Here is a 104,281-nt window from a genome sequence, read left to right as displayed (position 1 = left end):
CGTTCCCGGCCCCGCATGTATCGTATATTAGGGGCCGGCACATGGATTAGAGAGACGGTGCCCCTGCGCCCTGCATGGATGGGCTGCCACTGGTCTCGGGGCATTTGGATATTTACATAAGGGAAGTTTTGACAGGTGAATAACATGCATTAGATATATTAAATGTATATATAATTTAAGATTTATTCTAAATCATTAGTGACCGGGTCTTTTCATTGATCGAAATATGGAAGATCGGAGAGTTAGTATTCACCTAAGGTCTAACAGTTACTTTCTCAGCTGCCTTGTTTTACAATATGCAGCACAAAAACATCTTAGCAGCACTACATATTCTTTAACCACTTCCCACCCCAGGCCTATAGCCAGGGGCGTACCAAGGGGGGGGGGGCAGTCCGCCATGGGTGCCAAACATTGAGGGGGGGTGTCAGTTAGTGAAGGCAATGCTATGGGGGTGCGCTCCGCACCCAGGTCGGGTGACACTGTCTGACACCATCCCGAGGGTATGGCTCTGGCTGCTCCCTTTGGTAGTTTTTTTGTCAGCCGGAACACCCCCAGTGCCGTGGTGGCAATAGCCTGGTCTGGTTATTGTTTTTCTCCTGCTAGCTCCACCCACCACTACTGAGCAGCAGAGCTGAGTGTGTCCTCATTCTCCGCCGGGGCAGTTGCTGTTGCACACTGTGTCCACACAGTCTTCTGGAGTGTGGGCCTCCCTAGCTGAAGCTGAGAGCCCAAGGTGAGCTGGTGATAGGGGCTGTGTGGGTTGTGAGAAGAGGCTGGAGGAGTGTGTCTGTCCTGCCACCCTGTTCTGGTATGACAGAGAAGGGGGGGGGGGTTGCTGTGTCCACCACCACCCAGGTATAGTGTACCTAACCTGATAAGGGGGTGGGGGAGGAGGAGTGGGAGGGGGTTGCAGAATCCAGGCGTCTGTTATATACAGTTTGCAGAATCCAGCCGTGTACTATATACAGGTTGCAGAATCCAGACATGCTATATACAGGGTGTAGAATTCAGGCGTGTGCTGTATAATCCACCACTCAACTATAGTAGCTGAGCTGTGAGCTTACCTGGTAAGGGGGGTGGGGGGGAGGGTGTTGTGTTCACCACCCATGTATAGAGTAAATGGGCTAGTCTGATAAGGGGGGGGGGGTGTCTGCAGCCCAGGTGTAGACAGACATTGACCTACACTCACATCTTGCAACCATCAGATCCGTCCAGCAAGCAGCAGGTCACAGCAGTATCTTCCCTGTGGCCATCAGATCCCATCCACGGTCCAGCAAGCTACCCGCCTTGTCAGCAGGTCAGTTCCAAAATCTGAATCAAATCATTAATGCCAATGAGGCCATTCTCTGCTGTCAGACAGATCCAATCCAGGGAGATCGCCATACACTGGGATTTTGATGATAAAATTAGACATATAGGGCAGAACTGAACACTGGTACTGGTGCTAAACATAAAGATTAACCCACACAGGTAAGTACTAACCATTGCTGCATACCTAAACCATGTACTCTCTAAGTAGAGCACCCCTGAACCCTGCACTCTGTATGTAGCGCACCCCGGAACCCTACACTATGTACATAACGCAACCCTGAACCTTGCACTATGTACGTAACGCACCCTGCACTCTACGCAACACACCCTTGAACTCTGCACTGTGTACGTAGCACACCCCTGAACCCTGCACTCTGTATGTAGCGCACCCCTGAACCCTGCCCTCTGTAGGTAGCACACCTCTGAACTCTGCACTCTGTATGTTGCGCACCCCTGAATCCTGCACCCTGTACGTAAAGAATCCCTGCACTCTGTACGTAACGCACCCCTGAATCCTGCACTCTACGTTGCGCACCCCTGAATCCTGCACTTTGTACGTAAAGCACCCCTGCACTCTGTACGTAACACGCCCTTGAATTCTGTACGTTGCGTACCCCTGAATCCTGCACTCTGTACGTTGCGTACCCCTGAATCCTGCACTCTGTACGTTGCGTACCCCTGAATCCTGCACTCTGTACGTTGCATACCCCTGAATCCTGCACTCTGTACGTAAAGCACCACTGAACTCTGCACTCTACACGTAATGCACCCCTGAACTCTGCACTCTATGTTGCACGCCCCTGAATCTGTACTCCGTATGTAAAGCACCCCTGAACCCTGCACTTTGTACGTAGAGCACCCCTGAACCCTGCACTCTGTACATATTGCACCCCTGAACTCTGCACTTTGTATGTAGCGCACCCCTAAAATCTGCACTCTGTACGTAGCGCACCCCTAAAATCTGCACTCTGTACGTAGCGCACCCCTAAAATCTGCACTCTGTATGCAGCACACCCCTAAAATCTGCACATAGCACACCCCTGAACCCTGCACTCTGTGGGTAGCGCACCCCTGAACCCTGCACTCTGTGGGTAGCGCACCCCTGAACCCTGCACTCTGTGGGTAGCGCACCCCTGAACCCTGCACTCTGTACGTAGCGCACCCCTGAATCCTGCACTCTGTACCACTGTTAATTTTGGCAGCAAATTTCGATTTAGTTTTAGTCTTAGGACTAAAATGGCATTTTAGTTTTAGTCCCATTTTAGTCTTCTGCAATTGTTTTAGTCGTATTTAGTCAACTAAATCTCCAGTAGATTTTAGTTGACTAAAATGTCTTACATTTTAGTCGACTAAGATCTCCAGTATATTTTAGGGTGCAATGGGTGTAATACATTAGTTAACAATTCTCTACAATTTGCAAACTCATTATATACTGCTGGAGTGAAAAATCAAATATATTATTTATTATTACATATGGACATGAGGTATGAACATGCACTACAGACCAGTGTTAATTTTGAAGTCAAATTTCAATTTCGCTTTAGTCTTAGTCTTTTATCTAAAATGCCATTTTAGTTTTAGTGACATTTTAGTCATTTCGGTTGTTTCAGTTTTAGTCGTAGTTTAATCGACTGAAATAATCATTTAGTTGACTAAAATGGTTTAGACGTTTTAGTCGACAAAATGAACACTGCTCGATACGTAACGCACCCCTGAACTCTGCACTCTGTACGTAACGCACCCCTGAACTCTGCACTCTGTACGTAACGCACCCCTGAACTCTGCACTCTGTACGTAACGCACCCCTGAACTCTGCACTCTGTACGTAACGCACCCCTGAACTCTGCACTCTGTACGTAACGCACCCCTGAACTCTGCACTCTGTACGTAACGCACCCCTGAACTCTGTACTCTGTACGTAACGCACCCCTGAACTCTGTACTCTGTACGTAACGCACCCCTGAACTCTGTACTCTGTACGTAACGCACCCCTGAACTCTGTACTCTGTACATAATGTACCCCTGAACTCTGTAAGTAGCGCACTCCTGAACTCTGTACGTAATGTACCCCTGAACTCTGTACGTAGTGCACCCCTGAACTCTGTACGTAGCGCACCCCTGAATCCTGCACTCTTTACGTAATGCACCCTTGAACCCTGCACTCTGTACGTAGCGCACACCAGATACAACCGGCCTTTTGAGGGCAACCATACTGCTGATGCGGCCCACAATGAAATTGAGTTTGACACCCCTGCTCTAGAACTTTATAATCTGATGCTAAACATCCATAATATGAGGAGCACCTTTTTTATGCACTTGTTTAAAATGTCTTTCAAAGTGATCAAACCTAGTGGATACAATTGTCTTCACCGGTTTCTTGGAATAAACTCAGGAAATTTCTGATTAAAAGGAAGATGAATCTGTTGTTAATGTGACTAAAGTTCCTCTCACTTAGAAAGAAGGAAGTAATATAAGCATTGTTTTATTCTCTTACACCAATTTCAATAAAACAAGGGGAGCTATTACACCATATGACTACGGCAGCAAAGGTAGTGATAGCACGGAAATGGAGAGAAAAAAATAGTCCAAGGATGATGGATTGGGTATGTGAAATGAACGAAATATACTATATGGAAAAACAGATAAGAGAGGAAGGATATAAAAAAAATCAATTATCAAGGCTATGGCAAAAATGGGAGGAATTTTGGACCTCAAGGAGTTTGAAAGATTATTTGTAAATGGAGGACTTAAAGAGCGGTGGGAGAGTCGGAGGGGAGGGGGAGACAAGGGAAAGGGAATATATGTAAAAATTTGATATTATATATATTTTTTTTAATCTTTCTCTCTCGTTGTGGATGTTGTAGTTGCTGGGAATGGAAATGTATTTTTAATTGTTGTAATATGATGTATGGTTTAAAAAATTAATAAAAAGTAATTTGAACAAAAAAAAGAAAGAAGGAAGTGATTGCTGTAAGTAAAAAGCGAGTGAAATGCATGTGTGATTTCCAATAGCGGGTGTGTTTAAAATTGTTCTGTGCAAATTGCTAGGATCCTTGGAACATATTTAACTGTCCAGAAGATGTAGTGTGTCGACAACTTTCCCATTAATGGGATTTTGAAACACTGAAAGATTAATTTTTCTTTCCTTTCTTCTTTAAAGAGCCAGAAGATGATGGGGTTTGATTCAACTTTCTTTTCTTACCTGGTGTAAAATCTTTATTTAAAGGGCTGCTTAGCATTCTTGGTGTACCTATATCCAAATCTGACTCATCACTAGACATCAATTCTTGCAGTTGTTTTACTCTAAGCTGGTTGTTGATTTCATTCATCTTCGCTTGAACACTTTTCATAGTATTTTCCAGAGCTCTGCTTTGCTCGTTGGATATCTCCTGATTTGATATAATTGATTTTTGTAACTCTAAAAAGTTGGTTTTTAGCACCCGGCTCATTCTTTTTTGCAGCTTTAGGCTTTCAGACACACTCTGTCGTAGTATGTTGAGGATCTCATTTGTTTGCTGTTGTTGGGCAATAAGCTGATCTAACTTACTGTCCCAGTTTGGTAATTGCTGTTGAGTAGACTCAGTGGATGTGGGCTCTATGATTTCTTTTGACGTTTCAGCTGCCTGGTACTTAGATGGATTTGATACATCAGCAGATGAGTTTATGTTCTCTTTTAAAGTCTTTTTTTTCTGGTGCTCAATTGCCTTTTGTGATACATCAGCAGATGAATGTATGCCCATTTTTAAAGGTTTAGTTTTATGGTGCTCAAATGGTTGCTTTGATAAATTGACAGATGATTGTATTCCCTCTGTTAACGGTTTTGTGTAATGGTGATCATATGGTTGCTTTGGCACATCAGCAGATGAGTGTGGAATGCACATATCCTCAGGGCTATCCACTATCAAGTTCCCTGATGATATTTCTTCATTTTGATTGACAATGAAATCATCTTCTGAATCCAGAATCTCACCTGGAAAATACCGGTAAAAATAAGAGCTTTAGCTTAGTATTAAGACAGTGTAAAAAAAAAGTCTTGTTACAGCAGTACTTCACCCTCCACCCCACCCCCGACTTTTTTTTTTCTCTAAACCTTACTTTACCTGGTGGTGAGTTCTGCTAACATTTGATACTCGCCCACTCAGCGGACCCAGCACTGTCCAGCTGAGAGCCTCTTCTCTTCTGCCAGCTCGGTCCCGTGCTGCCATGTTTCCCTGTGACGTCATCTCCTCCCGATGGTGCGTGGACAAGTCCACCCCTTCTCCTATCCTCAATGAAAGCCTATGCCTCATAGGATATGTGACATATGTAGCACTCTCTGCCACTAGGTAGGTGCTAGTATAGGATTTTTACTAGTTAGTCTGTCAGCAAAGGTAAATATAGGCAGGCTTGTGCTTTGAGCTAGGCCTGTCTGTTTTGATCTGGGGACAGAGAGTGGTTAGTGTAGCAGTGGATGTGACCATTTGTACTCTAGTTCTGAGGCACCTCCCCTACTTCCAGAGAGAATGTTCTAAAAGAGGGGCAGGGACTGGAACTGGAGTGGCAGGCCGCTCATGTGAGGAGCCCTGACCAATCCCCCAACTTGTATTGGCAGGGGGTGGGCCTCCCATATAAGCTGAGGTAACATGCCATTGGGGGGAATTGTTGGCGGGTGATGTGGAGAATGTAATACTAGACAGCAGCAGGAGAGCAACCCCATGGGGGGGGGGGGGTAGGGGTGCGCCGATCGCAGGAGGAGAGGGAGAACTGTGAAGGAACTTTGCCTTTACATGGTTATTGTTGAGGAACTCCTGGAGCAGAGGGGCAGGTGAAGCTGTCGGAATGTATGGTCCAGTTAAGTTCTCCATCAAGGACTCGGAGCAGAGAAAGGTGGTGAGTGTACCACAGTGGAGGGCTGGATGTGCCAGGAAGTCTGTGAGGGAGCTTCACTTATACCCGGTCATTATTGAAGTCCTCATCATTACTCAGTCAATGATGAGGAGTCCTGGATCAGAGGAGAGACTGTGGGGAGTTATGTCAAATTGATGTGCCCTGAGGGCACAGGGTTTGCAAGTAGGGCTATCTGGGAACAGTAGTCCACTGCTTTAGTATGTGCTTTTAAACTACTAGGCCTCCAGGGAGAGGTACTGCAGGCCTCTGGTCTAGTAGCAGCGAGCAACTAGAGTCTGCATGAGGAACTATTGAAAGGTCCTTTTTGCTTAAAGAAAAAGATGTGACACTACACTAATAACTACAGTAAGTTCACGCAGGAGAGGATTTCTAGGAACATCACCCTTACATGGTCATGGGTGAGGAAGTTCTGGAAGCAATAGTCTGCGGGAGTTAAGCAGAGGAGGAGCAGCAGTCTGCATGGTGATGCAGGGAAAAGACTGTAGTTGTTAAAACATGTACATCAATCCTTCAGACTCAAACTATGTGCTAATCTGTAAAAAAAAAAAAATCACTAAATATGATGGCAAAGTGAAATATTCTATGGGCATCCCATATATCCCTTACTCCCAACCAAGTTGTACCCCCAGTAAACAAAAACAAAACCAGCAAAGGACTGTTCATTGTCTCTTCAAGTGATATATGGGAGTCTGGCAGCGGGATGATATGGTGGATCTTTGTTACTAGTGGCAACTACACCGCTACACATACATATCCCAGGTGGCACAGCGTTCAGTGGAGAGGTGGGATGATCTGCTTTAAAGACCAAATGTATGCCTGAGCTTTAAATCTTGAAATTAAGAACTGTACTGCAGGCTGTATGAGAGAAATTAGTAAAACAGAAAACATATGAACTAAGCTGCTTGCTTACACACCTCCTGGGCTATCCAATAAAGCATGTCTTGCCTTCTTTAAAAAAATAAAATCCTCACCTATATGTGACTACACTCTGCCTACACCAAAATAAAAACATACCCAATTCCCACTATTGAGTAGGGATGAGCCGAACACCCCCCGGTTCGGTTCGCACCAGAACTTTCGAACGGACCCCAAATTCGTACGAACGTTAGAACCCCATTGAAGTCTATGGGACTCGAACGTTCGAAATTAAAAGTGCTAATTTTAACGGCTAATATGCAAGATACTGTCCTAAAAAGGGTTTGGGGACCTGGCTCCTGCCCCAGGGGACATGGGTCAATGCAAAAAAAAAGTTTTAAAAACGGCCGTTTTGGCGGGAGCACTGATTTTAATGACGATTAAAGTGGAAAAAAAAGTGAAATATTCCTTTAAATATGGTGCCTGGGGGGTGTCTGTAGTATGCCTGTGAAGTGCCACGTGTTTCCCGTGTTTAGAACAGTCCCTGCACAAAATGACATTTAACGGAAATAACGTCATTTAAAGCTGCTTGCAGTTTTAATGTTATATCTGGTTCCTGCAATATGGTTGAAAATCATTGAGAAAAATGGCATGGGTAGCCCTCCCTGCCCATTACCAGCCCCTTTGGGTCTTGTACGCATATTAAGGGGAACCCTGTACCCATATTAAAAAAAGGAAATGCGTGTGGCCCCCAGGCCCTATATACTCAGAACAGCAGTATACAGGCGGTGCAAACAAGACAGGGACTGTGTAGGTTTGTTGTGTTAAGTTAAATCTGTTTGTAATTTTCAACTGGTACATTTTTAAAGTGTAGCTCCAGTCAAAAAAATTTTTTTTAAGCTTTTTGGAAAACATAGGGAAGGTTTATCACCCCTGTATAATTTGTTTTGTCGTCCATCTTTTTTCATCTCACTTGCTGTTGTCTCCTTCCGTTTGCAAGTAGGAGATGTTTGTAAGTTGGATGTTTGAAAGTAGGGGCCTGCCCTATATGCTCTGCAGAAATGGCGGAACAAGGTGTTGGTTTTGCCACAACATTGTAAGCCCTCAAAGTGACTCTTGGTGGGCGCTGGAGCGCCCTGCTGTGAACGATTATATCAAGAATTGTAATTACATGCCATTGTTGAACAGTGGTAGAAAAATTGACCTTTGGTGGTTGTGGTGCTGGTGCCACAACACTATAAGTCCTCACCGTTACTCTGGGTGGGCACAGGAAGGGGCCCTCCTGTGAAATATTATATCAAGAATTGTAATTACATGTCCCTGTTAAACAGGGGCAGAAAAATTGGGCCTTAGGCACTGGTGCTGGTGCCACGACACTGCAACCTCTCCCATATACTCTTGTTTTATTGCAGGAATTAGCCCTGCTGCAAAGCATTGCATCAAAAATTGTACTTAAACGCCCCTGTTAAACAGGGGCAGAAAAATTGGGCTGATGGCATCACCCAGAAACAGAAATGTTCTTCCAACATATCATCGGAAAAGGATAGACAATCAACATAACAGGACAGTCACTCAGCATCAGCATAGGCAGTCTTGAAGGGATGTGATATTTAAAAAAAAATTATTCGGTTACATCAGCTTCAGGTGCTTGGTAGCTGTGGGTGATCCAAGACTGATTCATCTTGATGAAGGTCAGTCGATCAACTGATTCGGTAGACAGCCGCACCCTGTGATCGGTAACAAAGCCACCAGCAGCACTGAAGGTGCGTTCCGAAAGAACGCTGGATGCAGGACAGGCCAGTAGCTCAATTGCATACTGTGCAAGCTCTGGCCAGTGATCCATCCTCAAGACCCAGTAAGCCAGAGGATTTTCGGTGGGAAAGGTGTCCAAGTCTGACCTTGCCCCTAGGTATTCCTGCACCATGTAAATCAGACGCTGGCGATGGTTGCTGGAACCGATCATACCTTGGGGCTGCGGACTAAAAAATTGTCTGAAAGCATCAGTCAGACGGCCACCTTCTCCACCGCTCCTTCTGACCGATGCCTCAGCAACACGTTGTCCAGGACCAGGAGTTTGTAACCTCCCAGTCTCTGGGAACGCGTTGCACAGACCTTTCTGCAAGGCCTCCCGGAAATGTCTCATCCTCTGCTCCCTCTGCGATGGCAAGATGAGGTCGGCAACCTTACCCTTGTACCGTGGATCAAGGAGAGTGGCCAGCCAGTAATGGTCCCTCTCCTTGATCCGAAGAATACGAGGATCCTTCCGCAGGCTTTGCAGGATCAGGGAGGCCATGCAGCGTAGGTTAGCTGAGGCATTCAGTCCGGAGTCCTCTGGGTCACTAAGGACAACATGATCCGCAGCTACCTCCTCCCAGCCACGTACAAGTCCACGTGTTTCTTGGGACTGTAAATCATCCCTACAAGACTGCTGCCGCTGAGTGCCAACCTCCACCTCCATGCTGGCACAATCATCATCCTCCTCCTCCTCTTCCTCCTCCTCATCCTCTTCCTGTGTGATGGGTGGCACAGCAGGAACACTGCCTGGATAAAGGGAGCCTTGAGAGGCAAGGAAGTCCTCCTCTTCCTGCCTCTGTTCTGCCTCAAGTGCCCTGTCCATTATTCCACACAGCGTATGCTCCAAGAGGTGGACAAGAGGTACAGTGTCACTGATGCATGCACTGTCACTGCTCACCATCCTTGTGGCCTCCTCAAACGGTGACAGGACAGTGCATGCATCCCTGATCATGCCCCACTGGCGTGGTGAGAAAAAACCGAGCTCCCCTGACCCTGTCCTGGTGCCGTAGTCGCACAGGTACTCATTGATGGCCCTCTGCTGCGTGTGCAGCCGCTGCAGCATGGCCAACGTTGAGTTCCACCTGGTGGGCATGTCACATATAAGGCGGTTCTTGGGCAGGTTCAACTCCTTTTGGAGCTCAGCCAGCCGAGCACAGGCATTAAATGATCGGCGGAAATGCACACAGACTTTCCTGGCCTGCTTCAGGACATCCTGTAAGCCGGGGTACCTGTCCAAGAACCGCTGCACCACCAGGTTAAGGACGTGAGCTACACAGGGCACATGGGTCAGTTGTCCCTGTCGGAGGGCGGAGAGGAGGTTGGTGCCATTGTCGCAAACCACCATTCCTGGCTTAAGCTGGCGTGGCTTCAACCACCTCTCGGCCTGCCCCTGCAGAGCTGACAAAACATCCGCCCCAGTGTGGCTCCTGTCCCCCAAACAAACCAGCGCAAGCACGGCACGGCATCGTTTTGCCTGCGTACTTGCGTAGCCCCTGGAACGCCTAAGGAGCACCGCTGGTTCTGAGGACAGAGCACTGGAAGAGGCCATGGAGGAAGAAGAAGAGGAGGGGGTGGAGGAGAGAGATGTGTCACAACCAATAGTAGCATTTTGGAGGCCTGGTGGCGGAACAACCTCCAACACTACTGCACCTTGTCCTGCATCCTTCCCAGCTGCCAGAAGAGTGACCCAATGGGCCGTGAAAGACAGGTAACGTCCCTGTCCATGCCTGCTGGACCATGAGTCAGCGGTAATATGCACCTTACTGCTGACCGCCCTGTCCAGCGAGTCAAGGACATTGCCTTCCACATGCCGGTAGAGAGCCGGAATCGCCTTCCGTGAGAAAAAGTGGCGTTTGGGGACCTGCCACTGAGGAACCGCACATTGTACAAACTCACGGAAGGGGGCCGAGTCTACCAACTGAAAAGGCAGCAGTTGAAGTGCTAGCATCTTAGCCAAGCTAGCATTCAACCACTGGGCATGTGTATGGCTAGGAGTGAACTTCTTTCGCTGGTCCAGCGGGTGGGGCAGGGACATTTGCCTGCTATAATCGGACGTGGGTGTACTGCTAGCAGAGTGCCCGGAAGCACTTGGCTGTGACACTCCTAATTCTACACCTTCATTCCTCTCAGAGCTGGTTTCAGAGAGGACTGAAGGTCCAGTGGGGTTGGAGATGCCAGCTGATGAGGAGCAAGGAGAGGGCCGCTTTGTTCTTTGGTATGGGTCTTTGAGGTACGCTTGCCAACGAGCTGCATGGCAGGTCAACATATGTCTGGTCAAGCATGTGGTGCCCAAGCGATTGATGTTTTGGCCACGCGAGATTCGCTTGAGACATATGTTGCAAATAGCAGCGGTGCGATCTGATGCACTCGTCTCAAAAAAGGCCCACACCAAAGAACTTTTAGAATAACGTGCAGAGGCAGAGCTCTGCGGTGTGATTCAGTCGGTGTGCTGCCCCTAAGCTGGCCCCCGGAGGGCATCCTGCCTCGTTGGACATGTGCCTCCTCCTCCTCCTCCTCCTTCTCTCTCCTACCAGGCACCCACGTGGAGTCAGTGCCCTCATCATCCCCTCCCTCTTCATCGCTGTAGCAAACCTGGCAGTATGCTGCAGCTTGTGGAACATGACTGCCAGATTGCTGTGCTTCTTGAGCATCCCCTCTCTCTGCATTCACGCTACTGCCTTCCTCTAGCTGAGTGTCATCATCAGAGGCTACAAAACACTGGGCATCCTCCTGGAGCATGTACCCAACACTGTGCTCAAAGAGTTCAGGAGACTCCTCAGGAGGACGTGGTGGGTCTAGGGAAGGAGTCACTGATGATGACATTGAGAGGAGGGAAGACGATGCGTTGGCAGCTGCTTTGCTAGTACCCTGAGACTGGGTGAGAGAGGATGAGGAGGATGAAGAGGGCTTGGTCATCCACTCTACCAAGTCGTTGGCATGTTGCGGCTCAACATGTCCAGCTGCCGAAAAGAAGGACAAGCGTGTCCCATGGCCACGTGCTGATGACAATGCACCGCGTCCACGACCAGCACTGTTGTCTCTAGACACAGAGCCTGCTTGCCCTCTTTTATCGGCTCGCGCCTGTCTGCCTCTCCTTGCTGGTCTTCCAGACATGGTAATGGCCTGAAGGGAGTTGGGTAAAAAAGCAGTTGGGTAGTGTATATTGTGCTAGAGGCACACAACACCCACTAACTCCTGCAGATGCCTTTATTATAGAACACCAGAGATAAAGGGTTATATACAGATGTATACTGTGCTGTGCTGGAGGCACACACAACTTCCAATAACTCCTGCAGATGGCAAGTGGGCTCAAATATAGAAGAGCTATGTAGGTGGATATAGCGGTATGTACTGGGTACAGAGCACGCAGACAGCACGCACAAGCTCCTAACACTACTGACTGCAAGCTCTATTATAAAAGATAGATCACTAGCTATATAGGTGAGGTGAATATAGCGGTGTATACTGCGGTCAGGGCACGCAGACAACAACGACTACACAACAGCAAGATCGAAAATCGTCCGAAAACGATCGGTGTGTACTGTGTTGAAGGTACACAGAACACCCACTAACTCCTGCAGATGCCTTTATTATAGAACACCAGAGATAAAGGGGTATATACAGATGTATACTGTGCTGTGCTGGAGGCACACACAACTTCCAATAACTCTTGCAGATGGCAAGTGGGCTCAAATAGAGAAGAGCTATGTAGGTGGATATAGCGGTATGTACTGGGTACAGAGCACGCAGACAGCACGCACAAGCTCCTAACACTACTGACTGCAAGCTCTATTATAAAAGATAGATCACTAGCTATATAGGTGAGGTGAATATAGCGGTGTATACTGCGGTCAGGGCACGCAGACAACAACCACTACACAACAGCAAGATCGAAAATCGTCCGAAAACGATCGGTGTGTACTGTGTTGAAGGTACACAGAGCACCCACTGCTTCAGACGCCAACACACTACACAAGGCCGCCGTGCTGGCGGCCTTATATAGTGTGGGGCGTGCACTACACAGCCTGAGCTTTGATTGGCCACAGGCATCCTGCCTGTGGCCAATCATGGCTCTCCTCGCTGCTGGCGCTGCGATTGGCCAAGCATGCGGGGTCACAGTGCATGCTTGGCCAATCACGAGCCAACAATGCACTGCGCCATCGCAGTGCATTGTGGGCCGTGAGCGCCACACGAATTTGGCGCGAACGGACCAAAAAGTTCGGACTTCGCTGAACGGGCGAACAGCCGATGTTCGAGTCGAACGTATGTTCGACTCGAACACGAAGCTCATCCCTACTATTGAGGAACTATATAATCTCATAAGAAAAATACATTTTATCTTATGGAACAACTTACATCTAGAATCCTCAACATGCTTAACCAGTTGCCGACCGCCGCACGACGATGTACGTCGACAGAATGGCACGGGCAGGCATATGGGCGTACCTGTACGTCCCTGCCTTCCCACGGGTGAGGGGCCCGATCGGGCCCCCCCCCCGGTGCCAGCGGCGGTCGGAATCCGTTCAGGAGCGATCCGGGATGAGGGGGCGGCCATTCGTTCATGGCCACCCCCTCGCGATCGCTCCTGACGAATGGAAGTGCAGCGTGACATCACTTCCTCTCCTGTAATGTAAACACAGGCAGAGGAAGTGATGTAATCTCTCCTCCGTGTCGGTATTTTTCGTTCCGGCACCGAGGAGAGAGGATCGGTGAGTTGCACCAACACTACACAATACAGTAGAACATGCCAGGCACACTCTCACCCCCCCCCCCCAATCACCCCTGCACCCCCAGTCACAGTGACACCAATTGCATTTTTTTTTTTTTGCATTGGTGTCATTTGTGACTGTAATAACTGTTAGGGCAGTTAGGGTTAGCCCCCTTTAGTTCTAGGGTACCCCCCTAACCCCCCCCAATAAAGGTTTAACCCCGTGATCACCCCCCGTCGCCAGTGTCACTAAGGCTGGGTTCACATTGCAGCGGTTTATGAGAACGGATGTGATTCGCACCGCACTGCAGTGCAAATCACATCCGATCTCTGTGCGATTCGAGTTCAGCCATACAGATAGTATGGCTGAATTCGCATCGCACCCGCCGCAAACTCGCACGGGACCCTTTTTTTGGTCCGCAGCAGAATCGGATCGCATGGGTGTTCACACCATGCGATCCGATTCCTGTCCGAGTTTGCAGATCGCACTGCGATATGCGAACTGATCTGGGGGTGTCATTAACATTTCACTGACACTCCCAGCAGTTCGCATAGGGCAGTGTGATGCGGGAACCCGCCGCGGATTTGTGGCGTTCCCGCATCGCTCCAGTGTGAACCCAGCCTAATAAGCGATCGTTTTTCTGATCGCTGTATTAGTGTCACAGGTGACGCTAGTTAGGCAGGTAGGTATTTAGGTTCGCCGCAGCTTTTTATAGCGCCAGGGACCCCCATATACTACCACATAAAGCCCCCTGATTGCCCCCTAGTTAACCCTTTCACCAGTGATCACCATATAGCTGTTACAGGTGACGCTGGTTGGTTAGTTATTTTTTTATAGTTTCAGGGCACCCGCCATTTATTACCTAATAAAGGTTTAACCCCATGATCACCGGGCGGGTGATATAAGTTTGAGGGTCAGATAAGGTCTGCGTCGCCCCAGGCAGCGTCAGGTTAGTGCCAGTACCGCTAACACCCACGCGCAAAGCATACACCTCCCTTAGTAATATAGTATCTGATCAGATCTATATTAGCGTCGCCAGCAGTTTAGGTTTCCCAAAACGCATTGTTAGCGGGATCAGCCCAGATACCTGCTAGCACCTGCGTTTAGCCCCTCCGCCAAGCCCAGCCCAGCCCACCCAAGTGCAGTATCGATCGATCACTGTCACTTACAAAACACAACGCACATAACTGCAGCGTTCGCACAGTCAGGCCTGATCCCTGCGATCGCTAACAGTTTTTTTTGTAGCGTTTTGATACAGTCGCTGACAGCCTAGGTGCTTTTTTACCTGTGAGTCTCACTAGTGTACCCCTAAATTTAGGGGTGTCTACTTTCCAAAATGGGGTCATTTGGGGGGGGGGGGGGGGTTGTGCCATCTTGGCATTTTATGGCCTTCAAAACTGCGATAGGTAGTGAGGAGTAAAATCAAAAATTTACGCCCTTAGAAATCCTGAAGGCAGTGCTTGGTTTTCGGGGCCCCGTACGCGGCTAGGCTCCCAAAAAATCCCACACATGTGGTATCCCCGTACTCAGGAGAAGTAGCAGAATTTATTTTGGGGTGTCATTTCACATATGCCCATGGCATGTGTGAGCAATATATCATTTAGTGACAACTTTGTGTAAAAAAAAAAAAAAAAGTTTGTAATATTCCCGCAACTTGTGGCAAAATATAAAATACTCCATGGACTCAACATGCCTCTCAGCAAATAGCTTGGGGTGTCTACTTTCTAAAATGGGGTCATTTGTGGGGGTTTTGTGCCATCTTGGCATTTTATGGCCTTCAAAACTGTAATAGGTAGTGAGGAGTGAAGTCAAAAATTTACGCCCTTAGAAAGCCTGAAGGCGGTGCTTGGTTTTCGGGGCCCCGTACGCGGCTAGGCTCCCAAAAAGTCCCACATATGTGGTATCACCGTACTCAGGAGAAGCAGCAGAATTTATTTTGGGGTGTCATTTCACATATGCCCATAGCATGTGTGAGCAATATATCATTTAGTGACAACTTTGTAAAAAAAATAAAAAAAATAAATAAAAGTTTGTAATTTTCCCGCAACTTGTGGCAAAATATAAAATATTCCATGGACTTAACATGCCTCTCAACAAATAGCTTGGGGTGTCTACTTTCTAAAATGGGGTCATTTGTGGGTGTTTTGTGCCATCTTGGCATTTTATGGCCTTCAAAACTGTAATAGGTAGTGAGGAGTGAAGTCAAAAATTTACGCCCTTAGAAAGCCTGTAGGCGGTGCTTGGTTTTCGGGGCCCCGTACGCGGCTAGGCTTCCAAAAAGTCGACCACATACCGTACTCAGGAGAAGCAGCAGAATGTATTTTGGGGTACAATTCCACATATAACCATGGCATGTGTGAGCATGAGCAATATATCATTTAGTGACAACTTTGTGTAAAAAAAAAAAAAAAATTTTTTTTTGTCATTATTCAATCGCTTGAGGCAAAAAAATAAAATATTCAATGGGCTCAACATGCCTCTTATCAATTTCCTTAGGGTGTCTACTTTCCAAAATGGGGTCATTTGGGGGGGGTTTTGTACGGCCCTGCCATTTTAGCACCTCAAGAAATGAGATAGGCAGTCATAAACTAAAAGCTGCGTAAATTCCAGAAAACGTACCTTAGTTTGTAGATGTGACAACTTTTGCGCAAACCAATAAATATACAATTATTGACTTTTTTTTTACCAAAGACATGTGGCTGAATACATTTTGGCCTAAATGTATGACTAAAATTGAGTTTATTGGATTTTTCTAATAACAAAAAGTAGAAAATATCATTTTTTTTCAAAATTTGCGGTCTTTTTACGTTTATATCGCAAAAAAAAAAAATCGCAGAGTCAGTCAAATACCTTTAAAAGAAAGCTCTATTTGTGGGAAAAAAAGGACGCAAATTTTGTTTGGGTACAACATTGCATGACCGCGCAATTACCAGTTAAAGCAGCGCAGTGCCAAATTGTAAAAAGACCTCTGGTCATTGACCAGCAAAATGGTCCGGTCTGAAAGTGGTTAAACAATACAATAACGTTTAGGACCAGTAGAATCCTGACCTTGGATCAGGATATAGAATGTACCCTCTCTATCTCCATTCTCCCATACTTCTAACCACCCCACCAAACTGTATCATCTCCTACTGTAATTATCCTGGTTTAATTTTATTTAAAACGTATCCCTCTTACCTCTCCCTTCACAATAAAACCTACACTACCTTGTAGTAACATCTAAGCAACGCCAACTACCTAGCTGCCCACAAAGGAACAGAGGAGTAAAAACAACTTGAAGACAATTAAAAAACAAAACAAAAAAAAACTACCCACTATCTTAAAAGAAAAGTATGGAAATTTAAAGAAATAAACTTTCATACTCACCTAGGTGGATGCAGCATCGGTCTGATGCTGTGATGCGGAATTCCCCCCCCCCCCCCCCTCCACCTCTAACACCAAAAACTGTGAGCAAATACTGCTGATAGCTTGGTTTTTGGTCTTTACTGAGACTGTAAATCGCCAGCTCTCTGCTCTGCCATTCTAGCACTCACTGGAGCACTGGGCTGTGAAGGGAGTGGGAGCTGCTGCTTCAGGCTCTCAGCAACACACTGAGAGGCTGAGCCAGCTGTCGGTGAGGAATCTGTGTGGATCCTGATTTTGGCTAGGTTCGCAATTTGCCTCAGTCTGCGGGTTGGTTTTGGGTGCAGGAATCGCACCTGTTCCGCAACCACCTGTAGCCAAATCCCATTGCTCTTACGAGACACGCTGGGCTGCCATTCGTTCTCATTGGCACGAAACCCCCACACATCTCAAACAATAGCATGTTTGCGAGTGCAGGAACAGCAGGTAAAATGCATGGTCAAAAAGACCACACAATTTCCCTGTGGCTGTATTTTTAAAATGGTGCATTCATGCACATTTTTGTGCGGGAAACTCGGGCACAGCAGCCCATTCAAATGAGAGGGGAAGGAATAAGTCAGCAGAGCTGCGAATGAGAGGAGGCCAGTAGTGAGCACAATAGGGCCTGGAGAGAACACCGGAGGGCGGAGAGAGAGCATTAGCTCGGGCACAGCAGAAAGAAACTGAATAGGAGGGGCGGCGGCATATAGGGGAACCAATGCCTTTCATTTTCCTCCTGAAGAGAAGCAGGCATTCAATGGCTGCAAGAGGAAAATGGAGGGTGTGACAGATCCAACCTGGGACAAGGGCTCTTGGAGGGGACTGGGACTAGCCTTCTACCCACTATTATGGCCCATGGAGGAGACTGGGGATTTTGTCTGCTTCTCATGGTCAGAGCATGGTAAAGAGCTCAGTTCAGCTTCTGATCCCATGGAGAGAGCAGACCATTCTCTAATGATGGACAACAATGTGATGAATGCTGAGAGCGAGCCTTGAATTAATTCTATGAATAAGGACAATAAAGTTTCCCTATTGGAGTGGATAGAAAGGTGTAATGTTCGTTTTGTACAGGTTAATGGTCAGAGGAAATATGGTGGGCCTTCTGCAGACTGAATTGGGGAAGCTCCTCCACTTGGGACAGAAATATGTATCGACAATATCCCTCAAATCTATAAAGATAAATGAATTCCACTTTTTAAGACTGCTGGAACATCGTATGAGTTTTGTCTAGTGATGACTTATCTAGTGGACATATTACACAAGTGAACGCTGGTTAATGAGATTTGGATAGCCCTAGGTCTTTCTGAGGAACTGGTGCCGACCTGTCTGAGTGGGCACTGACCTGTGATCACATTCTTACCTGATTGCGTGTACTGTATATTCTGTGTAAATTTGCAATAACATCAGTTCCAGTTTGCACCCAAGCTAGTGTGGCCTAGTTCTTGGTTGCAATGCTCAGCTATAATACTTGGTTGCTGGTTCCAGAGTGGAGGAAGCTGTATCTTGGCAGAAGCACCAAGGCTGGGTGCTAGGCAGTCCGTCACAGAGGATATTGGTTCCCCTATATGCGTTCACCCTCTCTATCCGGGTGTACAAAGGGCCTGCAAGGGCCCCCTGGAGCATGGAGCAATTCTGACCCCTGTAGCTACACCCCTGCTTTTTATGTTTAAGGACTTTGATTTATAAGGATTTTTTTTCATCCACAAATATATACTTTTGTATTTTTTGCTTTTTTTAAAAAGTGTTTGTATAATAGATATACAGACATTTGGGAGGATTGAGCTTATTTGTAGATGCGCTTATTTATGGTTGTATGAATTTTTAGGTGATTTTTTTTTACATTTTGCAGAACAGCATTGGAGGGTGCTTAAATAAATAGTGTGGATAAGTGTGATCTGCCTTAATTGGTTATCGAATTCCAATTCCCGGGAAAACTTTATTTCATTTTGTATAGAGTAGGGAAGATTTACAGTGTCTGTCAGGTTTTTGTTGCTGTCCTTGGCGGGGAGATTTGCCCTCACTTCCTCCCAGGACAGGAAGTGATGTTACTTCTCTCCAGTAGAGATAAATGATTCTGATTGGAGAGAAGGGGCTAGAAGGTGTTGTGTGTGTGTTTTTTTTTTTTTTCTGCTATCTGTGCCTTCTTGTCCCGGTGGCAGCCTAATGCTGTGTACACACGATCTGACTTTCCGGCAGACGAGGTCCGACGGACTTTTCAGCGGAGTTCCGACGGACTTGGCTACACACAAACGGACTAAGTACGCTCGAAAATCCGTTAGTTTTGAACGTGATGACGTAAGACGGGACTAAAAAAGGAAGTACAATAGTCAGTAGCCAATAGCTTCCCTTGCATCGTATTTGGTCCGTTGGACCGACATACAGGCAAACGTTTTTTCCGATAGGAATTGAGTCCATCGGACAGATTTGAAACATGTTCTATTTCTAGGTCCGTCAGATTTTTACAATGAAAAACAATCGGATTAGCCCACACACGATCGGATTGCCCAATGGACTGATTCCGTTGGACCTAGTCTGCTGGAAAGTTTGGTTGTGTGTACGCGGCATCAGTCTTCCTTTCCTAAAACTGGTGCCATAGGCACAAGAAGCAGGAAAAAATTAGACAGATAAAAGCCTCAAAGAAACTGAACATCACCGCCCCAAGCTTTGGTTTTTCTATCTCTACTATTAAGCCCTTTAATAGGGTGAAACAGATAAAAGCATGGAGCCAGGCAGAGATCATCTTGTGCAATGAATGTATTCACTTTTGTTGACATTGGAACTGGGTTATTGCCCTTTGTGAAGGAATGTCTGTCACAACTTCCCTCAATCAAGCAAGTGATTTCTAGCTAGTGCTAACTGGGAATAGAAAATGGCCAGTTTAATACAGCAACTGTGTGTCCAGAGTTTTCTGTGTCATATAAACTGTTTACACAGCAGATTACAGCATAATAATATGGGGGCAACTGTAGAATGTGTATAGTAGTATCAGTTCCATTGTTCTAACAAGGAATACTACACTGCAAACACAAGCCTTAATCCAGCCATAGATGGTTTGGATTTCAGCAGGTTCAACAGGGACCAGGCTGATTGTACCCAAGCTGATCAATCAATTCAGTCAAATCAAGTTGATTTTTTGTGAGATTATTGCCTGCGGCTATAGCTGCTTGAAATAATCACTGTGTGTTCTCCCAGCAGGGATGGCTCCACCCTGTGGGGAGAACACAATTGCCGTGGTTTCAAGAAAGAAAATCACACTGTCTATGGCTGGCTTTACCAGCCATTATCAATGTGGCCAGTTTGATGCCCTAAGTCAATTCCTAATTTTCTTTCATCTTTAAGAAAGAAACTCAGAAGCCTATTCACTAAAATCTCACATAGGCTTTAACATGTTAATGTAATTGCAAAAGTTGCTTTTATGTTTTTTATTTTTCCAGCTTTCCTTAAAGTGGAACTAAACCCACTGAGCAGATTCCAAAAAGAAAGCTCACATTAGAAATATACAGTAAATGTTATTAAATGCCTATAGCACATCTAAAGCCAAAAACTGTAATAAATTGCAGATTACCACTCCTAAAACTAGGCACACACTGCAAACAGGTAAATGTATCTCTTGCATGGGGGTGCTCACCATGGAGTGCATGTTTAGCTCCTTGCCCCAGCTGACAATGTAAAGAAAGGGGTGGGGGAGGGTTGAGGGGTGCTGGTGAAATATGGCCATTGTTATCCTTCTCTGTCTGTGTATACTGTAAAATACATGTTCTGAGGATGAAACAGTAAATGCTTTCCTGACCTGTGTATTGGTTGTCACCGGATTATATCCCTGTTTTATGAAAACCCTCCTGAGTTGCCCATTTTGGCATTTCTGTCTGTGGCATCTGAACGGATCCAACTGTATCTTCAGCCCTGACTTTAGCTCTATAGAAGATAGATTCTGTTCATGCTAAACAAGTTTACCTGGACTTCTTATCTCCTAATTGATTAGCCCAATAACACTTCTAAATGATAACTATAGATAATATATTATTCCAATAACCATTATCACTGTATGTGTCAAGATAATAATTGTACCTCATTAATGGCTGTATTTCATTGCTTCTCCGGTATATGGGGCTATGGCCTAAATTCAGCCAAAATTCAGCCAGTTCATCAGGAACCGCAAAAATTTTGATCCATGTGTATCCCTCTCTGTTCAACCGAGGCTGGTTGTTAGGTCAGATTCTATTAATTGGCTCTGCAGTCGTGTGCTAATTGGACATGGCAGATGCCAATCAGCGGGTCTGGCGGACCCGATATCGTCCGGCCACGTGCAATCGTTCCTGGGAGAGGCAGAATCACCGTTCTGACAGGGGAGAAGATAGAGATCTTGTGGTCCTGCTAAGCATGAACACAGATCTCTGTCTTCACCCAGTCAGAGCATCCCCTAGGGTCCCCCTAACCTTTTGATCGCCTCTGGTGTTAACCCCTTCTTTGCCAGTGCCATTAGTACAGCAACCGTGCATATTTTTTAGCACTGATCACTGTAATAATGTCACTGATTTCCAAAAAAGTGTCAAAAACATCACTTAGTTGTCCAATTTGTCCGCTGCAATTACTAGCAGAATTTGTAGCAGAATACATATTGGCCTAAATTGATGAAGACATTTAAAAAAAAATATATATTTGATCTGTTTTATAACCGACATTAAATGATATAGTTTTTTTCCCAAGTCCGTCTTTCAGGACAGCCACCGTAGAGAGACCTTGGCTCCTCCCCTCTTAGGAATCACCGCCTTCAATTTCACAATTTAAGTCTCATCCTCCCTCCATCCCCTAGGTTATGGTGTTTCCTCCAGTGGGGAGACACCGCTAAGGGAACCTTAGCTAAACAGTCGGGGAGGCTGAGGCTATGTTATCTAGAGTGGAGGAGACAGTGGTCTCCCTGGCTCCGCTCGGCAGTCCGATTGTCTATCTGACTACACTCGGCAGTCTAGTCGGCTAGGGAGCTGAGCGTTCGTACTGACCGTTTTTCGCGCACTCCAAACTTCGCTTGGGGAAAGCAAGAAGTTTGGGGAGGTCCACCCGTTCGTTCGCCCAGTGGGGAACTGCAGCAGAATGTCCTAGGTCCCCCTGTGTTTGCAGTCGGCATGGAGCTGAAGGCCGGACCGGGTGACGGCAACATCATTTCTGGTTGGATCTGGGTCTTCCGGTTCCGGACGCGGTTCATGAAAGGGGACCAAGCGTTCGGCTGGTGCCACCTCTTTCTCTAAGCTGTACAGGTAGCTGTCGGAGGCACGTTCGTACCACTCTTCCTCAGCAGGAGAATGTCCGAAGCAGAGGCTTCAAGAGCGGCTCCTGGGGACAACAGCACCAGCCACTCAAAGGTAAGAGGAACCCTGGGGAGGTGTTCCCTTACTCAGTAACCAGTAGCTCCACTGGTGTTATTCCCCTTTGGTGGTCGGGGGGAAGGGGAGTGTGTCTGGGACCCTGGTGGTGGTTGGTCCTAGGGGGGGCACTCCCGGTGGTCCTCTAAGTAGCGCTGGTGTTCTTTAAACTTATGCTACCCTCTCTTTTATTTCTGTATATTTCAGAAAGCCACGAGCAAGTCCTTCGTGTAGAGCCTCTATGGGGGATTCCCGGACCAAGGCACTTTGTAAGGAGTGTATTGAGGGGTTGGTTAGGGAGCAGGCAGCAGAACAGGGTACAGACCTGGCGGCATCTGTGAAGGAACTCTCTAGTATTTTCCAGTCCTTCAAAACGCTTTTTTCTAGTTTCCAGTGGCCTCAGCCCCAGAGCACTCCTCCACCAGCGCATCAGAGTGTACCACCTAGCCCAGAGGATGTTCCCCCTGCTAGTGGGGAGAATCCAGGGGGTTCCAGAGAGGATTCTGAGGAAGAAGTTGACAGTGCTGCCTCAGATTCCCAAGGGGAATCTGATGGAGAGGGATTGGATGGGGAATCCAAAAGGACCTCACGGTATAAACTTTCCCTGGAAGAAGTGAAGGAGCTCTTAGGAGCTATTCATACCACTTTAGGTATACAAGAGAAAAGGAAGACATTGTCACTCCACGATCAGATGTACAAGGACCTGGGGGAACAGAAAAAGGATCCCGAAACAAAACCTTTCTTTTCTGGTGCATTGAAACAAAGGTTTCCTTTTGCGGAAGAGGAGGCTCTTGTCTGGAATAAATCTCCCAGGTTAGATGCTGCCTTTTCTCAGGTGTCCAGACATACTGATCTGGCCTTTGAGGACATGGGGGTACTTTCAGACCCTATGGATCAAAGCATGGATTCAATTTTGAAGAAAGCCTGGGACTCATCACAGGGAAATCTTAAGCCTGCCATGGTAGCCACAGTGGTGGCTCGTAATATGGAAAATTGGCTTACCCAGATTAAGGCACACGTTGAAGCAGGGACGGCAAAGGAGACTATTTTATCCTCCTTTCCCATGCTGCTTAAGGGGGTAGCATACATTGCGGATGCTTCGGCTGAATCTGTGCGAATGTCTGCAAGGTCTACGGCCCTGACCAACTCAGCCAGGAGGGCCTTATGGCTGAAGACATGGCAGGGGGACAGTGCGTCCAAAATAAAGCTCTGTGGGATCCCTTTCACAGGGGACTTGCTTTTTGGGCCAGGTCTTGAAGCAAATTTGTTGCAAAGGTTTGGAGTGGGTTTTACCAGTATGCAGGGTTGTTACAAATGATGCGAGCGGCTCAGGCTGGGTTGCGCACCTAGACTCCCGTCTGGTACAAGGTACCTGGGAGAGGAGGGAGTCAAAGAGATCCTCAAATTGGAGGGAGCTGAGAGCAGTAGATCTGGCACTCAGGGCCTTTCAGAGGGAACTTCAGGGACATCATGTGCGAGTCCGTTCAGACGATTCCTCGGTAGTGGCATCCGTCAACAGACAGGGGGCACCAGGAGCGGATCCTCATGGGCCCTAGCAAAAGCCATCCTCAGGTGGGCCGAAGCTAATGTCCTATCCCTTTCAGCGATACATTTGAAGGGGGAGCAAAATCAGGTAGCAGATTTCCTCAGCAGGAGAACGCTGAGTGAAGGCAACTGGGTTCTGAAACAAGAGGTTTTCGAAATGGTCACCCTAAGGTGGGGAATTCCTTCGATAGACCTTTTTGCCTCAAGGGAAAATGCAAAGGTAGCCCTCTTCTTTTCCATAAACAGGGGGGACGGGGCGTTGGGGGTGGACGCACTAGCACAGAGTTGGAGATTCTCTAGGTGCTATACTTTCCCCCCTCCTGTTCTGATCCCTGCAGTGTTGAGGAAGTTTCAGGCGGAGAACACTAGTCTCATTCTAACTGCGCCACACTGGCCCAGGAGGTCGTGGTTTTCTATTCTGAAGGGCCTGTCTGTGGAACCCCCCTGGATGCTCCCAGTCCAGGAGGATCTTCTTTCTCGGGGTCCAATCTGCTGTCCCCAGGTGGAGCGGTGGAACCTGGCAGCCTGGCTACTGAGGAGGAATTGCTGAAGGGCAAAGGGTTTACGGATCACTTAGTAGCCACTCTCCTAAGTTACAGGAAAAAGGAAAAGCAGGTAATTTACTTGAAGGTTTGGAAGCGATTCAATAGCTGGTGTTCAGAGAACTCTTTTGATGTGCGCAGCTCTGTAGCCTTGAAGAGTCAGGTATCCACTTTAAGCGAATTTCTGGAAAGGCATCTAGCAACAGACCCTTGGATAGTGAGGTTCTTTAGAGCCTTAAGTAGGCAGAGACCTGTCAGAAATTCCCCCTTCCCAGTATGGGATCTTTCATTAGTTTTACAGGTTCTCACAGGAGAAACTTTTGAGCCATTGGAGTCTTGCACGTTAAGATTGATCACTCTCAAAACTGTATTTTTGGTGGCAATCACTACGGCAAGGAGAGTGAGTGAACTCGAAGCCCTTTCTGTTAGGGCACCCTTTTTTCAGGTTTTTTTGGACCGTTTGATTTTTAAGTTAGATCCGGCCTTTTTACCAAAGGTAGCCTCGAGATTTCATAGAAACCAGGAGATTGTGCTGCCTATTTTCTGTTCAAATCCTGTAAGAGAACAGGAACACATTTTTCATAGATTGGATGTTAGAAGATGTGTCCTTCATTATTTAGATTGCACAAGTCAGTTCAGAAAGTCTGATTCACTTTTTGTATTATTTTCAGGGGCCAGGAAGGGTTCCAGAGCCTCTAAACGTACGATAGCCAGATGGTTAAGGTTGACCATTGAGCAGGCTTATGTGACAGGGGGGTTAGAACCCCCAGTTGGGATCAGGGCACACTCAACCAGGGCAGTGGCAACTTCTTAGGCAGAGTGGGCTGGTAATTCTCCAGAACAGATTTATAGAGCTGCGACGTGGTCCAGTTTTTCTACATTTGTAAAGCACTACAGATTGGATCTTCTGTCAGCCAAGGACCAAGCCTTTGGTCGTAAAGTGGTGCAGGCAGTAGTCCCACTCTAAGGTAATGTGCTCGCTTATCCTCTCTACGGTGGCTGTCCTGAAAGACGGACTTGGGAAAAACGGAGTTACTTACCGGTAACATCCTTTTCCAGGAGTCTTTCAGGACAGCACCGGTTCCCACCCAGGCTTTTGGATATCTTTGGGAACTCATCGCATGAGACCATCAGGTAAGATTGTTTGTTTGACATGTTCTTGTGTCTCCCCAGTTGGCCGGGGGTACTCTGGAAGAACTGAGGGGACGGAGGGAGGATGAGACTTAAATTGTGAAATTGAAGGTGGTGTTTCCTAAGAGGGGAGGAGCCAGGGTCTCTCTATGGTGGCTGTCCTGAAAGACTCCTGGAAAAGGATGTTACCGGTAAGTAAGTAATTTTTCTTGTTTTTTTTTCAAAATTGACCCTCTTTTTTTGTTTATAGCGCAAAAAATAAAAACCGCAGAGGTGATCAAATACCACCAAAAGAAAGCTCTATTTGTGGGAAAAAAGGAGATACATTTTCTTTGGATATAGCGTTGCACGTTGTCAAAGTAACACAATGATGTATCGCAAAAAATGGCCTGGTCATGAAGGGGATATGATGACTGCTTACCCCACTGGTCTGTGGATCAGCTTAGGGGCCATGCCCTCACACCTAAGTAATCTTCTTTCAGCATGGCTCCACCCCAGCCTCTAACAGGGAACACTAACCCCACGCACAGCAAGCAAGCCTTGCCCAAGCAACAGTTGTGATTAGGCTTCTGTGTGGCGTCCTGCTGTATGTTTATCTCTGACTTCCATGTACTGACCTTGGCTTGTTCTACTGACTATCCTCTATTTAACTCTGAACTGCTGCTTCCACTCTGTCCACTAGAGCCAGTCCGTGAGCATGAGCTGAGGGACCACGGGGCTGTGACCTAAAGTCAGCTGCAGCAAAATCAATCCTCACCACCAGAGGCTCTGGTGAAAACCTGCTGGCTCTTAGATTCTGCACCCTGGAGAATCTTACTCTCTAGCTCCCTGTTTGGTCCGTGTCAGTGTTCAGGTGGAGTTGCTTTCCTGAACCATCCGCAGCAGTTAGCTGTAGGTCCACAACCTTAGCAGCGCGCTCCTAACCCCAGTGGTGTACAACTGTCACCTGGCCTCAGGTGACCTGACAGCAGGATGCTGAGTCGTTGCGAACCAGTGCTGAAGTAGCTGCTAACAGGCAATCTACTGTAGCTTGCTCGTTACCAGTCAGAGGCAGCTCTGCACAGCACATGGATTCCTTTTTCTATAATTTACGTACAGGCATTCCCATCCTTCCACCATACCTCTATATCTTGTAGGGGAGGGGATCATGCTCTGCTTTAGTATGTTATAGTACATGTTGGTATTCATGGTTCCCTCAATGAACTGTAGCTCCCCAGTGCAGGCAGCACTCATGCAGCCCCAGACCATGACACTCCCACCACCATCCTTGACTGTAGGCAAGACACACTTGTCTTTGTACTCCTCACCTGGTTGCCACCACAACACACGCTTGACACAATCTGAACCAAATAAGTTTATCTTGGTCTCATCAGACCACAGGACATGGTTCCAGTAATCCACGTCCTTAGTCTACTTGTCTCCAGCAAACTGTTTGCGGGCTTTCTTGTGTATCATCTTTAGAAGAGGCTTCCTTCTGGGACAACAGCCATGCACACCAATTTGATGCAGTGTGCGGCGTATGCTCTGAGCACTGACAGACAGACCCCCCACCCCTTCAACCTCTGCAGCAATGCTGGCAGCACTCATACATCTATTTCCCAAAGACAACCTCTGGATATGACGCTGAGCACGTGCATTCAACTCCTTTGGTTGACCATGACAAGGCCTGTTCTGAGTGGAACCTGTCCTGTTAAAATGCTATATGGTCTTGGCCACCATGCTGCAGCTCAGTTTCAGGGTCTTGGCAATCTTCTTATAGCCTAGCCCATCTTTATGCAGAGCAACAATTCTTTTCTTCAGATCTTCAGAGAGTTCTTTGCCATGAGGTGCCATGTTGAACTTCCAGTGACCAATATAAGAGAAAGCAATAACACCAAATTTTGCACATCTGCTCCCCATTCACATTTGAGACCTTGTAACACTAACGAGTCACATGACACTGTTAGTGAGTGAAGGAAACTGGCTAATTGGGCCCAATTTGGCCATTTTCACTTGGGGGTGTACTCACTTTTGTTGCCAACAGTTTAGACATTAATGGCTGCGTGTTGAGTTATTTTGAGTGGACAGCAAATTTACACTGTTATACAAGCTATACACTCAGTACTTTACATTGTAGCAAAGTGTAATTTACAAAAATGTGAGGGGTGTACTCACTTTTGTGAGATACTGTATCTTCAGATTTCAGTTCTCCTTGTAAGCCTGTGTATAAACATGTGGCTTTCAGTATATTTTTTAAAAATTGCATGAAGCCCAAAGAGGGGAAGCAAGGATTCCAGAAAGTGTGCACCTTTTAATAACTTAAAGTGGTTGTAAAGGCTGAAGTTCTCTGCATTCTGTGCATGATGGTGAAAAAAAACTTCCGTATGCTGCTCCCCCTACAGCCCCCCTAATACTCACCTGAGCTCCCTCTCGATCCAACGATGTGCACGAGAGCCTTGGACTCCCTCTCCTCTTTGGCTAAGACAGCAGTGCTCCTACTGCTGTCAATCACAGTCAATGAGCCCATGAGGAGGGGGGGCGGGGCTGAGGGGGGCTCTGTGTCCCTGGGAGTGAGCACGCACCAGTGCCCTCATATCAAGCAGCTTACTATTGGGTGCACTGGTCAATGCAGTGGTATTAACCTTCCTGGCGATATTCCCGAGCTTGACTCGGGGTTGATTTTCTATGCCAGGAGAGGTAACTCCGAGTCACGCTCAGGGTAACATTGCAGAGCTGCCAGCGGAGCCCCTTACCTTCTCCTGGCGATCCTCCGATGTCACCGGAATCTGACTTCCTGGTTCCGTTCCCTGCGAGCAGCAGCGGCGAATGGGAGCAGAACTGGGTGGGAAATTTAAAAAGTATAATATAAACACACACACACACACATAAAAAGAGGTGATGCATTGTAATCTGAGAGGATTACACTGTATCATCTCAGATCTGACACTGATCAATGTACAGTGCCCCTTGCCTCCATTGTACTGTAATTTGCGGCCATAAAATATTTCTAACATTGCATAAAAAAAAGCGCCACTTCGCTACAAAAGCGCTTTTGGACCAGTTGAGCGACAGCTACAGCGACACGGAGTTGTTCGCAGAACTGAGCGATAGTGAGTCGTGGGGAGACTTGTCCTCTGACACTGACACTGATCTGGCAAGTGACAACGTTGATGATCCTGCACCTGACCTCAGCGATGTGCACACTTGGTGCCCTATTGACTGCGATAGGGACCAGGTAGCACCCCCAAGATTCCCCTTCACTGGATCACCTGGGATGAAGGTAGATGTTGAGCGTGACAACCCTCTGGCATACCTGAAATTATTCCTCACTGAGGAGGTAATTGAAAAAATTGTCACAGAGACAAATCGCTACCAAGAGCAGCAATCCGAACGCTGCATGCCAGGTTTTCCAGAAGCAGAAAGTGGGAACCGGTTACCAAAGAGGACATCTGACAGTTTCTGGCACTCATCATTCTTCAGGGGGTGGTGGGGAAACCACTCCAGAAATGGTACTGGACCACCAATAAATTACTGGCCACTCCGTTTTTTTACACCATGATGTCAGAATACCGGTTTTCCCTCATCAAGTATTTCCACTTCACGAACAATGAAGAGTTTGATGAGACCACGCATCCTGCGCCCAAACTAAAAAAAATCTTGGAGGTATGCCAAATTATTGTGACCAATTTCCAGTGGACCTACGTGCCAGAAAGGGACGTCAGTGTGGATGAAAGTTTGGGGGCCTACAAGGAACGCCCAAGCTGGATACAGTTTATTGCATCCAAAAGAGTGCGGTTTGGCATCAAATCCTACATGCTCTGCGAGTCATCCACTGGGTACATCTGGAATTCGGTCATTTACACCGGTAAAGGCACGAAGTTCAACCCCAGGTACAGTGGCTATGGGATCGCCACATCACCTGTCCTTACACTGCTGGAACCATTGCTGAACCAGGGATATTGTGTGACCATGGACATTTTCTACACGTCTCCGGAACTGTTTGAGGTTTTGCTACAAAACAAGACTGATGCGTATAGTACCATTAGGCCTAACTGACGTGACATGCCATCTATGTTTTCCAAGAAAAAAACTAAAAACCTGAGAAATGGTTGCCTGACAGAAGGGTAAGAGGATGGTAATGCGATGGTGAGACAAGAAGGACGTGTGTCTCATGAGTACTGTGCACAATACCTCCACTGCCATGGTCCACACAAAAGGTGGGAAAGATGTGCTGAAGCCGTAAGTCATGATAGACTATGATAACAGGAGGGGAGGAGTCGTCAGAGCCGATCAGGCAATGACATTTTACCCGGAAATGCATAAACAGCAAATAAAATATTATAAAAAGATTTTCAGGCATCTTCTGGAACAATGCCTTTGGAAACCTATTGTTCATTCTGACTTTATCTGGAAGGTGGCTGAGCAGATTTTTGTCAAACACCAGACACCATCAGTAGCTGTGATCAGACCTGGACAACGTGCTGTTGACTTTGCCAACCCAGAACGCCTAACAGGTCGTCACTTTATGGACTACATACCGCCAACCGCAAAAAAGGCAGCACCTACCAGGATGTGCGTGATTTGCTGTTCAAAGAGACATAGCAATGGAAAGCAGGTTCCATTGTCCGAATTGTGATGTTGGACTGTGTTCTGTACCTTGTTTCAAAATGTATCACACTCGGGATGTTTATTGAATTTTCTTTGTTTGACAAATTTCATTATTTTGTATTACATTATTGAATAAAATTATATTATTTATTAGATTATAATTCATAATCATACCGCCAGGGAGGTTAAAGCCAAGCCTTTAATACCATGTTAATTTAGCTGATAAAAGGTATCACCTAAACTCCAAAACCTTCTGCATGCATCGATAGTTAATACAGTACAATACTCTGCTTTCCTTGTTATAGATGTGTGAATGACCTAGTTGGGTCTTTTTAATCACATACTGTTTATATGACATTCTTTCTATAATGTTTTATTTTGTACATAATAGCAGATAAATTTTCAATACCAAAGTACAATTACCTTCATCCAGGATAGAGTTATTAAGGAGCTGTGTGGAGCTGGTGCTTTCTGTGTCCCATTTGAAAAATTTAGCAACTATCATTTGTCTTCTGGGCAACATGTCTTCCATAGATATGGTATCAGTCGATGAAGGCTGTGACTTTGCCTTATCAATAATTTTCTTAACTTTTCTTTTGTAATCATCCCATTTCTTTTTGCATTCTGGAAGTGTTCGTTGAATATTACCTTGCATATTAACACTTTTTACCACTTCATCCCAGATAGCAGCTTTTTTTGCAGCATTGCCTACTTTACGTCCAAATAACTGCTCCATGTTTTTCAGGATTGTATCTACCAGAGCATGGAGTTCTTGGTCAGTAAACCTCTCCTTCCTCTTCTTAGGTGTCTGTATGGAGAACACTCCAGTGTTTGCACCATGAGACATTCTTTGGTCTTGAATTCCTGAGGTGGCAGGCTTGTCTTCTGCTTAAAGGATAAAAAAAAATATTTAATATATATTTAAAAGAACACTATAGCAAATGATTTTGTGTTCTTGCAATTGTGTGGTATATACATCTTATCTTCGCATTTACATGAAGACCAAGCTGTCTAGCAAAAATTACAGGTGCTGGGACAAACCAAATAACAGTACTGGGGTGCTTACAATTGATAACTGTTATTAATTTGGGTTAACCCTTTCTTCCAAAACAAACAAAAAAACTGCTATTGTAATAGCTGGAGCTAGGCTTTCGTTTGTTTGGCTCTTAAAAAAGTCCAGCTAAAAACTACAAGTCAATTCAAAACTACCCTTTCCACAGGGTGACAACGCTACTGTGCGATTTAATTGCAGAATGGACAGTGCCATCATCCTATTAACTAGTTGTTGACTGCCCACCGGAGTTTCCTCTCCCATGCGAATCACCATCATTGTACGTCCGGCTCATGTCGCTCCCGTGGCGATCGAATTCGCTTCAGAACCGATAAGTCTCTAGGTCCATTCCAATGATTTCTGGCCTGGACCTGGTGATTGGTTCTGGCAAATGAGAGACTGCCCTCTACCAGTAAACACAGGCAGAGGAAGTGATATCATCTCCCCTCGTGGAATCCTTTTTGGTTCCAGAGAGAGGACATCTAACCGTAAGTTGCACCAACACTACACTGACACAGAACACGTAGGCACACTTTTTAACCCTGATCGCCTCCCCAGTTAACCCCTTCACTCACTATCACTGTGTCACGAAGTGCAGTTTTCCGATTTTTCATTGATCACTGTACTGGTGTCACTTGTGACACTATTCAGCGTTAGGGCAGTTAGTAGTAGGCCCCCATTAACCCCTAAAAAAAGGATTAACCCCTTGATCATCCCCTAGTTAACCCTTTCACCCCCTGTCACCAGTGTCATCAGTATAGTGTACAGATCTCTTTTCTGATCACTGTATTTAGTATCAAGGGTGACACTAGTTAGTGAGTTAGCTAGTTACTGTCACCATCAGGTTTTTATAGCGTCAGGGTATCCGCCATATATTACCGAATAAAGGTTTAACCCCCTGGTTCCTCCAGTATAGGTTTTAGTGTCAGTTAGGGTCAGCATCAATCCCAGGCAGCATCAGATTAGTGCAAGTAGCGCTAAAGCCGTTGTCAGGGAAATAGGCGTTACCTCAGAACATACGATCGTGTTAACGCGCGTCAGCGCTCAAGAGAAGCACGGATTAAGAATGCAATGATATAAGGAGTGCTGGACATGACAGTGTGGATGAGGGACACAGAGGGTTAAGCTTTATGGGTGGAGTTCAGGAAAAGGTTTGCAGGAAACAAGTTCAGTGTAGGGGAGGGGTCACATAAAAGGGAGAGGTGTGGCTTTAAGGAATCATTCGGAGCCCAGTGTGACACAGAGGAGGCAGTTTTTTCGCTGCTCCTCTGCTATGGCGGACCTCGAGGGACTCTTCGCGCGGCTGCGACGGGCGGCGGAGGTGCACGGTGCGGACTGGCTGCGGGAACGTGTGGGTGACCTGACGGACGGCGATGTGGACGGCGGCGGGACAGGTGAGGTTCCACTGCGCGCGCGGAGGTCTCGGCCTCCGGCGCGTTTTTCTCCTGGGCCTACTCCTCGGCCGCCTCGTGACTCCCGGAGCCCGGGGGTGGACCGATCGGTCCCCCCGGCAAAACGGCAGGTTATCGGCTCCCCCCGGTCCGGGCGGTCGTTACGCCGCCGAACGGAGGGGGGCGGGGCTTCACGGCCGCATGGAAATGGCGCCGGGACCGCACGGGGCCCGGTGGAGGTGGGGGGGAGTGTGGATGGCTCTGGGTCGGCAGGCCAAGGGGGGGGGGTGCACGTGGCGGGGGGATCTGCGGCAGGCTGGGTCTGGGGCCAGCATCCGCGCGGTGGGGGGGAGGGGGGCGCTCCGGGGGGGTCGCATGCCGGAGGGGGGGGAGGGTGGGTCGCAGAAGGCTGCCAAGGTGCCTGGCAGGGCTGGTTTTAGACGCCGGCATGCCGGGGGCGGCGGGGGGAGGAGGACATTGCCTGCAGTCCCGGATCGCAGGGACCGGATGGACCGCTCGGAGCACAGGGGGATTGCCGCGTCCCCGGTGCGCGTTGGAGAGGTCGGTTCGGAGAGCGAGCTGTCCCAGGAGGAGGAGGGGTCCTTTTCTACACCCGGACCGGTACCGGTCGCCGAGGCCCCTGGGGGCCCGGGTAAGTTGCGGGAGTCTACATTGCTGGCGGATGCCTTGCGGGATCTGATGGGGGTGGCGCAGGGGGGTGCGGTGCCCACGGGATCCCGGGACGTATTGGGGGGGGTTGCGGCAGGTTCAGCGCAGGGGGCGGGGCCTGTGGCCCCGGGGGGGCCGTCAGGTCAGTTGCAGGAGCTGTTGGGGGGGCTGCAGGCCCTGGTTGGTAAGTTTGCTGGGGGCTCCGGGTCGCCTCAGGTGGCCCCCTGGCTGGGTACTGTGGGGGGGGCCGGGGGGGCGGAGGTCATTCCTGCGCGGGATGCACCGCCTGCCGCGGTGTCGGGGAGCACGGATGCGGGGGCTGTGGGCTCGGGGGTCCCCCCGGTGCCCGCGGACCCGGGGGCGCGGTCTGACCTGGTTAGGATCGCGGATGCTGCCCGGTGCGAAGTCTATGTTTGTTTCGAAGGCCCATTGGGGGCGCATTTGAAGCAGGAGGTGCGGGACAAGATCGGCAAGGGTGAGTATGTGGAGATTTTCTCCTTGCTCCCCCTCGAGAAATTTAATTTGGACAGGGTTAAGCCGGACAGTTCCAAGAAGGACGACGAGGAAAAACGTAGGTATCGGCTGATCCCGCGCACATTTGCAAATTGGCTTCAGGCGTTCGCTATATTGGCTAGCGTGATAGGGGAAAAGAACCCCGAGCATTGCTCGGCGTTATTTTGTTACCTGGACGCGATTGGGGAGGCTCACCGAGTGTATGGAGGGCTGGCTTGGCTGCGCTATGATGAGCAGTTTCGTCAGCGTAAGGCAGTGCGGGCTGACCTGCGGTGGGATCACAAGGACATAAGCCTCTGGATGAGGCTTATGTCTGCTCCGCGGGCCCCCACTCCGTTTCTTCAGGGGGGGGCCGGGAGTGCGTCTTCCTCGGGACTGCCGGCCGGAAAGAAGTGGGGGGTGTGCTGGCCCTTTAATGAAGGGGCTTGTAAATTCGGAGGCGCGTGCCGCTTCAAGCATGAGTGCTCCGGGTGCGGCGGCACCCACCCCCTGTCTCGCTGTTTCAAAAAAGGTCAGCGTGCCAGTGCCGCCGGTCACAAAAGGGATGACGCCGGTGAACCTGGGAAGGATGCTTCCTTTCCTAAATAGGTATCCGGATGGTGCGGCGGCGCGTGGGTTAATTCTGGGTTTTCGGGACGGTTTTAGGATTCCCTGTTCTTTGGGAGGGGTGCCGCCGTTGGCCAGGAATTTGCGATCGGCTTTAGATCACCCGGGGGTTGTGGATGACAAATTGGGTAAAGAGGTGGCGCTGGGCCGGATGGGTGGTCCTTTCGAAGTGCAGCCGTGGGGGGACCTGGTGGTCTCCCCGTTGGGTGTAGTTCCTAAGAAGGAGCCGGGGAAGTTTCGCTTGATTCATCACCTGTCTTTTCCGAAAGGGGGGTCGGTCAATGATTTCATTGACCCGGAGGCGTGTACGGTTTCCTACACTTCTTTTGACGCGGCGGTACGGTGGGTCAGGCGGTATGGTCGTGGGGCTCTCATGGCCAAGGCGGATGTGGAATCGGCGTTTCGCCTTCTGCCGGTCCACCCGGACAGCTTCCGGCTGTTGGGATGCCATTGGCGGGGCAAGTTTTATGTGGACTTGTGCCTGCCCATGGGTTGTTCCATTTCATGCGCCTATTTTGAAGCTTTTAGTTCATTTTTGGAATGGGTGGTGAGAGATGTTTCGGGCCTGGAGTCGGTCATCCACTATTTGGATGACTTTCTGTGCGTGGGCCCGCCTGCCTCCAATGTGTGTGCGATTCTTCTGTCCACGTTGCAGCACATTGCGGGCAGGTTCGGGGTGCCGTTGGCAGGGGATAAGACGGAAGGCCCGGTGACGGAATTGAGTTTTTTGGGAATCGTGATTGATTCTATGGCAATGGAGTGTCGCTTGCCAGAGAATAAATTACGGGATCTGCAGGCGGAGTTGGCAGGCATGCAGGGCCGGCCGAAGGTTCAGCTTCGGGCCCTGCAGTCCCTGTTGGGCAAGCTGAATTTCGCTTGCCGGATCATCCCTATGGGCCGTGTGTTCTGCCGACGGCTGTCGGGGGCCACTGCCGGGGTAACCGCCCCTACCCACTTTGTGCGTTTGCGAAGGGAACACCGGGAGGACCTGCGGGCTTGGCATGAATTTTTGGAGTCGTATAATGGGCGGGCTATGTGGATGTCGGGGCCAGTGAGCAACTTCGATGTGGAGTTGGTTACTGACGCGGCTGGCTCAACGGGTTATGGGGCATTTTTCCGGGGTCGGTGGAGTGCGGAACCTTGGCCACGCTCATGGGAGGTTGCGGGGTTGTTGGGCAATTTGGTTTTGCTAGAATTGTTCCCGATAGTGGTGGCATTGGAGCTGTGGGGGGCGGAGTTTCGTAATTTGAAGTTGCGCATCAATTGCGATAACATGGGGGTGGTCCAGGTCCTCAATCGGATGACTGCTTCCTCCCCCCCGGTCATCCGGCTGCTGCGACACCTGGTCTTTCGCTGTTTGCGGCTCAATGTTTACGTTTATGCTGTGCACATACCTGGGGTGGAGAATTCTTTGGCTGACTCGCTCTCTCGTTTTCAGTGGGACAAGTTCCGGCAGCTGGCGCCGGGAGCGGAGGAGTCGGGGGCGCCATGCCCCGGGTGGATGTGGGAACTTCCCTTGGAATCGCCGCAGGTTGGTTAAAAAGGTCGTTGAGTGAGGCTACATGGTCCGCTTATTCTAGAGTGTGGGCGGAATGGTGGGCGTTCCTGCGGGAGGTTGGAGTGGCTGGTCGGGGCTCCGACCGGCGCTGGGTGGTATTGTACTGGGTGGCCCGGAACATTGAGACGGGCCTGTCTCCCGCGTCTATTGAGCGGAAGCTGGCGGGGTTGGCCTTTTTGTTCAAACTGTGGGGGGAGCCGGACGGGACGAAGGATTTTTGGGTGAGGCAAACGTTAAAAGGGTACAGGAGGGATTGGAAGGGTAGGGATGCGCGCCGGCCGGTGTCATTTGACAATTTGGTGGCAATTTGTTCTCGGCTGGTGGACGTTTGCTCGTCTGCTTACGAGACCGTTCTGTTTACGGCAGCGTTTTCGTTGGCGTTTTATGGGGCTTTTAGGATTGGGGAGTTGGTGTGTCGCTCAAAACGGGTGGCTGGGGGTCTGTTGGATCAGGATGTGCAGGTGGTTGCGGATCGGGTGAGTATACGGTTGCGTAGGTCTAAGACTGATCAACGGGGCAGGGGAGTGGCGATTACGCTGCTCGCCCTGCCGGGCTCGGTAGTGTGCCCGGTGGCGGCGGTACGGGCTTTCCGGGCGGTACGGCCTGTGGGGGCGGGCCCCTTTTTGGTGCACGAGGGGGGTTCTTTTCTATCCCGTTTTCAATTTGTGTCGGTCTTTCGGCAATGCCTGAGGGCGGTGGGTTTGGATGAGCGGGACTACGCGTCCCACTCTTTTCGGATTGGGGCGGCCACGGAAGCGGCTCGATGTGGGCTGGAGGAGGCGGTGGTGCGCCGGATTGGTAGATGGGAGTCCCGGAGGTTCCGGTCCTATGTCCGGCCGCAGTTGCTACTGGGGTAAGGAGGGTGCGGCTGGGGGTTGTTTGCTGTGGGATGTATGGGGGGGAGGACTGTGCTGTAACATTCCTTTGGTTGTTGTGTTATTTCTCTTGTTTTCATTCCAGAGGGAGGTTCTCAACGCCTCGTTTGGATCCTGGGGCATTCGTACGTCTGCTGGGGGGCCAGGAGAGGTGATTCTCTACCAGCAGGCAGGCAATTGGGTATCCCCAGGGAGGTAGCTAGGGTGATGTGGTTGGGTTTCCCGGGCATGAGGTGGGAGCGTGTCATGAGGGAGGTGGAGCGCTTCGCTTTGAGGGATAGGCCCCCGGATGTGCTGGTTGTTCATGCGGGGGGCAATGACCTGGGAGTTCGGAAAGTGAAGGACATTTTGGCGGATATCAAGGCTGATGTGTTGCGCATGCGAGTCCTGTTCCCGGGCACCATTTTGGTGTGGTCGGACATTGTGGCCAGAACGGTGTGGCGTGGGGCCAGGTCTTTAGCCAGCCTCGAGAAAACTAGGATTAGGGTTAATAAGGTTGTTGGGCGGTTTGTAGTGCAGAACGGGGGCATTGTGGTAAGACACAGGGAATTGGAGGTGAATGTAGGGCTTTATCTTAGGCGGGATGGCGTTCATCTATCGGATGTGGGGATTGACCTCTGGTCCTTTGGCTTACAGGAGGGCATACAGAAAGCTCTTCGGGTGTGGGGCGGCCCTCAAGGTTGAGGGGGTCACCCTTTCGGGCTGTGGCGGTGTGTTTTCTGGTGGTTTCTGACGGTAGACAGGTACTCAGAAGGGATCTGAGGGTGTGGGGGGCTCATCTAACGATCGGCCCCTCTGGGTATTCCTGAACGTTGGAGGGAATACGGTTATGTTCACTGGCGGAAGTTGTCTCCGACCGGTCACAGGTGGAGGCCTTTGGGAAGTTGGTCAGGTGTACCGCAGTGATTGGGTATTGGTTTAAGTGTGGTCACCGTCAGAGATCACCAGAATGGGCAGTTAATGTTAATTAAAATGTGGTTTAATGTTAATAAAGTTATTTATATTTATATTTATATATTTATATATATTTATATATTTATATATTTTCATATTTACAAGTTATGGGAGTAATTTTGAGTTATGTTTAATAAAGGCTGTTGTGGCCAGTTTACTCCAACCTATGGTGTGGTCTCGTTTCTAATAGATAAGGAATAGTATAAGGGGAACATTCAGACTACACTAGTCAAGAGAAGCACGGATTAAGAATGCAATGATATAAGGAGTGCTGGACATGACAGTGTGGATGAGGGACACAGAGGGTTAAGCTTTATGGGTGGAGTTCAGGAAAAGGTTTGCAGGAAACAAGTTCAGTGTAGGGGAGGGGTCACATAAAAGGGAGAGGTGTGGCTTTAAGGAATCATTCGGAGCCCAGTGTGACACAGAGGAGGCAGTTTTTCCCACCCTCCCGCCCTATTGTTATGTGTTTGTTTTGTGGTGTTTTGTTGCTGGTCTTTTTCTTCTTTTTCAGGTTTCATCGGTTGTCACGGCAGCTGAAAGTTTTTCGTGTTGGCGGTGTGTTTTCTGGTGGTTTCTGACGGTAGACAGGTACTCAGAAGGGATCTGAGGGTGTGGGGGGCTCATCTAACGATCGGCCCCTCTGGGTATTCCTGAACGTTGGAGGGAATACGGTTATGTTCACTGGCGGAAGTTGTCTCCGACCGGTCACAGGTGGAGGCCTTTGGGAAGTTGGTCAGGTGTACCGCAGTGATTGGGTATTGGTTTAAGTGTGGTCACCGTCAGAGATCACCAGAATGGGCAGTTAATGTTAATTAAAATGTGGTTTAATGTTAATAAAGTTATTTATATTTATATTTATATATTTATATATATTTATATATTTATATATTTTCATATTTACAAGTTATGGGAGTAATTTTGAGTTATGTTTAATAAAGGCTGTTGTGGCCAGTTTACTCCAACCTATGGTGTGGTCTCGTTTCTAATAGATAAGGAATAGTATAAGGGGAACATTCAGACTACACTAGTCACGAAGACGCAATGTGATTCCCAGACGAACGCCTGATGTAGCTTCTGTTCAAGTGCGAGTACGCGGGGTAGGACGAACGCATAGCGTTACACGTCGTAGGCGTACGAACGCGATGGCGCGCTCACGACGTAATCCCAGCGCCGTGCCTATTTAAACGTTCACCTGACAGTGCCGCATTGCTGGTTTATCGTCAGCTTTTCCTGAGTACCTGTGCCTGTTATCCCTGCTGTCTGATCTCCTGTTTACCGACCCGGCTTGTTTGACCTGCTTCTGCTACTCTCCTGGCTCCGACTTCTGGCTTGTCCCTGATACTCCTTGTCTGCTCCTGGCACCCGACCTCGGCTTGGCTTGGCTTGGCTCCCGTTTCCTGGTCTCCAGCTCAGGATCCATCGCTCTCACCTCCGGATTGATCTCCCGTGTTTGACCTTCGGCTTGACCCTGACCCTGCCTTGGACTTCCTAGCACAGTTGCCTCCAGAGACTGCCTACTCAGCTTTCCACCTGCTGCTACCCGGCAACCTGTGCTACTGTGGGCACTGCATCCCTGTGTCACCTTCAGGGTTGTACTGCACTCGGCCGCAAGGGGAGCCCTCTCAGCATCTCGGCCTCCTTACCTCGATATTGACAGTATAAACCAGCCCTATGTCAGAGGCCGACAGAGGTAACTCCCCGATAGAGGCCATCCTACGGGAAGTCATGGCCCTTATCCCAGCGATTCAGGGACTCCAAGAGAAATATCTCCGGCTGGAGGAACGTCTGCAGCACCCTCCTGAGTCACCTATCCTCTCTGGCCAAGGTTCTACCACTATAATCTCAACCTCTCCAGAGCCACGAGTCCCTGCATCAGAGTATTTTCATGGGAACCGACGAAAATTTAGGTCCTTCAGGAACTCATGCTATTTGTACTTCTCCCTGCAGCCTCAGACTTTTTCTTCTGAAGTGACCAAGGTGAGTTTTACCATCTCACTACTAAGGGACGATCCCCAGACATGGGCTCACGGCCTACTGGAGCAACGCAGCTCCTTCATTAGTACTCTGGATCAGTTTTTTCAAGCCATGGCTCGCTTATATGATGATCCCTTTCGGACAGCTACAGCCGAAGCAACCTTGTACTCCCTTCGCCAGGGTGAGCGGCCTGCAGAGGACTATACAGTGGAGTTCCGTACTTGGTCTACAGATGCTGGCTGGAATGAGGCAGCTCTAAAATATCAATACCGGATGGGGCTGTCCGAAGCCCTCAAGGATGAACTAGCCAGATTGGAGGTTCCCTCAACACTTGAGGAACTTATCCAACTTACCATTCAGCTTGATAGGCGCCTACGTGAACGCCAGTCTGAACGCACTTGGACTCTTAATCCTATCCAGGCTCCACCCCCGGTCTGCCCGGTGGCAACCTCTGTTCCGAATGGCCTGTTCCGCTCCCCCTTGACCATTGAGGAAAAGTTTCACCGCCGTCAGGCACACCTCTGCTTCTATTGTGGGGAGTCAGGACATCGTATTAACAACTGTCCCACAAGACCAAGCAAATCGACCCACTGTGCTCCATTTCACCTCCAAGTAACGAAGCCCGCTTCAGCCCACATCACCCTTCCTGTCACACTGATGGTGGCAGGTCAGGAGGTCCACTTACAGGCAATACTTGACTCTGGGGCCTGCAGCTGCTTTTTGGATTTATCCTTGGCTGAAAGTCTTGCTCTCCCGCTTCTCTTAAAGAAACAAAGACTGACTGTCCGTCTGGCCGATGGCTCCCTACCTAGCTCTGGCCATGTCACCAGGGAAACAAGACCCATTCTAACGACCACAGGTTCAGGGCATCGGGAGTTTCTTAAATTTGACGTCCTGTGTTCTCCCATGTTTCCTGTCATCCTAGGAATCCCGTGGCTTCAGGCACACAACCCTCGGATTGATTGGTTCAAGAAATAAATAACCTTCACTTCTGCCTACTGCCAACAATACTGCCTGGATCCCGAGTCAAGAACCTTGTCCAGCTGTTTGACCGTTCAACCCGTACCCAGTCCTGCTCCCAACATACCAGCAGCTTACCAAGAATTCAGAGATGTGTTCGACAAGAAAAAGGCAGACATCTTACCCCCGCATCGTCCCTATGATTGCCCCATCGAATTATTGCCAGGAGCTCCCATTCCCTTCAGCCGGATTTTCCCTCTTTCTGAGACTGAACTTGGGGCCTTGAGACAGTATATAGACGAGAATCTGGCAAAGGGATTCATCCGTCCTTCCTCATCCCCTGCTGGTGCCGGCATCTTTTTCGTAGAAAAAAAAGACAAGACTTTAAGACCATGTGTGGACTACAGGGAATTAAATAATATCACCCTCAAGAACCGCTACCCACTTCCGCTCATCCCAGAACTTTTCCAAAGGTTCCACACTTCCCGCGTTTTTACCAAACTTGATCTACGTGGAGCCTATAACCTTGTCCGTATTCGGGAGGGGGACGAGTGGAAGACGGCATTCAGAACAAGATTTGGGCATTTCGAATATTTAGTCATGCCCTTCGGATTGTGCAATGCCCCAGCAACTTTCCAGCACTTTATTAATGACATTTTCCGGGAGTACTTGGACCACTTCGTCGTCGCCTACTTGGACGACATTCTTATCTTCTCGACCACTCTGGAACTCCATAGAATACATGTTAAGAAAGTGCTAGGTATTCTCAGAACCCATGGACTATTCGTTAAAGCCGAGAAGTGTGACTTTGAAAAGGAATCCATTCAATTCCTGGGACTCATCATCACAACAGGTGGAATCGCCATGGACCCCCAGAAAGTGAAATCCATCCTAGACTGGCCCGCTCCTTCCGACAAGAAGGGCGTTCAGAGGTTTATCGGGTTTGCTAACTTCTACCGAAGATTCATAAGGAACTTCTCCACCATCGTAGCACCCATCACGCAAACCACTCGTCAGCATACCAAGTTCCTCTGGTCCCCAGCAGCACAGTCCGCCTTTGACCAGCTCAAAACCCTCTTCACTACCGCACCTATCCTGCAGCATCCAGACCCTGCCTTACCCTACGTACTGGAGGTTGACGCCTCAGAGGTGGCCACAGGGGCAATTCTATCCCAGCGTCAAGGTCCCAAGGCATTATTACACCCCGTAGCTTTCTTTTCACGGAAGATGAGCTCCCCAGAAAGGAACTACGATGTAGGTGACCGGGAGCTTCTGGCGATCAAGACCGCCCTTGAAGAGTGGAGATACCTCTTGGAAGGCGCCGCTCACCCCATTCTGGTTTTCACTGATCATAAAAACTTAGAATATCTCCGCACGGCCAAACGTCTAAGACCCCGACAAGCCCGATGGGCCTTATTCTTCTCGAGGTTCAATTTCCATGTGACCTATCGTCCAGGATCGAAAAACGGCAAGGCAGATGCCTTGTCCCGGATGTTCCCAGATTCCTCAGAAAAAATTACACCCAGTACTATCCTGTCTCCTCAGAATTTCCTATTAATCCAACCGGATCTAAGAGCCTCGTTAGTCCAGGCCTCTAGCCAGTGTACAGAAATAGAAGCTTCTTCCCTGAGAAGCCAAGAAGGGCTTCTATGGCATCAGGATAAAATCTTTGTTCCTCAGCAGGCCAGGTTACCCGTATTAAGGACCTTCCACGACCATCAGCTAGCCGGCCACTTCGGAGTTCGGAAGACGATTGACCTTGTGCAGCGGTCCTTATGGTGGCCTACCCTAAGATCTGACTGTAAAAAGTACGTTGATTCCTGTACAACCTGCCAACGAAACAAGGGGTCTAATGCTAGATCCTGGGGCCTGCTAAGGCCGCTACCAGTCCCAGAACAACCTTGGAAGGAAATCTCTTTGGACTTCATCGTGGAGTTGCCCCCTTCTGAAGAGTACACTACCATCTTGGTGGTGGTGGATCGTTTATCTAAGATGGCGCACTTTTTGCCGATGAAAGGGACCCCCTCCGCCTTGGATACTGCAAAAATCTTCATTAGGGAAATTGTCCGACTACATGGTGTACCCGACAGCATTGTATCAGATAGAGGGGTACAATTTACCTCCAGGTTCTGGAAGGAGCTCTGTAGGTCGTTGTCAATTAGAATATGTCTATCCTCGGCCTACCATCCACAGAGTAATGGACAAACGGAAAGGACCAATCAGACGCTTGAACAATACCTACGATGCTTCTGTTCCTTTTCCCAGGATGATTGGGTTTCCTTGCTTCCCTGTGCGGAATTCGCGTACAACAACTCAGTACACGCCTCTACCAACCAATCACCCTTTTGGGCAAATTACGGGTTCCACCCTTCATTTTTACCCAATACCATCCCTGAATCCACGGTCCCAGCAGTTCAGGACAGAGTAAACCTTATCCAAGCTAACTATCAAATGCTCCAGGATACTATGAAGAAGGCTCAGGAAGAATACAAGAAACATTATGATAAGAAGAAGAGAATTAACCCTGCCTTTAGGATAGGGGACAAAGTGTGGCTCTCTGCAGTGAATCTAAAATTGTCATGTCCATCTCGGAAGTTGGGACCCAAGTTTCTGGGCCCTTTTGAGATCAGACGTGAAATTAACCCTGTAGCATTTGAACTTGCTTTACCTAACTCTTTCAGAATTCATCCCGTTTTCCATGTCTCTCTTCTCAAACGTGTCATCTCCAGTCCTTTTTCAGGAAGAGAAGAAGTGCCCCCGCCTCCGGTTCAGGTTGGTGACGAAACCGAATTTGAAGTCGAATCTATCCTTGACTGTCGTCGGAGAGGTAGGACAATCCAATTTCTAATTAAATGGAAGGGGTATTCTGCCGAAGAGAATTCTTGGGAACCTGCAAATTTTGTACATGCACCTAGGCTCATACACAGGTTTCGTAGTCTTCATCCCGAAAAATGGGCTCGTTTAGGCATCCGGAGGCTGCCCCTTGGGGGGGGGGCACTGTCAGGGAAATAGGCGTTACCTCAGAACATACGATCGTGTTAACGCGCGTCAGCGCTCACGAAGACGCAATGTGATTCCCAGACGAACGCCTGATGTAGCTTCTGTTCAAGTGCGAGTACGCGGGGTAGGACGAACGCATAGCGTTACACGTCGTAGGCGTACGAACGCGATGGCGCGCTCACAACGTAATCCCAGCGCCGTGCCTATTTAAACGTTCACCTGACAGTGCCGCATTGCTGGTTTATCGTCAGCTTTTCCTGAGTACCTGTGCCTGTTATCCCTGCTGTCTGATCTCCTGTTTACCGACCCGGCTTGTTTGACCTGCTTCTGCTACTCTCCTGGCTCCGACTTCTGGCTTGTCCCTGATACTCCTTGTCTGCTCCTGGCACCCGACCTCGGCTTGGCTTGGCTCCCGTTTCCTGGTCTCCAGCTCAGGATCCATCGCTCTCACCTCCGGATTGATCTCCCGTGTTTGACCTTCGGCTTGACCCTGACCCTGCCTTGGACTTCCTAGCACAGTTGCCTCCAGAGACTGCCTACTCAGCTTTCCACCTGCTGCTACCCGGCAACCTGTGCTACTGTGGGCACTGCATCCCTGTGTCACCTTCAGGGTTGTACTGCACTCGGCCGCAAGGGGAGCCCTCTCAGCATCTCGGCCTCCTTACCTCGATATTGACAGCCGTGTACAGACGATCAGACTATCTGGCGGACTTAGTCTGGCGGACAAACCGCCGTAAAGTCCGCCGGACTGTCCGAACGAGCGGACCTGCCCACACACATGACTTTCCGCCGTACTTTTGAAATGAACAGACTTGTCCACACACACGGAGGAAAGTCCGTTCATTTTGAGTGCGGCTCCAGGTAGCCGGGACTAGCGAAGGAAGCGTTGCTGGCCCCGTCACCTGGTATGGAGTTAAAGGGGAAGCACCTACGCCGAAAAAACGGCGTGGGGGTCCCCCTCTAGGTCCATATCAGACCCTTATCCGAGCACGCTACCCAGCCGGCCAGGAAAGGGGGTGGGGACGAGCGAGTGCCCCCCCCCCGAGCCGTACCAGGCCGTGTGCCCCTCAACATGAGGGGGTGCCTTGGGGAAGGGGCCCCACCCCAAAGCACCTTGTCCCCGTGTTGATGAGGACAATGGCCTCTTCCCGACAACCCTGGCCATTGGATGTCGGGGTCTGCGGGCGGGGGGCTTATCAGAATCCGTGAGCCCCCAGCATCCTCTAGGACTGTCACATCATAATGAGGGGGCCTTATTCGGCGATGTCCCTATATAAGTCACCGAACGCTGCGTGCCTGTCATTGTGGCCAGAGACAGCGATGAGGCAACAGCTCAAGAAGAGAAGAACAGAAGGCGGTGACGACAACGAAGACAGTGGCGATAGAAGATCGGCCCATCGCTTGGAAAACAGCTAGAAGAAAGCGCGGATGCCCGGCAAGAAGAACCAAAGAGGGGGACAAGACCCCCGAAGAGGGGGACAAGACTCCCGAAGTCGGAAGAAGAGGGCAGCGACGAAGACGAAAGCCAGGCTCCTCTGCTAGCTAGCATAACACCTACGCACACACCATACACCTCTCTTACTAGTATATTGTCTGAACGGATCAATATCTTTTATCAGATCTATACTAGCGTCTTCAGTAGTTTAGGTGTTTCCAAAAACGCAGCGTTAGCGGGATCAGCCCAGATACCTGTGTTTAGCCACTACGCCCAGCCCACCCAAGTGCAGTATAACTCAATCGCTGTTATTTACAAAACACAAAACTGCAGGATTCGCAGGGTCAGGCCTGATCCCTGCTAGCGCTAACAGTAAATTATTTTGGTAGCGATTGAAGCAGTGGCTGACAATCAGTTGCACTTTTTCCTGTGAGTCACACAAGTTGTACCAGTAAATGTAGAGACCAAAATGTCCAATCGAAGGTACACTAGTGTAGAGGCCTACACGTTGCTGAGCATGACAGATGAGAGAGAAGGGGAAGCCATCTCACTAGCAGATTCAGGCTCAGTATATGAACCGGTAGACAGCAGTGGCACCCTGACAGATAGCTCTGACAATGGAGTAGTGGTCCCTGCCAAGATAAGGCGTCCCCGACCCGTTCTTCTGCTGCTGTTGAGGTGCAAGAACCGCAAAAAAAGACAATTTAAAAAAATAAATATATTTTTTACTTTCTGCTATAAAACATATCCATTAAAAATATTGAAAAAAAATCTAATTCACTGATAGCTCAATCTCAGCCTACTACTGGGTATGCTCTACCCATACCCTCACCTGCAGGACCTAACTCATGAATTTGACTCCCGCCCCCAGGCTGGTGTTCCTTTCTTTTGCTCCTCACCTAGTAGGACCAAGCAGCAAAGGTTTGCGGATTTAGATTGCTTATCGAGAATGGTAGATGCACTCATGAGAGCATGGAAGAGTGGCATGAGCAAAGTCTTCAACAAAGTCTGGTAAAATTACAAGAATATTGTCACGTACCTGGTGGTAGAGCCCGACTTGCAGGAGGAGACCTCTCTTGTGGCTCCGACTCAAGGGCCCTGGTAGTGTATACAGGTAACACAAGAGTCAAGAGGGGCACGAGTGTCTGGCAGGATCAACAGCTGGATCAGGGAATGACTGGAATCGGAGGGAAACAGGATCAGCAGGCAGGTGCAGGAAGCTGAAGCAGAGCGACAGGCAGAGAGGCTGGACCAGGACACCAATGCAAGAACTCTGGCAGAGGCAGGACTTCAGGCAGGTGCTGGAACCACTACTGGAGGTAGAGCAGCAGACGGCACCGGAACAGGAGGCTGGAAGCAGAGCAGTCAGACAAGCCGGGTCGGAGGTCAGACGGTCAGCAAAGGTACCAAGGATCAAGCAGGTGGATGATCGGAAGAGCCGGGTCGGTAAACGGGCAGGCAGCAAGGCACCGAAGGATCAAGCAGAGGGGAGGTCAGGCAGGCCGGGGTCAGATGCAGGTGGATAGCAGGAGCAGTAAGTAAACAAGCCGGGTCAACAGGTCACAGAAGGCAGGTTCTCAGAATCAGGGTACTCGCACGCTGTAGATCAGACAGCAAGAACTGGATGTGATCAACTGAGTTAAATTAGCCCGCCTGGCGCCAACGAGCGCACACACACGCGCAAGACCGCATGCGCGCACCCGCGCAAACCCGCGCACGGACGAGCACGCGCGCAGGCGCGCTCCCGCGGACGCGCGGCGGAAGGTCCGGACTGACCACTGCTGCCAGGATCCTTGTGACATTGCCCCCCCTCAAGGGGCAGCTTCCAAGACTGCTGGCACAGAACATTCGGGAATGGAATTAGGAAGGAAAGCTGGATGAAAACCATAATTAGCAAAAAACGGACTTTGCTTGGTAGCAGAATGCATGGAATTGTTATAAGCAAATTCGGCCAACGGAAGCAGTGTGATCCAGTCATCTTGAGAAAAGGATGAAAAACAACGCAGGTATTGCTCGAGGGTCTGATTGGTCCTCTCGGTCTGACCATTCGTCTGAGGATGGTAAGCGGTGGAGAATGATAGCGTAATTCCCAGGACTTTACACAGCGCTTTCCAAAACCGCGAGGTAAATTGCACTCCGCGGTCAGAAACTATATTGGTCGGGATTCCATGAAGTCGAATTATTTCCCTGATAAACATTTGGGCAGTCTCGGAAGCAGAGGGGGTACCCTTCATCGGAATGAAATGGGCCATTTTAGACAGCCGATCTACCACCACAAAGATGGCAGTATGCCCAGCTGCAGGGGGTAGATTGACAATGAAGTCCATAAACAACATCTTCCAAGGCCTGTCTGGAATGGGCAGAGGTTTCAGTAACCCCCAGGCTCTGGACCTACGGGTTTTGCTCCGAGCACAGGTGGTGCAGGACTCCACGTAACTCCTACAGTCCTTAAGTACTTGGGGCCACCAGAAAGTACGCTGGACAAGATCAGCAGTCTTGTAGGCACCAAAGTGCCCTGCTAGTGCATGATCATGGCAAAGTTCGAGAATGGCCACCCGTAAGCATTCAGGTACAAAGATTTTGCTGCCGTACCAAAACTGTCCATCCCTGACCTGTAACTCAGTTCCAACGGTGGGTGTTGACCCCATGGAAGCTTGTTTCAACCGCGAGAGCAGATCTTCCTGTAGCAGGAGAAAGTTCCCTGGGGCCAGGATAGTGTCAGGGGGCGAAGTTTCTTCGGATTTGTGAAACATCCTAGAGAGGGCATCGGGTTTTGTGTTCTTGGAGCCGGGCCGGTAAGTAACATGGAATGAGAACCTGGAAAAGAACAAGGCCCACCTAGCTTGTCGCGGTCTCAGCCTCTTTGCAGACTTCAGGTATTCCAGGTTCTTGTGATCTGTGTAGATCAGGATAGGATGAGCAGCTCCTTCTAACAGGTATCGCCATTCTTCCAGGGCAGATTTTATGGCCAGTAATTCGCGATCACCTACGTCATAATTTCTCTCCGCGGGGGACAGCTTTCGGGAAAAGAAGGCAACTGGAAAAAGTGAAGCTTTGGTACCTTGTCGTTGGGAGAGAACAGCTCCAACAGCGATTTCAGAGGCGTCTACTTCCAGGACAAATGGTAGAGAAGAATCGGGATGTTTTAAGACATCCGCGGAGGTAAACAGTCTCTTGAGGGACTCGAAAGCGACTTGAGCTTCCGGGGACCAATGAAAACGCACCCCTTGCTTGGTTAGTTGCGTGATTGGGCAGATGATAGTGGAGAACCCCTTGATAAATTTCCTGTAAAAATTGGCGAAGCCAACAAAACGTTGGATCCCTTTCTTGTCAGTGGAGCTGGCCAGTCAAGAATTGCAGAAATCTTTTGTGGATCCATCCTTTTTCCTTCTACAGAAATAACTAGGCCCAGAAATGAGATACTTTCTTGTTCAAAAGCACATTTTTCAGCCTTAGCGTACAGCCCGTGTTGCCTGAGCCGGTCCAGGACACATTTAACATGTGTTATGTACAGCGATGAGAGTCCAGAGAAGGGGAAAAAATTAGGATATCGTCAAGGTAGACAATGACAAACAAGTCTAAATAGTCCCGGAAGACATCATTAATGAAATACTGGAAGGTAGCGGGAGCATTGCACAATCCGAAGGGCATCACCAGATATTCAAAATGCCCAAAGCGTGTACGAAAAGCTGTCTTCCACTCATCCCCACTTCTGATACGAACCAGATTGTAGGCCCCTCTGAGATCCAGCTTAGTGAAGGTAGAGGCAGTTCCCAGTCTCTGAAATAATTCTGGTACCAGAGGAAGCAGGTATCGATTCTTTACTGTTATCTTATTTAACTCTCTGTAGTCAACACAGGGCCGGAGGGTATGGTCTTTCTTTTCCACAAAGAAGATGCCTGCACCCGCTGGGGATGTGGAGGGTCGAATTAAGCCTTTCTTCAGGTTTTCGTCTATGTACATTTTCAGAGTCTCCTGTTCCAGTTCGGTCAGTGGAAAGATCCTGCCAAAGGGAATTTCAGCCCCGGGAAGGAGTTCAATGGGGCAGTCATATGCCCGATGGGGCGGCAGAGTTTCCGCCCCCTTCTTACTGAAGACGTCTAGGTAGTCATGATATACTTCAGGAACTGCTTGGTGAAGCTCAGAATCAGAGTCCAGACATAGTAAGGCAGAGGATTCGCCAGGATTCTTCAGGAGACAGTACTGCTGGCAATAAGGAGAGAAAAATGTGATCTCCCCGGTCACCCAGTTTATAGCAGGGTTATGGGCCTGCAACCATGGCATGCCAAGGATGATTGGAAACAAAGGAGATGGGATAATGTCCAAGCGAAGCAGTTCCTGATGCAGATTGGAGACAGAAACTGAAAGGGGGGTAGTCTCTTGCGTAACTGGTCCAGATTTTATTGTTGAGCCATCGGCCAGGTGGATAGAGAGTCCTTGAGCCTTGTACAGCAAAGGGATTTGGTGTTTACTGGCAAAAGAAGAGTCCATGAAACAGCTACAAGCCCCCGAGTCAATGATAGCGGGGACCTGCAATGTCCTTCCTGGGAGCTGCAACAAGACAGAAAGGGCGAGGTGAGAAGAGGTCTTAAGCCAAGCAGTAGTAGAGCCAGACGAGACAGACATGCACTTACAGAGCTTGGCAGGACAGTTCCTGACATAGTGCCCAGGTTCCCCGCAGTAAAGGCACAAGTTGTTGACCCAACGACGTTGGCATTCCTCCATCGTGAGAGCAGGGCGAAGGACTCCGAGCTGCATAGGTTCGGAAGTATCAGGTGCTGGAACAGGACTAGGAGTGGGAGCCGGATGAGAGTAGTTAGGTACCCGAGGCAGCATCCAGGAGGGACGAGTAGACCCAGCACCTCTTTCAGCTCTTCGCTCCCTCAGCCATCGATCAATTTGAATGGCCAGATTAATCAGGGCATCCAGAGGTTGTGGGACTCCCACACGAGCCAGTTCATCTTTCAGTGGGTCTGAGAGCCCCATACGAAACTGGTAATGAAGGACCGCATCATTCCAGTCCGTATCTGTACTCCAACGGCAGAACTCAGCGACATAGTCCTCAACGGCCCTACGCCCCTGTTGAAGGGTATGCAGAGTGGCTTCGGCCGTGGCGGAGAGTTGAGGGTCCTCGTAGAGCTGGGCCATCGTATCAAAGAAGGTGGTCAGGTTGGTTAGGACCTCTGCTTTCTGTTCCAGCAAACGATGAGCCCAAGCTTGAGGATCTCCTAGGTGCAAGGACACCACAAATCCCACCTTGGTGGCCTCAAGTGAGAAGGTGCGAGGCTGTAGGGCAAAGTACAGTTCACAAGAGTTCCGGAATGCTCTGAATTTACTTCGCTCTCCAGAAAACTTTTCAGGCGTGGGAACCCTGGGTTCGGGAAGCAACATTACCACTGTCGGAGAAGAGGTGCTGGAGATGGCAGCGGACGGAAGAGGCCCCTGAGCGGTTGTGGGTGAAGTGACAGCTTGGACCTTTTCCTCCAAACGAGTGTATCCCTCCTGGAGACTCTTAACAGCCTGGGTGAGGCCAGCCAGATGCAAACAAAGTTCGTCCATGGGAGAGGCTCCCTGCGCGGGCTCGGACATGGCTGTCTGATACTGTCACGTACCTGGTGGTAGAGCCCGACTTGCAGGAGGAGACCTCTCTTGCGGCTCCGACTCAAGGGCCCTGGTAGTGTATACAGGTAACACAAGAGTCAAGAGGGGCACGAGTGTCTGGCAGGATCAACAGCTGGATCAGGGAATGACTGGAATCGGAGGGAAACAGGATCAGCAGGCAGGTGCAGGAAGCTGAAGCAGAGCGACAGGGAGAGAGGCTGGACCAGGACACCAATGCAGGAACTCTGGCAGAGGCAGGACTTCAGGCAGGTGCTGGAACCACTACTGGAGGTAGAGCAGCAGACGGCACCGGAACAGGAGGCCGGGTCGGAGGTCAGACGGTCAGCAAAGGTGCCAAGGATAAAGCAGGTGGATGGTCGGACGAGCCAGGTCGGTAAACGGGCAGGCAGCAAGGCACCGAAGGATCAAGCAGAGGGGAGGTCAGGCAGGCCGGGGTCAGATGCAGGCGGATAGCAGGAGCAGTAAGTAAACAAGCCGGGTCAACAGGTCACAGAAGGCAGGTTCTCAGAATCAGGGTACTCGCACGCTGTAGATCAGACAGCAAGAACTGGATGTGATTAACTGAGTTAAATAGCCCGCCTGGTGCCAACGAGCGCACACCCGCGCGCACCCGCGCAACCCGCGCACGGACCCGCGCACCCGCACCCGGAAGGTCCGGACTGACCACTGCTGCCAGGATCCTCGGGACAAATATGCTACGTCAGAAGTTTTCTCTAGGGAAGTGAGAGTTGTCAGGTCCTCGGTTTTCTTTAAAGGGGTCTCGACATGGCCCTGAGCGCAAGCACACTCAAAGGACACATCTCTTCCATGTTGGCCTTTACTCAGTGGACCTCTTCAATTGTTAAGGCCGTAGTAAAGCTAAGGCCTCCCAGGGACTCCATTATTCTAGATGGGACCTCACATTAGTACTCAACTACCTGTCTGCTCCAAAATCCATGATGGAGTTGACACTATAGGAATTGTTGTTAAAGACTGTTTTCCTGGTAGCCATAGTCTCAGCTAGGTGGGTTTCTGAGTTGGTGGCTCTAGGGTATAAAGAACCCTATAAGTCCTTCTTGGCAGACCGGTTTATTCTGCTCCCAATGCTGGATTCTATTCAAAAAGTGCCCTCAAGATTCCATCTAAGTCAAAAAATCGTGTGCCTATTTTTCATCTGCAAGATAGACAAAAAGTCCTTTGAATGTCAGGGAGACACTGGAGATGTGTAGCCATGCTACCCTCACTTTCAGGGCATGAGATTGCCTGTTTGTGTTTCCCAGAGGTTCACGCAAGGGGGCCAGAGCTTCAAGCAGAGTGATTGCTTCTTGGATTGTGAAAGTAATCTCCCTCTCATCTAAGAAAATGGGTGGACCCTTTTAGAAGAAATAACGACGCACTCCACAAGAAGCATCACAAAAACTTAGGCAGCCGCTTGTAGAGACTCAATGAAGTCAATATGCAAGGAGACAACGTGGTCATCCATACAAACCTTTTTTTCTCATTATTGCTTAGATCTGTCATTTGCTAATCAATTGATAATTTTGGCAAAATGGTTACCTCGTTAGCCGGAAGCCATAATTAACCCTATTTGTTTCCACATTATCCCACCCTGGGTAGATAGTTCCCAGTAGTAGGCTGACATGGAGCTATCAGGAAAGCGAAAAATTGAATATCAAATACTTACCGCAATTTTCCTTTCCTGACAAGCTCCATGTCAGCACAGACTCCCACCCAGGTGCGGAAATCGAGTTATGGAACACCGGCGGAAGTCAGATTTTGAGTTAGGTCCTGCAGGTGGGGTTATGGGTGGAGCATACCCAGTAGTAGCCTGACATGGAGTTCATCAGGAAAGGAAAATTGCAATAAGTATTTGATATTCAATTTTCCGCTTTCCTGACAGATCCATTTTTTTTTTCATCAATTTAGGCCAACATGTATTCTACATATTTTTGATAAAAAAATCCCAATAAGCGTATATTAATTGGTTTGCACAAAAGGTATAGTGTCTACAAACTATGTGATATTTTTGTTTATTTTTACTAGTTATGATGGTGATCAGCAACTTATAGCAGGACTGCGATATTGCGGTGGACATTCTGACACTAACTGACACTTTTTGAGGACCAGTGACACTAATACAGTGATCAGTGCTAAAAATATACACGGTCACTGTACTAATGAAATGGCTGGAAAGGGGTTAAACACCAGGGGCAATAAAAGCATTAACTGTGTGTGCCCAGAAAATGGGCATTTTTAATTTGACAAATTCGGCTTTCGCTGATCGAAACCTCTCAAACCTCTGCCGAACTGAAGCCTGGGCTATTCGACTCATCATTAATGAAGGGCAAACTTTCATGAAAGAATATCAAAAATCTCTGTGTTGTTCTTAACTAACTGGTTTCTAAAGTAGCCCCATGTTAACCCTTTCATGACTAAGCCTATTTCTGACATTTGTTGCTTGCAAGTTAAAATCTATATTCTTTGCTAGAAAATTACTTAGAACCCCCAAACAATAGATATCTTTTTTTTTAGCAGAGAATCTAGAGAATAAAATGGCGATCGTTGCAATATTTTATGTCACACTGCATTTGCTCAGCGGCCTTTCAAATGCAATTTTTTAGGAAAAAGGACAATTTCATGAAAAAAAAACTAACCAGTAAAGTTAGCCCAATTTTTTTGTATAATGTGAAAGATAATGTTACGCCGAGTAAATAGATACCTAACATGTCATGCTTTGAAATTGTGCACACTAGTGGAATGGTGACAAACTACGGTACCTAAAAATCTCCATAGGGGGCGCTTTAAAAAAAATAACCCGTTACCAGGTTAGAGTTACAGAGGAGGTCTAGTGCTAAAATTATTGTTCTCAAATGTGTGATTTGAAAACTGTTTACATATGCGGGCGTGACTTACATGTCCGTTTTCTTTGCTATGTGAGCTCTCGGGGGCACTTTAAAAAAAAAAAATTTTTTCTTATTTACTTTTATTTTTTTACATTGTCACTTTAATGAAAAAAAACATTTGATCACTTTTATTGCTGTCACAAGGAATGTAAACATCCCATGTTACAGGTACTCTTTATGGAGGAAACAGTGATTCTGAATACTGTCTTTTTTTTAGAAATTGTGCCATTGGCAGCCGAGTGAACCGGAAGTGACGTTGCTTCCTTATTTACAGAAAGAAGACTGGAACTAAGCCGTTTCCAGCTTCGTTACAGTCTTATTTTAGCCGACTAAAGTGTCGGATCGTGTCTCGGGTCTCCCTGTGGGACAGGAGGCGGATGAAGGTGGTGGGAGGTCCCCTCTTGCTCCTCTGGGATAGCAGCAGAGCGGCTTTTAGCCTCATCGGTTGTTATCCCTAAAGAGCCGACCGCCCGCTCTAGAAAATGGTACTGGGATGATCCTGGTATAACCCCTGAATGCCGAGGCCACATATGTGTGTACGCTTGGCGGAAAGGAGTTAAATAGCTTTGTTAGTTGCATTCCTTCCTCAGACATTGAAGGCAGGGCGTCCTTTAACCAATAGATAAGATTAGCCTTTTGCTAAAAATAAACTCTAATGATTATATGTGAATGTCCTCAGGCAGATACGGCATGATGTAAGTGTGACTAGAAACCGATACTTCTTTTCATAACTGGGTTATACAATTGTTGAAGTTACAGTATTGACCTAAATGGACACCCCTCCCACCTCTCTCGGACTAATCACCAAGAAAAAAGAAATCTCATATCCTTTTTTTTTCCCATTTATATGAGGTGGGTTCTTCTTTGGTTGTCCACATTACTTTCTGCATGACATTGATTCTTCCTATTGGCTATTTATCACCGGAGTTCCCTCAGGATCCAGAAAAAAATTCTTCAGTTTTGCTTACATGTAAGAAGATAACAAACATCAAACACTCAAAATGGTCACCTGGGTAATTCCTAGTGCATTTCTTCTGTAGACTTTGTCAAAAGAATATGGATGCCATTCCCTTAACAAAGTCTACAGATGAAACACATCAGAAAGTGATGTCAGACGACTGAACAGGAAGTACCCAGTCGGTCATTTTGAGTGTTGGCTCATATTGGTGGTGAATAAGGCTGTTTTGATGGGATTTTCTCCACTATGAGCTCTTTTTACTTTTTCCATGTCCTTTAACTATTGATCTATGGAGAGGCTGACTACTGAGAAGACCAAGAGAGAGGCTTAGATTACCATACCCTGTGCCTTAAAGGATTAATTTTGGTAGAAGTTTGGAAGAGAGATCTAAGATTACCAGATTGTGTGCCTTGAAGTGGTTGTACACCCTGTACAACCACTTTTACCTACAGGTAAGCCTATATTAAGGCTTACCTGTAGGTGCTTGAAATATCTCCTAAACCTCCACAGTTTAGGAGATATTTACGAAAAGACCCGAGCGCCAAACACTATGGGGCATGCGCCTATGTCATCGGCACATGCACACCTTAGAAAGGGCACATCGTGCCGTTTATAATAGGGGTCATGACATGACTGGCGGCTCCCACGCGCATGTGGCCCCGGAAGGAAGAGGGGCGAAGATGGACGCTTCCTGCTAGTTGGGACAGCAGAGACATTGCGGGCTTCGGTTTCAGGTAAGTGACACATAATGGGCTACTATGCGATGCATAGTAGCCGATTATGCTTTACCTTTGCAGGGAAATAAAGAGGAAGTAAAACCCACCAGGGTTTACTTTCTCTTTAAACGACCTACCTCTAGTAAAGGGTTAGTACACATTAAGCTGGCATGTGGCATGGGAATCACAGGTCGTCACTTTATTATTGATATAAATGTGAGCATGATTTGTTTATTCATATTATTGTTATTATTATTATACAGGATTTATATAGCGCCAACAATTTGCGCAGTATTTTACAACATGAGGGCAGACAGTAAAGTTACAATACAATTCAGTACAGGAGGCATAAGAGAGCCCCGCTCGTTAGAGCTTGTATTGTTAATCTTTACACTATTACACTATTTTGAGTATTTTTTTTTTATTATGCCGAGAGAAGGAATACTAAGGGTTGTTAATCCGCTGACTTACCTGGAATGGAGTGGAATGACAAGTGGCAGGTGTAGTACTTTATCACTGGTGGGGCACTGATGTTGGTATATTCACATGTGAGTAGGGATGAGCTTCGTGTTCGAGTCGAAAGTACGTTCGACTCGAACATTGGTCGTTCGGGCGTTCGCCGAATTCCGAACGTTTGGGCCGTTCGCGGCAAAATTCGTGTGGCCCACAATGCACTGCGATGGCGCAGTGCATTGCTGGCTCATGATTGGCCAAGCATGCACTGTGACCCCGCATGCTTGGCCAATCGCAGCGCCAGCAGCGAGGAGAGCCATGATTGGCCACGGGCGTCCTGCCTGTGGCCAATCATAGCTCAGGCTGTGTAGTGCACGCCCCACACTATATAAGGCCGCCTTTGAGGCGGCCTCGTGTAGTGTGTTGGCATCTGAAGCAGTGGGTGTTCTGTGTACCTTCAACACAGTTACACACCAATCGTTTTTGGCTGATTTCCTATCTTGCTCTTGTGTAGTGGTTACTGTCTGTGCCCTGACCGCAGTATACACCACTATATTCACCTCACCTATATAGCTAGTGATCTAGCTTTAATAATAGAGCTTGCAGTCAGTAGTGTTAGGAGATAGTGCGTGCTGTCTGCGTGCTCTGTACCCAGTACATACCGCTATAATCCACCTACATAGCTGTTCTCTATTTGGGCCCAATTGTCATCTGCAGGAGTTATTGGAAGTTGTGTGTGCTTCCAGCACAGCACAGTATACATCTGTATATACCCCTTTATCTCTGCTGTTTTCTGGTTATTGTCTGTGTGCCCTGAACGCAGTATACACCGTGATATTCACCTCACCTATATAGCTAGTGGTCCATCTTTAATAATAGCGCTTGCAGTCAGTAGTGTCAGGAGATAGTGCGTGCTGTCTGCGTGCTCTGTACCCAGTACATACCGCTATAATCCACCTACATAGCTGTTCTCTATTTGGGCCCAATTGTCATCTGCAGGAGTTATTGGAAGTTGTGTGTGCTTCCAGCACAGCACAGTATACATCTGTATATACCCCTTTAACTCTGCTGTTTTCTGGTTATTGTCTGCGTGCCCTGACCGCAGTATACACCGTGATATTCACCTCACCTATATAGCTAGTGGTCCATCTTTAATAATAGAGCTTGCAGTCAGTAGTGTCAGGAGATAGTGCGTGCTGTCTGCGTGCTCTGTACCCAGTACATACCGCTATAATCCACCTACATAGCTGTTCTCTATTTGGGCCCAATTGTCATCTGCAGGAGTTATTGGAAGTTGTGTGTGCTTCCAGCACAGCACAGTATACATCTGTATATACCCCTTTATCTCTGCTGTTTTCTGGTTATTGTCTGCGTGCCCTGAACGCAGTATACACCGTGATATTCACCTCACCTATATAGCTAGTGGTCCATCTTTAATAATAGCGCTTGCAGTCAGTAGTGTCAGGAGATAGTGCGTGCTGTCTGCGTGCTCTGTACCCAGTACATACCGCTATAATCCACCTACATAGCTGTTCTCTATTTGGGCCCAATTGTCATCTGCAGGAGTTATTGGAAGTTGTGTGTGCTTCCAGCACAGCACAGTATACATCTGTATATACCCCTTTATCTCTGCTGTTCTATAAAAAAGGCATCTGCAGGAGTTAGTGGGTGTTGTGTGCCTCCAGCACAATATAAACTACCCAACTACTGTTTTACCCAACTCCCTTCAGGCCATTACCATGTCTGGAAGGCCAGCAAGGAAAGGCAGACAGACGCGAGCCGATAAAAGAGGGCAAGCAGGCTCTGTGTCTAGAGACAACAGTGCTGGTCGTGGACGCGGTGCATTGTCATCAGCACGTGGCCATGGGACATGCTTGTCCTTTTCTGCAGCTGGACATGTTGAACCGCAACATGCCAACGACTTGGTAGAGTGGATGACCAAGCCCTCTTCATCCTCCTCATCCTCTCTCACCCAGTCTCAGGGTAGTAGCAAAGCAGCTGCCAACACATCGTCTTCCCTCCTCTCAATGTCATCATCAGTGACTCCTTCCCTAGACCCACCACGTCCTCCTGAGGAGTCTCCTGAACTCTTTGAGCACAGTGTTGGGTACATGCTCCAGGAGGATGCCCAGTGTTTGGTGGGCTCTGATGATGACACTCAGCTAGAGGAAGGCAGTAGCGTGAGCGCAGAGAGAGGGGATGCTCAAGAAGGACAGCAATCTGGCAGTCATGTTCCACAAGCTGCAGCATACTGCCAGGTTTGCTACAGCGATGAAGAGGGAGGGGATGATGAGGGCACTGACTCCACGTGGGTGCCTGGAAGGAGGGAGGAGGAGGAGGAGGAGGAGGAGGCACATGTCCAACGAGGCAGGATGCCCTCTGGGGGTCAGCTTAGGGGCAGCACACCAACTGAATCACACCGCAGAGCTCCGCCTGCGCAGAGCGCTTCCTCTGCGCGTTATTCTAAAAGTTCTTTGGTGTGGGCCTTTTTTGAGACGAGTGCATCAGATCGCACCGCTGCTATTTGCAACATATGTCTCAAGCGTATCTCACGTGGCCAAAACATCAGCCGCTTGGGCACCACATGCTTGACCAGACATATGTTGACCTGCCATGCAGCTCGTTGGCAAGCGTACCTCAAAGACCCACACCAAAGAACAAAGCGGACCTCTCCTTGCTCCTCATCAGCTGGCATCTCCAACCCCACTAGACCTTCAGTCCTCTCTGAAACCTGCTCTGAGAGGAATGAAGGTGTAGAATTAGGTGTGTCACAGCCAAGTGCTTCCGGGAACTCTGCTAGTGGTACATCCACATCCGATTATAGCAGGCAAATGTCCCTGCCCCAGCTGCTGGACCGGCGGAAGAAGTTTACTCCCAGCCATCCACATGCCCAGCGGTTGAATGCTAGCTTGGCTAAATTGCTAGCACTTCTACTGCTGCCTTTTCAGTTGGTAGACTCGGCCCCCTTCCGTGAGTTTGTACAATGTGCGGTTCCTCAGTGGCAGGTCCCCAAACGCCACTTTTTCTCACGGAAGGCGATTCCGGCTCTCTACCCGCATGTGGATGGCAATGTCCTTGCCTCGCTGGACAGGGCGGTCAGCGGTAAGGTGCATATTACCGCTGACTCATGGTCCAGCAGGCATGGACAGGGACGTTACCTGTCTTTCACGGCCCATTGGGTCACTCTTCTGGCTGCTGGGAAGGATGCAGGACAAGGTGCAGTAGTGTTGGAGGTTGTTCCGCCACCACGCCTCCAAAATGCTACTATTGGTTGTGACACACCTCTCTCCTCCACCCCCTCCTCTTCTTCTTCCTCCATGGCCTCTTCCAGTGCTCTGTCCTCAGAACCAGCGGTGCTCCGTAGGCGTTCCAGGGGCTACGCAAGTACGCAGGCAAAACGATGCCATGCCGTGCTCGCGCTGGTTTGTTTGGGGGACAGGAGCCACACTGGGGTGGATGTTTTGTCAGCTCTGCAAGGGCAGGCCGAGAGGTGGTTGACGCCAGGCCAGCTTAAGCCAGGAATGGTGGTTTGCGACAATGGCACCAACCTCCTCTCCGCCCTCCGACAGGGACAACTGACCCATGTGCCCTGTGTAGCTCACGTCCTTAACCTGGTGGTGCAGCGGTTCTTGGGCAGGTACCCCATGATGTCCTGAAGCAGGCCAGGAAAGTCTGTGTGCATTTCCGCCGATCATTTAATGCCTGTGCTCGGCTGGCTGAGCTCCAAAAGGAGTTGAACCTGCCCAAGAACCGCCTTATATGTGACATGCCCACCAGATGGAACTCAACATTGGCCATGCTGCAGCGGCTGCACACGCAGCAGAGGCCCATCAATGAGTACCTGTGTGACTACGGCACCAGGACAGGGTCAGGGGAGCTTGGTTTTTTCTCACCACGCCAGTGGGGCATGATCAGGGATGCATGCACTGTCCTGTCACCGTTTGAGGAGGCCACAAGGATGGTGAGCAGTGACAGTGCATGCATCAGTGACACTGTACCTCTTGTCCACCTCTTGGAGCATACGCTGCGTGGAATAATGGACAGGGCACTTGAGGCAGAACAGAGGCAGGAAGAGGAGGACTTCCTTGCCTCTCAAGGCCCCCTTTATCCAGACAGTGTTCCTGCTGTGCCACCCATCACACAGGAAGAGGGTGAGGAGGAGGAAGAGGAGGAGGAGGATGATTGTGTCAGCATGGAGGTGGAGGCTGGCACTCAGCATCAGCATCAGCAGCAGCAGTCTTATAGGGATGATTTACAGTCCCAAGAAACACGTGGACTTGTACGTGGCTGGGAGGAGGTAGCTGCGGATCATGTTGTCCTTAGTGACCCAGAGGACTCCGGACCGAATGCCTCAGCTAACCTACGCTGCATGGCCTCCCTGATCCTGCAAAGCCTGCGGAAGGATCCTCGTATTCTTCGGATCAAGGAGAGGGACCATTACTGGCTGGCCACTCTCCTTGATCCACGGTACAAGGGTAAGGTTGCCGACCTTATCTTGCCATCGCAGAGGGAGTAGAGGATGAGACATCTCCGGGAGGCCTTGCAGAAAGCTCTGTGCAACGCGTTCCCAGAGACTGGGAGGTCACAAACTCCTGGTCCTGGACAACGTGTTGCTGAGGCATCAGTCAGAAGGAGCGGTGGAGAAGGTGGCCGTCTGACTGATGCTTTCAGACAATTTTTTAGTCCGCAGCCCCAAGGTATGATTGGTTCCAGCACCCATCGCCAGCGTCTAATTTACATGGTGCAGGAATACCTAGGGGCAAGGTCAGACTTGGACACCTTTCCCACTGAAAATCCTCTGGCTTACTGGGTCTTGAGGATGGATCACTGGCCAGAGCTTGCACAGTATGCAATTGAGCTACTGGCCTGTCCTGCATCCAGCGTTCTTTCGGAACGCACCTTCAGTGCTGCTGGTGGCTTTGTTACCGATCACAGGGTGCGCCTGTCCACCGAATCAGTTGATCGACTGACCTTCATCAAGATGAATCAGTCTTGGATCACCCACAGCTACCAAGCACCTGAAGCTGATGTAACCGAATAATTTTTTTTTAAATACCACATCCCTTCAAGACTGCCTATGCTGATGCTGAGTGACTGTCCTGTTATGTTGATTGTCTATCCTCTTCCTCCTCCGCTGATATGTTGGAAGAACATTTTTGGTTCTGGGTGATGCCAGCAGCCCAATTTTTCTGCCCCTGTTTAACAGGGGCGTTTAATTACAATTTTTGATGCAATGCTTTGCAGCAGGGCTAATTCCTGCAATAAAACTAGAGTATATGGCAGAGGTTGCAGTGTGATGGCACCAGCACCAGTGCCTAAGGCCCAATTTTTCTGCCCCTGTTTAACAGGGGCGTTTAAGTACAATTTTTGATGCAATGCTTTGCAGCAGGGATAATTCCTGCAATAAAACTAGAGTATATGGCAGAGGTTGCAGTGTGATGGCACCAGTGCCTAAGGCCCAATTTTTCTGCCCCTGTTTAACAGGGACATGTAATTACAATTCTTGATATAATATTTCATAGGAGGGCCCCTTCCTGTGCCCACCGAGAGTAACGGTGAGGACTTATAGTGTTGTGGCACCAGCACCACAACCACCAAAGGTCAATTTTTCTACCACTGTTCAACAATGGCATGTAATTACAATTCTTGATATAATCGTTCACAGCAGGGCGCTCCAGCGCCCACCAAGAGTCACTTTCAGGGCTTACAATGTTGTGGCAAAACCAACACCTTGTTCCGCCATTTCTGCAGAGCATATAGGGCAGGCCCCTACTTACTAACATCCAACTTACAAACATCAGACAGCAGCAAGTGAGATGAAAAAAGATGGACGACAAAACAAATTATACAGGGGTGATAACCCTTCCCTATGTTTTCCAAAAAGCTTAAAAATAGTATTTTTTGACTGGAGCTACACTTTAAAAATGTACCAGTTGAAAATTACAAACAGATTCAACTTAACACAACAAACCTACACAGTCCCTATCTTGTTTGCACCGCCTGTATACTGCTGTTCTGAGTATATAGGGCCTGGGGGCCACACGCATTTCCTTTTTTTAATATGGGTACGGGGTTCCCCTTAATATGCGTACAAGACCCAAATAGGCTGGTAATGGGCAGGGAGGGCTACCCATGCCATTTTTCTGAATGATTTTCAACCATATTGCAGGAACCAGATATAACATTAACCACTTGCCGACCGCCGCACGATGATATACGTCGGCAGAATGGCACGGGCAGGCATATGGGCGTATATATAAGTCCCTGCCTGCCCGCGGGTGGGGGGCCCGATCGGGCCCCCCCCCGGTGCCTGCGGCGGTCGGCATTCCTTCGAGAGCGATCCGGGATGAGGGGGCGGCCATTCATTCATGGCCACCCCCTCGCGATCGCTCTCGACGAATGGAAATCCTCCGTGACATCACTTCCTCTCCTGTAATGTAAACACAGGAGAGGAAGTGATGTATTCTCTCCTCCGTGTCGGTATTTTTCGTGCCGGCACCGAGGAGAGAGGTTCGGTGAGTTGCACCAACACACCACACATACAGTAGAACATGCCAGGCACACTCACACCCCCCCTTTACCCCCCGATCACCCCCCCAATTACCCCTGCCCCCCCAGTCACAGTGACACCAATTGCTTTTTTTTTTTTTTTTTGCATTGGTGTCATTTGTGACTGTAATAACTGTTAGGGCAGTTAGGGTTAGCCCCCTTTAGTTCTAAGGTACCCCCCTAACCCCCCCAATAAAGGTTTAACCCCGTGATCACCCCCCGTTGCCAGTGTCACTAAGGCTGGGTTCACATTGCAGCGGTTTATGAGAACGGATGTGATTCGCACCGCACTGCAGTGCAAATCACATCCGATCTCTGTGCGATTCGAGTTCAGCCATACAGATAGTATGGCTGAATTCGTGTCGCACCCGCCGCACTTGCCGCAAACTCGCACGGGACCCTTTTTTTGGTCCGCAGCAGAATCGGATCGCATGGGTGTTCACACCATGCGATCCGAGTTTGCAGATCGCACTGCGATATGCGAACTGATCTGGGGGTGTCATTAACATTTCACTGACACTCCCAGCAGTTCGCATAGGGCAGTGTGAACTGCCGCCGGGAGGCATGTGATGCGGGAACCCGCCGCGCATTCGTGGCGTTCCCACATCGCTCCAGTGTGAACCCAGCCTAATAAGCGATCGTTTTTCTGATCACTGTATTAGTGTCACAGGTGACGCTAGTTAGGCAGGTAGGTATTTAGGTTCGCCGTAGCTTTTTATAGCGCCAGGGACCCCCATATACTACCGCATAAAGCCCCCTGATTGCCCCCTAGTTAACCCTTTCACCAGTGATCACCATATAACTGTTACAGGTGACGCTGGTTGGTTAGTTATTTTTTTTATAGTTTCAGGGCACCCGCCATTTATTACCTAGTCTCACTAGTGTACCCCTAAATTTAGGGGTGTCTACTTTCCAAAATGGGGTCATTTGGGGGGGGGGGGGTTTGTGCCATCTTGGCATTTTATGGCCTTCAAAACTGTAACGCCCTTAGAAAGCCTGAAGGCGGTGCTTGGTTTTCGGGGCCCCGTACGCGGCTAGGCTCCCAAAAAGTCCCACATATGTGGTATCCCCGTACTCAGGAGAAGCAGCAGAATTTATTTTGGGGTGTCATTTCACATATGCCCATGGCATGCGTGAGCAATATATCATTTAGTGACAACTTTGTGAAAAAAAATAAAAATAAATAAAGTTTGTAATTTTCCCCCAACTTGTGGCAAAATATAAAATATTCCATGGACTCAACATGCCTCTCAGCAAATAGCTTGGGGTGTCTACTTTCTAAAATGGGGTCATTTGTGGGGGTTTTGTGCCATCTTGGCATTTTATGGCCTTCAAAACTGTAATAGGTAGTGAGGAGTGAAGTCAAATATTTACGCCCTTAGAAAACCTGAAGGCGGTTCTTGGTTTTCGGGGCCCCGTACGTGGCTAGGCTCCCAAAAAGTCCCACATATGTGGTATCCCCATACTCAGGAGAAGCAGCAGAATTTATTTTGGGGTGTCATTTCACATATGCCCATAGCATGTGTGAGCAATATATCATTTAGTGACAACTTTGTGAAAAAAAAATAAAAAAAAATTAAAGTTTGTAATTTTCCCGCAACTTGTGGCAAAATATAAAATATTCCATGGACTCAAAATGCCTCTCAGCAAATAGCTTGACGTGTCTACTTTCTAAAATGGGGTCATTTGTTGGGGTTTTGTGCCATCTTGGCATTTTATGGCCTTCAAAACTGTAATAGGTAGTGAGGAGTGAAGTCAAATATTTACGCCCTTAGAAAACCTGAAGGCGGTTCTTGGCTTTCGGGGCCCCGTACGCGGCTAGGCTCCCAAAAAATCCCACACGTGTGGTATCCCCGTACTCAGGAGAAGCAGCAGAATTTATTTTGGGGTGTCATTTCACATATGCCCATAGCATGTGTGAGCAATATATCATTTAGTGACAACTTTGTGTAAAAAAAAAAAATATATATTTTTTTGTCATTATTCAATCGCTTGAGGCAAAAAAATAAAATATTCGATGGGCTCAACATGCCACTTATCAATTTCCTTAGGGGGTCTACTTTCCAAAATGTGGTCATTTGGGGGGGTTTTGTACTGCCCTGCCATTTTAGCACCTGAAGAACTGAGATAGGCAGTCGTAAACTAAAAGCTGCGTAAATTCCAGAAAACGTACCTTAGTTTGTAGATGTGACAACTTTTGCGCAAACCAATAAATATACAGTTATTGACTTTTTTTTTACCAAAGACATGTGGCTGAATACATTTTGGCCTAAATGTATGACTAAAATTGAATTTATTGGATTTTTCTAATAACAAAAAGTAGAAAATATCATTTTTTTTCAAAATTTGCGGTCTTTTTCCATTTATATCGCAAAAAATAAAAATCGCAGAGGCAATCAAATACCATCAAAAGAAAGCTCTATTTGTGGGAAGAAAAGGACGCAAATTTTGTTTGGGTACAACATTGCATGACCGTGCAATTACCAGTTAAAGCAGCGCAGTGCCAAATTGTAAAAAGACCTCTGGTCATTTACCAGCAAAATGGTCCGGTCTGAAAGTGGTTAAAACCGCAAGCAGTTTTAAATGGTGTTATTTCCGTTTAATGTCATTTTGTGCAGGGACTGTTCTAAACACGGGAAACACGTGGCACTTCACAGGCATACTACAGACACCCCCCAGGCACCATATTTAAAGGAATATTTCACTTTTTTTTTCACTTTAATCATCATCAAAATCAGTGCTCCCGCCAAAACGGCCGTTTTTAAAACCTTTTTTTGCATTGACCCATGTCCCCTGAGGCAGGAGTCAGGTCCCCAAACCCTTTTTAGGATAGTATCTTGCATATTAGCCGTTAAAATTAGCACTTTCCATTTCGAACGTTCGAGTCCCATAGACTTCAATGGGGTTCTAACGTTCGTTTCGAACGCGGGGTCCGTTCAAAAGTTCTGGTGCGAACCGAACCAGGGGGTGTTCGGCTCATCCCTACATGTGAGCACAATATAGATATGTTTATTTCCATTTATTTATAAAATACTACATTATGAGTTTCCTTTGGATTTCACATGTGATGAGTTCTTTAAATTCACTCTTGAGGTGGCTTATGAACTATGGGATTTGTAGTGTGAATAGAGTAGCACACCTTCGCTTTTGTTTGGTAGGGGGTAATCCAGTCCAGGGAAATGCTTAGGATCCCAGATCTCAGAAGTAGATGCACCTGCATCTCACAGAGAAACAGGAAATAAAAGAATCTCTTCAATGGGGACACAGGCAAAAATAAAAACACATAGGGATGGTTAGGATCCCTGCCAGAATTTTATTTCCGTCTCCATGTATGTTGGTGAGATTCCTCTTCACTTCCTGGTGCAAAGACAACAACTACCGAGACATTGTGAGGAAATTTCCCCAATGGTGACAAAGCTAGCAATAAAAAAAATCTAAAGCCGCGTACACACGTAGCGGTATGTCCGACGTACTTAGTCTGGTGGACTTCCCGCCAGACTGTCCGTCGAACTTTCCGAACGGGCTACTTGCCCACACACGGCACTTTTTCAGCGGACTAATACGGCGTACTAAGTCCGCCGTACTATCCGCCCTACTTTTGAAATGAACGGACTCGCCCACACACGCGGAGGAAAGTCCGCTCATTTCGAGCGCATCTCCAGGTAGGCGGGGCCCGCGAAGGAGACGTCGCTGGCCCCGCCGCCTGGTATGGACTTAAAGGGGAACCCCAACGCCGTAAAAATCGGCGTGGGGGTCCCCCCAAGTCCACAACAGACCCTTGTCCGAGCACGCTACCCGGCCGGCCAGGAAAGGGGGGGCCAGCGAGCGCCCCCCCCCCTCCTGAGCCGTACCAGGCCGACAACCCTGGCCGTTGGTTGTCGGGGTCTGCGGGCGGGGGGCTTATCGGAATCCGGGAGCCCCCTTTAATAAGGGGGCCCCCGGATACTGGCCCCCCACCCTATGTAAATGAGTATGGGGTACAATGTACCCCTACCCATTCACCTGTAAAATAAAAGTACAAAAAAACACAACACACGAGATAAAATACTTTATTGCACAACTCCGGGGGTCTTCCATCTTCGGGGGTCTTCTCGCCGGACTCCTCCGCTATCTTCTTGTAGCTCTTTTGCTAGCGGAGGAGTCCGGCTTTCTTCCTCGCCGCCCCCCACCCTATGTGAATGAGTATGGGGTACAATGTACCCCTACCCATTCACCTGTAAAATAAAAGTACAAAAAAAACACAACACACGAGATAAAATACTTTATTGCACAGCTCCGGGGGTCTTCCGTCTTCGGGGGTCTTCTCTCCGGACTCTGCTATCTTCTTGTAGCTCTTTTGCTAGCGGAGGAGTGCTATAAGAAGGCGCGGTGGCCCGGCAGAAGAACCGAAGAGGGGGACAAGACCCCCGAAGTCGGAAGAAGAAGCCGCGGCGGCGAGGAAGAAAGCCGGACTCCTCCGCTAGCAAAAGAGCTACAAGAAGATAGCGGAGGAGTCCGGCGAGAAGACCCCCGAAGATGGAAGACCCCCGGAGTTGTGCAATAAAGTATTTTATCTCGTGTGTTGTGTTTTTTTGTACTTTTATTTTACAGGTGAATGGGTAGGGGTACATTGTACCCCATACTCATTTACATAGGGTGGGGGGCCAGTATCCGGGGGCCCCCTTATTAAAGGGGGCTCCCGGATTCCGATAAGCCCCCCGCCCGCAGACCCCGACAACCAACGGCCAGGGTTGTCGGGAAGAGGCCCTTGTCCTCATCAACATGGGGACAAGGTGCTTTGGGGTGGGGGGGCGCGCGGCCCCCCCTTCCCCAAGGCACCCCCCATGTTGAGGGCACGTGGCCTGGTATGGCTCAGGAGGGGGGCGCTCGCTCGCCCCCCTTTTCTTGCCTGCCGGGTAGCGTGTTTTGACAAGGGTCTGTTGTGGACTTTGGGGGGACCCCCACGCCGATTTTTTGGGTTCCCCTTTAAGTCCATACCAGGCGGCGGGTCCAGCGACGTCTCCATCGCAGGCCCCGCCTACCTGGAGACCCGCTCGAAATGAGCAGACTTTTCTCCGGGCGGGAAAAGTCCTCTCATTTCAAAAGTACGGCGGACTGGCATACACACGGCCGGATTGTCCGCCGAAATGCGAGTCCGGCGGGAAGATTGGAGTGCAACACGGCATTCTAAGTCCGCCGTACTTTCGGGTCAAAAAAGTATGCCGGAGGCTACACACGGGGGGATTGTTTGGCGGACTTCAGTTTGCCGGACTTTTCCACCCGCTTGTTTGATCGTGTGTACGCGGCATATCACCACCTCTTTATCCAAAAAAATAGAAATTGTTTACGAGTATTTGTAAACCACAAAAAAAGCTCTGTATTAGCTCTACTAACTGTAAAGCTAGAAATAGACATTACCTGTGTCCTTGCAAGGTGTTAAAGGGAAAAAATCTGTAATTTTCATAAGCTCGTGAAAGATTCAACAACCAATGCCTTGAAATAAAACAAATGTAAGCGATCAGTAAACTTTAATCTCTTATCAGTTTTCAACAAGCAAAAGCACAATAAAAGAAAATTATGAATCTATTTTAATTTCATTTTTGGTTCTATGCGTTTTACAAGACATAGTAATTAGTAATTTAAAGTGATCCTGCCACAGATCTACAAAATAACATAAAGCTGCTTCCTGTAAAAAAAAAAAAAAAAAAAAAAAAAAAACAACAACTCTGTTGATCAGGAATTGGCTCCCTGGTTCCTCCTACTGACTTCCATGTCATTATGGGGACGATAATGATGAAAGAACCAGTGAGAACTGTGGGGGACCTAAGGTATTGTTCCCACCAGAAGTGTCCACTTTCCTGTAGATTTTTGGGGACAAGGTTCAAATAATACTCTCTTTTTGTTCTGTTTAGCTTTATCATAGAGAGTGAAAGGGAAGGACAAGGAACACTCGGGTAGTATTCCCTATAAAAAAAAAACTGACTTGCTTACATATGTGGCATTAGACACGCTTTTTTTAAAGCACTCTGAATGCCAATCAAAACACCTGTCACTAAATAAAATGGTTGCCTTACAGTCCTGTTTGCTTTGATTTGCTTCAAAATTAGACCCGATGTTGCTTGGCTGTTCTCTTGGTGCTTTAAATCATCTCCATAGAAGTAAATGACAAAGCTTGCTAAGAGCACCTGTAGTTTTTGAGGGCCTTTTATTCAGCGTTAGCTTTGCTTTGTTCTGGAGATATTTGAGGTATGAGATATCCCAGGAAACCAACAAGCGAACCGGAAAGACATCATCTGCAGTCACGTCCGGTTCATGTGTAAATATTTTGGAAGTGTCTGGTGATGTCACATCTGGTGTGCAAAATTGAACAGTATATTGATCATTATTTACAACCAGCCGTACAGAAAACACAGGCTTATTTACGTGACACTAAACAAATCCTACAGATATTAGATGAGATACCTACAGAGGATGGACCATGGTAGCTAGCCACAGCCGATGTTTCTTCATTATACACGATAATACTACACCACCAAGCCTGTGAGGCAGTAAAATGGGGACTCAGGAAACATACTAACATACCATGTATCCAAAGGAAATATCTTGTGAAGTGTCTTGACTTCTGCTTTAAAAACAGCTATTTTTGGTTCAATTGCAACTATTACCATCAGAAAACAGGGGTAGCCATGGGAGCAAAGTTTGCTCCTAGTGTGGCAGGCCTTTTTATGGCCCAATGGGAGGAGGAAAGAGTGTTTACTAATATGCCAGAAGAGCTATGTTCTGGCATGTTGATGGGGACAAGGGCCTCATCCCCACAACCCTTGCCTGGCGGTTGTGGGGGTCTGCGGGCAGGGGGCTTATCGGAATCTGGAAGCCCCCTTTAACAAGGGGACCCCCAGTTCTCGGCCCCCCCGTGTGAAATGGTAATGGGGAAATGGTAACGGGGTACAAAAGTTCCCCTACCATTTCACAAAAAAAGTGTCAAAAATTTTAAAAATTACAAGAGACAGTTTTTGACAATTCCTTTATTTAAAGTCTTCTTCTTTCCATCTTCTTCGGGTCTTCTTCCTTCATTAATCCTTCGGTTTCTTCCTCCATCTGCTTCTTCCTCCGATCCTCTGCTTCTTGCTCCAGTGTTCTCGTCCAGCGTCTTCCTCCACGGCGTCTTCTTCCCCGATTCGTTCTTGGGCCGCTCCGCATCCATGGGAAGCTCCCGCTGTGTGACGCTTCTCTTCTTCTGACACTTCTTATAAAACGGAGGGCGGGGTCACCCGGTGACCCTGCCCCCTCTGATGCACGGTTCCATTATAGAAGTCATTTTTAACATTTTAGACACTTTTTTTGTGAAATGGTAGGGATACTTTTGGACCCCGTTACCATTTCACACAGGGGGGGCCGGGATCTGGGGGTCCCCTTGTTAAAGGGGGCTTCCAGATTCCTATAAGCTCCCCGTCCGCAGACCCCCACAACCACCGGGCAAGGGTTGTGGGGATGAGGCCCTTGTCCCCATCAACATGGAGACAAGGTGCTTTGGGGGGCTACCCCAAAGCACCCTCCCAATGTTGAGGGCATGTGGCTTGGTATGATTCAGGAGGGGGGCGTTCTCTCTCATCCCCCCTCTTTTCCTGCAGCCTGCCAGGTTGCATGCTTGGATAAGGGTCTGGTATAGATTTTGAGGGGGGCCCCCATGCCATTTTCTTTTTTGATTTTGGCGCAGGGTTCCCCTTAATATCCATACCAGACCTGAAGGGCCTGGTATGGAAATTCGGGGGACCTCCACGCTTTTTTTTCTTAATGCTGTTGTTAATGAACTTTTGTGTATTGCCGGCTCATCCCTAATGCTAACATGATCTGTGTGCAAAAACATAAAAGTGAACCAGCGTAAAAAAAAAAAAAAAAGTCAAGTATAGAGGTGCGCCCGTTCAACCTATGCTAATGCATTTATGTTGCTTGCCATTTACTAAGATTTTGCCGGCACAGTGAACCAAAGCATTTGAACATGCGCAAATGCCACTTGCGCAGTGCATAAATTGACCTTACGCTGTTCTAAGTGTACTTGCAGGCGCAGCAGGCTTGTTCAGAAAAAGTTACTTTATCATTCTATTTTGGGCATATTTGTTACTTGGGCAGTTATTACTATACTTCCTCACATCACCCACATCGCCCCCATAATATTGGCACTTCCAGCTTTTGAGTTGAAGATGTCGTGCGCCATGTCTATAGTGGCGCACCGATCGCCTCCTCCCGTGGGCCGAGAATACTATAATAAATGGGGAATTGCGCTATGTTACAGGTCACAAATATTTTGTAAATACGAAAACGGCCGCTGCGCATCGGGGTGCGCCACAACTCACGGCAAACCGTTCGGAAATCAGCCCCATAGTGTGCAACATGAGAACATTGTAACGGAAGGTGAGCGTGGGCAAGAGAGAGGACTGAGCAGCCGAAGATCAGCAGAGCTGAGGGACCAGAGCAGGAGAAACTAACAACGTCACATGCAACGCTGTATCCTGGCCTAGGCCGACGAGGCCCAGGCCTATGGCAGCACTTTGCAGGAGGGCAGAACAGAAAGATTCCCTGCCAATTTTGACTATCCCCTGAAGTAAAAAATCAGCAGAAAATCTGATAGTGTGTATGGGGCTTAAACAGGTAACCTGTAGAAATTTTCAAACCGTCGCCTCTGTAGATTTTTAAGTACCCTAGTTTTTTAGCCATTCCATGACACGTTAGGTATCTATTTACTCAGTGTAACATCATCTTTCACATTATAAAAAAAAATTGGGCTAACTTTACTGTTTTAGCTTTTTTTAATTCATGAAAGTGTATTTTTTCCCCCAAAAATTGTGCAAATACAGTGTGACATAAAATATTGCCACCGTTGCCATGTTATTCTCTAGGGTCTCCGCTAAAAACAATATATATATAATGTTTGGGGGTTCTAAGTAATTTTCTTGCAAAAAATACAGATTTTAACCACTTCCGGACCGCTGCACGCCGATATACGTCCTAACTTTGAAGAGGGAAAGTATTGCAACGACCGACATTTTATTCTCTAGGGTGTTAGAAAAAAAATTATAATGTTTAGGGGTTCTAAGTAATTTTCTAGCAAAAAACCCTGTTTGTAACTTGTAAACAACAAATCTCAGAAAGAGGCTCGGTCCTTAAAGTGGAGTTGCCCCCCAAAAAATAAAACTACTTAAAATTCTTAAAAAAAATCAAAAAAAAATAATTGGCAAAAAAAAAAATTTTTACTCACCTCTAAATACCGGTTGCTAGGGGGTCCCTCGTAGTCTGCCTTCTTCATTGCCCGGGCTGGTGACATCACTTCCCCTCGCGCCGCACATTCACCTGGGACCTGTCACGTGTCCCAGGTGACTGTACGGCGTATCACGGCGCCCTGCGCCGCTCGCGCATGCGCAGTGGGTGCCCGGCTGTGAAGCCACAGCCGGGTGCCCACAGTATGCATGACGGCGCCGCGAGCGGAGCGGGGAGCGAGGGGGGGGCTTCGTTCCCCCGCATCGCTGGAACCCGGGACAGGTAAGTGTCCGATTATTAAAAGCCAGCAGCTGCAGTATTTGTAGCTGCTGACTTTTAATTTTTTTTTTTTAGGGGGTACCCCACTTTAAGTGGTTAATTTGTAAGCAAAAAATGTCAGAAAACGGCTTAGGCATGAAGGGGTTAAAGGAAGTAGAAAAAGAGCAGACTTATTGGCAGGATCACCAGGCGAAAATAAAGGGGGAAAAAAAAAGCGAATGCGACCATCGCATCTAAGAATTGGTGAATGGCAATTTAATTTTGGATTTCATTTGTAGATCGGTAACAGAGTCACTTTAACACTGAGTACATACCATATTTATTGGCGTATAACACGCACATTCATTTTAAGAGGGAAGTTTCAGGGGAAAATTTTTTTAATTTTAAATAAGGAACTTTGAAGCAAAATAATAAGGGTCAGTGCCCATCTGCAGCCTCACTATTGCCTTCAATGTAGCCTGATCAATGCCCATCTGCAGCCACACCATTGCCATCAATGCAGCAGCCTCCCCATTGCCATCAGTGCAGCCTGATCGATGCCCATCTGCAGCCTAGAGGGGACAGGGAGGGGGCGGGATGAGCTCTGACAGATTACATACACTGAGAATCTCCTATGATAGACAGAACATTGGTCCAATGGAAGCCCAGGAGACGGGACTTCCTATTATAGAGGCGGCCAAGTAAACACAAGATTCTCACTGTATGTAATCTGATGGCGCTTGTCCCACCACCCTCCCTGTCCCCTCCGAGGCAACTAAAATTGAAGTATTGGCGTATAACACGCACGCACTATTTGCACCCGATTTTCATGGTGAAAAAGTGAGTGTTATACGCCAATAAATACAGTACATGTGAGTTAAAAAATTGTAGAGTATCATGATACAACCTACAACTACAGCCTTTTCTACACAAATAGAATTCTCCACTTTGTTAAACATCTACATTAGAATACAGTTGAGCTACTTCTTCAAAAAGAAAAACCTGTAGTAAAAAAATAGACTATTTTTATAATTAATTTGCATATGTAACAAAAATCCCCCTTACCCATTAAATTTATGGTGTGAGCGTTGTATAAGATCTGTTGATTGCCTTCATATATGAGATCGAGGAATGCTCTGAACGGTTAGTTTCACTTTCCCAACACTGAGTCATGCAGCTGTTTTTCTAAAGTATCCGCCCTGCGAAGGACATTCTCTTCCCACGCAAATGCTCTACTGAATACTCCTTGTTGTGGGACAGAGACATTTTTTCTTATAAATTCATCATGATCTCTACTCAGGTTACCTGCTGAAAAAATTATTTTAAACTTCTTTGGGATTTGTATTTGGTATTTTTGTCTTTTGTTTATTTCACAACTCCCGCTGAACGCTCAAGTTTTTGTTCACATTGTGATTTTCTTATGCCCCGTACACACGATCCGAATATTGTACGACCGATCGTAGGACCGTTTTCGGTTAATAATCGCAAGTAGAAATTGAATAGCTAAATAAAGTCACGAAAATTCTCCTACGACAAAAAAAAAATCGTAAGTGATGTCATGTGTTGTAATGTATTTGTATTGCATTTTGGGACGACAACTATACTGACTAAATGAAAATCGTACGATCTGGAATCGTACGAGGAAAATTTCCGTGCATGTCTGATCGAATAATATCAGATGAACGGTCATGATCGACTGTCAAAAGTAGTGTACACACAATCCGAAAATCGTACGATCCTTCCTCGGACGACCGCATTAAAGCCTGTGTGTAGTGGTATTTTTATGTTCCGAATTAACAATTGTCTATTTTTGTCACGAGAACAGGTTCAAGATAGTATTTAACCACTTAAGGGCTGAGCCTCTTTTTGAGATTTGTTGTTTACAAGTTGAAAACAGTTTTGTTTTGGGGGGGGGGGGATCAGCTTGCTGTTTATCATTTTAGAGGACCTTTGTAGAGTTCAGGACTTCAGAACAAGAGGTTGTAAATTGATATTGATATGTTTGTATAAAAATAACAGGATTACAGATCTACGATCTGAAGATTATGTTTTGGTTTGAAATATGACTGTAAAATGAAGAAATTAGGAAGCAGTGTGTTAGGGTCGGTTCACACTGGGAAAACTTGTCAGGCGACTTAGCCCCCTGACAAGTTGTGTCCCGTTCTGTACAACGGAACCGTTGTAATCTGTGTCGCTTCGACTTAGAAAAAGGTTCCTGTGCAACTTTGGGGGCGACTTGAGGCAACTTGCATTGACTTCTATAGAGAAGTCGTTTTGCAAGTCGCTGCAGTGGTCGTGTCCAGGTCGCCTAAGGCAGTCGCGCTGCAAGTCGTGCTGCCTTAGTGTGAACCGACACTAACTGCTACTATTGACTTATTTCTGTTTGCCTGTAAAGAAATAAAGAATAAAAAAAAAAAAACACCTTCTAACACATTAGGCCTGATTCACATCTGTGTAGTTTTAGTGCTTTTTGCATTTTTCAGATTTGCACTGCAGTCCATTTAACATGGTTTCCTATGGAACATGTTCTGTAGTGCAAATCTGCACAATGCAAAAAGCACAAAAAATGCATAGGTGTGAATCCAGCCTTAGAGCAGTGATGGCAAACCTTTTTGAGCCCGTGTGCCCAAACTGAAATAAATAAGTTGGTTTTGTGTTGCAAAGTGCCAACACGGCAATTCGCAAGAGAGGGGTGCTGAGCGAAAGAGAGAGGGCGTGTGAGAGAGATGGGTGTGTGTGTAAAAGAGAGAGAGTGGGGGTTGAGAGAGAGGGCGTGTGAGAGAGATGGGTGTGTGTGTAAAAGAGAGAGAGAGAGAGAGTGGGGGGGTTGAGAGAGAGGGGGTGTGAGAGAGGTGCTGAGAGAGAGGGAGGGGACAGAGAGAGAGGGGGACAGAGAGAGAGGTGTGAGAGAGATGCTGAGGGGGGGGCAGAGAGAGAGGGGACAGAGAGAGGGGGGACAGAGAGCGAGAGGGGGGGCAGAGAGAGTTGTGAGAGAGATAGTGGGGGGAAACACAGAGAGAGTGGGGGACAGAGAGAGAGGGGGGACAGAGAGAGAGAGGTGTGAGATGCTGAGAGGGAGGGGGGACAGAGAGAGAAAGAGAGAGGGAGGACAGAAAGAGAGAGAGGGGACACAGAGAGGGGCGACAGAGAGTTGTGGGAGAGATGCTGAGAGGGAGGGGGGACAGAGAGGGAGAGCAGAAAGGGTGGGGGACTGAAAAAGAGGGGAGCTGAGAGAAAGGGATACCTCTAGCTCTGTCCCTATCTGCAATCCCTGCTCTGCCTCCCTGCCCCAGTCTTTGTCTGCAGGTATTCAGTGTATAATTGTGCCTGGTACCTGTCTCCATCCTTGATCCGGGAGAGCCCTCTGCTCTGTTCCATCCAGCGGCTCCCTCACAGCCTGCACCTCTCTCGCCTGTCCTCGTCCTCCGGGCCCACAGTCAGTCTGTTCTCTATGCCTCACTGTTGAAGGAGGTTTGAGGAGTCCAGGCTCCGAAGGCCCCAGGGATGCTGCGCCCCTCTTCAGCCTTCAGCCATAAAATTAAGCGGTCGTTGCAATACTTTCTGTAAGCGCACTTTATTTTGGAAAAAATACACTTTTTTAAATGAAAAAATAAGACAACGGGAAAGTTAGCCCAGTTTTTTTTATATAGTGAAAGATAATATTACGTCGAGTAAATTGATACCCAACATTTCACACTTCAAAATTGCGCCCGATCGTGGAATGGCGACAAACTTTTACCCTTAAAAATCTCCATAGGCGATGTTTAAAAAATTCTACAGGCTAGAATTATTGCTCTCTCTATGCCAATCGTGGTGATACCTCACATGTGTGGTTTGAACACCGTTTTAATATGCGGGTGCTACTCACGTACGCGTTCGCTTCTGCATGCGAGATAGGGCGCGTTTAAAATTGTTTCCTTTTTTATTTTACCGTTTTTTTTTTTTTTTTTTTTTTACACTGTTTTTTAACCTCCTTCCGCCCGCCCTATAGCCGAATGACGGCCGTAGAGCAGGCGCTTTCGTCCGGGAGGTCGTCCCTGGACGTCCTGATGTTTACTTCCACAATGCGCGCCGCTGCGCATCGGGGAAGTTCTGTGTTTGCCGTGTCCCCCGGAGACAGGCAAACACCGATCGCTGTAAACGGCCAATCACAGCGGCCGTTTACAGCGTGATCGGCGTGTCCAATGTGAGATGATCTCATATGTAAACATATGAGATCATCTCGCAGTGCCGCTCTCCCTCCTCACACAGACAGCGTGTGAGGAGGGAGAGATGAACGGCTGCAGCAGCCGTAAGTGTGAAAAAGTTAAAAAAGTGCCATCTGCCCCAGTGCCATGCTCCCCCAGTGCCATGCTCCCCCAGTGTCATGCTCCCCCAGTGCCATCCTGCCCCAGTGCCATCCACACCAGTGCTACCTTCCCCCAGTGCCACCTGTTAGTGCTATCTGTCCCCAGTGCCACCTGTTAGTGCTATCTGTCCCCAGTGCCACCTGTTGTCAGTGCCATTTGTCCCCAGTGCCATCTGTCATCAGTGCCACATAGTGCCATCTGTCATCAGTGCCACATATTAGTGCCATCTGTCATCAGTGCCATTTGTCATCAGTGCCACCTGTCAGTGTCATGTGCCATCTGTTGTCAGTGTCACGTGTCATCAATGCCACTTATCAGTGCCAGCTGTCATCAGTGTCACGCGTCATCGGTGCCACGTATTAGTGCCATCTGTCATCGGTGCCACGTATTAGTGCCACGTATTAGTGCCATCTGTCATCAGTGCCACGTATTAGTGCCAGCTGTAATCAGTGCCACGTATTAGTGCCACGTGTCATCAGTGCCACGTATAAGTGCCATCTATCATCAGTGCCACGTATAAGTGCCATCTGTCATCAGTGCCACATATTAGTGCCATCTGTCATCAGTGCCACGTGTCATCAGTGCCATCTGTCATCAGTGCCGCATGTCATTGTCCTGGTGCTCCAGGGCCTTCAAAAGTGAAATAGGTAGTCGACAAGTTAGATGTGTAATTTATGCTCCTAGAACACCTGATAGGGCTCCCTGCATGTTGGGCCTCTCTATGTGGCCAGGCTGTGAAAAAGTCCCACACATGTGGTATTGTAATACTCAGGAGGAGTAGCAGAATTTTTTTGGGGGTGTCATTTGTGGTATACACATGCCATGTGAGAGAAATAACCTATTACAATGACAATTTTGTGGAAAAAAATAAAAAAAATGAAAAATCTTATTTTTGCAAAGAATTGTGGGAAAAACATCAAAAAGCTCACCATGCCTCTTACTAAATACCTTGGAATGTCTACTTTCCAAAAAGGGGTCATTTGGGGGGCATTTGTACTTTCCTGGCTTGTTTGGGTCACAAGAAGTGAGATCGGCCACCAGTACATCAGATGTGATCAATTTTGTGCGATTCGCACCACAGCTTGTAGACTCTCTAACTTTCACAAAGACCAAATAATATCCACTAATTTGGGTTATTTTTACCAAAGATATGTAGCAGTATAAATTGTGGCCAAAATTTATAAAGAAAAATGAATAATTTGCATAATTTTGTCACAGAAACAAAGAAATATGCGTTTTTTTTTTTTCATTTATAGCGCAAAAAATAAAAACCCCAGAGGTGATCAAATACCACCAAAAGAAAGCTATATTTGTGGGAAAAAAGGACAAAAAATTAATTTGGGTACAGTGTCGCATGACTGAGTAATTGTCATTCAAAGTGTGAGAGCACTGAAAGCTGAAAATTGGTCTGGGCAGGAAGGGTGCTTAAGTGCCCAGTAAGCAAGTGGTTAAAAAAACAATGTGTCACTTTTATTCCCATTACAAGGGATGTAAAAATCCCTTGTAATAGAAAAAAAGTATGACAGGACCTCCTAAATATGAGATCTGGGGGTCAAAAAGACCTCACATCTCATATTTGCATGTACAATGCAATAATAATAAAAAAAAACATTGCCCTTTAAGAGCTATGGGCATAAGTGACATCTTGACATCACTTCCGCCCTGCAATGGTATGGAGATATGGAGACCGTTGGGGGCCATCTTCCCCTCACTCGTCTCCATACCTAACACGGAAGAAGACCCGATTGCCTCCGCTGCTACCGGCGGCTCAGGTAAGCGGCGGAGAGCTCCGGAGAGTGGCGGGAGGGGGGGGGGGCTCTCCTGCCGCCGATAAAAGTGATCTTGCTGCAAATCCACCGCAGAGACCATTATAATCGGAAACCAGACCGCTGGCCGAAGAAGAGGATATCGGAGTTATGGCAGCTAACTGCTGCCACAACAACGATATTCCTCTTCAACAAAGGACATATATCGGCGAGCATCTATAAGGCTCAGGTGTACATACAAACCTAACAACGAACTTCTCCTTTCGCCCCTTAAATAAATCATGGAATATGTTTGTCACAAGCAGTTCCTGAGATACAAACATCTGACTTTCATATAACTCATATTTAACCGCTTGCGTACCAGCTCATGCCGGTATATACATCGGCAGAAGGGCAAGTACAGGCAGATTAATATATAGAAGAATACATATCGGCCTAAACTGAGGGAAAAAAAAGATTTTATATATTTTTGGGGGATATTTATTATAGCAAAAAGTAAAAAGTAAAGGGGGCCATTTATTAAGTTAAATGCGCTGCGCCAGTTCATACCTTAATTGGTGCGCCAGATAAATTATTAATTGAGCGTGTGAACCGGCGCACGCATAAACGCAGCAGATGATAATATGCCAGCGCATGCAATAATAATATCCCATTGATAATAGCGCACGCCGTATCATTAACAGCCCATTCACACAGGGGCACCACGACTTCACAGCGCGACTTGGGACTTCAACACGACTTGGGGCGACTTACAACACGACTTTAAGTCACACCCCAGGCCAGACGACTTTAATATTAAATAAAAAAATGCATGGGTTCCCCTCCAAGAGCTTATCAGGTCCTTCAGGTCTGGTATGGATTTTAAGGGGAACCCCCGCGCCAAAAAAAATGGCGTGGGGTCCCCCTCAAAATCCATTCCAGACCCTTATCCGAGCACACAACCTGGCAGGCTACAGGAAAAGAGGGGGTGGGACAAGAGAGCCACATGCCCTCAACATTGGGAGGGTGCTTTGGGGGTAGCCCCCAAGGTACCTTGTTCCCATGTTGATGAGGACAAGGGCCTCATCCCCCCAACACTGGCCGGTGGTTGTGGGGGTCTGCGGACTGGGAGCTTATCGGAATCTGGAAGCCCCCTTTAACAAGGGAACCTCCAGATCCCGCGTTGGTGAAATTGTAAATGTTAGAAAGTACAAGAGACAGTTCTTGACAATTTCTTTTATTAAAATCTTCTTCTTTCCATCTTCTTTGGGTCTTCTTCCTTCCTTCATCCTTGGGTTTCTTCCTCCGTCTTCTTCCTCTGCTTCTTGCTCCGGTGTTCTTGTCCGGCATCTTCCTCCACGGCGTGTCTTCTTCATCGACTTCATTCTTGGGCCGCACCGCTCAATGTGAGGCTCCTGCTGTGTGACGCTTCTCTTCTTCTGACACTTTTTATATAATGGAGGGTGGGGCCACCCGGTGACCCCGCCCCCTCTGATGCACGGTTCAATTATATAAGTGTCAGAAGAAGAGAAGCGCCACACAGTGGGAGCCTCCCATTGAGCGGAGAGGCCCGAGAACAAAGCGAGGAAGAAGAAACGCCGTAGAGGAAGATGCCGGTTGAGAACACTGGAGCAAGAAGCAGAGGAAGAAGAAGATGGAGGAAGAAACTGAAGCATGAAGGAAGGAAGAAGACCCGAAGAAGATGGGAAGAAGACTAAAGGAATTGTCAATTTTTTATCACTTTTTTTGTGAAATGGTAGGGATCTGGGGGTCCCCTTGTTAAAGGGGGCTTCCAGATTCTTATAAGCCCACAGACTCCCACAACCACTGGCCGGGGTTGTGGGGATGAGGCCCTTGTCCTCATCAACATGGGGACAAGGTGCTTTGGGGGGCTACCCAAAAGCACCCTCCCAATGTTGAGGACATGTGGCCTGGTACGGTTCAGGAGGGGGGCGCTCTTTGGTCTCCCCCTCTTTTCCTGCAGCCTGCCAGGTTGCGTGCTCGGATAAGGGTCTGGTATGGATCTTTTGGGCACGGGGGTTCCCCTTAATATCCATACCAGACCTGAAGGGCCTGGTATGGATTTTGAGGGGGACCCCCACGCCATTTTTTGGGGGGCGCAGAGTTTTCCTTAATATCCATACCAGACCTGAAGGGCCTGGTATGGAATTTTGGGGGACCCCCACGCATTTTTTTTCTTAATATTGTTTTTCTTCTTAATGCTAACATGACCTGTGTGCAATAGTCTTAAAAAAAAACCAGCGTAAAAAAAAAGAAGTCAAGTTGAGAGGTGCGCATGTTCAACTTATGCAAATGCATTTACGTTGCTTGACATTTACTATGATTTTACCAGCGCATTGAACCAAAGCATTTGAAATTGACCTTGCGCAGTTCTAAGTGTATTTACAGGCGCAGCAGGCTTGTTCACAGAAAGTTACTCATCCTATTTTGGGCATATTTGTTACTTGGACAGTTATAACTATACTTCCTCACATCACCCCCATAATATTGGCACTTCCACCTTCTTTAAATTCTGAGTTGAAGAATGTGTGCGCCATGTCTATATCGGCTCACCGATCGCCACCTCCCATGTGCCGGCAATATAATAGTAAATGGGAATTGCTCTGTGTTACAGGCGCAAATGTTTTGTGTATAGGAAAACGGCCATTACGCATTGGTGTGCACCATAACTCATGGCACAAACTGTAAATCAGCCCCAATGTGTTTTTTTTCAAAATTGTCGCTATTTTTTTGTTTATAGCACAAAAAATAAAAACCGCAGAGGCAATCAAATACCATCAAAAGAAAGCTCTATTTGTGAGAGAAAAAAGGACGTCAATTTTGTTTGGGAGCCATGTCTCATGACCACGCAATTGTCAGTTAAATCGACGCAGTGCCGAATCGCAAAAAGTGGTCTTTGGGCAGCGAAATGGTCCGGAGCTTAAGTGGTTGAAGTGATTGTAAAGGATTGTTTTTAATTTTTTTTTAAATAACAAACATGTCATACTTACCTCCACTGTGCAGCTTGTTTTGCACAGAGTGGCCCCCGAACATCCACTTCTGGATCTCGCGGCTCCTCCCCGCATCAGATAACCCAGATAACCCCCTAGGAGAAGCTTTCTCTCCCGGGGGGTTACCATGGGGGCACACTCCCGAGTCCCGCATTTGCGTCCACAGACATGAATGCCGGACTCGGCCCCACCCTCGGCACCCACGTCATTGGATTTGATTGACAGCAGCGGGAGCCAATGACTGTTCTGCTATCAATCTTTCCAATCACGAGCTGAGAACTCCATGGAGAGAGGGACAGTGTGTCCCCACCATGGAAATGAAGGGGCTCAGGTAAGTGAAACATGGGGGCTGGGGGGCCGGTGACTGCCAGGTGTTTTTTCACCCTAACGCAGGGGTGTCCAAACTTTTTTCAAAGAGCGCCATATTTGATGACGTGAACATGCACGAGGGCCGACCATTTTGCCTGACATTCTTTGAACCATCAAAATTCGGTCTAAGTGTGTTAGTTCGAACACTAATACACGGCCCAACAAGAATTCTCTTGCCTTTGTGGCTGTGTGTGTTGAAGAGATGAGCTTGGGCGTGTTATTTGGATATACCGTATTTATTGGCGAATAAGAGGGAAGTTTCAGGAAAAAAACTTAAAATTTTAAATAAAAAACTGTGAAGCAAAATAAGGGTCAGTGCCCATCTGCGCACCCACCATTGCTGGGAATGCAGCCCCCACCATTGTCAGGAATGCACCCACCATTACCAGGAATGCACCCACCATTAGCCAGGAATGCACCCACCATTGCCAGGAATGCACCCACCATTAGCCAGGAATGCACCCACCATTGGCCAGGATTTCACTCACTATTGCCAGGAATGCAGCCACCATTAGCCAGGATTTCACTCACTATTAGCCAGGAATGCAGCCACCATTAGCCAGGAATGCAGCCACCATTAGCCAGGAATGCAGCCACCATTGCCAGGATTTCACTCACTATTGCCAGGAATGCAGCCACCATTAGCCAGGATTTCACTCACTATTAGCTAGGAATGTACTTACCATTGCCATCAGTGCAGCCTTGGAGGGGACATGGAGGGGGCTGGACGAGCGCCAAAGAACAGGAGAATCTCCTGTTTACACAGCGGCCTCTTTAAGAGAAAGTCCCGCCTCCTTTGATGGACAGAACAGTCGTCCAATGGCGGAGATGGGACTTCCTATTACAGAGGCTGCCGTGTAAACAGGAAATACTCCTGTGTGCACGGCGCTCGTACAGCCTCCTATCTCCAATGCAGCCAGACTATATATCTTTTGTGGCCCCGGCGCTGGGAGATCGTTGGGGGCCACAAAAGATATATATGTTTAGATTACCAGGTGGGCTGTTCAAAACTGGACCGCGGGCCGCGATTGGCCCGCGGGCCGGACTTTGGACATGCCTGCCCTAACACATAGGATGAATTAAGGTGAAAAAACACAAAGGTTTACAGCCCCTTTAAAGCGGAGGGCCGGTTATAAAAAAAAAAAAAAAAAAAAAGTCAGCAGCTGCAAACACTGCAGCTGCTGACTTAATAAACACACTCACCTGTCCAGGGCGCCCGCGATGTCGGCCGCCCGAGGCCGACCCGTCCCTCGGCTCTCGGGTCCCGGCGCCGCCATCCCTTGTAAGGGAAACAGGCAGCAGAGCCTTATAGCTTCACTGCCCGTTTCCTACTGCGCATGCGCGAGTCCCGCAGCTACTGCGCATGCGCGAGTCCCGCAGCGCTTTCTGAATGGGACGCGCTGTGTTCTGGAACACACAGTTCCCAGAACACAGCGCGACTCATTACCCAGAAGACGCCGTGACGAAGAGAGAAGACAGAAGATCTCCGCGGAGGAGGAAGAGGAAGATTGGGATAAAGTGCCTAGCAACAGGCATTTCTGGTAAGTAAAAAAAAAAATTTTTTTTCATTTTTTTTTTTTTAGATTTTTTGTAATTTTTAACATTTTTTTGTTTTTCAGGGTGGCCCTCCCCTTTAAGAACGGAGGCAGTGTGGGTGTCATGCTGGTCCCAAAAACTGCCAAATGACCATCTTGCTGCTTACCACATGCTGCCACCTACTGTCGGGCGGACCTGTCAGCAGTCCCACATCACTGCATGGCCAGTTAACCCTTCCCTATGCTATCCAAAATGTAAAAATGCATTTTTTGGCTGGATTTACATTTAAAAAATGTACCTGATCCAATTTACATACAAATTCAATGTAACCTCCCTGGTGGTTTTCCCGAGTGTAGCTCTGGGTTAAATTTCAGTACCATTAGCGGTAACCCCCGAGCCACACTCAAAATTGCATTGCAGGATCCTGGTGCAGGTTACTTGCCTTCTCACCAGGATCCTGCGATGTGACCCCTGCTATGTCTGCGGGCTACGTCCTCCGCCCCATGCCTCTGTGTGCCGGGCTCCGTTCACTGCAGGCGCCACGACGCATCTATGACTAAGCACTGTGTTCGGCATGAAACATGTCAGAGGCTGTGCAGTTAGTCTGTATACAAGCCTAGATGCAGGGCCATCTTTAATATTGATTGGACCCCGGGCAAAAAAAAATTTTGGGGGCCCCCTCCCATGCAATTTCACTCTCCACCTGCTCTGAGACATACAATAAATAGAACCTGGACTTAAAATCAGTTTACTGTATCAGATCAGGCAGCAATTGTAATTGGTTGCCAGAGGTTACAGCATATCATTACTGCTTACTGACTGGTTGCTAGAAGTTACAGCACACATTACAGCTCACTGATTAGTTGCTAGAGGTTACAGCAAATGATTTTTGCTTGTTAATTAGTTGCTAGAGATTACTGTGCAGTAATACTGCTCACTGATTGCTAGAGGTTACAGCACATAATCTTCTCACTGCAGGGAAGCATGATATACATATGAATGCCACCTTTATTTACATATCAATGCAGCTGGCCACAGCTATTTGCTTAGTAATGCCACTGCTATTTAAATATGAATGCCAGTTATTTACATGTAAACACAGGGTCTGCAGGTGAGTCATCTGCACACAACAACAGGGCTAAAACTTCAAGGGACAAGGAAATTTAAACTGGGATAGTTGGCAAGTATGAGGCAGCTACTTTGGGCCCCATAACAATGACAGGGCCCAGGGCAGCTGCCCCTTTTGCCCTGCCTTAAAGACGGCCCTGCCTAGATGCTATGATTTTAATTTAATTTTTGAAATAAAGTTGAATAATTTAGAGTGCAGCTATCCAGCTACATCTTTTCTACTTCAGTTCCTGTTGCAAACAGAGCCGGCACCCTGTGGGATTGTGGAGACAGCTGTTTTGGGAGAAGTCATTACCTTGGAGCAGTAATTCTTTGTAGCTCCACGATGCAGGGGGCGGAGCCCAGCGGCAAATTCAAAAAGTACACAAAACACAACACATACAGTACACTGTAATCTTACAGATTACATTAGTGTATCAAATCATTTCACCTCCCTTTTGTCCCTAGTGCTTTGTCCAGTGCCCTGCATCCAGTTTTATATTTTATATATATATATATATATATATATATATATATATATATATATATATACTGTTCTTTCTGCCTTGAAACTTGAGATTGTCCATGGCAACCAACAATTGTCTCTTTACATCAAAAGTCATTTTAGACCAGCTACAAAACAGCGATAATAGATTAGAACACTTGCAGGACTGAGTGATAGTGAATCCTGGGGAAATTCATTTTATTATTATTATTTTTTATAATTATTTATAGTTATTTATTATTATAATTTATGATTTTGTGTTTCAAACATTATCAGGATGCCTACTAGACTCTTGTTTGGACAGAATTAAGTGTGTTATTACTAACAATTACAGGCCTACAATGTAAAACGCCAAATTTCTATGCAAAACAATGTACCACTTTGAGATGCAAAAATCTGACATAATAATACCGCTGGGGAGGTTAAAGTAGAACAAAAAAACGTCGGGAACGGGTTAAGATATTGTTCTTGTTTTTATACCTACTTATGGAAAGACTAATTTTATCCCATTGTTGTATCAGTTTACTGACCACAGAACCATTCATTAATATTTTGAAACTTATTAGATACTTATCTGTTAAAATGTATTTCATGTACAGGCTTATTATTGTGTCTCTATGCAAATTCAGTAAGATGTCTCCATCTAGTGGCAAAGAATATTATTACCCTTGTTATGAAATTAAAGGGGAACTTCAGTCGTTTTTTTCATCTTTCCATCTATTAAATCTTCCGCCCTTGTTGTTTTAACTTTGAATAGTAAAACTTTTTTTCTCTTATATTCGACTGACACAGCTCCTTTCTGTAACAAAATGGTTGTTACCCCTATCACTGGAGATTACTAGGCAAAGTTGTAATACAACACTTCAGAACTTTAGTTCCACCCAGGGAGGTGGTCCCTTAGGCTACAATCCCCACACTCTGCCCTAGCAGCCTCAGTTTATTTTACCTAGTGAGGAGATAGACCTAGGAATCCTGCGGGCCCATAGGTCTGTGTTTTGTTGATGCAGAAGCTTGGCTTTTTGCGCAAGATGAATGATCCTGTGATCTTCTATCAACAGCCGGCTGAGTGACAGGCTGGTTCACTTATCCTTGTAGTCTCCCCAGTCTGGCCATCGAGCGTGTGCAGGTCGCAGCTATGGCTCGGGAGGCCACAACATACCTCAGCTCCAGAGGTGGTCGGTCCCCTCCTTCCCCCCCTCGGGGGGGCTGTGCATGGATGCTGAGCGGTGTGTGTGTGCCCCTGGGCCCTCACCTGGGTTCTGGCTGTACTGGGGTGCCTGGGTCCTGAGTGCTTAATCCCAGGAGGTGTCTGTGAGGGTTGCCCCTGTGTCAGTGCAGCTCTGTGTCTGCCACATGTTTCTTTCTGCCTCTCATGGCACTGAGACAGTATGCTTCTGAGCTTCAAGCGGCCATTTTCCCAGTGATTCCCTATTTAGAACACTGGCGGCCATTTTCTTGAAGCCGGACCACGTTTTTTGTGCTCTAGCAACAGATTCCTGTGCCCTCAGCTTCCTGTTTTGTCATCACAGAGTGCTGGCAGGCTTTCTATGTAATCTGGACATGTTTTTCAGATCGCTTAGCGATCGTTCACCATTCGTTCTGATGGGCTGCCACCGACACAGCTTTGGTCCCTCTGCATCTGGGAGCACTAGGGGGCTACAGGCACTGCTGTATACAGCGCGTAACTCCTCAGGGCGGTGAGTCAAGCGGGCTAGAACCCCTCAGTCAGCGGCAGCAAGGTGGGAGGGAAGTCCCCTTCGGGTGGCAAACAGGGTAGGGTCAGCATGGCTTCAGAAACTGGTGTTTCTTCGCCCGAAATCCAGGTAATTGCAACCGGGTCACCTGCGGACTGCGCGGTTCCCATGGACACCCTGACGGCGGTCCTCAATTCGTTTGTTGCCAAGCTAGAGGCGGTGCGTGGGAAGAAAGGTCCTAAAAAGCGGCCCCTACCCCCCATCCTCTGGGAAGAGCTCTGACGCAGACTCAGGTCCTGCTGAGGCCGGTGACCCCTGCTCTGTCTTGTCAGATGACGCTGACCAGGACAGTGAGGATGAGTCCCCGTCTGGGTCCCGGGTCCATGCGCGACAAAGCGCTTGTTGGAGCACTTATCACAGCTTTGGTGATACCCTGAAGATTCAGGAGCCAGCGGATCCCTCTGCTGATGTACCGGTCCCTTTTGGGTCCCGCAAGCCAGCACGTTCACCTAAGGTGTTCCCGTATCTGACTTATTTTGACAAGTTAATTTACAAGGAATGGGGTCACTTGCAATGGACCTTTTCGGCCCCCAAATACATGGCTGTGTGTTACAACTTTGAGGAAAGCCTTCTCAGTATCCCGCTTAAAGAAAGTAACCACGATCCCGGTTGAGGGGACTCCTGCATTTAAGGGTCCCACAGACAGGAAGGCCGAGGCAGTGGCTCTTTCCTTGTTTACGGTCGTGGGGTCAGCCGTGCGACCTGCACTGGCATCCGCACTTGTGTCGCAGACACTAACTGAGTGGGCAAAACTTTTGCACTGCGAATTGGGAGAGCAACAGGCTTCCCCTGTCTGCATGGATCTAGCAGACCAACTAGTGCAAGGCCTTAAGTACGTCTGTGACGTGGCCCTGGATACTCTCCCTCTGTTATCCAGGGCTTTAGTGTCAGCTGTGGTGCTGAGACGCCTAATTTGGCTAAAGTGCTGGTCTGCCGACCAGGCATCCAAAAAAGCCCTGACGGATCTTCCTTTCCTTGGCGACCAGCTCTTTGGAGCCTCGTTAGATGACATTATTAAAAATGCCACTGGTGGTAAGAGTACACTACTCCCACAGGCCAGGAAAGCTAAGGAGCCACGCCGTAGGCAAGGGCCCTCTTTTCCCGCTAACAAACGGCTTTTTCGTCCGCCCGGAGCTTCGACTAAATGTCCCCAGCCCAACAGGACGCCCACGGACGGCCATAAACATCCCTGGAATCACAAGCCTAACAAGCCTGCGAATAAAAGTGCTACCGCATGAAGGTTTGCCCCCACCCTTGTCTCGGGTGGGGGGTGGCCTTCAGGAGTTTGCAGCCCGGTGGTCCTCCCAGTTATCTGACCAATGGGTCTGCAATGTGATTTCCACAGGCTACAAGATAGAGTTTCTCTCTTGGCCACCAAACAGATTCTTCCCCTCCAGCATACCCATATCCCCGCTTCAGCGGGAGGCCCTGTTGGGGGCGGTAAGGGATTTGCTGAATCGCGGGGTGATTGTACCGGTTCCAGACTCAGAACGCTTCCAGGGATTCTACTCAAATCTGTTTGTGGTTCCCAAGAAGGAAGGGGTATGTCCAATCTTGGACTTAAAAGCTATAAATCACTTTGTAAAAGTGCAGAGGTTCAGAATCTAATCAGTTCGCTCAGTAGTCGCCACACTTCATCAAGGGGACTCCCTGGCGTCCTTACACATCCAGGATGCGTACCTGCGCATACCCATATGCCTTCGACATCAAAAGTTTCTGCGTTATGCAGTCGGGAAAGCCCATTTTCAATTTGTGGCTCTTCCCTTTGGTCTGGCATCAGCCCCCCGAGTCCTTACCAAGGTACTGGCTCCAGTTTTGGCATTGCTGTGACAACGTGGGATCGCAATCATGGGATACCTAGACGATCTCCTCCTGAGAGCATCTTCCGCCTCAGACTTAGAGGAGGATGTGCCGATCACCATGCAGACCCTGCAGGAATTTGGGTGGCTGTTGAACCTAAAGAAGTCAGTGATTGTGCCAACCCAGCGTCTGGAGTACCTAGGTTTGCTGTTGGACTCCAGGGAAGCGAGAGTTTTTCTCCCTTCAGACAAATTGCAGACTCTCAGATCTGCAGTCAAACTACTGATGAACCGCAAGTGGTCGTCGCTCCAGTTTTGAATCCGAGTACTGGGACTCATGGTAGCCTCCTTCGAGGCAGTGCCTTACGCCCAGTTCCACACCAAAGTTCTGCAGAAGGAGATCTTGTCAAAATTGGACAAATCTCAGTTGTCCCTGGATTCGGCAGATCCAGGTGAGCCAGCCAGTCAGTAACTCACTGATCTGGTGGTTGAGGTCCCCGGTGATTCAGTCCGGAAAATCGTTCCTTCCTCTGAAATAGACGGTGATCACTACGGACGCCAGTCTATCCGGCTGGCGTGGAGTAATGGGGGTTCAGTCGGCTCAGGGCCTCTGGTCAAATTGAGACGATCAGGCTGTATCTCCACACATGGTCGATGAGTCTTCAAGGGCGTCCGATTAGGATACATTGGACAACACCACAGCTGTGGCGTACGTAAATCACCAAGGGGGAACAAGAAGCTCAGCCGCTGCACGGGAGGTCGCTCACATACTTCGGTGGGCAGAGCGTTACGTACCGGCCCTGTTGGTCATTTACATCCTGGGAGTGGAGAACTGGCAGACAGACTATCTAAGCTGCCAGATGCCGGACCCAGGAGAATGGGCATTGCATCTGGAGACATTCAGGCTGCTGTGCCTGAAGTGGGGCACACCAGATGTGGATCTACTGGCCTCCTGTCTCAATCAGAAGGTGACAAGATTTGTGTCCAGGACAAGAGATCCGTGGGCAGACATGTCGGACATGCTGGTGGCCCCGTGGGATCAGTACCAGCTGATCTACGCCTTTTCCTCCACTGAAATTGTTGCCACGTCTGCTTTGCAGAGTGAAAGCCGAGGGGATCCCAGTAATACTGGTTGCCCCGGATTGGCCTCAGCGTCCTTGGTACGCAGCCCTGGTGCATCTGGTGGCAGACGCTTCCTGGCGACTGCCGTTGCGAGAGGACCTCCTATCTCAAGGTCCAATTCTCCATCCTGCTTTACCATCGCTGGCTTTAAAAGGCATGGCTATTGAGAGCCAGGTGTTGAGGAACCGGAGCCTGTCAGACTCAGTGATTCCAACTATGTTGCGGGCATGGAAATCTTCTTCTCGGAAGATATACCATCGTACCTGGAAGGCCTACATTTCCATGTGTGAAGAGAAAGGATGGCATCCGCGCTTCTTTTCCATATCCAGGATCCTGTTGTTTCTCCAGCAACGAGTTGACCAGAGATTATCATTAAGTACCATCAAAGGGAAAATCTCTGCCTTAGTTGTCTTTTTTTCAATGACCCCTGGCATCGCACTCCTTAGTGAGTACCTTCGTTCAGGGGGTACGACACGTAGTCCCTCCAGTGCATCCACCGTTACCACCATGGGATTTAAACCTGGTGTTGTCAGCGCTTGAAAAACCGCCGTTTGAGAATATCAGGGAGATTCCCCTTTTGACTCTTTCCCAAAAAGTGGTCTTTCTAGTGGCCATCACCTCGGCCAGGAGGGTTTCGGAATTGGCGGCCTTGTCCTGCAAGTCGCCCTATCTGGTTATCCACAGGGATAAGGTGGTGTTGCGTCTGCAACCGCCTTTTCTACCAAAGGTGGTCTTGGGTTTTTATATCAAGGACATTGTATTACCATCGCTGTGTCCTAAGCCCAAGCACCCTAAAGAGGTGGCCCTTCACGCTTTGGACGTGGTTAGGGCTCTGAAGGTGTATTTGTCTGCCACGGCTCCCTTTCGGAAGTCAGACTCACTGTTTTTTCAGTAGCTGGTCCCAAGAAAGGCATGGCAGTCTCGTCGGCCACCATTTCCAGGTAGATCAGACAGATTGTAGTACAAGCCTACGCCTTGAAGGGGCAGATGCCCCCCTTTCCGGTCACGGCCCACTCCACAAGGGCAATCGGAACCTCTTGGGCCTACCGACACCAAGCGTCGGTCGCTCAGGTGTGTAAGGCGGCGACCTGGTCATCTGTCCATATGTTTACCAAGTTTTACAAGGTAGACATCAGTGCATTAGCTGATGCCTGTTTTGGCCACAAAGTTTTGCTGTGTAGTTGCAATTGAATATGCAACCGATATTTTTTCCTCGTTTTTCAAAAAAAACGCAGTACTGTTATGTTAATGCACTGTTTGCATTGCTTCCGCAGTTGGCTGCGGTCTTGGGGATCACTCCTGTTGAGGATACCCTGTTGTATTGTGGTGGTTTTCCACGCACTGCTGTTTTTTGTGGGTTTCCTTTCACTAGTTCCCACCTGCCATGGTGGATGAAGTTTTTATGCTGTTTTTCCCACCCCTCGTTTGGCACTGCTTGGGGACGTCCCATTTTGTTACAGAGAGGAGCTGTGTCAGTCGGTGAATATAAGATAAAATAGGATTTTTTGTATTCCCTGTAAAATCCTTTTCTCTGTAATTCACCGACCGACACAGCACCCACCCCTCCTTTTTTCTATGTTATACTGCTTGTTGATGTACTGAGGCTGCTAGGGCAGATTGTGGGGATTGTAACCTAAGTGACCGCCCCCCTGTGCGGAACTAACTGCTGGTTGTAAGCTGAACAGTAGAGTCTTGAGTGGAATGTGAATAAGTATTGCTTTTTGACTGCTAGTGACTGCTGGGTTGCATTTTAGGTTCTTTTGGGGCTTTTCCTTGTAGCTTTCTAATACCCTTTTCTGACACTTTTAAATTGTTTTTTTTTTTTTTTCCTTCCTTCAGCCTACTAATTAAGGGGAGTGTTTAATTGGGCACAGGTGCTTGAGGTCTATATAACTTTGTGTAGAACTCATTTGAGCCTGCTCATCTTGAGTCTGTGAGAACTCTGTCTAAGTGGAACTGGTCAAAGTGGTGAGTTAAAAACCAGTTAGTGGAACTGGTCAAAGTGGTGAGTTAAAAACCAGTTAGTGGAACTAGTCAAAGTGGTGAGTTAAAAACCAGTTAGTGGAACTGGTCAAAGTGGTGAGTTAAAAACCAGAGTTGAAAACAGGAGGTTATAACAGGGGTCATAGTAGCTGTGTAGTGTGAGTACCTGAGTGTTGTCTGAGTAGTGTGTGTGTGTGTGTATCGTTAGTACTTGTATATTGTGGGTGCACCCTGGTCTGTGAGTACCTGTGTACTGTCTTGTTAAGTATTAGGGTCAGGAAGCTAGTTGTTGGGTAATTTGGACTGGGTATAATCTCTAATCCTCATTAAATTAATAGGTATGATGACTAGCGGGTGTGGAGAGGCGACTTGGTGTACATCTTGTGGCATGTATGCGTTCCTTGATCTTCTGATCGAGGGTGAATACTGCTGTGCAAAATGTAAGCACATTGTTTCCCTGGAAGCCCAGGTTCTGAATCTGGGGAAGCAACTGTCTGCACTGAGAGGACCCTCCACCCTAAATGAGAGCCAGGAATGTACACGGCAGGTGCCGTCAGGGGCCAGCACAGAGGTGGGTGGAGACAAAGAGGTGCAGGCACTAGCAGAGAGTAGATGGGTGACAGTCAGGAAGGGTAGAGGGGCAAGTGCCAGGGAGGCCGATCCAGGGCTGGAGCATCCCAATAAGTACGCTCCATTGAGTGACATTGGTGATCCCAGTCAGGGACCAGCACTGCTGGAGCTGAGGGATTCTCCTAGCTGCCAGGAGAAGAACTCCTCCAGTGAGAGTGGGGGGGGGGGGGGGTGAAGGGAAAAGAAAGACAGATTCTGGTGGTAGGGGACTCAGTTCTTAGGAGGACAGAGAGGCCAATCTGTAACAAAAACCTGAAGTGCCGAACTGTATGTTGTCTGCCGGGTGCTCGGGTTCGGGACATCACGGATCTGGTGGACAGATTACTGGGAGGGGCTGGGGAAGACCCAGCTGTCATGGTGCACGTTGGCACCAATGACAAAGTCAGAGGCAGATGGAGTGTCCTAAAGAATGATTTTAGGGACTTGGGAGCTAAATTGAGGAAAAGGACCTCCAAGGTAGTATTCTCAGGAATACTACCAGTACATCGAGCCACACCAGAAAGGAGATTAGGGAAGTAAACAAGTAGCTCAAAAGCTGGTGTAGTAAGGAGGGGTTTGGGTTCCTGGAGGACTGGGATGACTTCTCAGTCGATAACCGGTACTATAGAAGGGACGGACTGCACCTAAATCAGGAGAAAGGGCTGCAAGGGTTGGGACAGTGATAAAAATGGGGGATTTTAACTACCCAGAAATTAATTGGGGTAATGGCACTGCTGGGACAGTTAAAGGGAAAAAATGTATAAACCTATTACGGGACAATTTTATGGTCCAGTTTATTGAGGCCCCAACTAGGAATGATGCTCTGTTGGACCTGGCAATCTCAAACCATGCAGAACATATTACTAATGTTCAGATAAAGGAACACCTGGGTAGCAGTGACCATAACATGATTTCATTTGATGTTAGCTGTAAGCAAAAATCACATACGGGAAAGATAAAAACACTTAATTTCAAGAGAGCAAATTTTCCAAGGATGAGGGCTGCTCTCCAGGACCTAGACTGGGAGAGAATATTGGCATCAATGGGCACAGAACAGAAATGGGAATTCTTCAAAAAGACTGTTTGTGATCTCACGGCAAAGTATATTCCCGTGGGCAATACGTTTAAAAGGCTAAAAATAAAACCGATGTGGCTCGCGGCCACAGTTAAAAAAGCTATAAACTATAAAAAAGAGCTTTTAAAAAATATAAAAATGAAGGAACGCTAGTGTCATTTAAATGTTACAAAGAATTTAACAGAATATGTAAAAAGGAAACCAAGGATGCAAAAATTCAAAACGAACGACAGATTGCAAAAGATAGGACAAACCCCAATTTTTTTTCCAAATATATTAATAGTAAAAAGGTCAAGTCTAAGCATGTAGGCCCTTTACAAAATAATCTAGAGTGGGTGACTGGAGACAAACAGAAGGCTAATTTATTAAATACTTTCTTCAGCTCTGTGTATATAAAAGAGCATGGGGGAGCTCATGTCCATAATGGGGGTGATAGTGACACAGCCCCAAATGATCCACAATGGCTCAAAAGTGATATGGTCCAGAAATATTTAGACAGAATAAAGGTGGATAAAGCACCTGGCCCTGATGGCATTCATCCATGGATCCTAAATTAATTGAGCTCTGTAATTTCAGAGCCATTGTTTCTAATTTTTAGGGACTCATTAATGACGGGAATAGTATCACTGGATTGGCGCAGGGCGAATGTGGTGCCTATATTTAAAAAGGATCAAAGTCTTTACCAAGTAACTATAGACCTGTTAGTTTAACGTCTATAGCCGGGAAGATACTGGAGAGACTAATAAAAGACCACATAGATGAGTTCTTGCTGGAAAAAAAACACTTTAAGCAACAGACAGCATGGATTCATAAAAGACAGAAGTTGTCAGACAAACCTGATTTCTTTTTATGAGGAGGTAAATAAAACCTTGGACAGAGGGGTGGCGGTGGACGTGGTATACTTGGATTTTGCAAAAGCGTTCGATACAGTTCCACACACACGGCTCATATATAAGGTAAAGGCTACAGGTTTGGAAATATCAGTTTGTAAATGGATAGAAAACTGGCTAAAAGACAGAATTCAGAGAGTAGTGGTAAATGATTCTTAGGCCGCGTACACACGGGCGGACTGTCTGCCGAAACTAAGTTCGTCAAACAGTCCGCTCAAACTTTTGAATGAACGAACTTGCCCACACACGGCACTTTTTGAGCGGACTAAGTTCGTCGTACTAAGTCCGCGCAACTTTTGAAATGAACGGACTTGCCCACACACGAGGACAGTCCGCTCATTTCGAGCGCGTGTCAAGGTAGGCGGGGCCCGCGAAGGAGACATCGCGGGCTCCGCCGCCTGGAATGGACTTAAAGGGGAACTCCAACGCCGAAAAAAAATCGGCGTGGGGCTCCCCCCAAAGTCCACAACAGACCCTTGTCCGAGCACGCTACCCGGCCGGCCAGGAAAGGGGGGCGAGCGAGCGCGCCCCCCCTCCTGAGCCGTACCAGGCCGCGTGCCCTCAACATGGGGGGTGCCTTGGGGAAGGGGGGGCCGCGCGGCCCCCCCACCCCAAAGCACCTTGTCCCCATGTTGATGAGGACAAGGGCCTCTTCCCGACAACCCTGGCCGTTGGTTGTCGGGGTCTGCGGGCGGGGGGCTTATCGGAATCCGGGAGCCCCCTTTAATAAGGGGGCCCCCGGATACCGGCCCCCCACCCTATGTGAATGAGTATGGGGTACAATGTACCCCTACCCATTCACCTGTAAAATAAAAGTACCCAAAAAAAAACACAACACACGAGATAAAATATTTTATTGCACAGCTCCGGGGGTCTTCTCGCCGGACTCCTCCGCTATCTTCTTGTAGCTCTTTTGCTAGCGGAGGGTTCCGGCTTTCTTCCTCCCGGCCGCCGGCCTCTTCTCCCGACTTCGGGGGTCTTGTCCCCCTCTTCGGTTCTTCCGCCGGGCCACCGCGCCTTCTTATAGCTCTTTTGCAGGCGGTGGCCCGGTCTTCTGTCGCCGCCTAGCAAAAGAGCTACAAGAAGATAGCGGAGGAGTCCGGCGAGAAGACCCCCGGAGCTGTGCAATAAAATATTTTATCTCGTGTGTTGTGTTTTTTTTGGGGTACTTTTATTTTACAGGTGAATGGGTAGGGGTACATTGTACCCCATACTCATTCACATAGGGTGGGGGGCCGGTATCCGGGGGCCCCCTTATTAAAGGGGGCTCCCGGATTCCGATAAGCCCCCTGCCCGCAGACCCCGACAACCAACGGCCAGGGTTGTCGGGAAGAGGCCCTTGTCCTCATCAACATGGGGACAAGGTGCTTTGGGGTGGGGGGGCCGCGCGGCCCCCCCTTCCCCAAGGCACCCCACATGTTGAGGGCACGCGGCCTGGTACGGCTCAGGAGGGGCTCGCTCGCTCGCCCCCCTTTCCTGGCCGGCCGGGTAGCGTGCTCGGACAAGGGTCTGTTGTGGACTTTGGGGGACCCCCACGCCGATTTTTTTCGGCGTTGGAGTTCCCCTTTAAGTCCATACCAGGCGGCGGAGCCCGCGACGTCTCCTTCGCGGGCCCCGCCTACCTGGAGACGCGCTCGAAATGAGCGGACTTTTCTCCGGGCGGGAACAGTCCGCTCATTTCGACAGTACAGCGGACTGGCCCACACACGGGCGGACTGTCCGCTGAAACCAAGTTTCAGCGAACAGTTTTACGGAAATTCCGTAAGACTTTGTTCATCAAACAGTCCGCTGAAACTGTCCACTGAAGCCCACACATGAGCGGACTGTCCGCTGAAACACTGTTCAGCGGACAAAGTTGGGCGAACAGTCCGCCCGTGTGTAAGCGGCCTTACTCTGAATGGTCTAAGGTTATCAGTGGTGTACCCCAAGGTTCAGTGCTGGGACCCTTACTTTTTAACATCTTTATTAATGATATTGGGTCTGGGATCAAAAGTAACATTTCGGTCTTTGCAGATGACACCAAGATATGCAGTGGAATAACGTCCTTACAGGATGTCTCCAATTTACAAGCCGACCTCAATACACTGTCTAATTGGGCAACTATGTGGCAGATGAGGTTTAATGTTGATAAATGTAAAGTTATGCACTTTGGGGCTAAGAATATGCATGCATCATACATGCTAGGGGGAGCACAACTAGGGGAATCCGTGGTGGAGAGGTAGATCATAAGCTCAATAATAGTATGCAATGCCAAGCTGCTGTTTCCAAAGCGAGCAAAGTCCTTTCTTGTATTAAGAGAGGTATGGACTCCAGAGAGAGAGGTATAATTTTGCCCATGTTCAAATCATTAGTAAGACCTCACCTGGAATATGCAGTTCAGTTTTGGGCACCAGTTCTCAAAAAGGATATCGGGGAACTGGAGAAAGTGCAGAGAAGGGCAACCAAACTGATAAGAGGTATGGAGGAGCTCAGCTATGAGGAAAGATTAAAGGAACTGAATTTATTCACTCTTGAGAAGAGGAGATTAAGGGGGGATATGATCAACATGTTCAAATATATAAGGGGTCCATATAGTGAACTTGGTGTTGAGTTAATCTCTGTACGGTCAACCCAGAGGACACGGGGGGGGGGGCACTCTTTACGTCTAGAGGAAAAGAGATTTCATCTTCAAATACGGAAAGGTTTCTTCACAGTAAGAGCTGTGAAAATGTGGAATAGACTCCTGCCAGAGGTGGTTATGGCCTGCTCAGTAGATTGCTTTAAGAAAGGCCTGGATACTTTCCTGAATGTACAGAATATAACTGGGTACTAACATTTATAGGTAAAGTTGATCCAGGGAGAATCCGATTGCCTCTTGGATCAGGAAGGAACTTTTTTCCCCTGCTGTAGCAAATTGGAGCATGCTCTGCTGGGGGGTTTTTTTTGCCTTCCTCTGGATCAACTTTGGGCATAAAATTGGGTATATTGGATTGTACGACATTTTTTATTTTTTATTTATTTATTGTTTTTAAGGTTGAACTGGATGGACTTGTGTCTTTTTTCAACCTGACTAACTATGTAACTATGTAACTATATAGTTATGTATCCCAAAAATTGGTTTTCCAGGCTATATGTGAAAAAACACCCCTCTGGGTGAATCTTATCTGAAAAGGAGACCCGGTCTGCGAACGAGCGGCATGCCCTCCAGCTACATTCCACTCGATCGAGTCTCCCCGAAGTGACATCGTTTGTGTGGCTCCGTCAGTATTACGTTGTATATCCCTGTATGTTGTGGTTGTTCAGGTGCATATCTAATAGTTTTTTGAAACTGTCGATGCTCCCCGCTGAAACCACAGCCTGTGGAAGGGAATTCCATAGCCTTACTGCTCTTACAGTAAAGAACTCTCTACATAGTTTAAGGCTAAACCTCTTTTCTTCTAATTTTAATGAGTGGCCATGTGGTTGTAAAGGCAGAAGGTTTTTCATCTTAATGCATTATACGCATTAGGATTGAATGCCTTCTGTGTGCAGCAGCCCCCCCCCAGCCCCCCCAATACTTACCTGAGCCCCATCTTTATCCAGCAATATCCATGAGTGCCTTGGTCATCCGAGACTCTACCTTCTGATTGGCTAAGACACAGCAGCAGCGCCACTGCCTCCCGGTGCTGTCAATCAAACTCAGCCAATTAGGAGAGAGAGAAGGGGCCATGCCGAACCACAGCTGAATGTCTATATGGAGCTGCAGCTGTGGTAGGAAGTCATATAAGATTCAGGGGACTGGCTAAATTCACAAGGCAGTGGCACTACCTATAACTAAAATATCACTTTTGTGTAAAAATAAACCATAAAGTGACACTAAATTATATTCGTATTTCCAAACATAATATATACACATACATGACTTAATGGCCCTGTATTCTATTTTTCAGGAAATCCTTTAGTAATGTGTTTTTCTGCCCCTTGTTAAAGTGATTGTAAAGTCTCATGTTTTTTTTTCTATTAAAATAACAAACATGTCATACTTACCTGCCCTGTGTAGTGATTTTGCACAGGACAGCCCGGATCCTCCTCTTCTCGGGTACCTGGCTTGAGCTCCTGGCCCCTCCCTGCTGTTGAGTGCTCCCCAGAGTAAGCAACTTGCTATGGGGGCACCCAAGCAGAATTCCACAAATACCTCCGGCTCAGGGTCAGGCAAGAACATCTACAGTTCACCTGCCTCCCTTTCATGTTGACAACCTCACTTCGAGTCTTTCCGAAAGTTCTTTTGATCATGGTGGCCCTCATCAGAACCAAAGGGATACGCTTGTACAACTATCTCAACAACCTCCTGCTGCTATCCAAAGACAAGGGGCAGCTGTTGATTCACAGGGAGCAGGTTATCAGCTCAAATTCAACTAGGTCCTAAACCTGGAGAAAAGCCATCTGGAACCAGTCCAATGCCTGATATACTTAGGGGCCCAGTTCAACATGGTGGAAAGTACCATCTCTCTCCCAGTACAGAAAATCCCAGACATTCGAGAGAGAATATAACGGAAAAGAAAATTGCGCTGGACCCAAAAAAAAAATCGGGGATTGACGTCATCATCCGGCGACTACCGGAAGTGAGCAGTGGCGAGTTCTACACGTGAGCCGTGTGCTGTATATGGTGGAAAACATATATTTATCCTTCACCATAGCACCTGTCAGTAGTGGAGAGTTAAGGCAATACTGCTGAGGCTGGGAGACCATTTTAGAAGAGGTGCCGATCAGATTGTTGGGAGACCGGGTTGTCCGGTGAAAATCCTCTGAGGAAAAGGACCCGACCGGGCAATGGCCACATGTGTTCAAATCTTTTCAGCTGGTAAGCGTGCATTTCTTTTTTTTTTGTCAAATAACTTTTTATTCTTTTAAACAATGCATTACACTTCATGCTGTACTGCGTCACATTAGCTCAACAAGAAAGAAAATGAGCAATCGCTAGGGGCCTCCCGCCCATTGACCCACCACAGGGAGCCTCCTGGAGTAGGTACAGACCAGGCCAAAGAGACTCCTCCGCGATCAACCGGGCCATCACTGGAGTTAGATATATAGTGCTGCCCATCATAGTGTCCAGTGAGGTAGCCCAATAGATAGGTACAGATATAAATGTTACTAACTGCTCACTCCAGTCGTTGTCTTCAAAGCATCTTTCTAGAGGAGCGATGAAGCACATGGAAACGAGAGCCAGGGAGAATAGAGAAAAAAGAAGAAAAAAAAGGAAAGAGATACTGAGCGATAAGGAGAAGAAAAGAGAGAGCAAAGGCGAGAGAATAGGAGATAAAAGGGATAAGAAAAGAGAGAGAGAACTTAAAGAAAAAGAAAAGGGGTGAGGGGTGGGAGAGAGGGGGGGGGGGAGGAAGGGGAAGGGAAGAGGGTGTAATCACCGTGTGTGGTCCCCGCGCCAGATCACATCCGGTCCTCCCGAAGATTCCGTAAGCGTGCATTTCACTCGGTGGTTGGATTCATTCAGCACAAGTCACTATACTGTGGAAATCATCACAAGTTGTCACTTGAATATTTACGAATTGTGGACTTAAATATTTTTTTTTCCACACAGGACATTTTTTATTTATATGAATTTGTGTATGAATTATTTTTTCACAATATTTTTCACTGGTATTGGAACCTATGAGAAATTTTCTGGTTTATAGTAATTGATATTCATTTGTTCAATTTATTCAATTTTTCACTTATTTATTTATTCTATTTATTTAATTTATTGAATTTAATTAATCTATTAATTTATTAATTTAGGAGCGCAACCTTTTTTTTGACTTTTAGTATTCGAGAGAGAATACTCCGGACTTTGAGTTCCTCACACCTGAGGGCCTCAAAGTACCTAAAAATCATCGGTACGATGGTCTCTACGACCCCCATGGTCAGATGGTCTTTGTGGAGGTTACGCCCTTTCCAGACAGGGTTTCTCTAGCAATGGAACTCAGGGGACAGCAATCATTTCATCACATAACATCAGTGATGAGGAACAATAAAATAGTGAATCTCTAGCGCTTGCGTGGTGTCAATAGTGGAAAACTATAGGGACCATATGTCAAAAACGAAAGCACAAAATATAAATATATAAGGCTGAAATTGCATCTCAATCTATAAAGTGTACAAGTGCATTAAAAAATGAATAAACAAAATAGTGAAAAGGGCAACCTCTAAAGTGATAATGCAAATAGCAAGTAAACACGTGATGCATTAGGCCTCATGCACACGAGACGCAGTTAAACGCGCGTTCAGATGCAGTTGGACAGTTTTTTCAACTGCACCTGAACTCATTCAATGTTATCCTATGTGTCCATGCACACAGTCTCGTTTTTTTCCGTTTATATGCAGTTGCGTTTAATCTCGTTTTTCCAGAAGCAAAAAAATGCGTTCAGAAACAAAAATTTCTGCGTTTCAGACGCAAAACGCGGCAAAACGCGGTAAAACGCGGCAAAACGCCGCTACCGCGTTTAGCCGCGTTTAGCCGCGTTTGCGTTTATATGCGTTTTTAAAGGTGACCTTTTTTTTTACATTAAAAATCTCAAAAATGATTGCAAATGATGAAAAACCATTAGAAAAATATTTTAAACAATTGCAATTGCAAGTGGACAATCCACAACTTGTGGCAAGTGACGTGGCAAGTGGACAATCCACAACTTGTGGCAAGTGACATGGCAGGTGGCAAGTGATGTGGCAAGTGGACAATCCACAACTTGTGGCAAGTGACGTGGCAGGAGAAGTGGCAAGTGACGTGGAAAGTGGACAATAGACAACTTGTGGCAGGTGACGTGGCAAGTGACCTGGCAGGTGACGCGGCAAGTGACTTGGCAGGTGACGTGGCAAGTGGAAAATCAACAACTTGTGGCAGGTGACTGGCATGTGACGTGGCAAGTGGACAATCCATAACTTGTGGCAGGTGACGTGGCAAGTGACGTGGCAAGTGGACAATCCACTTGTGGCAGGGGATGTGGCAAGTGACGTGGCAAGTGGACAATCCACTTGTGGCAGGTGATGTGGCAAGTGACGTGGCGAGTGGACAATCCACAACTTGTGTCAGGTGACGTGGCAAGTGGACAATCCACAACTTGTGGCAGGTGATGGGGCAAGTGATGTGGCAAGTAGACAATCCACTTGTGGCAGGGGATGTGGCAAGTGACGTGGCGAGTGGACAATCCACAACTTGTGTCAGGTGACGTGGCAAGTGGACAATCCACAACTTGTGGCAGGTGATGTGGCAAGTGATGTGGCAAGTGGACAATCCACTTGTGGCAGGTGACGTGGCAGGGGACGTGGCAAGGGACGTGGCAAGTGGACAATCCACAACTTGTGGCAGGTGATGTGGCTGGTGACGTGGCAAGTGGACAATCCACATCTTGTGGCAGGTGACGTGGCAGGTGACGTGGAAAGTGGTGTGGCAAGTGGACAATCCACAACTTGTGGCAGATGGCATGGCAGGTGACGTGGAAAGTGGACAATCCACATCTTGTGGCAAGTGACGTGGCAGGTGATGTGGCAAGTGACGTGGCAAGTGGACAATCCACAACTTGTGGCAGGTGACGTGGCAGGTGATGTGGCAAGTGATGTGGCAGGTGATGTGACAAGTGGACAATCCACATCTTGTAGCAAGTGACGTGGCAGCTGACGTGGCAAGTGACGTGGCAGGTGACGTGGCAAGTGACATGGCAAGTGGACAATCCACATCTTGTGGCAAGTGACGTGGCAGCTGACGTGGCAAGTGACGTGGCAGGTGACGTGGCAAGTGACATGGCAAGTGGACAATCCACATCTCGTGGCAAGTGACGTGGCAGGTGATGTGGCAAGTGATGTGGCAAGTGACGTGGCAAGTGGACAATCCACAACTTGTGGCAGGTGACGTGGCAGGTGATGTGACAAGTGACGTGGCAGCTGACGTGGCAAGTGACGTGGCAAGTGGACAATCCAAAACTTGTGGCAGGTGACGTGGCAAGTGACGTGGCAGGTGACGTGGCAAGTGATGTGGCAAGTGGACAATCCACAGCTTGTGGCAAGTGACGTGGCAAGTGGACAATCCACAACTTGTGGCAGGTGACGTGGCAGGTGACGTGGCAAGTGAACAATCCACAACTTGTGGCAGGTGATGTGGCAAGTGATGTGGCAAGTGGACAATCCACTTGTGGCAGGTGACGTGGCAGGGGACGTGGCAAGGGACGTGGCAAGTGGACAATCCACAACTTGTGGCAGGTGATGTGACTGGTGACGCGGCAAGTGGACAATCCACAGCTTGTGGCAGGTGGCATGGCAGATGACGTGGAAAGTGGACAATTCACATCTCGTGGCAAGTGACGTGGCAGGTGATGTGGCAAGTGACGTGGCAAGTGGACAATCCACAATTTGTGGCAGGTGACGTGGCAGGTGATGTGGCAAGTGGACAATCCCCAACTTGTGGCAAGTGACGTGGCAAGTGGACAATCCACAACTTGTGGCAGGTGCCGTGGCAAGTGACACGGCAAATGCAAGTGTACAACTGCTCTCTATGCTGCTGCTGCTCACTCTGATCAAAATAGCAGAAATAGTTAAAAAAAATGCTTTGAGAGCTTGGGGAGGGTCTACATGATGTTATCTTTATAAACGCGTTTAAACGCAAACGCGTCTAAACGCGTCTAAACGCGCCATGCAAACGCGGCAAAACGCGCGTTTCTAAACGCGCGTTTCAGCTTTTTTTAACAGAGGTTTCATCTGCGTCTCGTGTGCATGAGGCCTTAAAAAGAAAGTGAACACCTAATCCTCTAAAATATTAAAACACTAAAATAAAGTGAAATGTGCTGAATTTTCAAAATTTGAAGTCCAAACATATATAGCCAGAATGGATCCTTCCAATTCTTTGTTTATCCAGGATCCATTCTGGCTATATATGTTTGGACTTAAAATTTTGAACATTCAGCACTTTGCACTTTATTTAATGTTTTAATATTTTGGAGCATTATGTGTTCACTTTCCGTTTAATGCATCACGTGTTTACTTGCTATTTGCATTATCACTTTAGAGGTTGCGCTTTTCACTATTTTGTTTAGTGATGAGGAACAGCCTCTTCTGGTGGCTCCAGAGCAAAAATCTGCTTACCTGCCACTCCATTGCCCCCGTTTCATGGATCAGGGTTACGACCGATACCAGCGGTGCGGGCTGGGGAGCCCTTGCGGGTCAGATCTTGCACAAGGCAGGTGGGATGCCCGTCTTCACAATCCAGGCTCAAACGTCCTGGAACTACGGGCAGCCTGGTGTGCCCTTCAAACATTTGCTCATCTCCTGAAAGGGGAATCCATTTTATTGAGAATGGACAACATGGCGGTCTGCTATGTGAAGAGGCAAGGGTGCACCCGGAGCTCCACCTTGCTCCAAGAAGTCAAGCCCATCATGCCCTGGGCCCAGAAAAACCTGGCCAATATCTCAGCAGTCTTTGTCCCCGTAGTCCAGAACGTCCAAGCAGACTTCCTGTCCCACAGGCAGTTAGACAACAAGTGGTCCCTTCCTGTGAAGACATTCGAGTGGTTCCTGTCCTTGGGAGTCGCTCCCGAAGTAGATCTTTTTGCATCCCCGTGAAACTTCAAAATCAGGAAGTATTACACTCGGGGCCATTGCAGCCAGGCCTTCAGAATACATGCCCTGACAGACAGGTGGAGCTTCTACAGGGCATATGCTTTTCCCCGTTCCCAATCATCCTCAGATTTTTACAGAGACTCAAAGCGGAAGCAGTTGAGGTAGTGGTGATAGCGCCTTACTGCCCAAACAGGCCATGGTTTCCCCTCCTGACCCAGCTCAGCTTCCGGGGCCCAGTTCCTCTCCCTCTTGGGCCAGACCTTCTTTCTCTGGGGCAGTCCTGCACCCTTGCCCAGCGTTACTGAGACTGATGATCTGGTTCTTGAGAGGGAGAGGCTGGAAACCCTCGGTGCACGTCAAGAGTGATTTCCACCCTTATGAGCTTGAGAAAGGCAAGCATGAACAAGGTCTACGGGAGAATATGGGTCAAGTTTGTTGACTTCTCATCCTCTATGGGTAGATCATTCAGAGACCCAGGTATCCAGGCTATCCTCTACTTCCTTCAATCCAGCCTATATCTGTCTCTATCCATCAGCTCTCTCAGGGACCAAGTCTCAGCCTTGATGGCCTTCTCTGGAACATCATGGGCCGTTCACCCTCTAATCCAGCAGTTCTTCCATTGGGCGGCAAGACTCAGGCACCAAAGAAGGCCAAGATTCCCCAAATGGGATCTTCCCCTTGTTCTTGACTCACTGACTGGAATCAGTACTGCGGAATCCGCTTCACTTTCAAAGACCTTTATGCAAAAGTCGCCTCCCTAATAGCCATCACTTCGGCCAAAAGGGTTTCTGATATTGGGTCCTTGGGTCACAAAGAACCATCCCTGACTTTCTTCCTGAACCAGGTGGTCCTCATCCCTATGCTCGGCTCACATTGGAAAGTTACCTCATTGTTCCATGAGAACCAAAAAAAAATTCTACCTACATTCAGGGCCCCAGGGTTCACTGAAGTTCACCCTCTGGATGTAGGTGGAATACTGAAGGAATACCTGCAAGCTACTTCCTCCTTTAGATGTTCTGACTACCTGTTTATTCTGCACTCTGGCAATAACAAAGGGAAGCAAACTTCAACCAGAATGATTGCAACCTGGATCGTCCATCCATCCA

General features: G+C 48.0%; 1 protein-coding gene across 4 annotated transcripts; it reads right to left on the bottom strand.

Moving 5' to 3' along the window:
- Positions 1-3,777: 3,777 nt before the first annotated feature.
- On the bottom strand, positions 3,778-72,951 carry LOC143934246 (uncharacterized). Of its 4 annotated transcripts, none has more exons than XM_077457688.1 (4): positions 72,829-72,951; positions 67,669-67,743; positions 30,526-30,990; positions 3,778-5,281 (listed from the first exon to the last, which is right to left on the bottom strand). In XM_077457688.1, the coding sequence occupies exons 2-4, from the start codon at positions 67,712-67,714 to the stop codon at positions 4,443-4,445; spliced, it is 1,350 nt and encodes a 449-aa protein (XP_077313814.1). In that variant the 5' UTR covers positions 67,715-67,743; positions 72,829-72,951; the 3' UTR covers positions 3,778-4,442. The 4 variants fall into 4 exon arrangements, with proteins under 4 accessions (XP_077313814.1, XP_077313815.1, XP_077313816.1 ...); XM_077457689.1 differs by having other exon boundaries at positions 30,526-30,987; XM_077457690.1 differs by lacking the exon at positions 67,669-67,743 and having other exon boundaries at positions 72,829-72,947.
- Positions 72,952-104,281: the final 31,330 nt, after the last annotated feature.

Source organism: Lithobates pipiens, unplaced genomic scaffold, assembly GCF_037356315.1.
Source record: "Lithobates pipiens isolate NorthernLeopardFrog02 unplaced genomic scaffold, aLitPip1_a1.2 Scaffold_27, whole genome shotgun sequence".
Classification (NCBI taxonomy): domain Eukaryota; kingdom Metazoa; phylum Chordata; class Amphibia; order Anura; family Ranidae; genus Lithobates; species Lithobates pipiens.
This window is presented reverse-complemented; position numbering and strand designations above follow the sequence as displayed.

What these genes read in the sequence shown, in the direction of transcription:
- LOC143934246 (XM_077457688.1), bottom strand. Translation starts at nt 67,714, where the DNA reads ATGAAAATTACAGATTTTTTCCCTTTAACACCTTGCAAGGACACAG. An exon ending in AACACCTTGCAAGGACACAG is followed by an intron (nt 30,991 to 67,668) that starts GTAATGTCTATT and finishes TTATCCTTTAAG; the next exon opens with CAGAAGACAAGCCTGCCACC. An exon ending in TAACTCTATCCTGGATGAAG is followed by an intron (nt 5,282 to 30,525) that starts GTAATTGTACTT and finishes GGTATTTTCCAG; the next exon opens with GTGAGATTCTGGATTCAGAA.